Source organism: Medicago truncatula, chromosome 4 (genome assembly GCF_003473485.1).
Source record: "Medicago truncatula cultivar Jemalong A17 chromosome 4, MtrunA17r5.0-ANR, whole genome shotgun sequence".
NCBI classification, from domain to species: Eukaryota; Viridiplantae; Streptophyta; class Magnoliopsida; order Fabales; family Fabaceae; genus Medicago; species Medicago truncatula.
The window spans coordinates 12,045,240-12,189,418 of record NC_053045.1 but is presented as its reverse complement, the minus strand read 5'-3'; the positions used below and the strand labels follow the sequence as shown (position 1 = coordinate 12,189,418).

The 144,179-nt window shown below is 33.7% G+C and overlaps 11 protein-coding genes and 1 non-coding gene across 14 annotated transcripts; 6 read left to right on the top strand and 6 right to left on the bottom strand.

Moving 5' to 3' along the window:
• Positions 1–24,368: 24,368 nt before the first annotated feature.
• On the bottom strand, positions 24,369–32,716 carry LOC25491800 (protein NRT1/ PTR FAMILY 5.10). Its single transcript, XM_013599827.3, has 4 exons — positions 32,437–32,716; positions 32,037–32,254; positions 25,913–26,424; positions 24,369–25,396 (listed from the first exon to the last, which is right to left on the bottom strand). Exons 1-4 carry the CDS (start codon positions 32,561–32,563, stop codon positions 24,574–24,576), a joined length of 1,680 nt encoding a protein of 559 aa, XP_013455281.3. The 5' UTR covers positions 32,564–32,716; the 3' UTR covers positions 24,369–24,573.
• Positions 32,717–34,069: 1,353 nt separating this feature from the next.
• Positions 34,070–38,527, bottom strand: LOC25491799 (protein NRT1/ PTR FAMILY 5.10). Its single transcript, XM_013599824.3, has 4 exons — positions 38,226–38,527; positions 37,834–38,051; positions 35,768–36,282; positions 34,070–34,990 (listed from the first exon to the last, which is right to left on the bottom strand). Exons 1-4 carry the CDS (start codon positions 38,350–38,352, stop codon positions 34,177–34,179), a joined length of 1,674 nt encoding a protein of 557 aa, XP_013455278.1. The 5' UTR covers positions 38,353–38,527; the 3' UTR covers positions 34,070–34,176.
• Positions 38,528–46,955: 8,428 nt separating this feature from the next.
• On the bottom strand, positions 46,956–50,813 carry LOC25491797 (protein NRT1/ PTR FAMILY 5.10). Its single transcript, XM_013599822.3, has 4 exons — positions 50,491–50,813; positions 49,650–49,867; positions 49,006–49,517; positions 46,956–47,905 (listed from the first exon to the last, which is right to left on the bottom strand). Exons 1-4 carry the CDS (start codon positions 50,615–50,617, stop codon positions 47,083–47,085), a joined length of 1,680 nt encoding a protein of 559 aa, XP_013455276.1. The 5' UTR covers positions 50,618–50,813; the 3' UTR covers positions 46,956–47,082.
• Positions 50,814–56,993: 6,180 nt separating this feature from the next.
• Positions 56,994–61,305, top strand: LOC25491795 (transcription factor bHLH80). The gene is made up of 5 exons (XM_013599819.3): positions 56,994–57,456; positions 57,916–58,038; positions 58,152–58,217; positions 60,700–60,768; positions 60,881–61,305. The coding sequence occupies exons 1-5, from the start codon at positions 57,178–57,180 to the stop codon at positions 60,926–60,928; spliced, it is 585 nt and encodes a 194-aa protein (XP_013455273.1). The 5' UTR covers positions 56,994–57,177; the 3' UTR covers positions 60,929–61,305.
• A 5,280-nt stretch (positions 61,306–66,585) lies between these two features.
• LOC120579994 (malate dehydrogenase 2, peroxisomal-like) lies at positions 66,586–70,587 on the top strand. 3 transcript variants are annotated; one of them, XR_005645609.1, is made up of 6 exons: positions 66,586–67,151; positions 67,667–67,723; positions 68,390–68,479; positions 68,571–68,654; positions 68,934–70,064; positions 70,194–70,587. XR_005645609.1 is itself a non-coding variant. In XM_039832828.1 (6 exons), exons 1-5 carry the CDS (start codon positions 67,112–67,114, stop codon positions 68,643–68,645), a joined length of 291 nt encoding a protein of 96 aa, XP_039688762.1. In that variant the 5' UTR covers positions 66,586–67,111; the 3' UTR covers positions 68,646–68,654; positions 68,934–69,417. The 3 variants fall into 3 exon arrangements, 1 of the variants encoding a protein (XP_039688762.1); XR_005645610.1 differs by lacking the exon at positions 70,194–70,587 and adding an exon at positions 67,871–67,993 and having other exon boundaries at positions 68,934–69,417; XM_039832828.1 differs by lacking the exon at positions 70,194–70,587 and adding an exon at positions 67,965–67,993 and having other exon boundaries at positions 68,934–69,417.
• A 3,033-nt stretch (positions 70,588–73,620) lies between these two features.
• Positions 73,621–73,815, top strand: LOC112421430 (U2 spliceosomal RNA). Its single transcript, XR_003011762.1, has one exon. It is a non-coding gene; the product is annotated as a U2 spliceosomal RNA (small nuclear RNA).
• Positions 73,816–79,081: 5,266 nt separating this feature from the next.
• Positions 79,082–81,861, bottom strand: LOC25491790 (uncharacterized). The gene is made up of 2 exons (XM_039833820.1): positions 80,725–81,861; positions 79,082–79,611 (listed from the first exon to the last, which is right to left on the bottom strand). Exons 1-2 carry the CDS (start codon positions 81,721–81,723, stop codon positions 79,285–79,287), a joined length of 1,326 nt encoding a protein of 441 aa, XP_039689754.1. The 5' UTR covers positions 81,724–81,861; the 3' UTR covers positions 79,082–79,284.
• A 24,468-nt stretch (positions 81,862–106,329) lies between these two features.
• LOC25491789 (26S proteasome regulatory subunit 6A homolog) lies at positions 106,330–109,445 on the top strand. Its single transcript, XM_013599811.3, has 10 exons — positions 106,330–106,621; positions 106,702–106,818; positions 107,047–107,154; positions 107,240–107,431; positions 107,506–107,697; positions 108,045–108,163; positions 108,329–108,416; positions 108,682–108,801; positions 108,887–109,027; positions 109,202–109,445. The coding sequence occupies exons 1-10, from the start codon at positions 106,502–106,504 to the stop codon at positions 109,277–109,279; spliced, it is 1,275 nt and encodes a 424-aa protein (XP_013455265.1). The 5' UTR covers positions 106,330–106,501; the 3' UTR covers positions 109,280–109,445.
• A 284-nt stretch (positions 109,446–109,729) lies between these two features.
• Positions 109,730–112,229, top strand: LOC25491788 (uncharacterized). The gene is made up of 2 exons (XM_039833176.1): positions 109,730–111,004; positions 111,666–112,229. Exons 1-2 carry the CDS (start codon positions 110,006–110,008, stop codon positions 111,990–111,992), a joined length of 1,326 nt encoding a protein of 441 aa, XP_039689110.1. The 5' UTR covers positions 109,730–110,005; the 3' UTR covers positions 111,993–112,229.
• A 10,480-nt stretch (positions 112,230–122,709) lies between these two features.
• Positions 122,710–126,663, top strand: LOC25491786 (FT-interacting protein 7). Its single transcript, XM_013599808.3, has one exon. The coding sequence runs from the start codon at positions 123,298–123,300 to the stop codon at positions 126,430–126,432; it is 3,135 nt and encodes a 1,044-aa protein (XP_013455262.1). The 5' UTR covers positions 122,710–123,297; the 3' UTR covers positions 126,433–126,663.
• Positions 126,664–126,721: 58 nt separating this feature from the next.
• LOC25491785 (threonylcarbamoyladenosine tRNA methylthiotransferase) lies at positions 126,722–133,042 on the bottom strand. Its single transcript, XM_013599807.3, has 11 exons — positions 132,813–133,042; positions 132,694–132,732; positions 132,461–132,552; positions 130,646–130,895; positions 130,404–130,523; positions 130,117–130,192; positions 129,722–129,930; positions 129,537–129,645; positions 129,074–129,166; positions 127,923–128,083; positions 126,722–127,471 (listed from the first exon to the last, which is right to left on the bottom strand). The coding sequence occupies exons 1-11, from the start codon at positions 132,966–132,968 to the stop codon at positions 126,920–126,922; spliced, it is 1,857 nt and encodes a 618-aa protein (XP_013455261.1). The 5' UTR covers positions 132,969–133,042; the 3' UTR covers positions 126,722–126,919.
• Positions 133,043–137,568: 4,526 nt separating this feature from the next.
• On the bottom strand, positions 137,569–140,913 carry LOC25491784 (chloroplast envelope quinone oxidoreductase homolog). Its single transcript, XM_013599806.3, has 4 exons — positions 140,778–140,913; positions 138,780–138,921; positions 138,575–138,666; positions 137,569–138,364 (listed from the first exon to the last, which is right to left on the bottom strand). Exons 1-4 carry the CDS (start codon positions 140,841–140,843, stop codon positions 137,660–137,662), a joined length of 1,005 nt encoding a protein of 334 aa, XP_013455260.1. The 5' UTR covers positions 140,844–140,913; the 3' UTR covers positions 137,569–137,659.
• Between the last annotated feature and the right edge of the window lie 3,266 nt (positions 140,914–144,179).

Genomic DNA, 144,179 nt, shown 5'->3' with positions numbered 1-144,179 from the left:
ATTTGAAGTGAATTTATTTGCATATTTTTTGGAAAAAAAATTGGATTTTCTCTAAGTGTTCGAAACTAAGCGTTCATCTAATCATGCAATCCTAGCCATACATCTATGCATACAATCCTAAGCATACATCTAGGGTGAGTGTGTGCGTGTCGGTGCGTCATAGTGTCCATAGTCCATATTACAAAAATTGCCTAAATACATTCTATGGCCCCTTTGCCAAGCTACAAACCAATGATAACAAATTACACCTCTAAATGAATTAAAACTTGCAAAAATAAATGCTAAGCTAAAGAAAGTGGAGGAGGTAGTGAAATGCTATGAAATGTATGGCACATGAGATGAAATAGTTAGTAAAATAAAGCATAGAGTAAAAGAAATGCACAAGACAAAATAATATTGAAAAGGGAGGAAATGAAAAGAAATTAATAAAGTGTCAAAAATACGCATGAAAGTGGTTATAGAATTCTAGTACATGCATGACCCCTAATTCCTTCATTATGACAAATTTTAGAGGTCTTGTTTGGTGTCGAAATGAGGGAAAATAGGACACATTTTATGCTAGAATTTATAGCACACTTTCACAATATTTTGGCACTTCATTAACTAGTAAAAGTGCATGTTAATTGCAAAGCAAAGAGGGAAGTAAAAACACTATACACAAGCAGCAACTTGCACCCATAACCAGTGGTAAATTCATCACAAAAATTGCATCTTAAAAACTCATATCACATGCCAACGTTTTCATGAGGAATATACTACTAAAATGCACAAAATTATGCCTAAGCACTCTAATTAACCAAGAAATATCACATACTCTCTTTTATCATTTTAAAACCATTGAGAAGTATCAAAAAGGCATGAAAATTCATCAAGAAATATGTGATAATTTTTGGAGATTTTATTAAGAAAATTTAAGCATGCAGAGGTTCCAGTAGCAAAGAGACAGGGTGCAGATAGCAAGAAAAAGCAGCAAAAACGAAAATGAAAGGCCCAAACCATAACAAGAAAATCTGGAGCATCAGGGAGCGTTAGATTGATCTGAAGGCTGAGAACGAGGGAGTAAAACCGAAAATAAACCGGACCGGTTTAAATCTCTATATATATATGTGAAATCCGGTTTTTTCTCATTTGTTACTCCTCTTTCTCTTTCTTCTCTCTTTTAGAGAGAGAAGCTCCACCTTCTCTCTAACTTTCCGGTCATCTTCTCCGGTTGGCATGGCTTTTCCGGCGCGGCGGACGGCGGTGGCGCCTCCGCGCCGGAGTACGAAACTGCTCCGATTCAAATTTTTTTTACGTTTTTAAACCTCCTTTTTTACGTATTACTCGAATCCGAGCTTAGATTTTTCAAAAGAGCTTTGAATCGGAGTAGATCTAAACTTGAATCTTGATGAAAAAAACTAAAAAAACGGAAAGGAAAAGAGGAAGAACGGCGGCGGTTACCTCACGATTGCGGTGACTCTTGGCTTGGCGTTGTTGCTTCGTGTTCTTCGCGTTCTTCACGTTCTTGTGGCTTCGCGTTCTTCGCGGTTGTCACGTTCTTGTTGCTTCGCGTTCTTCACGTTCTTGTTGCTTCCGTACAGATTCGGTTTTCCCTTTCTTCTTCTCGGATTCGCACACCTTTCGTGATCGTGCTTGAGTCCGGTGACGGATTCGCACTCGTATTGCGAAAGGAAACAAATCGATGATGATGATTCTCTGACGAATCTTCTGAGATTTGCGGAAACTTCAATGGATTTTGATGATTTTGTTATGAATTTGTGTGTTAGGGTTTGATGAATTTTTCTGTGTTCTTGGTGATTCTGTTTTCTTTGATCTAACAGAATGGAGAGAGAAAGTTTTGGATCTGTTTGTGATGTGGCACTGTGTGAATGGAATCCCCTGAAAAAATCTGACACTGTTTCCCTTTTATATGCTGCCATGTGTACCTGAACCAATAAAAAAGTGACATCTGGACTGGACTAAAATTTGTGCGAAAATTTGGACCAAAATGCCCCTTTGGGGCGTTTCTGCAAAAAAAATGATAATAAAAGGACTGAAATGCAATTTTTAGAAACTTTTGGACTTAAATGTAATTTTAAAAATAAAATTGGACTAAAAAACAAATTTGATAAAACGTAAAGCGAAACAAAAATAAAATTAACAAAACGGACTAAAACGAACCAATGGCCTAAATGAGGTACTTCAAAGTAACCTCTCTATGCCAAAATTTTGTGTGAAATGACCAAAATGCCCCTAGGGCTAAAATTGACCTAAACAGACTTTAATTGACTTGACGCTGACTCGGATGCAAGTTTGAAATGAATTTGATAAGGCTTACTGATGAAATGTTTAAAAACAAACTGAAAAGACTCGGAGACAGTCATAAGGATGAAAATGGGTCCCACTGCAAGAAATGACCAAAATACCCTTCTGTATGACTTTTTGCAAATTTTGAAATAAACTGTAGAAAAAGCAATGTAACGATCCAGAGACACTTTTGAATGACTTACAAGACAAGTAAAGACATTTTGAAAAGTTTTATGCAAGGAAAACATAAGTAAAATTGTGATTGAAAATACTGCGAGGCAGAGACAATTTGAACTGTGCAGTTGAAATTTGATAATTGACAAAGTTTGAAATGAAATTGGGCCCAGTATTTTTAGGTCCAAAAACAGGGTATAACAGCTGCCCCTATTTAAGTTTCTTTGTCTGGAGAGTCAAGAGACGGAGTCTTTGGCTTGACAGGACGGAGATACTTAAATATTAGCATTTGCACTGTGTTTGGACGTAAAAATACGCCTACTCAATTTCAAATAATATGCATGCCATGCATCATTTGGATTATGAATGCAAGACCTCATGGGGATTGGAATTAACAAAATATGTCATATCCATTGCGGGATTGGTAGACATTGACAAAGATAGTGAATAGCAGAGTAACGGGAAACTAAAAACAAGTTGGACAGGTACAAGCTGTTCTTGGATTCGAACTAGCCACTTGACCGGGAATGAAACAAACAGACAACTGCGAGTTGTTCTTATGGATTCGAACTGGTCACTTCACAGGGGATAGAGGTTACTGGACAAACATGAGTTGTTCTTATGGATTCGAACTGGTAACTCTCTTGGGGATATTGGAAAGTGCAAGTTGTTCTATGGATTCGAACTGGTGACCCGACTGGGAAAAAGAGAAAATTGGCAAGTACGAGTTGTTCTTACGGATTCGAACTGGTGACTCGACTGGAAAAAGAGAAAATTGACAAGTACGAGTTGTTCTTACGGATTCGAACTGGTAACTCGACCGGGGTCATGGAAAAGTAGATAGGTACGAGTTGTTCTTGGATTCGAACTGGTCACTCGACCGAAAGCAAAGGCAAATAAACAGGTGTGAGCTTGTTCTTGGATGCGAACTGGTTACTCCACCGGACAGAAACAGATAGACAGGTACAAGCTGCTCTTGGATTGAGCTAGCCACTTGACCAAACGGAAACATATTGACAGGTACAAGCTGCTCTTGGATTGAGCTGGGCACTCGACCGATAACATAAGCAAATTGATAGGTACAAGCTGTTCTTGGACTTGAACTAGCCACTTGACCAAACAGAAACATATTCACTGGGGATTGGTTTTTTTTTTTGACAAAATATAGATTGAGATTGACTTGACGTCGATTTGAATTGAAAGGCAGAAATTGACCGATATTATTGGCTCACAAGGTTTTGACAGAGAACCTGACATGAGTATCGAATTGAGACTGATGTTGACATTGGAAATGCAATATGCACGGATGATATAACAGTTTCATTAAATGCATGGGCACGTAATATGCATGATTATGCATGTATGAATGCTTGTAATGCATGACTGTTGGCATTTTGTAGGCACGACTTCACGGGGAAGACAAGACATCAGAGTATTGGGCACGTAGTGGCTCGTGCTATATTACACATTCTTGGAAATCCTCTTTGGAGATGACGTCGTTGGGAGACGTTTCGGGACCTAGGCTGAGGGCCGGTAGCTATGCAACTTGCTGGGGATAGAGTCTTGGGAGACTCTACTGGGAATAATGCCGGATGTATCGTGGACGTCGCATCTGTGGTCAATGCTTTTTGCATGTTATTTTCTCAATTTTCATTCATTCATTTTTTGCATCCCATTTTTGCCTGGATCGCCCTTTCGGGTTTTCGATCCACCGGGGAAATAAATTCTTTTCAATGCCCCATTTTTGCCTGAACTGCCCTTTCGGGTTGTCAATCCAGCGGGGTGCTCATTTTTGCCTAAGTCGCCCCTTCGGGTTTTCCACTTAGCGAGCCTATTCATTTTCATGCATTTTCATTCTGTTTTTTCATTCTTGCCATTGACCACAGACTATCCTGGAGGAGAACCTGCTTGTAACATATATTGAAATAGACATCAACATACTCTCGCTCATGCATGTTTCATTTGAATGTACCCTGTTGCTCAGGTTTGCTTTTCAAAATAGACAAAAAGTTTTCAATTTTCAAAAAAAATGTTTGTTTCAAGCATTGTCATTATCAAAATAGAAAGAAAATGTTTTGTATATAGCTTTGAAAGTAGAAGAAAATAGAGTTTTAAACAAAAGCACAGGCTCAATTTGATGTATAAGAGGGGTGGTCAGCCGAAGGCGTGACTCCACGGATTTACAAAGCTTGGAAAATGGTAATTTTATTGGTTGGTGGTACATTGAACACAGTGATCATGACATTTCCTAGAAACTTTGAATTCGCAAGCATTCGCTTTTGATGAAGATGGTCATTAACAGCTGCAGATGCCCCAAGGGGGACGGTGGTTGGCCAGATATAGTTACTTGCCTTTTGTTTCAATCTCATTTTTGCATGAACCGCCCTTCCGGGTTTTCGGCTCATCGAGACGCTCATTCTTGCCTGAGTTGCGTACAATCTCAGCGAGCTTTTCATATATATTTTTTGTCCCTTATTTTTGCCTGGACCGCCCTTTCGGGTTTTCGATCCACCGGGAAGCGCATTTTTGCCTAGGCCGCCCTTTCGGGTTTTCGACCTACCACGCTGTTCTTTTCATATTTCTAGGCAAAGTATTTCTTGACTATATCGGCATTCACTGGATTTGGAAGTTCTACACCATCCATGTGTGTAAGGATTAAAGCACCACCGGAGAAGGCCTTCTTGACAACATAAGGACCTTCATAGTTAGGCGTCCACTTGCCCCTTGGGTCGGGTTGCTGGCTTACCCTCCTTTTCAATACAAGTTCCCCTACCTTGAATTCTCGAGGATGGACTTTCTTGTCAAAAGCAGTCTTCATTCTTGCTTGATATGACTGTCCACGAGCCATGGCATCCATACGTTTTTCCTCAATCAAATTCAACTGATCATACCGGCTTTGGCACCATTCAGCCTCAGATAACTTTGCTTCCATGATCACACGGAGAGATGGAATCTCCACTTCCAAAGGAAGAACTGCTTCCATACCATATACAAGAGAGAAAGGGGTTGCCCCGGTTGAACTGCGCACGGTAGTACGGTAGCCATGCAGAGCATAGGGTAACATCTCATGCCAGTCCTTGTAAGTGGTTACCATCTTCTGGACAATTCTCTTGATATTCTTGTTGGCGGCCTCAACTGCACCATTCATCTGAGGTCTATAGGGAGAAGAGTTATGATGCTCAATTTTGAATTCTTCACAAAGAGCTTGCACCACATTATTATTCAGGTTGGTACCATTGTCAGTAATAATCTTGCTGGGAACACCATATCGACAGATGATGTTATTCTTGATGAACTTAGCTACCACTTGCTTGGTCACATTGGTATAAGATGCTGCTTCAACCCACTTGGTGAAGTAGTCAATTGCCACTAAGATGAAACGATGACCATTTGAAGCCTTCGGTTCAATCCTTCCAATCATATCGATGCCCCACATTGAGAACGGCCATGGGGATGACATAACATTGAGAGCGTGCGGAGGCACATGAATCTTATCAGCATAGATTTGACATTTGTGGCACTTTCTGGCGTATTGGTAGCAATCATGCTCCATGGCCATCCAGTAGTAACCTGCTCGTAACAACTTCCTTGACATAGTATGTCCTGTAGCATGGGTCCCGAAGGTGCCGTCATGTACATCATGCATTAACTGCTCCGCTTCATGTTCATCAACACATCTTAGCAAAACCATGTCATAGTTTCTCTTGTACAGAATATCTCCATCTAACAGGAATCTACTGGCCAATCTTCTCAAGGTCTTCTTGTCTTGTTTGGAAGTACCCGACGGATACTCACGGCTTAGTAAGAACTGTTTGATGTCATAATACCAGGGTTTATAGTCAACCACATTTTCACCAGCCTGATCGATCACATTCCCAATAGCAAACACATGTGAAGGTCTTTCAAGGCGTTGCACTTTGATTACTGGCACATCATTCCAATGGTTTACTCGAAACATGGAGGATAGAGTAGCAAGAGCATCAGCCATTTGGTTCTCATCACGAGGAATATGGTGCAGCTCAACCTTTGTAAAATATGTCAGAAGACGTCTCGCATAATCCCGATAAGGAATCAACTTAGCATGATGGGTCTCCCATTCACCCTTTATCTGATTGATGACGAGCGCAGAATCTCCATAGATGTCGAGGTGTTTAATTCTCATGTCAATTGCTTCCTCGATCCCAAAGATACATGCTTCATACTCAGCCATATTGTTGGTACATTCGAACAAAATTCGGGCGGTAAAAGGAATGTGATGCCCCTGCGGGGATACAATGACTGCCCCAATTCCTTTACCATAAGCATTGACAGCACCATCAAAGACTAAACCCCACTTGCTATTGGGATCTGGACCTTCACCAATCAACGGTTCTTCGTAGTCTTTTGATTTCAAATACATGATCTCTTCATCGGGGAAATCGAACTCAATTGGTTGGTAATCATCAAGAGGTTGGTAAGCAAGGTGATCAGCAAGAATGCTACCTTTGATTGCCTTTTGAGTTTTGAACACAATATCATATTCAGACAAAAGCATCTGCCAGCGTGCAATCTTCCCAGTAACAGCAGCTTTCTCAAAGATATACTTTATCGGATCCATTCTGGATATCAACCAAGTTGTATGATTCACCAAATAATGACGCAGGCGTTTGGCAGCCCAAGCTAGAGCACAACAAGTCTTCTCAAGCATTGTATACCGAGTTTCGCAATCGGTAAACTTCTTGCTTAGGTAGTAGATAGCATGTTCTTTCTTTCCAGTCTCATCTTGTTGACCAAGCACGCATCCCACAGATTCATCAAACACTGACAAATACAAAATCAAAGGCCTTCCTTCCATGGGAGGGACAAGGATAGGTGGTTCTAGCAGGTAATTCTTGATGCTATCAAAAGCTTCCTGGCATTCATCGTTCCATACAATAGGCTGATTCTTGCTCAAGCAGTCGAGTGATCTCATATGGTATATCATCATCCTCTTCATCTTCGGCTTCATACACAGGGAATTCAAAATTTGGAGGAACCGTAGGATTACTGTGTTCAACGGGTTTATTATGGTTCAAACTGCATAGAATGGTTGAATGATTTTAGAAAATGGTTTTTTTTTTCTTTTTATGCAGTTCTTTGAAATTGATAAGAAAAATAAAGATGTTTTGGTTTTTTCTGGTATTACCATTATTTCCAAGAAAAAAAAAAATCACTAAAAAATAAAAGTCGTGAAAGAAACGACGATTTTTGTTAATAACGGCGATGCCGAAACAAACACGCCCTTCCATAAATATCACTTTCGCTTCGGGCAGAGCGAGAGGATGGTTATTTTGAAAAACAAAACACTTAAGCAACAAGACACATTATTCGGAAACATGTATGATTGAATGAATGTTGATGGCATCACAATTTCTCGCAATGCCTCCTGGTATAACAAACATAGGCCTAGGACTACATCCAGTCGCCTCTTCAGTAATTGCATTGATAAACTCAGCACTGTAGAAGATTCATGTGGCATTGTACTTGTAAGGAATAGCCTTTGTAGAAGTGTAAGGTACTGGTCCGGGCAGCCTTATCACTAGAGGCTCAACATTCTCTTTTGAAGGCACGCTCTTGACGGGCGGATCATGAAAGACTGGCACAATCACACAGACGTCGCTGACAGTCAAATGATTGTTGTTCATCAAGCTCTGGATGTCATTTTAAACAACGCAGCAACCCAAAGGATTACAGAATCATTCTTGGCAATTGGCATGATCATGGTCAAACAGAGAGGCTTGGCATAACTTGATGTGTAGTGGCACCAGAGGAGTTGTAACATTACGGACGTCAAGTCCGGGAGCTTCCTCATATACCTCAATCATGTTCACAGCAGCGTGATTTGGAAGAGGGTTGTCGAGGACATGAGGGACGTTGTTCTCAAAAGTCAACTTTCCTTGGTTAATGAGCTTCTTCACAATGTGTTTCAAAGCATAGCATCCTTCGACATCATGACCCAGAGCACCTTGATGGAAATCACATTTGAGGTCGGATCGGTGTATTCTGTCTGATTCGTAAACTTTCCGAGCACGAGCCACCTTTCAATCTGCGGCAGAAGAACCAGGAGGCAGTGAGCACTTGGAAACCTCTTGTGGCTTGATGAATGATGCACATGATGCATGATATGTACAAATGCAAATGCAAAAGTTGCTTTTGGACATCGAAGGATTTTTAGACAAATTAGGAGTTTTGTAAACAATATCTAAACAAGCAAATTCATACCTGTAATGTTTACAAAGTTTTTAATTTGTCCAATCCTTCGATGAATGTATGAAAAAAAATTATGCATGAATGCATGTATGCATGATTGTGTTTTTAATTACAGAGAAAACATGGAGGGTTGAGATTAAAGTTGAGGAGCCAAGGGCGGACACGGTGCCCGGTAAACTAAGGCTTAGGATAATAGTAACCAAGGTTCTAATCAAGTTCCCAAACTGCAACCTCTCTCACATATATCATGGTAGTACAGGACGACACCCGTTCCATGATTATTTGTGAGAAGGTCTAGTTTGAGTGTAGTATCGCGTGACGACTAAAGTTTGAGACAACACTCAATTTAGCCACCGCACTACGTCCTAAAAAGGCTAGGATGGGTTTGGTAACTACGGTTCATAGCTTCGTCGAACAATTGAAAGTGAAGTGCCTAAGCATGACAACACACGCCGACAATATCACCTTCAAAATGCCTCAGCTATGTGAGATTGATCGCATAATCCAATACACGAGGCAACCCCCGGATCGAATTGTCGATTATATCTCTACCTAAACATAAGTTCACTCAGCCCGGGTATAGGACTTTTGATATCCTCACCCCACACGTCAAATGAAAGTAAACAAGTATTCACATATGTAAGCAATAAAACAAAGCGTAAATATAAACTAAGGAAAACTAGGCGCGACCCGCTAAAACCAATCCCCAGTGAAGTCGCCATTTCTGTTATCATGGTTTTGGGGTGCCAAGCCATTAATTGGACTTGAACCTTTCGACCGTTGATATCTCTCTTTTTTCTTGGGAAGGGTAAAAGGAGAAAAACCCTTAAAAAGTTCTAGATTCGGGGGTCGTTTTCGCTACGGGAAGGTGTTAGGCACCCGGAGCGATTATGGTATTCCATAAGAACCATTCTCCTAAGTTTATTTCTACGCTTTAGTTTTATTGCTTATTTGTAAAAAAGGAATGTATGATTAGTGAAGAATGGGGGTGAGAAGGAGTAGAATTGGATTTTTATTTCGGCTTGGATGAGTTTTGACTCATTGCCTACGTACCCTTTTGAGGGATCAAAACCGTTCGTAGTTCATTCTCAAAAATGGTTTTTGTTTTTTGTTGGTTGATTTTAAGTTTGAAAAGAGATTTTGAAGAAAGGAGATGAGAGGCCTCAAGGGCATAAGATTTGGAAAGTGTGAGGTGGAATTAGTCATTTTGCAAAAGTAAAGTCCAAGGAGGATTAAGATTTATTGAAAATTTTACTTAAGAAAATAAAAGGGAAAAGTTATTGGAGTTTTGACTCCATTTTTTATAAAAATATTTGAAGTGAATTTATTTGCATATTTTTTGGAAAAAAAATTGGATTTTCTCTAAGTGTTCGAAACTAAGCGTTCATCTAATCATGCAATCCTAGCCATACATCTATGCATACAATCCTAAGCATACATCTAGGGTGAGTGTGTGCGTGTCGGTGCGTCATAGTGTCCATAGTCCATATTACAAAAATTGCCTAAATACATTCTATGGCCCCTTTGCCAAGCTACAAACCAATGATAACAAATTACACCTCTAAATGAATTAAAACTTGCAAAAATAAATGCTAAGCTAAAGAAAGTGGAGGAGGTAGTGAAATGCTATGAAATGTATGGCACATGAGATGAAATAGTTAGTAAAATAAAGCATAGAGTAAAAGAAATGCACAAGACAAAATAATATTGAAAAGGGAGGAAATGAAAAGAAATTAATAAAGTGTCAAAAATACGCATGAAAGTGGTTATAGAATTCTAGTACATGCATGACCCCTAATTCCTTCATTATGACAAATTTTAGAGGTCTTGTTTGGTGTCGAAATGAGGGAAAATAGGACACATTTTATGCTAGAATTTATAGCACACTTTCACAATATTTTGGCACTTCATTAACTAGTAAAAGTGCATGTTAATTGCAAAGCAAAGAGGGAAGTAAAAACACTATACACAAGCAGCAACTTGCACCCATAACCAGTGGTAAATTCATCACAAAAATTGCATCTTAAAAACTCATATCACATGCCAACGTTTTCATGAGGAATATACTACTAAAATGCACAAAATTATGCCTAAGCACTCTAATTAACCAAGAAATATCACATACTCTCTTTTATCATTTTAAAACCATTGAGAAGTATCAAAAAGGCATGAAAATTCATCAAGAAATATGTGATAATTTTTGGAGATTTTATTAAGAAAATTTAAGCATGCAGAGGTTCCAGTAGCAAAGAGACAGGGTGCAGATAGCAAGAAAAAGCAGCAAAAACGAAAATGAAAGGCCCAAACCATAACAAGAAAATCTGGAGCATCAGGGAGCGTTAGATTGATCTGAAGGCTGAGAACGAGGGAGTAAAACCGAAAATAAACCGGACCGGTTTAAATCTCTATATATATATGTGAAATCCGGTTTTTTCTCATTTGTTACTCCTCTTTCTCTTTCTTCTCTCTTTTAGAGAGAGAAGCTCCACCTTCTCTCTAACTTTCCGGTCATCTTCTCCGGTTGGCATGGCTTTTCCGGCGCGGCGGACGGCGGTGGCGCCTCCGCGCCGGAGTACGAAACTGCTCCGATTCAAATTTTTTTTACGTTTTTAAACCTCCTTTTTTACGTATTACTCGAATCCGAGCTTAGATTTTTCAAAAGAGCTTTGAATCGGAGTAGATCTAAACTTGAATCTTGATGAAAAAAACTAAAAAAACGGAAAGGAAAAGAGGAAGAACGGCGGCGGTTACCTCACGATTGCGGTGACTCTTGGCTTGGCGTTGTTGCTTCGTGTTCTTCGCGTTCTTCACGTTCTTGTGGCTTCGCGTTCTTCGCGGTTGTCACGTTCTTGTTGCTTCGCGTTCTTCACGTTCTTGTTGCTTCCGTACAGATTCGGTTTTCCCTTTCTTCTTCTCGGATTCGCACACCTTTCGTGATCGTGCTTGAGTCCGGTGACGGATTCGCACTCGTATTGCGAAAGGAAACAAATCGATGATGATGATTCTCTGACGAATCTTCTGAGATTTGCGGAAACTTCAATGGATTTTGATGATTTTGTTATGAATTTGTGTGTTAGGGTTTGATGAATTTTTCTGTGTTCTTGGTGATTCTGTTTTCTTTGATCTAACAGAATGGAGAGAGAAAGTTTTGGATCTGTTTGTGATGTGGCACTGTGTGAATGGAATCCCCTGAAAAAATCTGACACTGTTTCCCTTTTATATGCTGCCATGTGTACCTGAACCAATAAAAAAGTGACATCTGGACTGGACTAAAATTTGTGCGAAAATTTGGACCAAAATGCCCCTTTGGGGCGTTTCTGCAAAAAAAATGATAATAAAAGGACTGAAATGCAATTTTTAGAAACTTTTGGACTTAAATGTAATTTTAAAAATAAAATTGGACTAAAAAACAAATTTGATAAAACGTAAAGCGAAACAAAAATAAAATTAACAAAACGGACTAAAACGAACCAATGGCCTAAATGAGGTACTTCAAAGTAACCTCTCTATGCCAAAATTTTGTATGAAATGACCAAAATGCCCCTAGGGCTAAAATTGACCTAAACAGACTCTAATTGACTTGACGCTGACTCGGATGCAAGTTTGAAATGAATTTGATAAGGCTTACTGATGAAATGTTTAAAAACAAACTGAAAAGACTCGGAGACAGTCATAAGGATGAAAATGGGTCCCACTGCAAGAAATGACCAAAATACCCTTCTGTATGACTTTTTGCAAATTTTGAAATAAACTGTAGAAAAAGCAATGTAACGATCCAGAGACACTTTTGAATGACTTACAAGACAAGTAAAGACATTTTGAAAAGTTTTATGCAAGGAAAACATAAGTAAAATTGTGATTGAAAATACTGCGAGGTAGAGACAATTTGAACTGTGCAGTTGAAATTTGATAATTGACAAAGTTTGAAATGAAATTGGGCCCAGTATTTTTAGGTCCAAAAACAGGGTATAACAACTTTGAATTTCTAAGATGTATCAAATCAGTGCAGAAATTCAGTGTGCTTTGTAGAATCAAATTGACAGAGTTTTGGCGCTTTTGAACTTATGTATCTCTATCTGCAATCTTCAAGTCTTCACTCCTTTATATAGAGGCGTGAAAGAGACGTTGAGATAATCAGCACGTCTAAAGAGTCGTTTGAAATCCTTTGATTATCCACCAGTGATCCTTTGCCTGATTTGGGTGTAGTCCTTTGAAGAATAAGCTTCAAATTCATTCCCATCTTGAATGTACAAATTCTGCAGGCATGGCTGTTGTTTTGTCTTGTAGCGTAGACAGAAAACAGAGCAGTGGAGGTAGTGGTTGTACACTTGTACTTTGTCAACTCTATTAACGAGAGACAAGTGCTCAGTGCTATCCATATATCCGTTGATACCTCCCTTTCAATTCTTCGTTCTTCTTGGATAAGACTGAATTGAGAATCAGCTACTTTGAATCTTCAGTTTGATTAAAGGATCAAACGTAGCTTCTGGTGAAGATATTGCTTCTGATGAAAACTTTTGCTTCTGATGACCTTCTGCTTCTGATGACGTCATCACTTCAGAAGCACTTCAGCTTCAGGAGCAGTTTTCTTCAGATGCTCAGAATTTCTTTTTCTTTCCATTGTTCTTCCAAGACCTATTGAAATAACTTGAGTAGCCTTTGGTCCTGTACACTTGAACAATTATTAGTAATAACCAATTGACAATTTTTAATACCTTGTTATCATCAAAACTTAATAAGGTTCATTGTGAAACACATTTTGTTCCAACAATCTCCCCCTTTTTGATGATGACAAACAATAGTATTTAAAATGTTCAATTGTTGTTGATCTAATTAATAAGTTGACCACTGGGATAGAGGTTTGTAAGCTCCCCCTGAGTCTAATAGATCTTTAAGGTGAGGTTTGTAAGCTCTCCCTGAGTTCTATTCTTATTAATTAAATTTCAATAAAATACTCATAAAAATAAAATCAGAAGTATTAAAAATTTAGAAGTGGTTATAGTGGGGCTCAGTGCCTTAAAATACTATACATTTACTCCCCCTTTTGTCATCAACAAAAAGAATAAAAACAAAAGAAAGAGTATCAGAGCAAAACAAAACAAAAGAATAAACATATAACCTTTAAAAATAGTATTTCAGAGTAAGTAGCATTAAAAACAGTAAATATCATCAAAGTTAAAGCTTGTAAAACATATTGAAGGTGAAAAAGCACAAGATCCAGAAACAATGATAATATATATATATATATATATATAGAAAGGTTGAGATACAAATGCAGTGCAACTAAAGTACTTAGAACAAAGATTAAAACAAGCAAAAAAAATAGGTGTGCAACTAAGGTTGGGCTTGCTTGTACATCTGTTCCAAAAGATACTTGATTTGCTCATCCTTCTTCTTGAGTAGCTCATCCTTTTCCCTCATTCTTCTTTTATACCCAGCATGAATTCTTGCAGCCCTTGTGATGTACTCTTCTTCTGGGTAGAAAGGAGTGATGTCCAGCAGAGGCACGTAATTCAGCTCTTTCACTCTAGCTGCTTCATGCATATCATCCAACATCTTTTGCAGCATGGCAGAGTGAGATGAGACGCACTTAGAGCTTAGCTTATCCAGCAGGTCATCAAAACTCTTTTTCAGATCCATCCATTGATCAAGATAGTGAATAGGAGGTACAGGAACTGTTCTGCGAAGAATCAGTGTCTGAATCTCATCACTAAGCCTGATTAGCTGTTCATCTATATACTCAGATTCAAGAATAGAGTCAGGGATGGTTGAAGGTTCAGATTGAGTTGTATGAGATGTGGAGGGTTGGTCAGAGGCTGTTTGTTGGTCAGAAGAAGTTAGGTCAATTATTGGTGGTTCTGGTTGTTGTTGTGGTTCTGTTGTTTGATGGTCAGAAGCAACTTGTTCAGAAGCAACTTGTTCAGAAGCAGCTTGTTCAGGAACAGTTTGTTCAGGAACAGTTTGCTCAGGGATGGTTTCTGTTTGTTGGTTTTCCAACACAGTCTTTCCAGGGACTGTCTTAGAGGCCTTTGTAGGTGTAGGTTGCATTTCACCACCTAAGTGTTTTTCTAAATTGTGAAGGGTTGAGGATTCTTGTTGTTGGGGGATTTCTGAAGTAGTTGCTTCTGAAACTACTTCAGAGGCTCTTTGTGGAGTTTGGTTAGGTTCTTGGTTGGGTTCAGGTTGTTGTACACTAACAGGTTCTGGAATATTTGGATATAGTGGATGAGTAGTAGGCAAATTGAATTTCTCACATAGTTTAATCCTATTTTTGGAAAATTTTATTTGAGTTTGCTCATAGTCAAGTGTTCCAAATTCTGTTAGTTTGGTAGGTTTAGTTTTTAGAAGTTTGTCTATGTGTTGGCTAAGGGGTTGGTCATCTGATTCTGTTGATGATGAAGAGGGTGAAGAGGGTAGAGAAGGAATCTGAGTATAGATGTCAGGTTTGGATGAATTACCTGAAGATTGAGCTTCTGGATGAACTGCTTCTGGAGCTTTTGAAACTGGTTCTGATGAAGTAGCTCCTGAAGCTTGCTTATTCTTCAAGGCTTGAGAAAGCAGAGTTGCTCCATACTGAACTGTTTCTTGCTCTAACTCAGATGCTAAAGCAGCAATGACAGGAGTAGGCACATACCCTGCAGCCTTGAGACGCTCATCCCTTTGCTTCTCATACAATTCCTTCATCCTTTTCCTTTCTGCTATCTTGGATGCAGAATACTCCCTAGCATATTGCTTTAATTCCTCAGAAGCTTCAAAACTGGGCATGACTATAGTCTCAGAAGTTATAGTCCTTTTTGCCTTCTTGGGGCTTGAGTCTTCATCCCAGTTTTCTTCCAGTTCTTCCAACAATATTTTCCTTCCTTCGTCCTTCAGCTGTCTTCAGATTCCTTGAAGATCTCTTCCTTTTGATGGTTTTAAGAGCAGCTTCTCTTTTCTTTTTAGGACTCTGAGGCTCTTCAGAAGCAGCTTGTTCAGAAGCAGGTTGTTCAGAAGCAAGCTGTTCTGCTGTTTCTTGAGCATTCCTTGTCCTTTTTCTGATGATTGGGACTTCATCTAGGTTCTCCACTTCCTCTTGAATAGTGGACAAGGTTGATTTTTCCTTCTTAGCTTTCTGATGCTTCTGAGCACCCTTCTCAGTAGCATCTTCAGCAAGATATTCATCCTTGGTGATCTGCTTCTTCTTAGACTTTCTGCCTTTGGCCACAGGCAGATCACCACCATACATCTCTTCAGGGACATCTTTCAAGCTGATCTTCTTCTTGTAAGTTTTGTAGAAGTCCAAGATATAGGCCCTTTGCACATCCAGGGGATCCTTCTTGCAGATAGGGATGTGATGAGTGACTAGATCAGATATTGCATCAGATTCATGCATATCAGAATCTAGTTTCTTGTGAGCATTTGCTGGAATCAATTTCATCTTCACAAGTGTTGATGCATTGATTATCTTCCCAGTTACTGCTCCCAGCTTCTGGTTATCATAGATGCCCACATCCTTCAAGGCACTTAGAATTCCTCCTTCTTGAAAGATTACAGAGAGCAACCTTCCATAAGGAACAAACTTCCTGTTCTCCATCTGACTCTTCTTTAGTTCCTTGATCATGTGTTTGAACATGTACTTGGGAACATTCATCGTGGTTTCTTGAGTGATGGTGTGATGCAGAAAAACCTTGTGTCCAAGTGAAGGTTGATCACTTCCTCCACCTTTGGGAAAGATGTTCTCATTCTGAATCTTCAGCAGCAACTTCTTCTCAATGCTCAAAGTGCTGTAAGGTTAAGCAACCTTAGACCCATAGATGGTCTCATTGACAATTTCCTTCCAAGAGCTGGTTCTTGGATTAGGAATCTCTTCTCCAAAGTATTTGCCAGAGGTATCCCTTCCCATGGCTTGAGCAATAACCTGCTCATTTATGGTTACAGGAATACCCATGACATTTGATCTAATCTCTGTACCGGTGAAGGAGAGTAGACTCATTTCTTCTCTGGTTTTTCCCTTCAGAGTAGGATCAACCAGAATCAGTTGAGCTTCTTCCTGTCTAGCAGCATTAATGTCAAAGATTGAAGCCCTTACCCAGAATTGTCTGACCAGAACTTCATAAGTTGGACCATTGAGAAGACTGAAGTAACTCATCAGCTTTTGCTTCTTGTAGAACTTTACTAAGTCACATCCATGGTGAGTTAAGGAGGCGAAATTCACTGGATTTTCTGCTTGAATGATTAACTCCCATTCTTCAATAGACATGGTTCTTCCTTTAATCTCATAAGCCGGAATATCTATTTCCATATTTGATGATGAACCACCAGCAGAACTTGAGCTTTCCATTGATTTGAAGGAGTTTTAGGGTTCTACGGTGTTTTGAGAGGAAGAGTGAATGCGCTTACTTTCGCAGAGGGTTGAGAAGAAAATAGAAAGTGTTTTTTGTGAAGTGAGTAGTGTGTGAATTGACTTAGTGTTTTTAAGTAAAAAGTTTACAATTCAGAAGAGACAAACAAACATAGCATTAATGACAAATTGGGGGCGCGTGTTAGTATGTTAAAAAGCAAATAAAACATCATTGCCCTTTTTGTTATACTCCAATACAAATAGACCACGTCAGAGACTCTTCAGAAAACTACCTTTTGGGTAATGGGACAGCTGTTACATAAAGTAACTACCAACGTTCCCACTAACCATGCTATTCAGAAGCAAAGAATACCACTTCTGAAGTTTTAGTGCTGACGTCATCTTCAGAAGCACATTTTCCTCAGAACCTCAGTTAAGAGCTTCTGATGAACCAGATGCTTCTGAATAAACTTCAGAACCAAACTTCTTATTCAGAGGCAAGCAATTTTTCAATCAGACACAAAATGCATGTTCAAATTTTTCTTAATAAAATCAAATCTTTCAACAGATAAAGGTTTTGTAAATATATCAGCCCATTGATGTTCAGTATCAATGAATTGTATATCTAAAATTCCTTTTTGAACATAGTCTCTGATAAAATGGTGTTTGATTTCAATATGCTTGGCTCTTGAATGTAGAATTGGATTCTTTGACAAACAAATAGCAGCAGTATTATCACAATAAATGGGAATACTGTTAGCATTAATCTGATAGTCTTCCAACTGATGTTTCATCCAAAGTAGTTGTGTGCAACAACTTGCAGCTGAAATGTATTCTGCTTCTGCTGTAGACATAGCAATAATTGCTTGTCTTTTGCCTGCCCAGGATATCAGATTCTCTCCCAGGAATTGACAATTTCCACTGGTTGATTTTCTTTCAATCCTGTCACCAGCATAATCAGCATCACAGAATCCAATCAACTTATAATCTAGGGATTTCCTATACAGGAGTCCAAGATTAGTTGTTCCTTTCAGATACCTGAAGATTCTCTTAACTGCAGTTAAATGAGATTCTCTAGGATCTGATTGAAATCTTGCACACAAGCATACACTGAATAAAATATCAGGTCTAGATGCAGTGAGGTATAACAGAGAACCAATCATACCTCTGTATAGCTTCTAGTCTACTACTGTTCCAGTATCTTCTTTGCTTAAGGTGCAGGTTGGATGCATTGGAGTGTTCATCACTTTACAATCTTCTAGCTTGAACTTCTTCAGAAGCTCCTTTGTATATTTTGTTTGATGAACATATACTCCTTCTTTACTTTGGTTGATTTGAATTCCAAGAAAGAACTTCAATTCTCCCATCATACTCATTTCAAATTCATCCTGCATTAACTTAGAAAATTCTTTGCAAAGAGATGCATTAGTAGAACCAAATATTATATCATCAACATATATTTGCACAATCAAAATATCTTTCTTAAGAGTCCTTCTGAAGAGTGTTGTGTCAACTTGTCCTCTTTCAAAATCATTTTTAATTAAGAAATTACTTAGTCTATCATACCAAGCTCTGGGAGCTTGTTTCAAGCCATATAGTGATTTCTTAAGTTTATAAACATGGTCAGGATGCTTAAGATCCTCAAACCCAGGAGGTTGTTTAACATACACTTCTTCTTCAATGACACCATTAAGAAAGGCACTTTTGACATCCATTTGATATAATATTATGCCATGATTAATTGCGTAGGATAGAAGTAACCTGATTGCTTCCAATCTTGCAACTGGAGCAAATGTTTCAGTGTAATCAATGTCTTCTTGTTGACTGTAGCCTTGAGCAACAAGTCTGGCTTTGTTTCTGGTTACTTCTCCTTGTTCATTCAGCTTGTTTCTGAATACCCGTTTTGTTCCAATAATGTTCTTCTGAAAAGGTTTGGGTACCAGATCCCACACATCATTCCTTTGGAATTGATTTAGCTCTTCTTGCATAGCTAGTATCCATCCATCATCTGAGAGAGCTTCTTCAACAGTTTTAGGTTCAATTATTGAAAGCAATCCTATTAATGACTCTTCTTGTCTAAAATGTGATCTTGTTCTTCTAGGACTATCTTTACTTCCAATGATTAGCTCCTCAGGATGTGAAGATTTGTGCTTGAATTTAGGTTGAATAACCTGCTGAGTGTTATCTTGAAAATCCTCAGAAGCACTTTCATTCTGTACTATTGGACTAAGTTCTGCTTCTGAATTAGACTCAGCTTCTGGAGTGATTTCAGCTTCTGGACTAGATTCAACTTCTGTATACTTTTCAGAATCAGAAGGTTGATCAGATTCTGATGCATCTTCAGAATCAGTTGTACCTGCATTACTTTTACTTTGCTCTGGAGTTTTACTTCCAAGCTCTCTATCATCAAATTTTACGTGCATAGATTCTTCAACACAATGTGTTTCTGAATTATACACTCTGTATGCCTTTGACCTTTCAGAGTAACCTAAAAAGATTCCTCTTTGAGCCTTGGCATCAAATTTCTTCAGATAGTCTTTAGTGTTTAAGATGTAACAAGTACATCCAAACTGATGAAAGTAAGAGATATTGGGTCTTCTTCCTTTAAAGAGTTCATATGCTGTTTTCTCCAACATAGGTCTGATATAGATCCTATTTTGAATATAACATGAAGTATTAACTGCTTCTGCCCAGAAATGTTTAGCTAAGTTGTTTTCATGGATCATAGTTCTGGCCATTTCTTGTAAGGTTCTGTTCTTTCTCTCTACAACCCCATTTTGTTGTGGAGTTCTAGGAGAAGAAAACTCATGGAGAATCCCATGTTTTTCACAAAAAAGTTCAAATGGCTCATTTTCAAATTCTCCACCATGATCACTTCTGACTTTCAAAATTTTCAATTCTTTTTCAGATTGTATTTGAGTGCAGAAGCTGCTAAACACTTCACATGCATAGTCTTTACTTTTAATGAATTTTACCCAAGTCCATCTGCTGTAATCATCAACAATGACTAATCCATATTTACTTCCATATAAAGATGCAGTGTTAACTGGACCAAAAAGATCAATATGGAGTAATTCTAAGGGTCTGGAGGTTGATACAATGTCTTTAGATTTGAAAGAACTTTTCACAATTTTCCCTTTCTGACATGCACCACAAAGTGCATCTGAATGATAATCAATGTTAGGCAATCCTTTGACCAGTTGTAACTTGCTAATTTTAGAAATTAATCTCCAATTAGCATGTCCCAACCTTTTATGTCATACCCATTTTTTATCATTCATTGACAGAAGGCAAACTACCTTCTGATCAGCCAGATCAAAATTTATTTTATAGACATTCTCAACTCTCTTTCCCTTGAATGTAATGGATTTGTCATCCTTGTTGACTAGTGTGCAGTTGGTCTTACTGAACATTACATCATACCCATTGTCACAAAATTGACTAATGCTCAATAGGTTATGCTTCAGACCATCTACTAGCCACACATTATTAATTGAGATGGAGGAATTACCAATAGTACCTGTACCAATGATCTTTCCAGTTTGGTTGCCACCAAACTTCACTTCTCCTCCATCTTTCATTGTAAGGGTAAGGAACAAATCTTTCTCTCCAGTCATGTGCCTTGAACATCCGCTGTCTAGGTACCATGACCTTTGTTTCTCTCTTGCCCTTAGGCACACCTGCATTTTTGGCCAATTCAGATTTAGGTACCCATATCTTCATGGGTCCTTTTGGGTTAGTTTTGGAGGTTTTACTTTTCCTCCCTTGTACCTTAGGGTGAATGCTGAGTGGCTTCTGATCATTCAATACTTTAGGTTTGACACCTTTTGGTATTGTTTTCTCAGAAGCAGTAGCTGCTTTGTTCATCTGATCCTTTTGTTTTGAGATTTTAGATTCTGGTTTAATCAGATTCTGATGAACAGGTTCTGATCTTTTCAGAATTTTAATCTTTTGACTCTTAGGATCAGATTTTGTCATAACCTTGAACTTAAGGTTTTCTGACTTTGATGTGATCTTAGCCTGTGAACCAGAAGCTTCAGGTTTTGACTGAACAGCAGTTACAGCATTTGTACCTTCAGGCACAAAGGTGGATTTCAATCCATCCTTGATACAATCACAGTAGCTCTTGAGACTGTATTCTTTGGATTTCTCCTCAGAATATCCAATCCCTTTGCCTTTGTTCTTGTATGTGCTGTAGATCATAGAAGCAACTTTGCTTCTGTCTATTCCAGCCATAATAAAATCATCCAAGGCAATCTCATGTTTATTGCCTGAACCTTTATCACATTTTTCTTGTAGCTTCTGACAAAGACTCTTGAGTCTATCTTCATATGTTGTTGATATGAGGTTAAACCCTTTGAGTTCTTCTTCAGAAGCTTTCAGTTCCAATAGAGTTGTCTTTTGTTGTTTCATCAAATCAACATATTTTTCTTTTAAATTTGTCAACTCATTGGTTCTGTGTTCAAACAGTGATAAAAGTTCTTTTAGAGAATCAACAAGTTCTTGTCTAGGGATTTTGGAATATACCTCATTTTCATCTTCTGAATCTGATTCAGCTTCTGATACTGCTTCTGATGATACTGTTGCCACTAACCCCATGGCTGCCTTAGCATCATCATCAGCTTCTTCTTTATCAGAACCAGATTCACTATCCAAATCTTCCCAGGTCGCCATCAAGCTCTTTTTGATTTGCTTTCTGAATTTACTGGAGTTGAAGCTTGATTTCTTGGATTTGCCCTTAAACTTCTCCTTCTGAAGATCAGGGCAATCAGCAATAAAATAACCAGGCTTCTTACAATTGAAGCATCCCTTCTGATCTTCTTTCTTGGAGTTCTTGTAGCTACCTCTCTTGCTCAAAAATTTCTTCTGCTTCCTTGCCAGATACTCAAGCTTGTTGGACAGCATAGCCATCTTTACAGATCGATCTTCATCAGAATCTCCATCAGGTGATTCTTCTTCAGATTCACTGGCTTTGTAGGCTTTGGAAGATTTTGAGGTCTTTCCTTTAGATGGTAAAGCAATGGATTTACTCTTCTTAGAGGTTTCATGCTCATTTAAACTCATTTCATGCACTTTGAGTGAGCTAACAAGATCTTCAACACTTAAAGTATTTAGATCCTTAGCTTCCTCAATAGCAGTTACTTTGGGTCTCCATCTTGAAGGTAAGCTTCTCAAAATCTTACTAACATATTCAGAAGCAACATAGCTTTTCTTCAGTATTTGCAATCTAGAAACTAAAGTTTGAAATCTTGAGTACATTTCTTCTATACTCTCATCATCCTTCATTCTGAAAAGTTCATACTGATGAACTAGCATCAAAGCTTTAGCCTCTTTCACCTTTTTGCTGCCTTCAAAGTTTGCACATAGAGAAGCAAACATAGCCTTCGCAGTAGATTTGTCACTCATCTTCATGTATTCGGTGCGAGGTATAGAAGCCACAATGATTCCTCTTATCTTGTGGTGTTTCTTATAAAGCTTCTTCTGAGCAGGAGTATGTATTCTTCTGTCTATAGCAGCTCCTTCTTCATCCAAATCCAGATCATCAACTCCATCTTCCAGTATGTCCCATAACTCTTCATCCAATCCCATGATAAAGCTGTACATATTTGTTTTCCACCATGAAAACTCTTCTGGATCTCCATTAAACTTTGGAGCTTTTCCAGAGTCTGTTTTCTTGTCAGCAGTATCATAGTCATGCTTGACACTTGTGTATTTTGTAGTAACTGATTCCTCATCTCCAGACATGTTTTTCTAATAGATCTTGAACTGTAACACGGTTAAGTGCTGTGATAACAGAGCAAGCTCTGATACCAATTGAAGGTGAAAAACACAAGAAGGGAGGGTTGAATTGTGTTTTCTTTTTCTCTTAAAAAATACTTCTTCTGATAAAACTTCAGAAGCAGTTAGATTGCTTCTGATGAAATGATCAGAGACAGATTGCAGCGGAAAAGAACAGAGCAGAGAAAAGAAAGACAAAGACACAAGCAGTTATCCTGGTTCCTTCCACAACACGGAAGTAGTCCAGTCCCCCTTGCACTTCCAAGGAGATTTCACTATAATCACAAAGATTACAACTGCTCAATACTTTCTAAGTATGAGACTTCACAAAAATGCTCAAGCACACACGCAAGAGTCTTCCAATGCTCAAGCACTAAGCAAGAGACTTCTAATGCTCAAGCACGCAGGCAAGAGACTTCTAATCAAACAAAAATACAGAGAATTGAGTTTGAGTTGAACACTTGATATACAATCAGTGGTGTTCACAATACAATACAGTAAAGACTCTAGACTTTGAATTTCTAAGATGTATCAAATCAGTGCAGAAATTCAGTGTGCTTTGTAGAATCAAATTGACAGAGTTTTGGCACTTTTGAACTTATGTATCTCTATCTGCAATCTTCAAGTCTTCACTCCTTTATATAGAGACGTGAAAGAGACGTTGAGATAATCAGCACGTCTAAAGAGTCGTTTGAAATCCTTTGATTATCCACCAGTGATCATTTGCCTGATTTGGGTGTAGTCCTTTGAAGAATAAGCTTCAAATTCATTCCCATCTTGAATGTACAAATTCTGCAGGCATGGCTGTTGTTTTGTCTTGTAGCGTAGACAGAAAACAGAGTAGTGGAGGTAGTGGTTGTACACTTGTACTTTGTCAACTCTATTAACGAGAGACAAGTGCTCAGTGCTATCCATATATCCGTTGATACCTCCCTTTCAATTCTTCGTTCTTCTTGGATAAGACTGAATTGAGAATCAGCTACTTTGAATCTTCAGTTTGATTAAAGGATCAAACGTAGCTTCTGGTGAAGATATTGCTTCTGATGAAAACTTTTGCTTCTGATGACCTTCTGCTTCTGATGACGTCATCACTTCAGAAGCACTTCAGCTTCAGGAGCAGTTTTCTTCAGATGCTCAGAATTTGTTTTTCTTTCCATTGTTCTTCCAAGACCTATTGAAATAACTTGAGTAGCCTTTGGTCATGTACACTTGAACAATTATTAGTAATAACCAATTGACAATTTTTAATACCTTGTTATCATCAAAACTTAATAAGGTTCATTGTGAAACACATTTTGTTCCAACAGATACATGTAGGGTGATCCTCGCTGGGGGGCGCACTGTGTGTCACAGTGCATGCAAGCTGACGTGCTCCTTCAGACGCGGAGCCTTAAGGCAGTGTAAGTTCGACCACGTGTCAACGTGCGGATGGTCTTCTGACCAGTCCAGAACAAATAATATATGGAGTGGTAGCATCTAGCTGCTACAGAAAAGCATCGTCATAAACTTATTATACCATACAATCCAACAATTTATCTGGTATTACAAAAATTATATTATATTGTCAAAAGCTTGTCAATCATAACACCATTAAACTTACTCTATTATCATTCATTGGCTCTGTTTGATAAAAATAACGGATAACTGGTAGTTTATAGCTGATGACTAAACTGCTCTTCTATATACATATGTATAATACAAAACCAAACTGCTCCACAATACAAATATGCATAATACAAAAAATAATCAATAACAATCCTTTGATAAAAACAAAAACAAATCAATGGCTATCCTTGTGTGATAGTGCCTTTGTGATTATAAATGTAAGATTTTGCAAAGTAAATGTACAAAGTAAACCCCATCACACTTAATCCAGCAAGCAACCAATAAAAGTAATCAAAATGTGCCTTATTGATATTGTCACAAAACCAAGTTTCATGTCCATCTTTGCCACTAAAATGTTCTATCAATGAAATGAGAAAGCCACTTAGAAAGCTTCCAACACCAACAATACTCAAATAGAGTGCCAGTCCCATGCTTCTTAGTTCATTTGGGACTTGATCATAGAAAAATTCCTGAAGACCAACCATTGTAAAAACCTCAGAAACTCCAAACAAAAAGTATTGAGGAACCAACCACCATATACTCATTGGTACAGTTGCATTAGGATCATCAACAAGACCATATTTTTGTGCTATTTTTAATCTTTTAGTCTCAACAAAGGCTGCAAATACTACCATGAATATTGATATAAAAATTCCAGTGCCAATTCTTTGAAGCATTGTGATACCTGAGGGCTTTCCAGTTATAACTCTTGCTAGTGGCACGAATATGTGCTCATAGATAGGGCAGAAGAGAACAATTGCAAGCCATTTTATTGTTTGAAGCGAAGAGGGAGGTATGTCAAATCCAGGAAATATTGTTCTCTCCATTGAAGTCCCTTGCTTGGTGAAGAATGTAAAAACTTGAGCAAAGACAATACCATAAACCAAAGTTGAAGTCCAAATTGGAACCAACCTTAGAACAGCCTTTGCTTCTTCAACCTCACTACGGCTACAAGTTTCATCTTCTTTGGATCCCTTTGGTGTTAACAATGCCTTGTTGAGGAAGCTACCAATGAAGAAATTACAAGCTAAGTCAAAATAGTCATAATCTTTCAGTGTTTTAATTTATTGGAATTAGTTTGAGTTGTTTAAGATTTGTTAGTTTTGTTATGATCACTATATAAAAGGTATCCAACACTCAATGTAATCAAATTTTCTCATTCTATCAATTCCAAATAATCAATCTTTCTCTCAATTTATTTATTTCCTTTGTTGAGCTCTACCTAGGATGAAACATTAATAATGTACAATAATTGTAGATGAACCAATACATTGAAATAAGCAGATGAATCAATACAAGAAAATACATATTAACAGAAGATTCAATTCCAAACACTAACTGAGCTCTAAAGCAATTAACACTTAGAAGGGAGTTGCTTATAATGTAATTCAAAAGACAAACTCAAGATGGGTCTTAGAATGTAATTCATCATATTTGCTTCTTTCAGAATGCTACTAATAAGATTGAACTTAATAGACATAACATTGAAAAACAAGAATAAGTTAGCATTGTTATTCTTACTTGAATTGTTCAGAACTTTGACGGCGAAGTAGCCCATCACATTCTTCTTCAAAATCCGTTGTTGATAAGCTATTTCGCCAATTTCTTATAGCCGCGACAAATACACGACCAATTCTAATAAAGGGACTCTTGTCATTAACCTTAATGTTAAACCTATATGTCCTTGTTCCAAGCAAAAAAACAATCAAAGCGATGATCATTACAACACAAGGGATTCCAAATCCAAGAACCCAACTAATGTTATCTTGTATATAGTTCAAGATCGTAAGTGTTGCTGTGCAACCTGCAATCATAGTAAAATACCACCAATTAAAGAATGAGCTTCTAGCTTCGTGCTCTTTTGGATGTTTTTCATCGAATTGATCAGCCCCAAAAGCTTGAACACAAGGTTTATGTCCACCTTGTCCAATGGCAACTAGATAGAGTGAGATGAAGAATAAGATTACTTGTGATTGAGGAGAACAAAATGTGAGTGAAGGGAGCAAAGCTGATAATGTTAACAAGCCTAGTCCCTGTAAATTGTTTTCAGCCAATGACCAACATCAAAACATGAGCACACATAACTATCTGTCTATCCATTTTTTTAATATATGTGAAACCGTACAAATACCCCTATAACATAGATAATTAAGTGTAGCTAGTTAAATGATATATCATACATCAAAATAATGAAAGATAGACAGATTAGCAAAAACTATGGAAGACAGTGTTAGGATATGTAGAATAAAGGGAAACTAGTATGAGATCTTGGTCTGGGAGAATACTGTAAATACTTGAACAAGACGATGAAGAATATGATGATGGTTGCACAAATAAATTCCAAATGGTGTGTGAAGTCACAAAGCTTTAAGTTCGATTTGTCTCCACCAGTTTAGATGCAAACTAGATGCAAATGGGTAACTAGCGAATCCCCTTCAAGATACTTTCAGATTCTTGATATGAATCTCACACTCACATCAATAGTATCGACCAATTAAACTTGACAGAAAAAATTCTCTCCATTACTCTTGTGCACGAAAGTATAGAAGAAATGATTCAAAAATAATTTTGGCATATGATAATTGAGTCATGAAACCATGATTCTTGTCTTCTGTTTCAGCCTCCAAAAGTGTATTTATATATAGATAAACTTGTGTCATTTAGTAAAGAAAGACAACATTCTAAGTAATTCCGGTAAACTGAAATGTTATATATGTTAAACATCTGGAATTTGCATCGGGCGACATGTTAGTCTGGTGGCTACTACTCATGTCACCATTACCTTGGAGTACTAGGTTCAAACCCGTGGGATGCACCCGCTGTCATTTAATTGTTGTTGTGTGCAAGGGTGAGTTGTATGTCCCACATCGGATAAAAAAGTAAGAGGACTATAAACTCATTGCTTTAAGGTTTTGGGTAAGAGTGTGGCGTCTCTGATAACAGTCAGTCATTCACTATTTTTAGAGTTTTTTTTTTATAAGTTTTTAGTCTAGTTTTATTAGTTTAGTATTTAATTTAGAGTCAATTTGAATAAAGTATGGTATTTTTGGTCTATTGAGTCAAGCAAGCAAATGATTGGAATTAATAGGTTATTATCATTATTATTGGTTATATTTATATAATCAAAGAAGAGAAAAACAAGAGATGACAAAAAGCAACATATTAATTGATGGGCTTATAGGAGAAAACGTACAGGAACAAGGAAAGGTGATCACACTTTTGGAAGAAATAAATATAGGATTTACGTTTTGGAAAAGGGACGCTACAGGGGAGAGAGAAAACAACACAGATTGAAAGAAGATTTAGGAGCAACACCGACATCGACGAAACTCTATCGGTTTATTTTCTTTACTATGTTGTTTATTTATTTAATCATGTCTAGCTAATTCTCTTTGATTGAGCCATGATGAACCTATTGTAATATATGAATGTAGTTGAAACTCTCTTTATTATCAATATTATTCAGTCTTTATTCAGAATTATTTGTGTTCATTGCTTTTCATATGATTGCTTGCATGACTATTAACCCTAGCTTCTTGCAATCACATAAATTGATCTTAGGAATTGAATGACTACTAACCCTAGATTTTAATCCTGAAATAGTAATTCTGTTTAATTCAACATAGGAACCTAGAGATAGGAAATTGAGGGTTATGACATATGAATTAACATTCTGACATCGCTTCCGCGGTTATTCAATCGGTTTAAGAGATTAAAAGGTTTTAACTTAGGAAAGGGTTTTGAGGGTTTTGAGTCAAGAGATTGATCAAAACTAATTAGTTAATTTGTCGTAAAGATTGAATAAGTGTTGAGAGTAAAGAGAGATAAGCTATTTCACATAAAGCAATAGAGGATTCACTGGCTTGATCATCTGTTTTAATCCAATCATCAAACCATTTTATTTCCTATTATTTACTTTTTATTGCACCCTAATCTACTGCCTCAGACACTTATAAAATTTACACATCCTAGATATTAACTTTATTGCTAAGTTGAGATTAACACAGTCCTCGTGGATACGAATTTATTTTATTACTTCGATAGTTTTAGTACACTTGCTAAAATTTTATCAAGTTTTCTGGCGCTGCTGCCGGGGACTGTTGAGTCATTTCAATTTGGTAATTTTGTTTTTATTTAGGATTTCTGTCATTTATATTTTTGTTTATAAAAAAAAAAAATGATTTATGCTCTTCTTTTTCTTCTCATTGTACTGTGCTACTAAAAAGTTTATTCAAGTGTTGCAGCTATGATAGACAGGTTATACCTCCATGACACAAAAGAGATTGGTATGTTGAAGTATGAAAAATATATGCTATCTTTGAAGATAGGATATTTGGACAATAAAATCTCAAGATTAAATGAGAGATGTGGTCGTTATGAGGGGGATCAACCAGGTAGTAATTGTGAAGAGAAGAAAGAGATGATCAACATCGATTACAATACTTAACTTCAAAATATTTTAGATGATTTCTTGGTGTCAAATCAAGTTTTATTTGAGAAGTTTGATGTTCAGTGTGGTAATCTTGTTGAGAAAGCACATGAGTCTCAGAGGAAGTTGGTTCAGATGGAGACTGAGTGTCACAAGGTTGTGGTAGAAGAAAATTCCAAAGTGAGGAGTGTTGATATTTTCTCGAAGTCTGGATCAACGGGGGTTAAGGAAATCACTCTTGTGCAAATAGATGCATGTCCTTCTTTAAGGTGGGAGAGCTCAAATGACAAAGATTTAGTGGCTGGAGCATGGGAGCATCTACTGCTTTGTGCCAAATTCATGGAATTCCTACCAAACAAGAGGAAGAAGAAGGATGATATATTCTTTCTATCATATTTGCCACCCTAACAGTGGTTGGAGCGTCAAGCTCAATGACGTAAAATAAAGAGCTTGGTGGGAGGCAACCCATCATTTTTATTATGTTTTTATTTTCAGTATTTTATTCCTATTGTTGAGTCAGGCAATTGTCAATGTGTTTGAATAACTCAGTTGTATCCCCCTGTTATGTAATTGTTCTTGCACTTGTTTATTATTGATGAATTTTCTTGTTTTATTGACTTTTTCCAGTTTAGTAACAAATATGTGTTCAAGTGGTATTCCAAAAGTTCAAAAGGAGGAGTGACTTGTGATTTCAAAGGCGAAGTGTACTGCAGTTAAAGATAGGTAGTCACAACTCCCAGAAATCTAAACTGTAAGGTTCATGGCCAAATTTTATTTTCTAATTTACTTCTAAAGAGTGTTCCATGCATTTACATTTCTAAAACTTGCAATTTTTCTCTACTGTCGATTGATCTTTGTCATTAGCACACTGAGGCAAAAGTGTTTGGTCCTGTGAGCCTTTTTGAAGCCTACCCTGTTTATATTTGAATAATTATCCTTTCTTTAGCCAAATTGAGCCGGTAGGTTTAGAACTTTTTGTTCGGTGACAAACTACATTACAAGCTTAGAGACTTTTAGGATTTATCCCTTATTGTTTTTCTGAGTTAGGCATTGAAGAATGTTGCTAAATATTAAGTTTGGGGTTGCTAATGGAATTTGCAACCAATTAAGTTTGGGGTGGGGTACTAGAGAACAAAGAAAAAAAAAACATTCTCATGAAAACAATATGCCAAAATGGTGTATTCAAAAAAAAAAAAAAAAAAAGAGAATATAATAGAATGAAAAAGGGACATGACATTGAAAAACCGAGTAACTTCAAACTCGATTGTCCCAATTGTTATAAATAATTTCTAGTACCCTTGCAAGAATTGTTGTTCCAAAAGGTGAATGAATGATGGATTGAATTTTGTGCTTAACTTCCGTAGGAATGCCTAACTCAAATTTTGTGTAGCCTACTTATCCAAATATTATCTCACCTTCACCTAAGCCCCGTTATAACCCTTAAAGACCTCAAAGTGTGCATTGACATTGATTTTGATTGACGTTTAGAAACTTTTCAAGCGTATGGTAATATGTAGATTGCATGTCGACTGTGTGTGAACCCTTTCATATTGTTGCGTGGAGTTGTGAATTGGTGGTTGCTAACAAGTCAAACTAGCTCATCTTTAGCTAGTAAGGTGTTGAACTTTTGGGTACTATCGCTTGATCAGGTAATTGTTATTTTACTGTCAATTGTCAATGTTACAAGTAAATCCTTGAGGACAAGGAATGGTTCAAGTTTGGGGTTGTGATGACAGTCAGTCATTCACTATTTTTAAAGTTTTTTTTTAATAATTTTTTAGTCTAGTTTTATTAGTTTAGTATTTAATTTAGAGTCAATTTGAATAAAGTATGGTATTTTTGGTCTATTGAGTCAAGCAAGCAAATGATTGGAATTAATAGGTTATTATCATTATTATTGGTTATATTTATATAATCAAAGAAGAGAAAAACAAGAGGTGACAAAAAGCAACATATTAATTGATGGGCTTATAGGAGAAAACGTACAGGAACAAGGAAATGTGATCACACTTTTGGAAGAAATAAATATAGGATTTACGTTTTGGAAAAGGGACGCTACATGGGAGAGAAAAAACAAAATGGCTTGCACATGGAAACCGTAAAGAGAGAAGAACAACACAGATTGAAAGAAGATTGAGGAGCAACGCCGACATCGACGAAATTCTATCGGTTTATTTTCTTTACTATGTTGTTTATTTATTTAATCATGTCTAGCTAATTCTCTTTGATTGAGCCATGATAAACCTATTGTAATATATGAATGTAGTTGAAACTCTCTTTATTATCAATATTATTCAGTCTTTATTCAGAATTATTTGTGTTCATTGCTTTTCATATGATTGTTTGCATGACTATTAACCCTAGCTTCTTGCAATCACATAAATTGATCTTAGGAATTGAATGACTACTAACCCTAGCTTTTAATCCTGAAATAGTAATTCTGTTTAATTCAACATAGGAACCTAGAGATAGGAAATTGAGGGTTATGACATATGAATTAACATTCTGACATCGCTTCCGCGGTTATTCAATCAGTTTAAGAGATTAAAAGGTTTTAACTTAGGAAAGGGTTTTGAGTCAAGAGATTGATCAAAACTAATTAGTTAATTTGTCGTAAAGATTGAATAAGTGTTGAGAGTAAAGAGAGATAAGTTATTTCACATAAAGCAATAGAGGATTCACTGACTTGATCATCTGTTTTAATCCAATCATCAAACCATTTTATTTCCTATTATTTACTTTTTATTGCACCCTAATCTACTGCCTCAGGCACTTATAAAATTTACACATCCTAGATATTAACTTTATTGCTAAGTTGAGATTAACACAGTCTTCGTGGATACGAACTTATTTTATTACTTCGATAGTTTTAGTACACTTGCTAAAATTTTATCAGTTTCTCTTGCTTGTGCGGTTGTTCTAGCCTCGATGTGAACAGTCCCCCTCGCTCCCCTCATGACCCGGGCCCAACATTAATGTCATGTCACTTTTTTATAGTAATTAGTTTAAAATAAATTAATAACGGCTGAAAAAAAAAGAATTTTTGTCTAATGGTAGCAGAACAATAAAATGAGTGGAATCACTGAAAAGAAATTCTATAACGGTACCGATACTCAAATGAACTATTAACTATGGCGTAAAAATTCAAGACGTTTGAGAGAAGTAGTTCATTTTAGACAAAAAATAAAATAGGTAGAAGTGACGAACAGAACTGACCAAGATATAGATAAGAGAAGCAAGTATGATTGTGCGATAGCGTCCAAGAAAAGAATCAGCAACAAAAGCACCTAAGAGAGGAAGTAGAGAAGCTGTTCCAGCCCAAACATTTACATTCTTAGCAGCTGTTGCAGTGCTCTGTTTGAGTGGCCCTGTTAGATATGATATCAAATTCCCTTGAATTCCATAATATGATACCCTCTCTGCCACTTCCACACCTAAACATAACATTCATAATCCATTTAAATTCTCATCACCATTTAAAAAAGAAAATATAAAGAAGGTTTAATATTATAATCGTCCCTGTAATTTGGACCAGTTTTGATTTTCGTCCATGTAGAAAAAAAACTTTAAAATACATCACTGTAAACCAGATTAATTGAGATATGAAATTGTTTACCTATGATAAACCAAGCGGATCTCCAATAACCAGATTTAAACCTAACTGCAGGCTGTCCATTGTAGTCAACAGCGCCATCAACAAGAGATAATTGAGCTTCTAACAACACTTCATTGGATTCTTCCATCAATGAAACCTATTCAATAATTCACTTTTTTTTCATGAAAGATGGGTTGTTTGCGTTGTTAATGTAACTGACTTTGTTGTTCCATCTCCCTCTTTCTTTATTAAGGTTTTCTTTATAGAACAATGTCAATGAGTGGGAAACAAGTATTTTTATGTTATGTTATATAATATACACGCAATGCAATAAACGAGGGGATAAACAATTCCAGGTTCATGTCCAGCTAAATACTATCTCTTCTCTATAATTAAATATTCATAATAAAGTAGACTTTTTTGTTGAATGATATATGATATGATATTGCTATGTGTGTGAAATCGTATTGTGTCAAGTTGTCACATTTTCCTTATTTAATATACACGCAAGTGACCTTCTTGTATCAACTTCTTGATTTGTATTTGTGCAGTGCAACAACTGTTGAATCAAAATGGGTTTTGAAAAATGTTTATGATGTTTTGATAATAACAAAGTATGAAAGAATAATTAGATATGTTAATATTTGTTCAAGTATGCATAATTATAGAATTAAATTACGACGGTCAAAGTTTTAATTCTGAAATATCAAGACTGAACGCATATGAAAGCATATGAAACAAAAGAGAAGCTTGTATTACTTAGAACAAGATCACAAGAAAGGTCAACTAAAAAGTCAAAGCTCTGATCAAAAGAGGATTTTCACTCATAAGCTTAGGAATGAATGATGACTATGAAGGAATGAAGCATCTGAAAATGACTCCATGACCTGAAGACTTCGACTCGGTTTGTCGTCTTATGAAGGAATGACGCTTTCAGACTCTGAGTAGTCCATTTTGTCATTGATGGTTGGATTAGACAAGTGTACCAAATTGTTTACCAAGTAATAAAATGATAAATAGAGTATCGTATCCACAAGATTGTCTTTTCGTTTAAACAATTTGTGTTACCTATTTGGAAACAAAATAATAAATAAAGATAACAGTTTAGAGTTTGCAATTTAATATGTTTGCAACAGAGCAAGTTTGCCTATTTTGATTGCAGAATGTTAGCGGCGGTTAGGATTCTTTGAATCTCCTCTATACATTTCTTGGAATTAATTAACAGTCAAGTCGCGATCAATTATTCTAAGTAGACTATCTAAGTGATGAGTTCGCCAGGACGTGATAACCTAATCAGTTTGTCAAGTTGCACCTGTTAGTCGCACTGTGACCCTTATGTATAGGGTCTTACTCTCTCGGTCGATTTCGGTGTATCCCTCAGCCTATTGAGTTACACTTGCTGGTCACAAGGTGATTCTTGCATGTGGGGTCTTACTCCCTCGGGGGTAGTTGAAACATAAACTTAAATTGAATTTCCTAAATTTCCAAAGGTATGGTGGCCAATGTTCCTAAAGGTTCTCCTATCTACGAATCTTAGAAGTGCATAGCACACTCTCCCTCATAATATATTTTTAATAAATAATAATTTTGTATCAAAAATATTAACATTTTCAATTTATTATCCTATTTATGTTATACAGAAAAACACCAAATATAGAGTATTTACATGCCATTCAATCCAATATACTATTAGATATTACCAAAATACACGATATTATTAAAGTTTTATCAAACACTATACAATTAAACCTTAATCGGTGACTATCCTTGTGTGATGACACTTTTATGATTATAAATGTAAGATTTTGCAAAGTAAACAAACAAAGTAAACCCTAACACACTTAATCCAGCAAGTAACCAATAAAAGTAATCAAGATGTGCCTTATTGATATTGTCACAAAACCAACTTTCATGACCATCTTTGCCAGTAAAATGTTCTATCAATGAAATGAGAAAGCCACTTAGAAAGCTTCCAACACCAATAATACTCAAATAGAGTGCAAGTCCCATGCTTCTTAGTTCATTTGGGACTTGATCATAGAAAAATTCCTGAAGACCAACCATGGTAAAAACCTCAGAAACACCAAACAAAACATACTGAGGAATCAACCACCCTATACTCATTGGAACAGTTGCATTAGGATCATCAACAAGACCATGCTCTTGTGCTACTTTTAGTCTTTTATTCTCAACAAAGGCTGCAAGTACTACTGTGAATATAGATAGAAAAATTCCAGTGCCAATTCTTTGAAGCATTGTGATACCTGAGGTTTTACCGGTTATAGCTCTTGCTAGTGGCACAAATATGCGGTCGTAGATTGCGCTGAAGACAACAATTGCAACACCGTTTATCGTTTGAAGAGAAGCAGGAGGTATGTCGAAGCCAGGAAATATTGTTCTCTCCATTGAACTCCCTTGCTTGGTGAAGAAAGTAAAAACTTGAGCAAAGACAATGCCATAAACTAAAGTTGTCGCCCAAATTGGAATTAACCTTAGTACTGCCTTTGCTTCTTCGACCTCACTAATGCTACATTCTTTGGATCCCTTTGGTGTTACCAATGCCTTGTTGAGGAAGCTGAAAATGTAGAAAATACAAGCCAAGTCAAAATAGTTTATGACAGATCCATAAGCTGTTTTCACTTTATTTCTATAAGCTTGTCAAGGTAGCTTATGAAAACAACTTCTAACATATATGAAAATAGTTTGACTTTTCTCTTTTTTTATAGAAATCACTTATACAAAATCACTTATATGATAAACTCGTATGCTATACGTGGTTAATTAAGTTGTCTGTCCAAACATGATATAATCTTTCACAGCTTTGTCTAGGATGAACCTTTAATTAAGTATTATAATTGAAGGTGAGCCAATACATCGAAAGAAGCAAATGAACCAATAAACCAAAATACATATAAACAGAAGATCCAAATCCAAAGAGTAATTGAACACTAAAGCAATTAACAAGGAAGAAATGTAACTAATCACATGGAAACATAAGAAGGAAGTTGAATTCTGTTTCTATCCATACAAGTAAATATTTTTCTAAAGACGGTGTTTGAAAGCAAACCATATTCATTGTTCACCTAGTATAAACATTACACAAGTATTCATTGTTCTCAATTTTCAACCCAAGAAACTCACTGAGTAGTATCTACGCAGTACCCTCTCCAAGCTTAGTACTCTTTGTATTCTAAGACGAATATATTTCATGTAATGCATTTCATCAAACTTAAAAGACAAATTCAACAATCAACATGACTTCAATAATGTATTTCATTATATTTTCTGCTTTAAGAATAACTTGCTAGACATATATTGAAAAACAAGCAGAAATTAACATTGTTATTCTTACTTGAATTGTTTAGAACTTTGACGACTGCGAAGTAGTCCATCACATTCCTCTTCAATATCCGTCGTTGACAAGGAATTTTGCCAATTTCTCGCAGCCGCAACAAATACACGACCAATTCTAAGAAAAGGACTCTTGTCTTTATCCTTAATGTTAAACCTATAGGTCATTGTTCCAAGCAAGAAAACAATCAAGGCTATGATCATTATAACACAAGGGATTCCAAATCCAAGAACCCAACTATAGTTATCTTGTATATAAGTCAAGATCGAAAGTGTTGCCGCGGCACCTGCAACCATAGTAAAATACCACCAATTAAAGAATGAGCTTCTAGCTTTGTGCTCCTTAGGATATTTTTCGTCGAATTGGTCAGCCCCGAAAGCTTGAACACAAGGTTTATGTCCACCTTGTCCAATGGCTACTAGATAGAGTGAGATGAAGAATAAGATTACTTGTGATTGAGTAGAACAAGATGTGAGTGAAGGAAGCATAGCTGATAATGTTAACAAGCCTAGTCCCTGTAATTCATATTAAGCCAATGACCAACATCAAACCAATAAGCCAATAGAACTATGATAAATAGACACATCTAACTTTCATACACTCATTCAACACTTCATTTTCTCTCTAACTCTCTCTTTCTATCACATCGTTGAACTATCACATGTTGAACTATCGCATCACTCTCTTTTTCTCTTTTTCTCTTTTTTCCTCTTTATTTCAAGGTGTATACATTCACATGGGGTTTACAAAAACATTTTCAAAATGTTTTTCTCTAATGACAAGTGGTAGAATTTCTCACGTCTATTTTATATATATTGGAATTTGGTTGGGTACCAGTAACATGTATGTAAAATTTGTTTAACATTTGAATTTATTTTAAAATAAATTAATATAAAAATATAGCATGATATTAGATGATTTAGTGAGGAGTACGTACCTAACTAAATTACATGTGTACCATTGAATGCATGAGATCTACTAGTTATTTCTAACGCATATTTAAAACTAGATAGGACCCGCTCTTAGTACGTGTTGTGTAAGAAGTGTAAGTTAAAAATCACACATTGAATGAAAGTGAGTGTCGAACAATGTATAAGTGAGACGATCCACAAATCCAATACCATAAGGTTTTAGAATTATATGTTGTGTTAGTCTTAAACTCACTTGTGTGGTTGCTCTGGTCCCAAGTGGATGATCTACCAGGCTCGCTCTCATGATCCAACAATGGTATATATGAGGGAGAGCATAATATAATGAATGAATGAACTCACACTTGAAGAGGAGATTGTTGAGACATGGTAGTAGAAGCTGTATCTGCGGTTACCTACCCAAACCCACCCCAATTTGATAGGTTTTCTTCGTGTTGACTGGGTTTGGGTATGGGTTTAGGTTTTCTCCGATTTCAAAACACCGGTATGAGATAGGTAACAATGATATAGATACCCACCCCAAACTCATCCTAAAAGTAAAAAATTACTTTATTACCCATTAAGATTTGCCATGTCACTAAAACTTCCATTGAAATATAAACGAGAAACCAAATTATTCATTCAAAGAAATGTTAAACGTGAGCATATTATTGTATAACATTGCCCTCGGCATTGGGAAAATCAAATTATTTTCTTTCTACTTTTCTTTTCATGTCATATCATTAACATATTACTTCTATCGCATCACACTCTTTATTTCGTGTTTTTGTGTCCATCAAATATTTTTCTATTTAAAAACTGATAATTCTATTGAGAAAATCTTGTATAGACACAATCACAAATAAATATCATTTAGGCACTCTCACATTAAACGAACAAAATTTAAGTAAAAGTATTTAGTTACATCAATCAGCACTATTCAATTTTATTCTCTTTTATATTTTTTTGGTTTTGTGTGTGTGCAAAACATATCTATTTGGGTTTGTATCCAAGTAAGAATAACTATAATGCTACAATACTTTTTTTTAGAAGTATAATGTTACAGTACCAACACGTGGTAAAAACTTATATAACAAAAACATGTGGTAAAAATTGAAGGAAGAAAAAAATGTAAAAGAAGTAAGGAACATAACCAACCAATATATAGATGAGAGAAGCAAGCATGATTGTGCGGTAGCGTCCAAGAAAAGAATCAGCAATGAAAGCACCAAAGAGAGGAAGTAGAGAAGCAGTTCCAGCCCAAATATTCACATTTTCAGCAGCTTTTGCAGTGCTTTGTTTGAGTGGTCCTGTTAGATATGATATCAAATTCCCTTGAATTCCATAATATGATGCCCTCTCTGCCATTTCCACACCTAAATATAACATTCACAATTCATTCTCAATCTCATTTCATAAAAATAAATAAAACTAAACATGTATTTTCAAGTCTGTTAGAAGTTATAATCTCTGCTGTTCTAAATTAGTCCATTTTAAGAATGGACTAACCCAGAACCGCAGAGATAACAAATTTGTGTGTTTGTAAGTACCTATGATAAACCAAGCGGATCTCCAATAGCCAGTTTTGGATCTAACGGCAGGTTGTCCTCTGTAGTCAACGACTCCATCAACAACAGCTAACTGAGCTTCTAACAACACTTCGTTGGATTCTGCCATCAAACAAACCTATTCAATAATTCACTTTTTTTTTTCATGAAAATGAGTTTGTATGTGTTTATGTATTTGATATGATTGATGTTGAGCCAAAAACTCCGTCACTTTCTTTCTTTCTTAAAGTGGTTTTTTAAGAGTTTTGAACTCTTTTAAGTTTCCTTGTTTTAGGTAGAGAAATATATTTTATTGAACAATGATGTCAATGAGTGCGAAACAATTACTTCTTTATGTTATATAATATGTGTGAGTGTGTCAAGTTGCCACTATACCTACTTACCATCCCTTGTTTAGTCACTGCCTACTGCCTAGGTTCTTGGTTGTGTCTGCCCATTTCTTGACAGGTGAATAAGGAATAAGATGAACAATTGTCCTTTTCTTGGTGGTGTCGGTCCTTGTGAGTGGCAGCCAGACTGAGGAGTTTAATTTTGAAAGAGGGTTGCATCAAGTAGATTCCCTTTCGTCTTTCCTATTTTTTTGATAGCAACAAAAAGGCATAAATGTTATGATGATTGTCACTGTAGAAGCGGGACTTTTTGCTGGCTATAATGTGGGGCATACAAATATTGTTTCGATCTCTCATTTGTAATTTGTGGATGACACTTTGCTCGTGGGTGTCAAAAGTTGGGCTATTCTTAGAGCATTGAAAGCGGCACTTATTCTCTTTGAGGTGATTTCGGGGTTAAAGGTTAGTTTTAATTAATAAGAGTCTTTTGGTCAGAGTTAATGTTAACGGTTCTTGGTAGATAGAGGCTGTTACGATTTTGAATTGTAAAACGGGTTGGCTTTCTTTCCTTTATTTAGGACTTCCTATTGGGGATGACTCTCGTAAATTGCACTTTTGATATCCCTTGCTTGACCGAATAAAATTAAGATTATCAGGTTGGAAGAGTATAAATATATCTTTGGGTGGTCATTTGGTTCTTTTGAAGTATGATATCTCCTCTCTTCTAGTCTACTTTCTTTCCTTCTACAAGGCTCCCACATGTATCATTTCCTTTATTGAATATATTTGTAGATGTTTTCTTTTTGGGACGTGGGGATCTTAGGAAAATAACTTGGATTAAATGGGATATCGTTTGTTTGAAAAGGGGGGATGACAGATTAGGGGTTACGAGATTAAGGGAGTTTAATTTGGCTTTACTTTGTAAATGACGATGGAGGTTGAGGAGGAATGTGGGCGGGTGTGGTATGTATTTTAAATGTTTGGTATGGAGTAGAGGGGGGGGAGGATTGGTGATGTTGGGAGGGTAAGTTTTGTTTGGTGGAATAACTTGAAAGCGGTTTGTGATGGTGTGAGGAAGGGGGTTGGGAATTGGGTTGACAACAATATAAGCCGTGGGGGTCGTGGATGGGTCTTCGATGCTATTTTGGTGGGATATGTGGGTTGAAGGAGGGACCCTAAAGGCTAGGTTCAGTTGCCTTATTTATGTAGCTGATAATAAAATGACGACGGTGGCAGAGATGAACTTTTTGGTTTGGTGGGAAAATGTTATGCCTTGTTAAATTCAATTGCTTTGCATGGTGATGTGGAAGATAGGTGGATTTGGTATTTACATGCATCTATAAAGTACAATGTTATTAGTTCTTATGACTACTTGATTTCGGTGGCTCACAATGATACTTCACTACACCAACATCATCTGGCATAAATGTGCGCCCCCGAAAGTAGGTATTTATGTTTTGCGTATGCTTCATGATTGTATACGTACAACTGATAATTTGTTGCGGCAGGGGGTTCACATAATAGTATGCAGCTTTGTGTGGGAGGATGTTGTAAACATAAGGATGTGGATCATAACTTTTACGATCATAACTTTTAAATGCTTCTTTGGAAGGAAAAAAAAAACAAGATTGGTGGATTGCAATGCTTTGTGGAATTCACAACCATGACTTGGCGCCAAATTATCCGGCCACCTTCTTGCGAGTCGACTAAAAGGGGAGGAGAAGCAAAGAGTTATCGACATGACAAAGAGCTTGGAAAAGCCTAGGAATAGTCTCACGGATTTGAAGTGAAAAAACAAAGAAAAATTGACACTCATCAAGCAAGTGTATAATGCGCGAACTAGATGGCTCAAGGGGAAAAGAGAGGACAAGACGGAGTTGCAATACTTGATTTCAAAGTTGGAGAAGAATCAATATGTCTATTTTACAAGAGCAAATAGCGAGGAAACCACTCTTGAAGACTTATTCTTTGCTCATCCGGATTCAATTGATATGCTTCACACTTTTCCCACTGTTTTGGTCATGGACTCCACCTACAAAACCAACACCTACCGAATGTCATTATTTGAGATTTTTGGTGTCACCTCTACCAAAATGACGTATTCGGTTGCGTTTGCCTTTCTTTCCTTTGAAAGAGAGAATGTATATAGATTACCAATAGTAGTATTTATGAAATGTTGACTATAATTATTTTGAATTTAACCCACTTAGATTGACTTTGGGGTGTTGGCTTGGGACTTGGAGTATGATTCTCTCAAGGTCTTAGATTTGATTCTCATCGATATCAATTTAGGTGAACTTCTTTGACTTCTTAAAAAAAAAATTTGATTTTGTTTTTTCATATTGTAACGAACTATATAGAAAATAGGCTAAAATATGGTTTTGGTCCCTGCAAATATGTCTCGTTTTGATTTTAGTCCCTGTAAAAAAATTTGATGTTTTTGGTCCCTGCAAAAATTTTGTTTTTGAAAATAGTCCCTATGACTATTTTCAAAAACAAAATATTTTGCAGAGAACTTTTTAAAAATCAAAAGATTTTGCAGAGGCTATTTTTCTAATAAATGGGTTCAGTCATCATGTGCCACGTATGAAAATCATCACAAAAGTGGGGTCAGGGACCAAAATCAAAACGAGGCATATTTGCAGGGACCAAAAACAACAAAAAAAATTATAGGGACTAAAATCAAAACGGGGCATATTTGCAGGGACCAAAACCACATTTTAGCCTAGAAAATATGATATAAATTATTATCTTTTTTTTTTTTGTGGTGACCGGAGTTTGAACCCCCAGACCTTGCATATATTATGCATTGTCCTACCAATTGACTTAAGCTAACGAGGACATAAATTATTATCTTTATAAGAGTTAAATAAGTTTTTGATCTCTATAATATAACAAATTTTGTTTTTAGTCCTCGTAAAAAAACTGACAAGCTTTTATCCCTATAAAGATATTCAGCACGCAGTTTAGTCCTTATTAAATTAAAAAAAATTTAATTATGCTTGAACTTCTAAATTTTGAATGATTACAAACATGTTAAGAACATTATAAGAAACACTTTTATAAAAAAAATTATTTTTTTAAACATGTAATGAAATAATATAAATATATAAAGGTTGAACATAATATAAATATATAAAGGTTGAACATAATAAACAAACATAATATAGATACAATTTGAACATAAAAGTGTTACAATCTTGACACTCACATGAACATAATGTGGTCATTAAGGACCAAAAACAAAATATTGTGAGGATGAAAACATTAAGTTTAATTTTTTAGAGACTAAAATCAAAATTCGCTATATTTATAGGGATGAAAAACTTATTTAAACCCTTTTTTTAAGTAAAAATTTTAAGCATAATTAAATAAATTTTAATTTTACAAGGACCAAAAGCATGTGCTGGAAAAATTTAAAGGGCCAAAACATGTCACTTTTTTTCATGAGGACTAAAAACAAAACTGACTATATTTATAGGGACCAAAAACTAATTTAACCATTTTTAATAACATCAACAATATAGCAATCTTATAGACAAATTTATTTAATGGTATAATTGAAAGTAAAAATGCATCCCAAAATCATGTATTCCCGATGTAATAGAAAACATTGTTTTTTATGTTTGATGTTATTTACAATTTAAACAAGAAAATTGCTCTTTAGGCATGAGTTTTTCTATTCACATCCTATATATTTCTGGTTACACCCAATTTTTTTTAAAATTTTTTGATAATACCAAAATTGTCTTTTTATATAAATTTTCTTAAAATTTTGATTTCATTCATTTTCACTCTAAAATTCCACTCTCTTTCACCCATCAACGATCAAACAATCCTGATGTTCAATTAATCTCTATAGAAGATTAAAGAGTGAATCAAAACATTTTTCATTCATACTCGATTGCATATAAATAAGTGAATTTTTTCTTCTTTTTCAATAACGCTGGTTTCAATTGTCTTCTTCTTGTTCAGATGCACTGTACGACAGTTTCAATTTTACATTGTTGAGGTTAACTTAAATTCAGTTTAAGTAGGTTCATGTAAACTTAGTTTACATAATCTACTTAAACTTAGTTTACATAACCTACTTAAAATGAGTTTAAGTATGTACACTTAAACTCAGTTTACATGACCTACTTAAATTAAGTTTACATGTACATACTTAAACTGATATTACGTATAATCATTGAACAAGGTTGAACTTTTAGATGTACGCTTAAACTTAGTTTACATGAGCTACTTAAACTAAGTTTACATGACCTACTTAAACTGAGTTTACGTATGTATACTTAAACTTAGTTTACATGAGCTACTTAAACTAAGTTTACATGGTCTACTTAAAGTGAATTTAAGTATGTACATTTAAACTTAGTTTACATGACCTACTTAAACTGATATTACATAGAATCATTGAATAATGTTGAACTTTTAAATGTACACTTAAACTCAGTTTACATGACCTACTTAAACTGAGTTTAAGTATGTCCACTTAAACTGAGTTTACATGACCTACTTAAACTAAGTTTACATGTACATACTTAAATTGATATTACGTATAATCATTGAACAAGGTTGAACTTTTAGATGTACACTTAAACTCGGTTTACATTACCTACTTAAACTGAGTTTTCATGACCTACTTAAACTGAGTTTAAGTATGTATACTTAAACTCAGTTTACATGAGCTACTTAAACTAAGTTTACATGATCTACTTAGACTGATATAACGTAGAATCATTGAACAAAGTTGAAATTTTAAATGTACACTTAAACTCGGTTTACATAACCAACTTAAACTGAGTTTAAGTATGTACACTTAAACTCAGTTTACATGACCTAGTAAAACTAAGTTTACATGAGCTACTTAAACTGAAGAGGGATTTTAGGGTGTAACCAAGAAAAAAGGAAGATGCTTTTTGAAAATTAAATTTTATGAAAGGATAATTTTATCATTTTAGGGTGCAACCAGGATTGAACAGAATGTAATTAGAAAAACTCTTTAGGCATCTATCATTTGCTCTCAGGCACCATAAATTGATGAAAATACTCCAGCCGTTAAATATCTTTTGTTGGTTTACGTTAGCAACTATATAGTTAACTATCAGTTCCAGAGATACATGCAATCCATGTCTAGACATATGTTAGTCTTAAACATCATTCAACGAGGAATACATCAATTCAACAACCAGATCCGGTTTTGAGGGTGTGCAAGGTGCTCAACCAGGCCGGGCCTTCAAATGCTACGAGCCTCTAACGAAAAATTAAATCTAATACCCACCCCCCACTTAAATAAAAAATATATATATTATATTCTTTTCTTTCTTTAGTACACGTTTGAGTTTTTTTCTAGACTCTAGTTCTCCTTTTTTTTACATAAATCGGATCCTATCAAACCACCCCTAATTTTTATAATCACTTAATCAGTCAATTTGGAAAGTTATTTCATTGAAAGAATCACAACAATCATTTTTTTCTTCGAATAAACCATCCGTTTTACCCTTTTCCACAACAGATGAGTGACAAATCCAAACAACACCGTTAGATAAATTTCACCTCTTTCACTTAATTTTTTTTTAATTCCTTTCATGTTTAGAACTTTTTCTGATTCTGATTTTTTTTAATGAAATTTAGCTACACAAAAAAGTTATGTTTTATTTTACTAGGGGCCTATTTTAAAAAGAGAGTCGAGCCTCCTATTTCACGGGGACGGCCCTATCAACAACAATAATTATCATTTATACTCCAACAACAAAATATCATCATTCATAATAAATAACATTACACCAATTTAGCATTACATTAACAATACACAAACAATTGAAATTCAACAATCAAACATTACGAAAATTGACAACATTACACAACATCACCTCAAATAACTTAGGTGGCATTTAATTTGGAAAAGACTAGTTTTTTCCCACCATGGGAAAGCAAATTTCAACCATTAGATTAAATGAAGAGTACAGTCATATCATACTCCCTCAATACTATATTGTTCTCCCTTTCTCTTCAACCTCACAATAACCGATTTCTCACTTTCTCTCTCTAACTCCTCCTCCTCTCCTCTCTCTCTTCCAACAGTACCATTATAACCACCACCACCATCATGTTTAACACATAGATCTCCCTCACTCTTTCTACATTTTGTGATAATTTGATTATTTGATCTAAGATTGATATGGTTTTGGATTTTTTTAAATTCTTATCTCTCTCTTATTTTATGGTTTTGGATTTGATTTTTCACCATGTTCGATTATACTACTTGATTATACTATTTGATTTGTTCATTTGTATTCCATGTTCCATGTTCCTTCATGGGTCTACTTGTTCCCCACTCTTTCTTCCCAATTGCCGCAGCTGATGCTTCCAAAGATCTCATATACTGTTGAAAAATGAGTTATTTTGGTTAATTAGTAGCTAGATATTTTGTATTAAGATGAAAAAGATTAACAGTCATATGTTCTGATTTTTTTGGAATTAACTTTCAGATCTGCTGGTTTTTTCATTTGTTTATGTTAAAAAAAGGTGTTTTTAATCCTAGTTATTGATAGAGAAACTAGGAAACCAAAAGGTTATGGATTTTGTGAGTATAAGGATGAAGACTAAGATAAAAGATTATTCTTTTAACATTGATATAGAAACCACATATAAGTTTAATGGTATTGTATAAGTGTGGAATTAAAGAAAAATGGAGGTGTGAGATCGTGTAACTGTTACTCTAGAAGCCACAATTATTATGGTTAGAGGTTGCTTTGCTTCAAGAGGAAAAGACACAAAGGTAGGGGGAGAAAGGTGGTGGTGGAAGATGATGTGGGAAAGATCTAGTGCTGAGAGACCATAATAACATTGTGTTCCCTATTTAATCTAATGGTCAAAAACTAACTTTCCCATGGTGGGAAAAAACTAACCTTTCCCAAATTAAACCTCACCAATAACTTAACACTCACATTACACAAAATCTCTATTGTCAATTTGGAAACTTGTAGTTCAAACAAACTCAAAGATATATCTTATTATTTTCAACCATCTAGAAAAACATGGATACTACATTGCCATCATCTTTAAACATCTCAAGATGATAAACAATAGTCTTTTTGCCGTTATCATTTTCTAGATCTATTCACGGTAACTGTACAAAGACATGAGACGTGGTTTAATTTTCACCAAGATGAACAAAGTATTGGTTTAATTGTCTTCAACTCATCCACCTCATCGGTGGGGGTTAAAAAATAAACTTTAAACGTCCTTTTGAAAGCTTCATATTAGACATGACATTCAAGTTTCTCATCCCGAGACATGATTCACTTGACAGAAGTAGATACAAGAGAAAATATCATACTGAAATGAAATTAAAGAAACGATAAAATGAATTGTAGATTAACCGAATACATTAATTTATATAAAATGTGGTGCAATATTATCAACATAAATTGTCGATGTTTTGTCCTCCATATAAAATATAAAAGACATATATTTATGAAAGACAAATTATCCAATACATGTTTATTGAAGTCAAATCAGTGTAGATACCTTCTATCAATAATTCTTCAATTATTTGAGACACATTTTATGCAATAAAAACAAAAAACAACTTCTTGATGGAATGAGGTATGGGAGGTGGTGAGTGAATGGTGTGCAGTAGAAGTGAGATGCCTGATATGGAGGTATGTCTGGAACGACAATTAATAAATGTCATACTTGGAGTGGTAGTTAACTACCGTACACCAGCAAACAGTTGTTAACTGTCGTTGGGATATTTTGGTCACTTTAGAGTGTCTCAGATCAAATGCCGGATACCTAAATAACAATTTTTATTAAACAAGATATTGCTCTTTTTGTGTTTTGACGATTCTTTTAATTAGGGTCCCATTTTTAAAATTAGCAATGCCTCCGATTTATTTAAGACAGCCATGTGACTACATTAGTGATTTCGCTTTTATAGCGTGGACTATCACACCGTTTGGATAAAGGCTTATTTTAAGCTTATGTAAAACAATTTATACAAATAAATGAATTTTTTGGTATTATTTATAAGCTTTGTTGATGTAGTTTATGGAAAACAAATTATGAAGATACAATTTTCGTTAGTTAAAATTTATAAATTAACATAAAATGTTTTTTATTTGTATAAGCTATTTTTGATAAGCTCAAACGAAACAAGTTATATGTATCTTTCTTGGCTAAACATTCCTCTCCAATTTCGATTTTAATATGTTAAATAAAAATAATTCCATGATTTATCCTCTTTGATGTTATTTTGAATTTGATATGTTAAATAAAAAAATTCAATAATGTATCCTTTTTGATGTTGTTTAGAGCATCATCATAAATTTATTCTACCATACAAATCAATAATTTATCTGGTATTGCAAGAAATATATGATATTATCACAAGCTTATCAATCATAATACCATTAAACTTGCTCTCTATTGTCATCCATTATCGTTTCATACATACCAAACTGCTCTTCTATACAAAAATATACAATAGAAAAACTAATCAATGACTATCCTTGTGTGACACTGCCTTTGTGATTATAAATGTAAGATTTTGCAAAGTAAACGAACAAAGTAAACCCCATCAAACTTAATCCAGCAAGCAACCAATAAAAGTAATCAAAATGTGCCTTATTGATATTGTCACAAAACCAAGTTTCATGTCCATCTTTGCCACTAAAATGTTCTATCAATGAAATGAGAAAGCCACTAAGAAAGCTTCCAACACCAACAATACTCAAATAGAGTGCAAGTCCCATGCTTCTTAGTTCATTTGGGACTTGATCATAGAAAAATTCCTGAAGACCAACCATAGTAAAAACCTCTGAAACTCCAAACAAAAAGTATTGAGGAACCAACCACCATATACTCATTGGTACAGTTGCATTAGGATCATCAACAATACCATATTCTTGTGCTATTTTTAGTCTTTTCATCTCAACAAAGGCTGCAAATGTTACCGTGATTATCGATATAAAAATTCCAGTGCCAATTCTTTGAAGCATTGTGATGCCAGAGGGTTTTCCGGTGATAGCTCTTGCTAGCGGCACGAATATGCGGTCATAGATAGGGCTGAAGAGAAGAATTGCAAGCCCGTTAATCGATTGAAGCGAAGCGGGAGGTATGTCAAATCCAGGAAATATTGTTCTCTGCATAGAACTCCCTTGCTTGGTAAAGAATGTAAAAACTTGAGCAAAGATAATACCATAAACCAAAGTTGTAGCCCAAATTGGAACCAACCTTAGTACAGCCTTTGCTTCTTCCACCTCACTAAGGCTACAAGTTTCATCTTCTTTGGATCCCTTTGGTGTTAGCAATGCCTTGTTAAGGAAGCTGCGAATGTAGAAATTACAAGCTAAGTCAAAATAGCCATAATCTTTCAAGGTTTTACTTTGTTAGAATTAGTTGGAGTTGGTTATATGTAGTTATAAGCTGGTCAATATTAATTGTAAGTTAGTTAAGATTTATTAGTTTGTCATGATAACTATATAAAAGGTATCCAATACTCATTGTAACCAAATTTTCTAATTCTATCAAATTTCAAATAATCAATCTTTCTGCCAATTTACTTTTTTCTTTGTTGAGCTTTACCTAGGATGAACCATTAATAATGTACTATAATTGTAGATGAACCAATACATTGAAATAAGCAGATGAATCAATACAAGAAAATACACATAGACAAAAGATTCAATTCCAAACACTAATTGAACTCTAAAGCAATCAACATAGAAGAGGTTTAACTAACCACATGGATATATACAAAGGGAGTTGATAGTGTATTTTAGCAAAAAACCTTTCCTCAAATTTACAACCTCACCTCACCAAGTATTATTCTTTTTTTGGTGGTGACCCAAGTATTATTCTATTCCAAGCCTCTCAAGCCACAATAATGACAGTGTGTTAAAAGAAAATATATTTTTTTAAAAGTTGATTCTAACAATCTATGATTTAAAAGAAATAACTACGTAAGAACATGCAATTATCAGAGAAGAATAAAGAAGCTAGGTAGATTGAGTGAATAAGTAAACACTTAAAGATTTGAAACTAGTTGAATGAGATGATTAGAATTGCTTGAAAGAAGTACTCCAAAAAAAAAAAAAAGAATTGCTTGAAAGAAATTACTCTCAACCGTGTTATTTATAACCAAGAGATGACAAACAAATCCATTGATTATATGGATAAGAACCAATGATTTTATCCGGGTGGAATCTAGTCTCTCACGCTCAAGATTCTATCATAGTGGATTAAATACAATTTATTAATGCAATGCAACACATGACTATAATATTTCATCATAGAATGCTACTAATAAGATTGAACTTAATATGCATAACATTGAAAAACAAGTGTGTTTGGTTCGGTGGTGACACAAATTGATTTGAAATGAATGGATATTGTAAAATTGAATAAATTAGCATTGTTATTCTTACTTGAATTGTTCAGAACTTTGACGGAGAAGTAGTCCATCACATTCTTCTTCAAAATCCGTTGTTGATAAGGTCTTTCGCCAATTTCTTATAGCTGTGACAAATACACGACCAATTCTAAGAAAGGGACTCTTGTCATTATCCTTAATGCTAAACCTATATGTCCTTGTTCCAAGCCAAAAAACAATCAAAGCAATGATCATTACAACACAAGGGATTCCAAATCCAAGAACCCAACTAATGTTATCTTGTATATAGTTCAAGATTGTAAGTATTGATGTGCAACCTGCAATCATAGTAAAATACCACCAATTAAAGAAAGAGCTTCTAGCTCTATGCTCCTTAGGATGTTTTTCGTCGAATTGATCCGCCCCGAAAGCTTGAACACAAGGTTTATGTCCACCTTGTCCTATGGCTACTAGATAAAGTGAGATGAAAAATAAGATTACTTGTGACTCAGGAGAACAGGATGTGAGAGAAGGAAGCATAGCTGATAATGTTAACAAGCCTAGTCCCTGTAAATTATATTAAGCCACCAACATCAAAACAATAAACCAATAGAGCTATCTGTCTATCTAATACTAGTATGTACAGAAGAAGAAAAATTCAAGTCTTTGGACGTCATATTAAGTAACAACAATACTGACCAAGATATAAATGAGAGAAGCGAGTATGATTGTGCGATAGCGTCCAAGAAAAGAATCAGCAACAAAAGCACCAAAGAGAGGAAGGAGAGAAGCAACTCCAGCCCAAATATTCACATTCTCAGCAGCAGTTGCAGTGCTTTGTTTGAGTGGTCCTGTTAGATATGATATCAAGTTCCCTTGAATCCCATAATATGATACCCTCTCTGCCACTTCCACACCTATACAAAACATTCATAACTCATTTCAATTCTAATATCACATTTAAAAAAAAATAAAAAAATTAACATGGCCTCGCTCCTGTCTTAAATTAAAGAAATAGTTTGGTCAACAAAAATTGACATATTCAGTTCAAAATTTATACTTAATCCAAATTCATCAACTTTTGTCAACCCAAATACCTGCTACATCTACGAGAGAGTTAATGAGTAAAACAATTAATTTAAGCCTATATAAAATTTATTTAAAATGAAAGATTTAATAAGTAAAATGATATTGAAAATAAGTAAACTACCAAATTGGTCCTTATCTCTCTGTAAGCCTACTCACTCTCAAATTAGTCCTCAACTCTACTAATATTTCAAAACAGTATCTATATTTGTCAAACGTTTCTCAGTTAAGTCTCTCAGTTACCATGCATCCGTCATGTCATGTGACAGAGATTAGATTGAAATACTATAGAGTCGGAGACTAATTTAAAAGTAATTTATAGAGACATGATCAATTTGGTGGTTTACTCAGTAAGAAAATCAAAAACACATTCTCACTTACATTGTAATTGTAATGTTAACATTTACGAACAATATTAAAAATCAGTTTTGCATAGAGATATGAAATTGTGTACCAATGATAAACCAAGCGGATCTCCAATAACCAGTTTTGGACCTAACTGCCTGCTGTCCTTTGCAGTCAACGACGCCATCAACAAGAGCTAACTGAGGTTCTAACAACACTTCGTTGGATTCTGCCATCAATGAAACCTATTCAATAATTCACTTCTTTTTCATGAAAGAAGAGTTTGTTTATGTGTGCATTTATCTAATTTGAAGAATTTTGAGCCACAAACACGACTTTGATCCGTCTCATTCTTTCTTTATTAAGGTGAATCAGTAAGAATGTTGAACTCTCTTTTATTGAGAAGTTTTTGATTTTTTTCTTGTTAGGTATTGAAAGATAGTTTTTAAATGATTAAATAAGTTTTTTATGTTTATAAATATAAAGGATTTTGTTTTTTTATCGTTGTAAAAGAATAATATGTTTTGATTCTTATAGATCCATGAGATCCATATCCATCCAATACAAAATCCATCCAATTCATCCATCAAACAAAAAAATTTGTTAATGGATTGGATTTGATCCATCCATTAAAAACTATGGATGGATTTGATCCATCCACCTTATTTTAAAAATTCAATGGATCACCACTTTAAATTAAAAAAGTCCAATGGATAACTTCAAAAAATATTAATCTTTTTTATTCAAATAATTATATTTTTGATAATCACCTTATTTTTTTTAACTAAATTATTTTTTTTAATAATTAAATCATCTCTCTCCCACTTTTTTTAATTTCATAAAATAAAATACCAAAACGAATAATTTTTTATGCAAAATAACTTATTACGATCTTTTCTTTTATAAAAAAAATAGCTTATTTATGCAAAAGAGCTTATTAGGATCTATTTTTAAAAAAAAACTTATTCAAAACATCTTATTAATGCAAAACAGCTTATTACAATATTTTTTTAAAAAAATAGCTTATTTATGCAACTTATTTGAAACAACTTATTTATGCAAAATAACTTATTCCAAACAGCTTATTTATGCCAAACAGCTTATTATGATCTCATTTTCAAAAACAGCTTATTCATGCAAAACAGCTTATTTATGCAAAACAACTTATTATGATCTCATTTTCAAAAATAGTTTATTCATGCAAAACAGCTTATTTATGCAAAACAACTTATTATGATCTCATTTTCAAAAACAACTTATCCGAAACAGCTTATTTATGCAAAACAGCTTATTAATATTGTGGATGGACTTTATTCTAATTGGATGGACTGGATGGTTTTTTTTAAGAAAAAAAAATAGTGGATTGTATTGGACTAATGGACCTTTTTAGATCCATCCATTAGGATCCAAATCTATATCCATCCAATCCATCCATTTTGCCACCCCTGGTTGGTATGAACAATGTATAGTATATGAATGTAAGGTTCGGGTTTCAAACCCCTACCACTAGAGTTGTCAAAACGGGCTACCCGATCCGTGACGGGCCAGCCCATGACGGACTCAGATTTTTGCGGGTCGGGTCAAAAAGGCCCGTAAGATAAACAAGCTCAAAAATATTTGTCCAAGTCCGACCCCGGCTTTCGGGCCACAAAATTTTTTTAAGGAAGTTTTACTTTTTTTTTTGGAAAAATTGTATGGCTAGATTAAGAAGTATGCGTTTTGTGGTGTCCCATATTTACAGGGAAGGCAATAGTTGTGCGGATGGCCTTGCTAATATTGGTCTTCAAATGTCTTCTTTTGATTTATTTTGGTCTGATTTCATTCCTGAATCCATTAGAGGAGAGTACACTAGAAATAGGTTGGGAATGCCCAACTTTAGATTCTGCACCTTTTGAAAAGGTTTTGGTTCGGTCCCCCTTTTCTTTCTTGTACTCTTTTTTCTTCTTCTAATGAATTGATGCTATAGCATCTTGTTTAAAAAAATAATAATAATAACAAAGTCATTATAAACTTACACACATAAGTGGAGGTACGGGGTTCGAACCCCGATCATGGCATCCTGCCTAACAATTTCGGTATTTTGCCAGTTGAGCTAGGACTTGTAGGTAAGAAAGTTTTACTTCTATTCAATTAAAATTTGTTTAATTATATTTTAAATTTAAATTTTTTTACAGACATGTTAAAAAACTTATTAAAAACTATTTTAACAAAAATCATATTTTTTAATATGTAACGAATTAAATATTGTTTGCATAAAGTCTAATGTGAATGGTCCAATAAAGCCAAGGCCCATGTTCACTGCGATGGTTCACTCGAAGCCCCGTGCGTATCACCGCACGTTAGTGCGTTAGAATCAATCCTAACCGCCAGAATCATCTCTAACTGCTTCCAGGATTCACGCAGCAAAATCCGAAGGCAGTTACCAACATCAATCACTGTATAAGCGTGACCCAATATCATGCTCAAAGTACACTTTCATTTATCCAATTTTTGCACACATTCCACCTCTTTCAAACACTGAATTGAGCGTTGAATTCTGATGTAGGAGTAGGACATATCACTTTTTAAAGACAATTAAAAATGTTTATTGAGACATTTCTCTTCTTTTTTCAATCAAGCAACTCAATTCAATGAAAGATATATAAGGGGAAAATGTAGTTTCACATGTCTTTTATGTAGCAATTGTTTTTGTTTACAAAATTTCATATATCGATGATATTTAAGGTTAAATATGTTTTTAATCACTACAAAATTGTAAGTTTTCAATTTTAGTCCTATAAAATTTTTATCGTAATTTTATTTCTTCAAAATTTTGTAGTTTGTAAGAATAGTCTCTATTTTAAAAAAAAATTACAAAAATGTATACTTTTAGTCCTGCAAAATAGTCCCTATAAAATATAAATAAAGACTAAAAAACAATAAAATTTTTGTAAGGACTAAACTTAAAAACTTTTAATTTTATAAGGTTTTGAAACATGTTTAAGCCAAATATTTACGACTTCTAGAGAATTACCAAGCAGGACAAATAATGCATTGTATCAGTATTGATTATCATGTCATATATGAGTGGGTTGAAGGCCAAAGCTATCTTTAGATTTATCAATGGGTTTTGATTTTGGTATTGGTTTTAGATTTATCAATCATTTTTTTACACAAGTCTACTTCAAACTTATCTTAACTTGAGCGATGTAACATGCTCTGTTCTCTATTTACAAATAGATAAATAATATTTGAACAATTATTTTTTGAGAATTTTCTTTTCATATTCACATTGAATTTTTACTTTCTCTCTATTGCTTTGATTTTTGTGTCAATAATTTATTTTCTTTATAAAATTTTAAGTGTCACAAAAGTTGTAATATAAATAGATTTTCAAATAACACATCTCTTACAAATATAAGAAGGAGTACACTTCCAATGGTTATGTATGATGTTTATCATTTATGGTGTGTTTGGTTAAGAAGAGAAGTTGTGAAGAGAGAAATAGGTAAGAGAGTTTGAGAAGAGAGAAAAAGGGAGAAATAGAGTAGATTTGATGAATTGTTTGGTATAAAAGAGAAATGAGAGAAATAGAGAAGAGAGAAGTGTTGTTTATATTTAAAAGTACTATAATGTTCCTATGTTAAAATAACATTTCTATTCAAACTAATTTGATTCTTTTGTTTAAATTCAGTTAAATAATTTAACTATTTATTTTAAATAGAACATATATATTATATAAATTTAAGTATTTTTATCAATAAAAAGTGTAGTATTTCCCCCAAAAAAAGTGTAATAACCCGTAAATGTTTTGTAAAATATTAAACAGTTGCGAAATAACGACAAACTCTATATTTTACTAACAAAATCCGTTGGAAAAAAAATTACAGTATAATAAAAGCATATAAAATTAATTGAATGAAAAAGGAATGCATGGTAAAATAGGAATACAGAAAAAGCATCCCATCTCTTTTCTATTTCTCGTCAGTTATAAGAAGAATTTTGTGTAGAGCACACAACTTTTTAGCCTCTCTCCCTTATTTCTCTTAACTATCCGACAGGAGAAGTTCAAATGAGAAATAGATGTAATAATTGCTTTGTTCAATCTGATTGCATTATCTTATACTATATTTTTAAAACGGTTGTTCTTTTTTTTTTTTTTTTTTGAGTAATAAAAATGTTGTTGTTATTCTTATTAGGGTTAATTATGATTTAGGTCCCTATAATAGGCGCGTTTTCAAAATTAGTCTCTACTTAAATTTTTGGTCCCCAACATTTTTTTCCGTTAGCGAAATAGGTCCTCGCTGTTAATTGTTGATGATTGAGCAAACGGTGAAGCACACGTAGATGTCACATCTCACTTTTTTTGTTGGGTTAAATTTGTTTTTAGTCCCTATAAAATTAAGGCATTTTAAGTTTAGTCCTTACTTAATTTTAATAGTTGTTTTAGTCCTTACAAAAATACTATGCACTCAGTATTAGTCTTTGCTCAATTCAAATTTGTTTAATTTATGCTTAAACTCTTAAGTTTTTTAACAATTTTTTGTAGATGTGTTAAGCATTACTCTTTGGTTGATCTGTAGGCATCTTGTATACTGCAATTAGTTTTGCATGAAATGGGAGCATATGGGTTGGTTCGAAGTAATATGGAATTATTTTCCTACGCTCATTCAATATTTTGCTCCTGGTTAATGATATTAGGTTCTACTCAAATAGTCTATGCCGCTTCAACATCTTTTGGTCAACATCTTTTGTTATGATAGACTACGTCTTCTTTATCTTGACGAAATGAGCGGAATGGCTATCCCAATGCCAAAAATATCACGATTTTCACTATCTTATCGATGACTTCTTTTGCATTGTCAGACATGAGTGGTTTTGTTGCCGAATTGATAGTTTTTTTTGGAATAATTACTAGTCAAAAATATATTTTCATGATGAAATATAACTAATTTTAGTAGTTTTTTTAGTCCCTACAAAGACAAAATTACTTCTAATTTTAGTCCCTACTAAAACAAAGTTTGTTTAATTATCCTTAAACTCTTAAAATTTTGAACGAATTTTTTGAGACAAGTTTAGAACACTACGAAAGGTTCAATTAATAAAATTTAGAATTTTTTAACATGAAACGAATTAAATATGAATTTTTGAAAACAATAAAAGTTAAAGATAAAAGTAATAAAATATGGACATATAAATCAAATTTTGCGGCGGAACTTTTAATAATGTTCCTAACACATCTACAAAAAATTGTTAAAAAACTTAAGCGTTTAAGAATAAATTAAACAAATTTGAATTGAGCAGATACTAATATTGAATGCATAGTATTTTTGTAAGGACTAAAACAACTATTAAAATTAAGTAAGGACTAAACTTAAAATGCCTCAATTTTATAGGGATTAAAAACATATTTAACCCAACAAAAAAAATCAGATGTGGCATCCACACGTGCTTCCGTTTGCTCAATCAACAACAATTAACAGCGAGGACCTATTTTGCTAACGGAAAAAAACGTCGAGGACCAAATATTTAATAAAATTTAAATAGGGACTAATGTTGGAAACGCGCCTTTTTATAGGGACCTAAAACACAATTAACCCTTCTTATTATTGTTAGCAAATTTTATGTTATGATTGTTGAAATTTATTTTAGATGTATCATGAAGCTTGCAAGTCCTCTGATTTTAGATAAAGTTTTAGAACAACCCTAAATCAAAATGATTTGGGCATACTCACAAAATATAAAAAAATTTAAATGAGAATAAATTAAATGATATTAATTGATTTGACTGATTTATTTTTATTTTAATTCTTTCATTTTATATAAGTGTGTCTAATTTTTTATTTTATTTGAGGTTGTGATTATATTAGACTTTCTCGTTATTTTTTTGTGTATTATTTTCTTGTTTGTAGTATACTTCCTAATTTTTATGGCAAATTTTTTTGTTAAACCGTTTCGTTATCATGTGAAGATGGGTAAATCATGAATTATTCCATTAAGAAATAAAACTCAAATTCTATTAAACAAGTCGTTGTTTATCGAGTTCATTAATTAATAATTTAAAATATAAAGTATTAAATATTTCTTAAATTTAATTAATAAGCTTTGTTGTATAATTAAGGACGGAGAGAATACATTTTTATAAAAATAAAAGAATTGTGTTATTTGAGCAACTATTTGTGTAATAACTTACGTGACAATCATAAATTTATAAAGAAAATTAGATATTATACAAAAATCAAAACAATAGAAAATGAAGTAAAAATATAATGAAAATATAAAAGAGAAAATTATACAAAAAAAAAAATTTAAAAATAAAAAGGTGATGGATCTGAGAACACTTATATGAGATGGAACAAATTTCTTTTAGCTTAACCAATGTTTTCGAATCCAGCGTTAAGCATGCAGCAATGTTAAAAATTTTAAGAAGAGCTTGTTGCCTATTTCCTACAATGCACGGCCATTCGAATGATACAATGTTAAGGGATAAATGTTCGCAGTTGCGTGCAGAAGATACCGATTAAAAAAAAAATGGTGGTAAAATTCCGTGTGAGGAAGGAATGGTTGGCGTGTGGAGACTCCCGTTGGTGTCAATCCCAAAAATAAAAGTGAGTGACATGTGCGGCTGAGATTAGAAATTGAGAGACAAAGAAAGATGCAAATTGGGAAAGAAAACGGCGGTGAACGTGGTTATCATCTTATCCTAAACATAGCACATCGAATACAAATAGAATAATAAACAAAGTGCTATTTCTGGAAAACAAACAAACACAAAAAAGACACAATCTAAGTAATATACCTGTTACTATTTTTAGGGATGCAACCTGTTTCTGGTGGTGGTGGTGGTGGTTTGACACGGTTTAACTCAACTCCGGCGAGTTGGTTAGAATCGTTTATTCTTAAAGAAGAAGATGAAGTTGATGAAAGACAACAAGATCACAGCTTAAGTTTTACTCAACTGCTTTCTAATAACAACGTTGCTGCTGGACCTGGACCTGGACCTTCAACTCCTGAGTCTCATCCATATTTATCTGACTATTACTCTTCACCACTTACTCCTACTTCTGCCAATGTTGCTAATAATCCTTTCACTCAGGTAATTTTTTTACTTTATTATTCTTATTAATTACCTCGTAAATTGATGTATCTGATACAAATTTTGAACCCGATACATCAGTTTTTTATAAATAGGGTTCCAGAGATTACATTCCTTTTCGTGTGTAGTGTCTGTCTGTCTAAAAGGTTTTTACACATGCATTCAATCATATATTAACATGTAGATATTTTTGGATTATTGCAAAATTATATTGACATGTGATTTGATAGATTGGATGAAGGTGTTGTTGGTGCGTCAAATGTGAATTAGTATAGTAATCCAATATTAGTTGGAAATGTGAATGTTTAACAAAATATACATGATATTTAATGTTTTGGATAAAAATATGATGTTGAACTCGAACTCATTTGTAAAGTTGTTCTTAGCCTAATTTGACGACTCTTGCAACGTATCGACTATTATTGAGTTAACATGTTCTGAATTTTTGCGTGTTTAAAGGGAGTTGAGGATAGTGGTATAGCAATTGACCTTAAAATGGACAAGATTTTAGAGGATTCAGTTCCTTGTAAGATTCGGGCAAAGCGTGGATTTGCTACTCATCCAAGGAGTATTGCTGAAAGGGTAACTCTTTGTACTTGTCTTAATGCTAATACTAATTTGGGATTTGCTTAGTTATTTGTTTAATCCAAATTGGGTGAACTTTTTCAGTTTTTGAGTTTCTTGTTGTTATGTAGGTTCGGAGGACTCGTATTAGTGATCGCATAAGAAAACTTCAAGAACTTGTGCCAAATATGGATAAGGTTTTGCTTTTCATCTTAAAGCACTATAACTTGTTTGTTTTTATGTTTTTTGATTACCAGACAAATGATTTAGTTCAAGATATTATTTAACATACAGTATGATTTGTTAAAACAGAAGCTTCCTTTTCTTTTATTACATATGAGGTTTTGATCGAAATTTACTTGGAAAGATATTGCAATGATAATTTAATTCCTCTATGAATCAATGTGTGTTGTATTTTATGATCGGTAAATCTTTGACTTTGAAGTTAATTATTTTCTAATTATTGACATAATGACACTGGTTAAGGAAACAAGTTTAGAAAGTTTCAATTGCGGAGATATTAAATTTTCCTTAACAGTTCCTTTAATCAATAGTAAAGTTGGGACCAGGTTTCGGTGCAATTGAAACCAGTGTAGTAGTGCAGTTGGCATGCTCGAGGCCGTCTGATCAAGACCTCACTGTCCAGATTTGAACCTCAGAATTTTATATTAAACTAAAATTAAAAACAGTCTTGAGATCTGAACCATCTGATTTTGATTTGACGGTTCTTATGTGCTGACTGCATACGGTTATACGGCTGCACCTAATCCGATTCCGTCAATTTGATATTGTGTTTGGAGTAGAAAACTGACGTTCTTTACTATTTGAATAAATCGGCAATCCGAAAAATGCCATAATGTATGCACTAATTTAAGTCCAACTTAACTACAAATCCTTAGGTTTTAATCCCCTTGTATACTTCTTATTCAGGTTCCTTTTGCAATGTATAAGTTCATTAGAAAACTTAACATTAATGATTGAGTTAGAAACAGTTGTGTAATATCTTTAGGTCAGCTCAGTTTGTCATTTCATTTTATCCGGCAAGTTAGTAGCTGTTCAATGTGGCAGTTTCTGTTAGGATCTCAAATGAGAATGTCGGACCAAGTAGTAAACTGGCTAACCAGAGTTGATTAGGAAGAGAGTGATGTTATTTAATTTTTTGCTGAATCAAGAGTGTAATGACATCAAAGATGCTGTAAGACATCCCAACCAGGTTGACACTCCTTAGAACCTATAATCCTATGTCAAGCACTCATATATATTATTAAACAAAAATGGGGAAAATAAAATACAAAAAGGGGGGGACTAGGCCGTCACCCCAAACATAAAAAGGAAAGGAAAAAAAAAGAAAATGAACAAAAACAGAAATTCAGGAGATTACAATGATCCCTGTAAAAGTTTCCATAAAGAACCTGTGGGAGGGTATCCCACCAAGAAAAATCATGACAGTCATGACCCAAGGTTTTCCTTCCCTGAAATTTGGATTATGAGTAAAACAAAGATTCCAGAAAAGGAACTTCATTGGGAACTTGATGGAATATGACCCCTAGAACGGGTGTTATGTGTCCCAGATGCACGATCTAATTTTACCTGCGTTTTCTTACCGTTCTTTGTTATAAAAGGAGTAAACCCGTCCTCCTTATCATTAGAAGTTGAGCCGTCACCTGCTGCCCAAGCCTTTTGAATTTTCTCAGTATCATCCGTCGCAACCTTCTTCAAAATAGGGCCCGTTGAATGCACAGAATGGACTTGGATTGATGATACCGCTTCCGAATTTATGCTATCCGAAGAAGTATGATTAGCTTCAGGGACATCAGTATCATTATTGTTATGAGTATCATCTTCCATAACCTTCCTGTTTTCCTTCGCATCATCATCATCAATAGCAGGAGCAGAATTTTGTAACTGCACAGGCACTTCTTGTGACTGTTTGTTTGTATCTTGCTCATCATCATCATTAGCAACAGGCACTTCCTCTGATCGTTTGTTTGTATTATGCTTTGTAGTAACATCCTTAAGTGTATTTGATGTTGGCATCTCTGTATCCCTGGGAGGATCATGAGGGGGCTGATCATCATGAATGGTGATGGGCTGCTTGGAAAAATTCCCCTTCTTTTTCCGATTTGGGCTTGTCGTCCTTAGGATTTGGATGTAATTTATTACAAAGGGCAACAAAATGCCCAATAGTATAGCAGTTGGAGCAAAATTCTGGTAATCGTTCATAAACTACAGGTACATAGAATGCATATCCCTCACGCTCCACCATCACCTCCTCAAAAATATGCTTGGAAAGATCAATATCAACCAAAATTCGTGCATAATGACCGAATGCTCGTTTCTTGGTAGCCTCATCTGTCAACAACGGTGTACCAACTCCATTGGTGATTTCCATCAATGTTTCGGGCAGTCAATACTCCTGCGGTAAATCGAAAAGACGGATCCATACCTGGACATGTGACTGTTTTTGCGTGTATGGCCAGGGAAATAATATGACGTGGTAGGGAGTTAGAGTGAGAAAATAGTGTGACCAATTCTGTTTTAATGTTGTATGATATAAGCGCTTATTTGAGTTACATCGAAACAATAATGTTATGCCTCTAGAGCTTAGTTTGTCATTTCATTTTTGCGTGCAAGTTAGTTCGCAGTTGTTTAATTTGTTAGTTTCTTTTGTTCTTGTAGCAAACAAATACTGCAGAGATGTTAGATGAAGCGGTAGCTTATGTCAAGTTTCTACAAAATCAAATTGAGGTATTCTTTTCTGTGTGACTAAATTTATGCTTGTGATTTAGTATTCAGTACTCTCTGCATTTTGTCACACACTAAGTTGTTGACTGATCTTGCATGAATCGATACATCACAGGAACTATCAGAACAACAAAGGAGATGTAAATGCACAATTCCCGAGTAAATGGATGATTCCGTTTGCATATTCTCTTTTGAATTATCATAATTTTGGTGTTTTGATGAAGATTAACCTTAACTCAGAGAGTGAAGTTTGTGTCACATTATTCTGCAACAAATACATGCTGGGGGTGCCATTATCAATTTCATGAGGAATCCACTTCAAATAGAGTTCTTAGCTAGTGTGTTATAGTTTTTTTATAGACATAGTTACAGTGTTGTACAACTCAAAACACAAATCTGCTAATATAATTCAGTAGCTTCTTGAGATTTGTTTTTGCTGAGATATAATTAGTCATTAGTCATATGTAAAATTCTTCAAATGATCAGAAGTTTATGCAAATTGCCGCCATATAGATGATCAAATTTTGCATTTGGGTTTTAGTCATTTTTGCTAGAAGTTCGGAATTTTCTACTATCGGAAATGCTAGATGAAGCGAAATGAAAGTTCGTGGAATTATGCGAATGTATTGGAAGTTTTTTGTCCATTAGATTTTATAAAATTGTTTGACTAACTGCCATATCAAAATAGTATAGGAAAGGCAACGCCGTTTTTTGCGGCCAAGTACTATTTTAATTGTTTATTAGTTATACTGTATTTCATTTCGCGAGTCGTTCGTTATACAATCTCTCGCTTGACATAGCACCTCTCTTCTACTATTGACATATTGGCGTATGGAAACAAATTTAGACCGAAATAAATGAAAAACAAAGTAGTTATTATATGAGGAATACATACTTAAATAATTTGATACTTGCTTCTCATATAACGGCTAACACCGTGTTCCGATTTGTACTTGCAAGGACTGAGTAGAAGCGTTGCCTTTCGACGTCCGTGATCCATCTTTCATTTAGTTTCCTCAACATTTCAAGAGGTAACTATCGATCATTGATTCATGATCATTCGTAACGATTCAGTTAAAGAGATTTTTTTTTTTTGTTGGGATATATCTGTTTGTATGACCACTATTTCCCTTCCATGTGAGTGTCTTTGACTTGAAGTCATTATAATCCCAACTTGGAGAGTTGTAAACTTTAAGGCCATCAAACATTGTCTTTGGCAGGAGAATCATAATGGTAGGTACTATATCAAAATAAACCGTTTAGAGGGTTATGAATGATGTAGATATGATTCATTCCTCACACATGATATGAGTTATGTCTTGGGCGTTTCGATAAAGTGATACGTGAAATATGTGTGCCCACGTCGAAATGGACCGATATAAGTTATTGGCTTCATTAGTGATCGCATGTATGCTTGAGAATAGCGAAATAAACAACTAGCTCAACAAAAAAAAAATAGCAAAATAAATAATTGGACCTAAGATATTTAGATGAAGAGACAATTAACACATATATTGGTGAGAATCGAACCTGATCCCCTAAAGAGAAGCACAATCCAATGTTTCAAGTCAATACCATCAGATCAACTCAAGTGATTATGGAAAGTAGATATTTAATTAGGAAATTGTATTATTAACTAATGATTTAATTAAATAAAAGGTGATTGAATTTGCATTTTAAAATCCCATTATGGTAAAAGGTAGAGAGTATATATGTATGTAAACCTAAAATTATTTATGCTAGCTATAAGCTAGCACCAAAATATTCCTAAACAACCGTTGGCGTGGACCGAGTAGAGACACTATGTTAGCATTGGTGATTTCTATCCTCCTCTGCGCATTAAGAGGTAAACACATAAATCCATACCGTGAAAATTTGTGCTTACAAAATTCATGACAATGAGTTTATTGCGCTTAGAGATTTAGATTTTTTATGCCTATCTCACGAAAACCCAACACCAGATGTAAACAATTTTTTTTTTTTAACTTTTTTTTTTTGGTCTAAGAGGCAATTTTTTTTTTTATACTTTTAATAATGTTTAAGAAGTACTATAAACATGTAGTGAACAAAAATCTTATATATGTCTAACCCAAACAACATTAGGGAATTTACTAGCATTTATTATATTTATTCTTTAAGTACCCCTGTCATAACTTACAGGAAAATTATACACTTAGAAATATCATATAATTAATTTTCAACTTATTTTGTCTCATATTTACAAATACATCGAAAGACCCAACATTCCTCAGTTAAACCAGAGCGACATATATTAGTAGCACAATCATCAGTAGTAACACACCAATATGTATGATCTGTGATTTCAAATAAGAATTAAAGATTAATAATAAAAAAAATAAAAAAAGATGAATGATTATGGGTATAATAAAGAAAATAATTTAAAATAGATGAAAAAAATAACTTACTGCCACTGATTACAAGACCAATTAAAGAAAGAAAGATGACTAAAGCATGAATAAATTTGAGAATTTCAGCCATATTTTTTCTCCTTTGCGAATAATAATTAAAAAATTTGTCGATCACTTTATAAGCAAAAATCCATGCATTGTTAAGTGCAATTTAATAGCCTTCTGTATTTATAGAGTTGGAAAAAGTCATTATAAATTTAAGAATTATTGTAAATGCCTCTTACATACATCAATACGTTTTGCATATCTTTTTAATTCACTTAACCTTAGTGAAAATCTCACATGAAACTTTTGATGATAATTAGAGGTCAATATTTTTCTTTCTAAAGTTTAATTATATATATTACCTTTCAATAGAGACAATGGAAATATTCGAAAAGAGAAAAGTATTGCTGAATAATAGAAAGAAAAAAAAAGTTGTAGTTGAGACTCCTGTCCTTTCATTGGTGAAATTTATGTGACAAACCTAAATTATTGTTTATAAAATTGTGAATAAATAAAAAGTCCTTCAAAAAAAAAATTGTGAATAAATTAAAATATAAAGACACGTAAAGTATATCGAAGAGAATGTACGTAAACATAGAAAATATATACAAAATACAAAGATATTTTTTTGTGGATTTTATAAGGTGTTGTGATGCTGGTGTATTATCTTAATATATAGCCATCAATCAAGCTAAAAATGCAATCCAATGAACAACAATCCAAAGATCATGCCAAAAGATACAACGAAATTCCCAAACAAACTAACGAACACTATATACATATCGGATCATCACTTGTCACTTTCATCATAATTAAAAACTAAGGAGCCAATTAAGTATATTATGAGAACTTTGATACTTATGAGGACATATAATCATGGTCATGCTCACTACCCGACCCGTTTAGGACCGGTTCTAACGGACTTTGAGCTTTATCAGATCGGGTCAAAAAGCCCGATTGAAATACGGACTTGAAAATGCTATCGGAGCCCAGCCCTACAAGGATCGTGGGCTAAACGGGCCGACCTGTAATAAAAAAGATTTAAATAAAAAAGTACTATAAAATATTCATATAAAATTTCTTACGATCAATATTTTTAATATGTTTAAATAATTTCTAGCACAAACAAAATTTTGTAAATATTTTTGTAGAAACGTCGCAAACTAAAATGGTGTGGAAAACAATTTTAAATAAATTACGTATGTTCTGGTTATAGATATTTATATATCCGATCTTTAAAATTATAATTAGCGAAATGAGTAAATACAAATTTTTATTATTTTTATATATATTATAAAATATATATAATATCTAGGTTTTTTTATGCGGGCTATCCACGGTCCATACAGGCTAGCCCAAAAGGATATCAAGATTTTTATGGCCGGGCAAAAAAACGCTATTAAAATTTTGGTTCAATATTTAAGGTCGAAGTCCTATAATTAGAATACTGCTCTTCACCCAGCACTTTTCACTTGTGCCCTGCAGCCCTCCCAAAAATGCCCTTGCGTTAGTTAACTAACGCAAGTGTAAAATTATGCGTTACTTAACTAACGCAGCGTGACTTAAGTCATGCACGTGTAAAAACCGATTTTTTACACTTGCGTGACTTAAGTCACGCTGTGTGAGTTAACTCACGCTGAAATTAACACGCAAGTTTTGTTTTTGCATTTTCAAAATGTTTCAATGGACAGTTCTATTATCAAGTTTTGTGTGTGACTTAAGTCATGTTGCGTTAGTTAAGTAACACATAATTTTACACTTGCGTTAGTTAACTAACGCAAGGATATTTTTGGGATGGCTGCAGAGCGCGAGTGAAAAGTGCCGAATGAAAAGCAGTATTCCTATAATTATTCGAGCTTAACGGACCAGCCATACGGACTAGCCTGTTTTAACAACTCTAGTACTCACCCTAGTAGCCCACCCACCACGTCCTGCACCCTCATAAATCAATATGCAAAAGATAAAAATGCCCCACAAGTTGATTTAATTTTTTTCTGTTCAATATAATTCTCTTCTCTAAAAATATAAAAAGTTTGAAACCTCATAAACTACTAATCCAAACTGAGATAATTTTTCAATCTTGTTTTTAGATTACAAGGAACAATATAAACGTAGGAGAAGGAAGCAACCCCAAGTTTATAATCACACTTCAACCAAAGATTCTTCCAACTCTTTTTATGATATATCTCAATAAATAACATAGCCGTTGAGAAATTGGTGTGATTAGAAGAAGTGTTACCCAAGAAAGAAGAAAAGAAACCCATAATTGTCGCATTATTGTCCTGAAAAATGCCACTAGCATTGACAAAACTAGGCTTACCCAAATAGCACCATCAATGTTTTCTTTGATCCACCTACAACAAGTCTTATTCCAAATTTCCTGCTTAACAAGGGGAGTAACTCTATGATGAGATGTTACAACAAAATCTTTTAGAATTGAGAAGCAATCAATGTAATACACATAGTTTCTTTTTAAAGACTTCCAAATCAAGATAATAAAGAGAAAACTAAACATACAATACTTTTTTAAAAAACACTTATCTGTTTCCTACAATGACAAATCACCCAAAAAAATGTCATCGATAATAGATAAAATTAGATATTTTCTAGAGTACTCTAGTGCCGGTGTATCAAAGATAAAACATCAATTAAAAATACTTACTTGATCACAAAATCAAATATGAAGTATTTACGAACCCACAATAAAGCACTTGTTCTCAAAATATTTATTTTATTTTATTTTTTATTATTAAAATAATGTATCTTTATATGTGTGCCTAAACACTATACATATGGTCTTGTGACCATAAAAGACTAGCTTAACACCAATACTCACTATCAAACCTTTTCATAAAAGAACACTAGAAAAAGAGTATGACAATGCAATGCACAATCACCCACCTATGTTTAGACGGGTACTCCATGCTTGTATATTCTGTTTTCTTATTGCACTAATGCGTAAAAATTATGAATAATAGCTTTATGAAATTTAGGTTAAAATTATTTCGATTTTCTTTAAAATTTATAGGTAATGATTATAACGCCCTACTTCTATTAAAGCGATAAAACATGCAAATAAAATATTTATTGAAGAAATCGTCTTCAAAATGATCTCAAAGCATGCGTAATCAAAAATTAATCCTCAAAACTCTGCAGCGGATAATTAACATACAACTTCAAAATATTCATGTCGTAAACTCATAAATACATCATCACATATAATCGTCTTATTTATTAAAGTTAACCCGGACGTTAACTGTTGCCCTAATTTTAACCTAAATTCTATGCTTACTTTTACTGTATTACCCCTCTTTAATTAAATCTATTGAATTTAGTTAATTTAATTAATTTAATCAAAATTTTATTTTCAAACGGAGAGATATCTTCTTCTTCTTATATATTAAAGTTAACATGTAAGCTTATTTTAGCCCTAATTTTAACCTAACCCTAATGCATTAATTTTACTGTTTTAACCCTAATGCTTAATTGTGTCATGTTTAACCTATTAATCCTATTTTTTTGTTGAAACAAATCGGACCTAATCTCCTATTTCCCAATTAACCTAACAAAACACCCTACTTTTCATGCAAAGCCATCTGAACCAAACAAACTTATTTTCTTTCCTTTTGTTCTCTCTCTCCCCTCACACGGCCATTTTTTATTTAATTAGAGAAAGTCACCCCATTTTCAGACCCTCCTCTCTCTATCTACGATTCTTCTGCAACTCTCCCCCTTTTCTCTCACACACTTTCTCCCAAAACCATGGTTGCTTCTTCTCTCTTTCTCCACCAAGCCTCCCTTATGGGTCACGATCTCCGATCTCTTTCTTCCATCTACCAAACTCTGATAGCTCTCTCTCCATTATGAACACAGATAGCCGCCGAAAAATTTATTTGTCGCACTGATCCACGCACATCTCGCCGACTCCGCAAATGCCGCCGCAACAACAAATGACCTTCGTAATTGTCACCGGTAACTCACTTTCTCCTACCGATTCATGTTTCATGTTCATATTGATTGTGTGAATTTTGCTAATTTTGAATTTGACATTAGGGTTTGAATTATAGTTTTTCATTGATTTTGTGTAAATTATCATTGATTATCAATTACAGTATAGCCAAAATGGTTTGATTATCAATTACAGTATAGCCAAAATGGTTTGATTATCAATTTTGTGTAAATTTTGCTAATTTTGAATTTGACATTAGGGTGTGAATTTTGTGTAAATTATAGTTGATTTTGATATGTGATTGTGTGAATTACAGCTTTTTCTTCATTGTTAGAATAGTTTTTTTTCTTTTTTTCATTGTTAGTTTTTGTAATCGTTCCTTTCTCTGTGTTTCAGTCTCAATTCAATACCTTGCAATCATGCTACTTCTTTGTTTATGTTCTTCTACTTGAATTATGGATGAATTTCTGAACGTTTCTTTATTTTAATTCTTACCTTTTAATGTTCTGAACTTTTTGTTTTTTTTTTTAATTTGTAGGTTCTAATGAAGGTCCACACAGTTATAGTTACTTGAATCAAGAGAAAAAGAGCACAGGTATTGAACTTTAGTGTCCAAAATTGATAATGAATGTTCTAATGAATCTGAACGTTTCAAGGTTCTAATGAATGTTCTGAGTTTTAATATCACACCATTAATTGACTCTTTATGATTGTGTTGTCTTTCTTTCTTTCTTTTGTGTAGGTTTGATTTGTGATGTCTTGAATTCCTCAATGCAAATGTGATAACACTTAACTATTGAAGATTTTTAATTTTAAGACTGCCTGTTTCATTTCAGATATGATTCAGTATTTATACAAATTGGATGTACGTTTCCTTTCTAAATTTGTATGTTTCTGATTTTTTGTCAAGACATATTCTTTCCTAAATTTTATCAAGACGTATTCTTTCCTAAATTGACGAGAAATCTGAAATGTAATTTGCATTTGGTTCTGAACATCATTTGCTTAACACCATTTTTATAATGATTCATTTTGCTTTGAACTTTTAAGCATGTTAACTGCTTTGCTTCATATGTATTGAGTTGAATTATGGATGAGTTCTTTTTTCTCCATCATAAGTTGACATAATTATTGAAAATGACACAATCATAAGTATATAATACTTTTGTGGTAAGCATAGCTTTCCTCTTCTATCTCATAACTGAATTTCCTTCTTACTATAATATGAGTAAATGCGGTGTACTTTCCTTTTCTCTTGCAGGCAGAGGTACTTGGTGTTGATCCAAGAGAAGTTGATGTTCCTGTGGTAGGAGGTCATGCAGGAGTCACAATATTGCCTCTTTTATCACAGGTTTTGTAAAGGATACTTGATACTTCCTTACTTAAAAATGATGACATCCTTAAACAAGTCACTTAACCTTCTTCAAACTTGGTTTTTAAAGGTTAAGTCTCCCAGTAGCTTCACTGCAGAAGAAACCGAATACCTGACAAATCGCATTCAAAATGGTGGAACATAAGTTTTTAAGGTAATGTTATATAAGTAATAAGTTTATCACCTAATATGTGATTGGAGTATTAGATGGACAAACTTCTTAGATATCATGTCCTTGAACCTATGATTCTTTTTTTTATGGAAATCTGAACAACCCCTTCAATGCCTTGACCATGAAAAGTGATGTATAGAAAAGTTTTGAGCTTTAGTTATGAGATGAGGCCTGTTTTTGTGCTTGCTCATAATGTTTTGCTTTGCATTTTACGACGTTTTTGTTTGTTACTTATGGTTGTTGTTTTGGTTTTTGTTTCAGCTTTGGCAAATATTCATGAGAACAAGAAACAACCACAAGATGTAGAGTCAATTGATGGAGGAATGTGAGGAAGGTGATGAAGGACAGAAATGTTGATAAGTTAGTTGCCTGGTTATAGTTGGCTTGAAAAGCCATGTGAGATCCTTGAAGGGAAGGAAGAGAAAGAGGTAGTTGCTGGGTTGGATATATGACGCTATATAACGTGAGTGTAATTTATTAAGATCTGATACTGCACATGCCCGTCATAGTTTGAGAGGTATATATGTTTCATCTTTTTGTTGTTTGCTTCTTTCTCTAATATATCTATAAGATCTTGATATATGAGTCTCAAACGGAAAACTCGAAGGCATTTTGTGTTATTGTGACATTGAGTTTTTTATATTTGGTGTTCAGAAGAAGATTATATTTCTGAAAGTTTATCGTAGTGATTATGTACAGTTTTTTTTTTTTTTTTTTTTTTCAAATCTAAAATCAGCCACAACGATAGACAATTATGTTGTGTACTGTTTCCTTTCAGAATTTTTTATTGGTTGGAGTAAAATGGACGTTATTGATAAGTATATTCCTACTTTTTATTAGGTTGTTGCTAAGTATTTTAGTCGAAACTGGCTTTGATTGGATTTGGAATGATGTTAATAATGGTATAAAGCAGTTGAATTTTTTAGGCCGCTTTATAGGAAATTCTGTTATCGTTTTATGCATCATTTTTTGTAAAAAAAAAATTCATTTTACAATGTAATCTGCTAAGATGTGTCATATATTGCTTTTTATAGCCTATTGTAGACTTAGGACCTATGCTAATTAAGGAAATTGGTTATTAGTTATATCGGTATATAATGTTGATTGATGCTGCACTCAATCAATTTGAGATCATGGTTCATAAGAAGAATGACAAATTATGTTTAACTCATGGCGTGAATGAACTTAACAACACTTATAATTTGAAATTTGGTGAGGATTACATTGGTATGTGTTCACCCAAGAATTTTTGTGATTATTGTTTATGGACATGATGTTGAACCTAGATTTTCTGGTATTACTGCATCAATTGCTTACCACTATGACCCCACAAATTTTAATTATTCCGTCGTCAAATGGTTGGATTCATCTACTGTTAGCTCTTGATTTTTGGTAAGTAATGAAATTTAAGTTATAATATAATTGATTTTTTTTTCCTGTACAGTGTGTTTCTTATAAGTTAGTTTTAGTTTATACTTATCCATGCTATTATACCAGAACTTTTTTTTCTTTTTAAATTAGACTTTCACTTATGATGGATTAACTGTATCATCCACAAGGGTTGCAAAGATTTAGATTTGATTGATGATCCGGTCATTTTTTGAGAATGCTTTTGGAGTTTGATCCTGAGAACAAGACTACCAAATTTGGAGGATATTGGAAATGCTTATATGCAAGAAAGCTATAGTGCACGGGAAAGTGGTAAAGATTGGATCAATTGCTTTGGGGCTACATTGGACTTCTTTACATTACATTACTAGAGTGATTGCTTTCATAGCAATCAAATTAATATTTAGTACCGTTGTTATTTTCATCAGTTTTATGAACTATCATGCAAGCATTGCATTCTTTTTGTTTGTTTTTGCGTTTGACAATGTTAACTTATCTTTAAACAGATGACTTTGTCTACAATGAATATCTATCGTTAAAGTTATCATGTTTGATTATTTTGAGTTTATAAATGCTAATGAAAAGTATATTTTCGTTAACTTAAGTCAGATTAGTTCTATTCATACACTACAGCTACAATATCGATGACTATGGGCCTGTTTGTTTGGGTATAACCAAACAAAAATAAAGTTAATTTTTAGCTCTTCTTTTTCACGCCATTTGGACATATTAGCATTGTTTAGACTACATAGTGGCAGCCAGACACTTAGCTTATTGTTAACTGCAAAATTAAATACAATAAGGCTAACATGAGTATTTCTGCACAATAATTTAACAGTCACATTTATTTAAATGTGACTAAAGTTATATGTCTTGATTGTAGTATGGAGTGTGGCTCAAAAAGATTAAGTTATAATATATAAAGGGTTGGCTTGATAAATGTGCAATGTGCATTCCGCAATGATGCTTTAGTGTATGGCAACTTCCAATCTTCATTTGATGCTATCTATTACCATGCGCATGTGTATCTGTATATGCAATAGTAACATGATTGTCGATATTTGTCTGCGTGTGAAACATTTTGGAGAATATTTTTGTTTGATATACACTCTAGAGAACCTTTAGTTGAGAAAAACTTCTTTTAAAGAAACTTCTTTGAGAATATTTTTGTGTGAAAATTCTTGAGTCATTTTATAACAATCTTATAATATGGTATATCACTTTGCAAAGTTGTTTAAACCGTAAACATGGAGCTATTCATATAAACGTATTATATGATGTGTAACTTATTTGCGTATGTTTTAACTGGTCGGACCCGTGCGACGCACGGGTCGATGGTCTAGTCTTATTTATTAAAGTTAATCCGGACGCTAACTGTTGTGTTGCCCTAATTTTAACCTAAATTTTATGCTTACTTTTACTGTAATACCCTTGTTTAATTAAACATATTTAATTTAATTAATTTAATCAAAATCTTATTTTCAAACGGAGAGATCTTTTATCTATTATTTATTAAAGTTAACCCGGATGTTAACTGTTGCCCTAATTCTTATTTATTAAAGTTAACCCGGACCCTAACTGTTTCCCTAATTTTAACCTAAATTATATGCTTACTTTTACTGTATTACCTCTATTTAATTAAACCTATTGAATTGAGTTAATTTAATTAATTTAATCACAATTTTATTTTCAAACGGAGAGATCTCTTATCTCTTATTTATTAAAGTTAACCCGGATGCTAACTGTTTCATCCTATAATCGTTGCTCCTATTTTTAACTCATCGTTGCTACTTTGTTTTTACTAAACGGAGTCCATCCTATAACAATTTCCTCCTATTTTGTTTCCCTGCTCCTACTTTGTTTGCAAGATAAACAATAACAAATATATACTACTAAATCTTGAGGTATGGCGGTACTTGAAATTTTTAGAAATTGGAACTTTAGAATATAATTGTTCTTGAATGTATGATTTAGGGTATCTCTATCACCCCTAATTTCCCAAACGTTGTTGGCTTCTACTTGAAAATAGGAATAAAATTTAATAGACTGATCAATTCAATATGCTATATTTATTATTATAAAAAAATATGAGTGGATGGTAAGAAAAAAGATAACATGAGTGGACCTTTAATTAAAAAAAATAAAATTTAGTATAAATGAACCAAGTGGATATGAAAGCATGGGTGGCGAACGATTAATATGCACATGAGTCCTATAGGGGTCCTATATATTTTATGGGTGGCGGCTGCCTCTTTTCATTAGTACCTAGCTCCGTCCCTGTACTTAACCTATAATGTTACGTTACAGTATCAAGGACAATGTCATGGAAATTATGTTATGGTATAGTACCAACGTCTATGCATCTTAATATTATGAAATATTATATGACAATCATGACATTCATCTAAACTATTTTATTACCTATTACCGTCAAATATTACCTTCCATATGACCCGTGCATTAGCACGGGTCGATGATCTAGTTATTAGTTAAAGGAAATGCTAACTTAAATTATTAGGGAACATGTTAAGAACCTAAATTGGCCTCCTAGATTTTAAACATCTATAATTTTTCATCCCTAAATTTTATCACTCATTTTAATCCCTAATTCAAGTTTTTTCTTTGTTTAGCTAGTTAAATAACTCTCTAGGTAAGTTATAGGCAAAATCGTCTGTGTTCCTTTAACTTAATTTTAAATAATGGTTTATTTTTTATCTTTCTTTTTTTCTTGATTTAATCTTTTATTTTTCTAAAATGCTAATTCCTACCAATTTTTACATAAAAATCCGTTATGTGAAGAAATTGATTCCTTCCATAAAATAATCACACTCTTGATTTGAGCATATTAGACCTTGATGTGATCACGCCAAAGAATGCTAATTTCCTCATAAAGGAAGGTGAGAAAGTAAAGAAACTTGCGGAGATTGATTTCCTTTAACTTTACGTTGAAACAGCCTAACAGAATAGAAAAAAGTTGATTTCAATAGCACCGTTTCATCCTCAACAAGATTTCTTGAGTTATTGTTAGTTGTTCACCTTTTTGTTAGGTGTGACATTGTTCACTGTTTTAGAAACTTTATGTTCGAGAACCATTAAACAATATTTGTGGCTGGCTTAGGAAAATTATGATTCCATTTAAGCTGTACTTCAGTTTGATAGCTGATATTGATTTCCAACAGTGATATTAAGTACACTTCATGAGGCACTTGTTTAGCCTCAACAAATCTTTCATTCATAATAAAAATTCATGATTTCTGGGAAATGAAACTGAGTAGAAGACTTGCAGCACTTGTTGAGTACAAGGAGTTTGGAATTAGAAGAAAAGGAGGGAGAAGAAAGACTCAAATTCAATTCACAGTAGCCAACATTATATTTCAATTCCCTTTCCATTCGATTCACGTATCCTTTGCTTGGAAATTGGTCTCTGTTGGCTATGCCATGCGTACAAGAACCATTGAGTCACAAGTTGTTGTCTAAGTTTAGTCCCACATCGCTCGTTTAAGAAAGCAAGTGAGTGGATGTGAGATATAAAACCAGAAGCCAACCCATCTTTTAACTCATACCTTTCTCGGCCTTTTGGCTAAGATCAAGTGTAGTATCTGTTCTTATCAGTTTAATATCTGATATGTGGCCCAATGGGTCACACGATATTAAATTATTTTTTTGAGGGGGAGAAGCCACTCCAATAGCTTGCTATTGGGCTTCTTGAGTGTCGCCTATGTGTTGCACTATTGCATGGGCTGGCGCACCCCACCAATTTGAGTTTCAAATTTTTTTGGCTAAAATCTATTGTAGTATTTTGGTTTTTTTTTTTTGACAAATTGATTTTATTTGGTTTATGAGTATTTATATCAATGAATTATAATAAAATCTATGAATTTATATATATTTTTTTAAACTATAACCTCATGAAATAAGCTACAAACTTATGGATTCCATTATATATACAAAGTCTGGGTTCGAACTATGGTAATCACAATAAAAGCTATAAGCTCATGATAGTGAAATAAGTTATAAGTTCATGATAAAATAATGTTGATCCAATAAGTCAATGATGATTTCTTTGGCTTGTGTGTTTTGTTGTATAAAATCATAGGCAGGACAAAATCCAGAGGAATGAAACCAACAGCACCAACCACGCCATTGATGTCTCCAGAAAACGGCAACATGGCTGCCAGAAATCCACAGAAAATCATGTAAGTTGTTCGAAGAATCAGGCGAGGAAGAAGATTTCTTTTGGAAAACATCCCTTGCTTCACATCTGCTGATTTCTTCTCCTTGAAAATAAACCTATAAATATGATAAGACTAAAATTATTATTGCTTATTATTTAGTATAGTCCTAAATTGCAACCTGCAAAGACCGTGACATTGTAAAGGCTTTGGAAATTGGAAACCTCTACAACTTATAGCAATCACAACTGTAGTTGCATTTATCTGCAGTTGTCCTCAATATCAAGAATTACAGTATAATTACAAGTCTGTAACCGCGACCATAGTTTATAGAATACATTTTTATACTTTTAATTTTTACTAACATACTCCTAATTATTTTACATATTTGTCTATAATCAACAATAAATATTAAATACAAATTGTTATTAAATTTAATAAATAACATTACCGGTTTTCTTAATTATCTTGATCTAGCATGGACAAGCTAACAAGTGGTACATTGAAGCAAAAGCCCAAGACCACAATGGGAGAGGAAAGCGCCCTTCTGGGCACGTGATTATGTGGGAATCACACCAACTTTAGAGTAATGAAATATCTGTTGTAATCCTTGGCCTCTAGCCTAAGAAGCACGGATACGGACATAAGACACGATACGGACACTGACACGTCGACACAGCTAATAATTTAAAAAAATCACATAATTCAGTGCAACTACAAGTGTTGTGTCGGTGTCGGACCAGTGGCGGAGCCCTTCATGGGCTGGGGTGGGCCACGGCCCGCCCGGAAAAATTAAAAAATCAACGATTATAGGTCTATTTTGCGAGATTTTATGCAATTTTGTGTCGGTTTTATGTTTTGGTTGATCCAAATTCATGCAAAGTGGTGTAGTGGTCCACCCGAAAATTTAAATAATTCAATTATAGGTTTATTTTGGGAGATTTTATACAATTTTATGTCGATTTTAGGTTTTGGTTGATCCAAATTCCCGCAAATTGGTGTAGTGGCACACCCGAAAAATTTAAATAATTCAATTATAGGTCTAATTTACGAGACTTTAAACAATTTTTCAATAGTTAATTTTAGTGGTCCACCCTGACATTTTTTTCTGGCTCCGCCACTGTATCGGACACGACATGTATCCGACAACAGAACACGTCTAATCCGAAGAGTGTCCGTTCTTCATAGCCACTAGCTAGTTTGTTGCCATCTTTTATGGATCTGGGCACATGTGTCATTAGATCCCATAGGCTAGGACAACAGTGGACTCTATATAGTCCCTTGCTTGTAATAATGACAACAGAAGAAAATTAATAAAATTATCCTTTCTCTCTTATTTTCTGGAGTTGATACTGCTCGAAAGTATCAATTCTCTCTACCCTAACCTATCATACATTGTACAATATTTTAGAACCATTATATTGTGGAGAGAATACACGAACTTAGCTGAACCTAAGAGTTGTGGACCAAATGTGAAAAGTTCCATATACACCAAAGTGATAGGGGTCAACTATTTCATCCTAGTATTGAATGTGGATGGAATTTAACTATTTAATAGTGCATAACATCATGTGTCCGTCTATGTTGAATGAATACCATACGTGTCTACAATAACAACTAGTATATATAAGAAGCTAACCGCAAAAAAGGAATCATCAGGCTTTGGCACATCACGGTTTGGGAGATCCAAAAGTTGAGGAGAAAGAAGCTTGTTAATCTGTCGTAATCATTGTTTGATGGCTTAAATGTTCTTTTGGTCCCTTAACTATTTAATTGGTATCGTTTGGTTCCTTAACTAAAAAAAAAGATTGTTTGAGGATTTTAAGTTTTTTTTTAGTCTCGTTTTGGTCCCTTCTGTTAGGTTTCCATTAGGGTTTTAAAAAAAAGTTAACTCCTGGACTCCTGTCACCTTGTTATTGGTTCTGAGTTTTTTTTTTTACAAAAAAAAATATTTTTTTTTACAATTATTTTTTTAAAATATATATTTTTTTTTTAAAAAAAAATCCCAAAGCCAATGACAAAGCGACACATGTCCTAGAGTTAACACGTGTCACCTTGTCATTGGTTCTGGGAATTTTTTACAAAAAAATAAATAAATAAATTTTAAAAAAAAATTAATTAATTTTTTTAATAAAAAAAAATATTTTTTTTGTAAAAAAATAAATAAATAAATCTCGGAGCCAATGAGAAGGTGACACGTGTCCACACTTAACGTTTTTTATTAAAACTAACGGAAACCTAACAGAAGAGACCAAAATGAGACTAAAAAAAAACTTAAAATCCTCAAACAATTTTTTTTTAGTTAAGGGTCCAAAGCGATACCAATTAAATTAGTTAAGGGACTAAAAGAGCATTTAAGCCTTGCTAAAATTATGAGTGCAAATTACCATAGGAGAACTTCGGAGGATTCGAAGGTCTTAACCATGCTTCTCTCAAATTATCTTTTTTTTGAAGGATTGTCTCAAATTTTCTAAAACCAACTTTTATTGTTTTTATTTCGTTTATATTACAAAAGTCAACTCAACTGCCTAGGGCACACCATTGAATTTTATACATCCTTATTGCTAAATTGAGATTAACACAGTCCTCATGGATACGAACTTATTTTTATTATTTCGATACATTTTTAGTATTCTTGCTAAAAGTCTATCAGCAATGTTGTCACCCTCTTCGGGCTGAAGGATGAGCTGGATCAAATCAACTGTCAACTCAACCACAGAGACATGAGGAGGGTGGTCGGTGTTGAATATCGAATTCCATTGTCCGAATCAGCCAGATCTCTACGCTTCAGCCGGATGAAACTCACAAACGATGACGACGTGAGAACCATGTTCTCTGTCTTTGGTCAGCACAGTACTACAGGACCGATCGAGTTGGACGCTTCGTTGGTTAGAAATGCTGAACAAATTCTGAAAAGTTTGCACTGGCCCAGGAAATACGAAGAGCTCAAGGCTCTGCTGGAGGGACCAGAGGAAGAAGGTAGTTTAGATGATCCGTGATAATGTGCTATGTTTTAATTAATCGCGTATTTTATATTGTATTAATTGTCTGTTAGTTATTTGTTGTTGAATTAAGTTGCTGCATTATGTTTTGAATAATATATATATTATTTAAACTTTCATTATGTTTTAATTTATGTCAAAGATGTTCATTTATTATATAAAATAATCGAAGATATATATGCAGTCCGAATTCACATAAAGCGTAACTGTATTCTGAATTACTAAATCTGGAGCGCTTCAACATTGAATTCTTTTGTATGGACCACATTGCACCAAAAGTTTATGTGGTCCACAACATCCAAGGACCTCTATAAATACACCCTCTCCGATTTTCAGCTTCAATACCAGCAAAACACACAAACACACCAAAGAAAACCATGCAATTTTTTGTCATTAAGCTGAGGATTTTTCTCATGTTGTCGCAAATATATAGCTCTCTATTTGACGGCGTGATGAAGATCTACATCATGCTATCAAAAATACAAACAAACACACCAAAGAGACCATGCAAATTTTTGTAATTAGACTGAGGGTCTTTGTCATACGGCCGCAAAATAGATTGATCTCTATGTGACAAATAGATTGCTTATGTGCCAGCATGGTGAAGATCCTCAATATGCTTTCAAAAATATACCTTCCCAAAAATATCAAGAGGTTGCTATGAGTTAGATCTTGCTACCTTCCAGATGAATATGTCGTTTTGTAAGACAACATGATCTAACTCAAAGAAATCCTCTTGAAAATACATTCCCAAAAGATTCATCATTTATGTTATTATGATTTTTTTTAATTGTTTATTTATTTTATGTTGCTTCTTTTTATGTTATGTACTTTTGTTCTATTTTTTTCCAAGGCATTCTCAACAAAAACGATCCAAATAAAAGGTCTGATGCAGTTCGGACTTTAAAATCCGGACTAACTTCATGCTTTTCGGATTATAAAATCCGGAAACCCTCGGTAACATTTTAGTCTGTGACATTTCACCAAAGGATAGGGCGGTTAGTGGAGTTTGAATCCATTTTTTGACGGTTTTGAATGTGAAACACGTTTTATTTGATTGTAATTAAGACTTATGACTTATTTTCCTTCATTCTTCTTCACATCCTTTCTTACATTTTGTTCATTTTTTTTTTAAGTAGCTTTTAGGAGTGTTTGTGGTGTCATGGTCATTGTTGAAATTTTATTTTCCGAAAACACTAACAATCTGGTTCAAAAAACGAAATCCGAGCCAGGGGTATTATTGAAATTTTTGCAGAGCGCGCTAGAAGGCAGCAGGGTAGAAAAATTAAAACTCTAAAAAAAATAAGAAATAGTTATCAGTTCTTAACTATTACCACAACCCACTATTAACTTAGTAAAAATAACTATTCCCAAACAAAACACTACTAAAATAATCTATACGGTGGAATTACTAATTTACCCATGCTCACGCAACAACAAATATAATATAAATCTTATTTTTTGAAGGGTTAATGATGTTTTTTACCTTATAATATAAGTCATTTTTTATTTTCGTCCCTATAAAATTTTAAGTGTGATTTACATTCTTGTAAATTTTTTTTCTTCGAAAAACACCTCTCCTCCGTCCAACTCATCAATTGTGCATATATGACGCTGACTTGATTTTTTTTTTTTAATTTTTATTGATTTTTAATTGTCCACATCAGATTTTAATTTTTTAAAATAATCTGAAAATTAATTTTCAAAATGCAGTCATATGGAGAGGGGTGTTTTCCGGATAAAAAGAAATTACGAGGACGGATTCTTAACCAAATTTTTTATAACCAAATTTTTTATAGAAATAAAAACTAGATATAACCTATATTAGAGGGATGAAAAACATTAATAATCCAAGACAAAATGATCATACAAACTAAAATATACAGTACATATGTCTAATCATAAACCTTTGGAGTCCCAACTTAAAACAAACCAGAAAGATACAAATCTAAATACTACAGTCACTGCATGTATCAACACATATCATTACAAGCACAACACTTAAAAAAGTACAAATTAATGAACATTAAACACAATTAATCTGATTAATTAGCAACTCTGATGAACATTTTGAGCCAAATAAACCAGATGCCAAGTAAGAGACATCAGATTGAGGATATTCAGAAAAGAAGAATACGAATTCAGTTTTTTCAGTTTATTATTAAGCTTCATTATCTTTGCTCTAACAGCATCATCATGCTCTTTCCTTTGTGTTTGAGATTCGGTTCCTTCTGCAGCAACAGTGGTAGTTGTAGATGTTTTTTTAGGATCAGGTGAATTTTGATGCTCTTCTGTTCTGCTACGTTCTGTAGTTGTTGTTACATCTTCTCTTCCTCTTCCTTCTTCTTTCTCTATTTTCATCCTTTCAAACATTAACTGATCATTGAAAACAACAGAACAATGTATGAGTATAATCAAAACATAAGCTTATAGATAAATAAATGATCAGAAGTTGCAAGTAATTCAACTTAACCAGTTATTGAGAAACTCAAAAGTATTATTAATTTTTTTTTAAGAAGCTAAAGCAGTCCACCTAAATTGACACAAAGAAGAATCAAACCCGAGACCATAAAGAGAGTATACTCTCAGGTCCCAATCAAATACCATCAGGTCAACCCAAGTGGGTTTCAATGATCATTTGATGAAAAGTTCATTCAAAATGACTCATATATAGACTTGAGAGTTCTATGAGATTCAAAGAGCTATATACAAAATTTTCATTCTTAATTGTGCTAATAATCAAGCAAAAGGCACTTTGAAGATAGTAAAATCAAAATTATGTCATATGTTGCATTGATGGTGACTTAGATAGAATCACAATGATACCATGATTTTGTGGAAGCTCGAAAGTACATTTTTGCAAAAATCGGGTGCGGTATATCATGGCAAATCTAAACATGTACATGATGGATTCAAGACCTACCTAATATGATGGATTCAATAATCAAACAAAAAGGACAAATGCCTATAGATAGTAGAATCAAAATAATGTCATATGTTTATGGTGACTTCGATAAAATGATTTTGTTGAAGCTGCCCGGCTTTTTGGGGGTGCCCGCCTCCCCTCGAACCAGCGATTCCATTCGCAACTTAACATGGCCATAATGGGTGGTAGACCTACCTAATATACTAACTAACTAATAACATTTGTCTATTTGAAAAACTACAAATAAATCAAATCCTAGACAAAATTCTTAATAGACTATCTATCAAATGTCCACAATCTTGTTATCAAGGCTCAAAGTTGAAAAGATTTCACATTAATGCTTACCAAAGTTATCCACAGTAAAGCACACTATTTTTTTCTTCTAAGAAGTTAAATTAACCAACTCAAATTGGTTCCAGAGATAATCGAACCTAAGACCTGGAGGAGGAGCACACTCTCAGGTCCCAAGGCAATACCACAAGACATAACAATATGAAATGCGAGCAGTAATTGAAAATTAGGAATAACAATAAAAAATTGAAAAAACAAAAGCTAGAACATACCTTAGTGGCCCTAGGCTCCAAGTAAACAGAGTTAACAAAAACAGTCAAAAGAGAAGCCAAAAGGTTCCAAGATTGCATAACACCACCACCATTATTGTTTCTCATTCCATGTCCAAAAACATGACCCAACAAAGCAACCAATAAACAATAACCCATAGCCCTAAAATAAACAGGATAAATCTTACTCTGGACCACAGCAAATTGTTGTCTTGGCATAACCCTAGACAAAACATAACTAGAAACAAATGTGATCCAAACATTCATTCCATAACCACTTGAAAATCCCAACAAATTCAACAAACTCATCAATGATTCAACTCTCTCCATTGATAATGACATAAACTTCTTCACACCGTCTTTCGCCTCGGTCACGTTGTGAACAACATGTTCTTTAAACGTTTGTCCCATTTCTTTGCCTTTTTCTAATGACCCTTTTGTGTATTCTTGAACATTATCATAAACATCATTTGCTTTATCATAAACTCTCTCTTTAGCATTATCAACTGCATCAACAACATTGTTACCAACTTCTTTCACTGCTTCTTTGTTTGAATTAACAATATCTCTCTTCTTATCAATTGTTTCTGAGGCTTTATCCTTTGCTTTCTCCATCACATGTTTGCATTTACCATATGCATCACAAATAAGCTCTTTAGCATTTTTGGCATTAGGAGTATGAAGATTATAATGTGATGAAGATGCATCTTGTGAAATTCCTTGACCCATGTTTGGAAGAACAGAAGCAGCTTCTTTGATTCTGTCTTTGGTGTTTTCTATGAAACCAGAATCCATGTTGGTGTAATCTTGTTGATGGGTTTGTTGTTGTTCAGGTAAGATTGAGATTTTGGTGTTTTGGTAACCATCTTGATCATATTCAACAACAACAACTTTGTGACCTTCTTTGACAATTGTGTTTGGTTGTTGTTTTGGATTTGGAGAGAAAATGCTTGCTGTTGTTAGTGAAGTTATGAACAAACTCAAAGCTAAAAGGTTCATCATTGTGTCTTGTTTTTGTTCTTGACGTTGTTTTGGTTTGAGATTGAACTATGTTTTTGGTTTTTTGGTGTTTTTTCTTTGAGGATTTTTAGGATTGTGTTGTGGTAAGAATGAAGAGTGTAACAAAGTTGTTTGTGTTGTGCCGAGTTGTTCGGTTTTATTTGTTGAGTTCTATGTTTCGGTTTTGGCGGTGGTTCGTTGCCACGTGGCGTTGTGAAATGGAATGGAAGAGTGACACGTGTGGTGATAGTTTGACAGTTGGACACGTGTTACTCTTAGTGTCAAAATGTAAGGGCTCTGTTTGGTTTTCAAGGACGAGTCTAGATGCTTTAAAAATGATTGTTATTTTCTTTATTGTTGAGGAGATTTTAATTCATGAGTCTTGCTAATAAGTGTCTTTAGTATTTATTAAAGATATAAAAATTATAAATAAGATTAAAATATATTTTTGATCTTCAAGTTTAAAAATAATATTCTTGATCCCTTAAGTTTTACACCTTTGTAAATTTATAATCCTCTTGATTTTGACTTGGTTAAAGCTGACATAACGATTTTGAAAGGTACTTATGTTTTCAAATATATTTGCTTGCTGATATATGTGACCAATTTTATATTGCTTGCTGATATGTGTTTTCAATATGCGTGATTGGATAAATGTTTGGTCTGAGTTGCTACTAGTACTTGGTCCAGTATGTTCAACTAGTGGTTGAAACATATCACATTGAAATACCATTAGCTAGTCATCATAATTTGCAATTAGAGTATAACATAATTAGCACATACTCAATCAGGAAATTTGGAACCTCACACAAATCTTACTTAGAACTTAGAAAGAGATATACTTTTATCTTTTTTTTTTTATTTGACAAAGATATATTTCATCTTCTAAAACCAGTTATTCTTTATACTTCGATGCTAGTTTAAGAATACAATAGAATGTCCTTCTGTTATACACATCGTCAACTTATGTGTCAACTTGTTTCTAAAAAAAAGCGTCATATCAGTTTAAAATTAAGGGGATCATGAATTTGTAAAGAGCTTAAAATTTAAGCGATCAAAAATGCTATTTTTAAATTTAGGGGATTAAAATCGTAAGTTTGTGAAACTTGGGATCAAAAATGCATTTTAGCCTAAAAATAATTGATACTCTCTTTGTTTTTAATTATAAGTAAATTTGACTTTTTAGGTTCATTCAAGTAATGATGTATGCGGTTCATAATCATATTATGAACCACATACATTATTAACTGAATGAATCTAAAAAATGAAATTTACTTATAATTAGAAACGGATGGTGTATTCATTTTATTTTTGATGGTGAGGAACTTTTACTATTGCTTTGCTTCATGGTTAATCAGTGTGTAATTCTTCTATATGACTCTCCTCCTGTCCATCATAGCACAAACTTTATTTTCATAATCACAAGAATCCTCTTTGACCATTCGATTCATACTAACCCTATATGATGACACAAGGTCTATGTTGAGATCATATGAAATTATCTGACATTTCAAAGATTATTGACCAAGTGACAATTTTCGATTATGTAATTCGAACTTATTCTAATATTGGTTCGAATAAGTGGTGGAGAAAAAAAATAAAAAATTTATATACTAGAATGGGAATGGGAACCTGTTTTTTTCACTATCATGACCACTTACCTTCTCTGAACGGTGAACACTCACACCCAGACTAATATCAACCGAAAAACAAATTAAACAAATTCTCAAAAATTAAGATGTAAAGGTCGCAATTTTTTACACAACAGTACCACATTCAATTAAAAAATTAGTAAAATATCATAAAATAGTAACTGTCATACCTCAATTTTCGACCTAAGACCCCACGTTCATACGTCGTTTGACTCTATTAGTCTTTGACTTTTCAGCAAAAATTCGGCAGAAAGGCAAATACCTCATGTTGGTTCTGAGTCGGGCAATCTTCTCTCATTATTTTTTTTTATTATTAGTCTTTTTAATTTTTATTTTTTATTTTAATTCTTTTCCATCTTTTATTTATTTCACTTTTTTTAATTTTAGTATTTATCTGTTTATTTATTTATTTTTATTTACATTATTAGATGATAAGTCCGGTCCTCATGAACTTAGCTCACTTGATATGGACAAATGCATAATATATGTGGGTTCGAGAACCCCGACCATCAAACAAAAAAGATAATAAGTCCAAAAAAGTCCAAAATCCAAAATATGCATAGTTATCCCTTTTATTATTTATTTTTATTATTAGATGATTCCAAAATTCAATTACTATTCATAATTCCATTGCCACATCTATTTAACTCCATAGCTACTGTTACGTTATTAGGAGATTCCAATTTTATTTCATGCTGCCATTTAAATATTTAATCCATATTGCTGCTATGCCTATTTTGAATTCTAGTTTGATAGCGATATTACAGTGACATATTTGGATTCCATCGCTACATATATATTTGGATTCCCATCGTGACGTATATGCTTTTTGATTCCAATTCATTTACTTGTGGCTGTGTCATTCAATTTCAATTCCGGTACCAACTCTCTATCGTATTTCAATTAGCATTTCCTATTATTAATATCATTATTATCATTCATCCAAAATCCATTTGTTTCTATATTGCTGCTACGTACCCTTATTTCTCATAATTCAGTGGAGATTATTCATATAGATTTCGATTGGAGTAATACCTCAACTTCGTCTTTGAATTTAAAAAAATCAGTCAATTTCATTTCCCAATTCTGAGAAATATGTAGTCCCTGAATTCAATCAATTCAGTCCATCTGTTAAGTTGGCTTGTTAACGGAGGTGACGTGTACCATTAACCGCTTATAAGGCACATGTACCATTAACCGCTTAGAAGGCTTACCACGGAAAATTATCAAGGATCAAATTGATTGATTTACAGAAAATTGTCAAGGACCAAATTGATTGATTTACAGGAAATTGCAAAATTTCCAACGTCTCTTTCTCAACTCTTTCTTCCCCAAATATATGATATCGAAACCCTAATGTTATAATTTGTCAACTAGAGTTCAAAATCCCCAAAATTTCTTCCATGGATTGATGACAAAGTTCTTCCCCAATTCATGTTATAATTTGTCAACTAGAGTTCAGAATCTACAAAATTTCTTCGATGAATTGATGACAAAGTTTTTCCCCAATTCAAAAAACTTAAAACCCTAACTTTTTTGATTCAATTCGAAATCCAAAAATCAGTGGTTATTGTTGGGCAAGAACAACTACGACAGTCAGTCTTCTTCTTCAAGCTCTATGTACAATGGTGATCATGTGAGAGTACTTCAATGTTGGTGTCATAGAATTTGTGTTGTAAGAAAAGCCAACACTATCAATAATCCAAGAAGACCTTTCTATGTCTTCCCTCTGTCAAAGGTTTATTTAACAATGGTTATGTGATGTGTGAATGGTTTTTTTAAATTGTACTGATTTTGAATTTTCTTTGTATAGGATGATGGTGAAAATTGTCAATTTTTTGTCTGGGTTGATGAAGCTGAATAACTAGGTTATTTTAAAAACAATGGTGATGGTCATGGAAGAAATGCAAGGTTGATGGAGAAGTCAAAGGATACTAGCAAAGAAGAGGATTGGAGGGCAAGGTTGATGGATAAAGTTGATTGTGTAGGAAGTGAACTTAGGTTGATTAAGATGTTGATAGGAGTAATTTGTTTGATTGAGTTGTTTAAAATGTTATTGTATTGTGAAAAGTCTGTGTAATGTTTTTTTTTTTTTTGACAAGAAGTTTGTGTAATGTTGTAAAGAAAAGATGTTGTCAATGAATGAATTCAACCATTCTGTCAAAATATTTCCATCAAATTGGTCCTTCTATTGTATGTCTATCCATCATATCATATCGATCTCCAAATTAGTGAAAATACAATCAAATAAGTCGTTCAATTTTCACAACATATATCACTGTGATCCTTGGTGCATACATCTGCTGAACAAAGTAAAAAGTAAAAAACATACACTTTGATCTCCAAGTTTAAAAATAACATTTTTGATCCCTTAAGTTTTACACTTTTGTAAATTTATAATCCTCTTGATTTTGACTCAGTTAAAGCTGACATAACGATTTTGAAAGGTACTTATGTTTTCAAATATATTTGCTTGCTGATATGTGTTTTCAATATGCGTGATTGGATAAATGTTTGGTCTGAGTTGCTACTAGTACTTGGTCCAGTATGTTCAACTAGTGGTTGAAACATATCACATTGAAATACCATTAGCTAGTCATCATAATTTGCAATTAGAGTATAACATAATTAGCACATACTCAATCAGGAACTGTGGAACCTCACACAAATCTTACTTAGAACTTAGAAAGAGATATATTTTATCTTTTTTTTTATTTGACAAAGATATATTTCATCTTCTAAAACTATTTATTCTTTATACTTCGATGCTAGTTTAAGAATACAATAGAATGTCCTTCTGTTATACACGTCATCAACTTGTGTGTCAACTTGTTTTTAAAAAAGTGTCATGTCAGTTTTGAGTGAGTCAAAATTAAGGAGGATCATGAATTTGTAAAGAGCTTAAAACTTAAGCGGCCAAAAGTCTATTTTTAAATTTGGGGGATCAAAATCGCAAGTTTGTGAAAATTGAGACTAAAAGTGCATTTTATCCTAAAAATAATTGATACATCCTTCGTTTCTAATTATAAGTAAATTTGACTTTTTAAGTTTGAATGAATTAAAAAATGAAATTTGTTGTATTCATTTTATTTTTGATGGTGAGGAACTCTTACTATTGCTTTGCTTCATGGTTAATTAGTGTGTAATTCTTCTATATGACTCTCCTCTCTTGTACATCATTAAAGCACAAATTTTAATTTCATAATCACAAGACTCCTCTTTGACCCGATTAGTCTGTAATTCTTCTATATGACTCTCCTCTTGTCCATCATAGCACAAACTTTATTTTCATAATCACAAGAATCCTCTTTGACCATTCGATTCATACTAACCTTATATGATGACACAAGGTCTATGTTGAGATCATATGAAATTATCTGACATCTCAAAGATTATTGACCAAAGCCCCGTTTGGATTGGTTTATTTTGAACTTATGTGGGCTTATCTACTCTCATAAGCCTTTTTAAATGTGTTTGGGTAAATAAATAAAAATAGCTTATCATAGTTTCATAAGCTGCTTATGCCATATTTTAATAAGCCTAAATTTTCAGCTTACCCTCCAGCTTAACAAGGAGCTTATGAATTTATGTAACCTCTTTTGATTCTCTCTGGATCCACTTTTTCAAAACATATATTTTTATTTTACTTTTTTGTTTTTAGAAAAAAAAAACATATTTTAATTATAATGTTAGTTATCTTTGGTTGTGCATGAGTAACAAAATTATTATATACTTATCTTACTAAAGTAACACACGTAACGTAACTAAGATTTTTTTTTAAGGATGATTTTTATTTATTTTTTTGATACGTAACAAAATGAAACTGAATAAAAAAAACAAACTTAACTTGTCTTTTTTTGGTAACAAACTGTACATTAATAATCTATATATATGGTAAGTTTACAATCATAATTTCTCAAGTTTTATTTATATTATTATACTTTTTTTTTTAAAAAAAGCTTATCATATATTATTATACTTGCGTATAATGATGTTTAGACTATTTATTTACACCTCGAATGTTAATTTTGTCTTATATGAATATTGATATTTTTTTAAGGACGAATATTGATTATACTATATATAATTATAATTAATATATTATAATATTATTTTTTACATCTTGATTAATTTTATCAAAAAAAATCTTGATAATTGTGGTTCGATTCTTTGATTTTTTTGTTAAATTAAAAATATTTAAAATTTTGATAATTGCTTATGTAATGTCACATCCAAACACTTCAATTTATGTAAGTACTTTTTAGTGTACATATCCAAACATAAATAGCTTATCAAGTATAAGAGCTTATGATGTAAGCTCTAATGTTATAAGCCCTAATACTATAAGCATCTATATAAGCTGTTTATCCAAACGGGGCCCAAGTGACAATTTCCGATTATGTAATTCGAACTTATTCTAATATTGGTTCGAATTAGTGGCGGAGAAAAAAAAATAAAGAATTTATATACTAGAATAGGAATGGAAACCTGTCTTTTTCACTGCCATGATCACTCACCTTCTGTGAACGGTGAACACTCACTCCCAGACTAATATCAACTAAAAAACAAATTAACACAACTTCTCTAAAATTAAGATGTAAAGGTCACGATTTTTTACACAACAGTACCACATTCAATTAAAAAATTAATAAAATATATTAAAATAGTAACTGTCATACCTAAAAAAAATTATCTAAGACCCCACGTTCATACGTCGTTTGACCCTAATAAATCTTTGACTTTTCAGCAAAAATTCGACAAAAAGGTATTTTAAAATACCTTATTTTGGTTCCGAGTCGGGCCCTCTTCTCTCATTAATTTTTTTATTATTAGTTATTTTAATTTTAATTTTTTATTTTAATTCATTTCCATCTTTTATTTATTTCACTTTTTTTAATTTTAGTATTTATCTGTTTATTTATTTATTTTTATTTACATTATTAGATGATAAGTCCAAAAAAGTCCAAAATCCAAAATATGCATAGTTTTCCTTTTTATTATTTATTTTCACTGTTAGATGATAAGTTCAAATGGCCAAGTCCCAAATTAGGTAACAAATGTATGCTTTCCTCCTCCCCAAAGCCAAGGAACACAGTTTTTTTAACAAACCCTGATCCTAAACACTATAAAACCAAACTTGCACAAACACACACACACAAATATTCCAAAAAACCTGCAAACCAAATTGATTTACAGAAAATTGCAAAATTCCCCACGTCTCCTTCTTCTCCAAATATATAATTTTGATACCCTAATGTTATAATTTGTCAACTAGAGTTCAAAATCCACAAAATTTCTTCCATGAATTGATGACAAAGTTCTTCCCCAATTCATGTTATAATTTGTCAACTAGAGTTTAAAATTCACAAAATTTCTTCCATGAATTGATGACAAAGTTCTTCCCCAACACTATCAATAAGAAAAACCTTTCTTATTGTAAGAAAAGCCAACATCAATAATCCAGGAAGGCCTTTCTATTTGAATTGTCAATTTTAGGTTGATTAAGCCTTTCTTATTGTAAGAAAAGCCAACACTATGAATTGTCAATTTTTTGTCTTGGTTGATGAAGCTGAAGAACTAGGTTATTTTAAAAACAATGGTGATGAGCATGGAAGAAATGCAAGGTTGATGCAGAAGTCAAAGGATACTTGCAAAGAAGAGGTTTGGAGGGCAAGGTATGGATAAAGTTGATTGTGTAGGAAGTGAATTTAGGCTGATTAAGATGTTGATAGGAGTAATTTGTTTGATTGAGTTGTTTAAAATGTTATTGTATTATGCCAAGTCTATGTAATGTTGTAATGAAAAAGATGTTGTCAATGAATTCAACCATTCTATCAAAATATTTCCATCAAATTGGTCCTTCTATTGTATGTCTATCCATCATATCGATCTCCAAATTAGTGAAAATACTGTTGAGAGCAAAATCTTTTATTGATGTTTTAAAGATAACAAACATATTTACTTTAATTTATATTGTTATCTACTAATGAATTTTGTGAGAAATGTTTCATGAGAATGTTTAGTAAAAGCAAGAGAACGTTCTGGCACTCACAAGGGATAACAAAATCTTTATTGAAAATGGATATGAACAAATATGAGCTTTTTGGGGAATTATCAAGATATGCATAATTAAGATCAAGACCAAAGCAAATATTCTCTTTTGTCTCACTTAAAGAGGAAAGAAATCAAGGTTCTTGGAAATGCATTAAAGGACAAAGAAACAAAGGAAATAAATTATATTCTTGCACATGTGTTGGAAGCAAAAAGAATAAAAATTATCCTTGGGCCCTCATGTGGCTTTTTCGATCCATTAAGGAATTTTGAGGAAAAGGAATATTCAAAGGATCAATATTTATCTCCAAGCTACATGACATCATCAAGATGATCTAAGCAAACATCATCAAGTGGGCAGCAAGTTACAAAGGCTTGATCACAGCTCATCACCAACTAAGCAAGCACGTGCTCTACAATTTCGTTCAAGTTTTGGTTGGAACTGAGAGAATGATCTGGGCGAAACTGAAGAAACATTCTCTACATGCTTTCTCCCCAAGTCTCTTTGGAGCCAAAATTCAAATTCAAATTGGAAGCACAACAGCTCTTTATTGGCTTGCTCTCCAAGGGATTCAGCTCTATAAATAGAAGAGGACATTGAAGGAGAAATGCAAGAGTTTGAAATACAAAGCATTTATCTCTCTCAAAGAAAAAGCTATCAATCTCTTCAATCATCTTTTCTCATTGAGAACATATTTCTAAGTTTGTACAAGGATAGTTTGTTTGACATATAAAGTTCCAAACAACATCCTACACATCTTTTGTTTGAGACACCAGATCCAAACAATATTTTTATTACCTTTGTTTGAGACATTCGATCCAAACAAATCACCTTACAAAGAGATAACTAGATCTCAAGTCTATTGGGCTTAATAGTTTGAGATAGGAAGAGTTCCAACCTTTCTTGTGCGAAAGCAAAGAATTGTAGAAGCCTGCTGAGGTTGATAATACAGTGGTTACGGACTGATCTGGTGTGATCAAGACCTTATAGTGTTGGTTAGAAGTTTCTACCAACTGCATACTATAGTGGACAATCTCACACGAAGTGTGGGGACTGGAAGTAGCCGGGTTTGGTGAACCAGGATAACTCTCCTGTGTTATTCTCTCTCTCTCTCTCTCTCTCTCTCTCTCTCTCTCTCTCTCTCTCTCTCTTTTACTTATACACACTAAACACACACATTATCACAAAGCTTTAATATTCACCTCCAGAACATTCTGGTCCTAATCTCAACCATATTAATCCAGAGTTCTCTGGTCCTAACTTAACTCATATTATTCTGATAAATTAAACTGCCTCCAGAACATTCTGGTCCAAGATAAAACAACTGCTTAATACTTGACTAAAGGTTTAAAATTCAGTTTATTATTGTTTTAACATTCTACACTTATATTATATCTTTCCAGAACGTTCTGGTCCTTTATACATCAAATTAATATTTATTTGTTCAACTAATATTCACCAAGATCTTTCTTGAGTACATAAAATCTAATTTAAAGTTTCAGGAATAATTTTAAAAGGGCCACAATTCAAACCCCCCCTTTCTTGTGACGTTTATTGCTACTTCAATTGGTATCAGAGCACGGTCTCTAAAGAAGTAAAAGCATTTAAAACGTGCTAGAGGAAAAGATTCAGGAAGAAGCAATGTCTTACATACCAGAAGGCCCTTCATGCACAAAACCACCATTGTTCAATGGAAAGAATTATTACTTCTGGAAAGGAAAGATGGAATTATTCCTAAAGTCTCAAGATGTAGATATGTGGAAGGTTATCACTGAAGGTAACTTTGTACCACAAATCACTAATGCAACCACAGCAATAGTGACTATCAAACCTGAGGCATCATGGACTGATGCTGATAAAAAGATGGTACTCTTGAACTCTAAAGCTCAACTCTTTTTACAATGTTCACTAACCATGGAAGAAAGTGAAAGAATTTATGAATGCACTACGGCAAAAGAAATTTGGGATACATTAAAAATTCATCATGAAGGAACCAGCCATGTTAAAGAAACAAGGATAGACATTGGCGTACGAAAATTTGAAATTTTCGAAATGAGTGATGAAGAAAACATTGATGAAATGTATTCACGATTCACTTCTATAGTAAATGAGTTGAGGTCATTGGGAAAAATATACTCCCCTCATGACAGAATTAGAAAAATATTAAGATGTCTCCCAAACACATGGAGACCTATGGTTACAGCAATCACTCAAGCCAAAGATCTAAATTCCTTGGCCTTAGAGGATCTTATTGGAACGCTTAGAGCTCATGAAATTCTACTCCAAGAAGATAAACCGGTGAAAAAGGGAAAAATGATTGCTCTCAAAGCATCCCAAACCACTCAAGATAATACAGGAGAAATGCCTACACAAACCGAAGAAACAGAAGAAGAACAAATTGTTCAAGAAGAGGCAGAAACTGAACTAGCACTCATCACAAAGAAAATTCAAAGAATGATCAAAAGAAGAGAACAAATAAAAAGATACTTCCCAAACAAAAGAGACAACTCTAAAAAGGAAGTTGATAAAAGCCAAGTAACCTGCTATGGATGCAACAAGCAAGGTCACTACAAAAATGAATGTCCACAAAACAAAAAGAAGACTCCTTACAAAAGAACTGCATTAATAACGTGGGACGATCTTGATGAACCACAAGCTGAAGAAGATGAGGAAGCAAATATATGTCTAATGGCAAACTCAGACAATGAAGAGGTAATTCTTTTTGACAAACCTTCTTTAAATAAAGAACTAGAAAACACAATAGATAATCTTTTATTTGACTCAAACTTTTTAACAAATAAATGCTATTCTCTACAAAAAGAAGTTAAAGACTTTAAAGAAGAAAAAGAGAAACTTCAAACTCTGAACAATGATCAAAAGAAAATTATTCAAAGTTTGCAAGACTCATATTTTCAAGCAGCTGAAAAGTTAAAAGATTTTAGCAAAAATCAATCTCCTTTGAAACCTAAAGATGAAAATATTTTACTTAAAAACGAGATCAAAAATTTAAGAAATGACCTAGCCACTTTCATAAGATCAACCGAAACTTTTCAAAAAATTATAGGATCTCAAATAGAAATGGGCAATGATGCCGGATTAGGTTTTGATAACTCTAAACATAAAATCTACGAAAACACTCTTATACCTAAGAAAGAAAAATTAAGATGCTCATTTTGCAAAAGAGATGGACACAATGAATTTTCTTGTTTTCATAGAAAAAGGATAACAGAAAACTCTCCTCTAAAAACAGAACATTCTCTTCAAAACAGAGAACGTTCTCTCATAAAATGTGTATACTGTAGAAGAAATGGTCATTTAGAAATAAACTGTTTTCTCAAGAAGAAAGATCTTGAGCTTTTGAAAACTAACAATGAAGGACCCACAGAATCTGGGGTACCTAAGACACCACTAACTCAAAATGCAGGACTCATCACAAAATGCAAAGAAAAAGCCATGGTTTTTAGACAGTGGCTGCTCTAGACACATGACAGGTGACAAACACTGCTTTATCTCTTTTGTAAAAAAGGAAGGAGGAGCAGTAACCTTTGGTAACAACGACAAAGGTAAAATCAAAGGTAAAGGTATTATTGGTAAAAATGATTCTGCTAAAATAGAAGATGTTCAATATGTTGAAGGATTAAAACATAACCTACTAAGCATAAGTCAATTATGCGACAGTGGTTTTGAAGTAATCTTTAAACCCAACATATGTGAAGTCAAACAAGTCTCTACTGGAAAAATTTTCTTCACTGGTTCCAGACAGAAAAATCTTTATGTTTTATTCTTAGATGACATTCCAGCTGAAACTTGTTTTATGTCCATTGACAAAGATAAATGGATTTGGCATAAACGAGCTGGACATGTTAGCATGAAAACTATTTCAAAAATTTCACAACTAGACTTAGTAAGAGGTCTTCCAAAAATAAATTTTGATAAAAATAAAATATGTGAAGCTTGTGTTCAAGGAAAACAAGTTAAAAGTAGTTTTAAATCAAATGACTTTGTTTCTACTAAAAAACCTCTTGAGCTTCTTCACATAGATTTATTTGGACCTGTTAGAACTGCAAGTCTTGCTGGAAAACAATATGGTTTTGTAATAGTCGATGACTTTTCCAGATACATATGGGTTTTGTTTTTAAAACACAAAGATGAAGCCTTTGAAGCTTTTAAAAATTTTTGCAAACTCATTCAAAATGAAAAAGAATCAAACATTATCTCCGTAAGAAGTGATCATGGAGGTGAATTTGAAAATTTATCATTCAAAACATTTTTTGATGAAAAAGGAATTTCACACAACTTTTCATGTGCTAGAACTCCTCAACAAAATGGAGTTGTTGAAAGAAAAAATCGCACCTTACAAGAAATGGCAAGAACAATGATTAATGAATCAAATGTTGAAAAATATTTTTGGGCTGAAGCTATTAACACTTCTTGCTATATTATAAATCGAGTTTCAATTAGAAAAATTCTCAACAAAACCCCTTATGAACTTTGGAAAAACAGAAAACCAGACATTTCTTATTTTCACATTTTTGGTTGTTTTTGTTATATTTTAAATGATAAAGAAAACCTAGGAAAATTTGATTCAAAATCAGATAAAGGAATCTTTTTAGGATATGCAACAAATTCCAAAGGTTATAGAATCTATAATTTAAAAAATCAAACCATGGAAATAAGCATGCATGTTGTTTTTGATGAGTTTGATGATTTAGTTACTAACAAAGAAGATGATGAGGAACCTATACAAAATCAAGAAATTATAAGTAATATAGATCAAGCATCTTCATCTCAAACTCCTCCAAAAAGTTGGAAGACTGTTGATGATCATCCTCCAGAACAAATCATTGGAAGTACATTTGATGGAATCAGGACAAGATTATCATTCAAAGACAATGATAACAACATGGCTATGATCTCACATATTGAACCAAAAAATATAAATGAAGCTATGTGCGAAGAATCATGGGTAAAAGCCATGGAAGAAGAACTCTCTCAATTTGAGAGAAATCAGGTATGGAATCTTGTCTTAAAACCTCAAAACCATTCTATAATAGGTACAAGGTGGGTCTTCAGAAACAAATTAAATGAAGAAGGAAAAGTTGTCAGAAATAAAGCTAGATTAGTAGCACAAGGCTACAATCAACAAGAAGGTATTGACTATGATGAAACATTTGCTCCAGTTGCCAGGTTAGAAGCAATACGTATTCTTCTTGCATATGCATCTCATAAAAATATTAAACTCTTTCAAATGGATGTTAAAAGTGCCTTTTTAAACGGTTTCTTAAATGAAGAAGTCTATGTGCACCAACCTCCAGGTTTTGAAAACTCTACCAAACCTAACCATGTATTTAAACTCACAAAAGCTTTATATGGTTTAAAACAAGCTCCAAGAGCTTGGTATGAAAGGTTAAGTACATTCTTACTCAAAAATAATTTTTTAAGAGGAAAAATTGATACAACACTTTTTAGAAAAGATAATAAATCAGACTTCTTAATTGTTCAAATTTATGTAGATGATATTATTTTTGGATCTACAAATGAACAAATGTGTGAAGAATTTTCTGGACTCATGCAAAGTGAATTTGAAATGAGTATGATGGGAGAATTAAGATTTTTTCTTGGTTTACAAATTAAACAAGAAACAAATGGAATATTTATTTGTCAAGAAAAATATACTAAAGATCTTCTCAAAAAATATAAAATGAATGAAGCCAAAATTATGGCTACTCCCATGCATCCATCCTCTAGTCTAGATAAAGACGAGACAGGAAAAAATATTTCTGAAAAAGAATACAGGGGAATGATTGGTTCCCTTTTGTATTTAACTGCTAGTAGACCAGATATTGTCTTTGCAGTAGGTTTATGTGCACGCTTTCAAGCCTCTCCAAGAGAATCACATTTAACTGCAGTCAAAAGAATTTTCAGATATCTAGTAGGTACTACTGATCTTGGCCTTTGGTATAGCAAAGGGTCTTGTTTTGATTTAACAGCTTATTGCGATGCTGACTATGCTGGAGACAAGATAGAAAGAAAGAGCACAAGTGGCACATGTCAGTTTCTCGGGAAAGCACTAATCAGCTGGTCATGTAGAAAGCAAAACACTATTGCTTTATCAACTACTGAAGCTGAATACGTGTCAGCAGCAAATTGCTGCTCTCAGGTATTATGGATAAGAAATCAGTTAGAAGATTTCTCAATCAGGTATGAAAACATTCCCATATTTTGTGACAATACGAGCGCAATAAATTTATCTAAAAATCCTATTCAGCATTCAAGATCAAAACACATTGAAATAAAACATCATTTTATTAGAGATCATGTTAACAAAAAGGAAATAGAATTAATTTTTGTTGACACTGAAAATCAATTGGCCGATATTTTCACAAAACCTTTGGTTGAAGATCGGTTTAATTTTATCAAAGAAAAATTACATATTATTAAAAAACCTAAATGATTTGGCCCAGAACGTTCTAGAGAACGTTCTCTCTCTCTCCCTTGGCCTTCACGTTTTCTTCTTTAGAAGAAAAGTGAAATCAATTTATCATATTTGTTTTTCAAATATATGTTTGTGTCTGAACAAAAATGGTAAAGATTTTCAAATATCAAAAGATGCCATTTTCATCACATTTAATGCACATCATTTTACTTTATGGAAACTAGTTTTTTTTTTTTTAAAACCACCATCAATCAAGTAAAAGCTGTTTTGCCCTTCTCTTTCTTCTCCTACGTATCTCACTCCCTACTTCTTCAAGAAAAGAAGAAAAACCTTCTCTTCCATCTTCTCTCTATAAAAGAAACTCTTCATCTTCTCCAAAAATCTCAGATCCACACCATGGCCAGAACCAAAGGAAAAGCCAAAAGAGCCAGAACACCATCACCACCGCCTTCACCACGGTCACCGTCTCCTCCTCCACCACCTTCTCCACCTGACCTAAACAAAACACCACCATCTCCAAACTCTCCACCACTCTCACCGCCGCCATCAGATTCATCTCTGTCTCCTCTTCTAACTCAACACCAACCAAACACTCCAGAAGATGAACCACCACTAAACATCATGCCTCTAGACATGATTAGTAAACCCTTGTTTCAAGCTTCTCCACCAATCATCACTCAAACCGCTCCTCATCTCAAAAATTTCTCTCAATCGAAACCAAAGAAGACAAAATCTTCTCAATCAATTGGTGTTCGTAGATCAAACAGAATTAGGGCTGGAATAGGATTGAGAAAAACTCAAAGTGTAGATACTACAGTACATGAAATTCATGATTCTGAAGATGAAACCAACCACAGAGAAGCTGTTCCAACAGAACCTTCTGTTGATGTCTCCCACGAGGATCCTTCTCCTCCAAAGTCTCCTGAAAAGTCGCAAACTGTGGCTTCAAAAGTTAGGGAAGAATCCAAGACAATCCCTATTCCAAAAGCTACTCCCAAACCGCCTCCTCCAAAGAAGGATAAAGGCAAAGGAAAGGCTATTTCTGCTCCTACAAAGGCGCCTCACGAAGCTCCTAAACCCAAGAGAAAGAAAACCAACAATCTCTCTATTAACACATCAAAATTCTTTCCTCTGATTGAGCCAGAATTTGAAGAAGATTTTCATGACAAGTGGATCACGAGACCTATTGCAAATGGAAGGTTTGTGGATTTTGAAGCTTTTGACAAAGAAGAAATCTTTTTGAAAGCTATCACTGATCTTCTTGGTTGGACCTCCTTCCTTCAAATGCGAGAAAGGTATTATCCCGAGATTGTTCAAGCTTTTTATTTTATGTCTGAAACTTTTCCTGAAAAGAGTTTAATCCGGTCCACTATAAAAGGGGTTGAGATCTCTCTTACCCCTGAAGACATAGGAACTTTGTTTAATATCCCTGTTTCTGGAAACTGTGTCTATGGTGATTCTTGGGATGAAAAACTAGGGGTCAATCTAGAAAAGGTTTACCAAGATGTGTTTTTACCTGGTACCACTGGTCTTATTTCATCTAACCTTCAAAAAGTTCCTAAAATGTTCAATCTGCTTAGTCAACATAGCTTAATTCCTAGAAGTGGTAATCATGGTCATGTCACAAAAAACGACCTTATGATCATTTATCATATGTTTTTTGAAAAACAACTTTGTCTTCCTTATGTGATCATTCATCACATGATGGCTGCTGCTGCAAAAGACAACAAAAAATATTGTCTTCCATATGGTATGATGTTAACTAGGATTTTTAAAGAAAAAGGAGTTGTTTTAGAAAATGAAGATTCTGTTTTTGAAAATTCAAAATTCACTCCTAAGAACATCAGTCACATGAAAGCAGATTCCTCTGATTTTTCATCCATGAAAATGAATGAGGAAACTGTTTGTGAGGACACTCCTCCTTTTGTTCCAACTCAAGAAGCCACACCAGAACGTTCTCCTTTAATTCCAGAACGTTCTCAGCAAGCTTCTCCTGTGGCTGATGAGCATTTAGATCTTTTAGCAAATTTCAAAAATCAATCCTCATCATTTTCTACTGCCCAGGCAACTGAGGTTCTTCATGGTTTTCAAAACACAGCTTCTCAGCTTTTCACAAATGTGTCTCAGTCCAATTATCTTCATGTGTCCTCTCCACATGATAGTTATTCTGCTTTGTTCAATGACAGTTATGTGAGCAAATTCTTTAACTCCGCTCCAAACACCTCTGTTCCATTACACTCTTTCAGCACTTTGCAATCCACTACTCCTACTCTGCCCTCTATGCCTACTAATGCGTGTGGAAACACTTCTCAACCAGGACCAACCGATGATCCAAGAGATCAAAGGCGTCCTAAAAGGACTAAGCTTGAGAAAGATGTTAGCAAACTTAGGAAGGACTTGCCTAGATTGTTTGAAGGACAGCAAGCTATTCTCAGTTATCTAGTCTACAACAATATTGAAAATCAAATCCTAAGGGATTGGCTCACACAAGTTTTAAGCATGAGGTATAATGTCCCTCCACCTGTTGCGCATCCTTTTCCTCCACCACTCTTTACTATGCCTATGCCTGCTGCTTCTTCCTCCTCTGATGACTCTTCACCTACGCCTTAGCAAGCTTGGTGGCTCATTCTCCTTTTTGATGAAACAAAGGGGGAGAAAGAAAAAGGGGGAAGATTGAAGAATTAAAAGCAAAATAAGCCTTTTTGGAAATATTTCTTTTTGGACTGCTGCTGATGTTGTTGCCTATGCAACTTTATGTTTAGTCTATATGACTTTTATGCATTTAAAACTCTGTTTTGGTCTGTAAAATGCTAGATCACTACTGCTATGCTGCTATTATGTTACTCTTATGCTGCTGCTTGTTTTATATATATATATATATATATATGCATTCTATGCTTTGTGAAAAAATCATGATTGTTGAATTATGACTTTATCTTGCCATGATTTTAAAAGGAAATAAGTAATTCCTAAAAATAAAATCTGTCATATACACTGTTTCAATTCATGAAAGTTTATCATTCTCAATTTCAAATAAAAGATATTGAATGCTTAAATTGAGGGGGAGTTTTTATGATAAACTTATTTCTCAAAAAATTACCAAAAAATCTTATTTGACTAAAGGAATCAAATGAAATTCTCCACATGTTTGTTATCATCAAAAAGGGGGAGATTGTTGAGAGCAAAATCTTTTATTGATGTTTTAAAGATAACAAACATATTTACTTTAATTTATATTGTTATCTACTAATGAATTTTGTGAGAAATGTTTCATGAGAATGTTTAGTAAAAGCAAGAGAACGTTCTGGCACTCACAAGGGATAACAAAATCTTTATTGAAAATGGATATGAACAAATATGAGCTTTTTGGGGAATTATCAAGATATGCATAATTAAGATCAAGACCAAAGCAAATATTCTCTTTTGTCTCACTTAAAGAGGAAAGAAATCAAGGTTCTTGGAAATGCATTAAAGGACAAAGAAACAAAGGAAATAAATTATATTCTTGCACATGTGTTGGAAGCAAAAAGAATAAAAATTATCCTTGGGCCCTCATGTGGCTTTTTCGATCCATTAAGGAATTTTGAGGAAAAGGAATATTCAAAGGATCAATATTTATCTCCAAGCTACATGACATCATCAAGATGATCTAAGCAAACATCATCAAGTGGGCAGCAAGTTACAAAGGCTTGATCACAGCTCATCACCAACTAAGCAAGCACGTGCTCTACAATTTCGTTCAAGTTTTGGTTGGAACTGAGAGAATGATCTGGGCGAAACTGAAGAAACATTCTCTACATGCTTTCTCCCCAAGTCTCTTTGGAGCCAAAATTCAAATTCAAATTGGAAGCACAACAGCTCTTTATTGGCTTGCTCTCCAAGGGATTCAGCTCTATAAATAGAAGAGGACATTGAAGGAGAAATGCAAGAGTTTGAAATACAAAGCATTTATCTCTCTCAAAGAAAAAGCTATCAATCTCTTCAATCATCTTTTCTCATTGAGAACATATTTCTAAGTTTGTACAAGGATAGTTTGTTTGACATATAAAGTTCCAAACAACATCCTACACATCTTTTGTTTGAGACACCAGATCCAAACAATATTTTTATTACCTTTGTTTGAGACATTCGATCCAAACAAATCACCTTACAAAGAGATAACTAGATCTCAAGTCTATTGGGCTTAATAGTTTGAGATAGGAAGAGTTCCAACCTTTCTTGTGCGAAAGCAAAGAATTGTAGAAGCCTGCTGAGGTTGATAATACAGTGGTTACGGACTGATCTGGTGTGATCAAGACCTTATAGTGTTGGTTAGAAGTTTCTACCAACTGCATACTATAGTGGACAATCTCACACGAAGTGTGGGGACTGGAAGTAGCCGGGTTTGGTGAACCAGGATAACTCTCCTGTGTTATTCTCTCTCTCTCTCTCTCTCTCTCTCTCTCTCTCTCTCTCTTTTACTTATACACACTAAACACACACATTATCACAAAGCTTTAATATTCACCTCCAGAACATTCTGGTCCTAATCTCAACCATATTAATCCAGAGTTCTCTGGTCCTAACTTAACTCATATTATTCTGATAAATTAAACTGCCTCCAGAACATTCTGGTCCAAGATAAAACAACTGCTTAATACTTGACTAAAGGTTTAAAATTCAGTTTATTATTGTTTTAACATTCTACACTTATATTATATCTTTCCAGAACGTTCTGGTCCTTTATACATCAAATTAATATTTATTTGTTCAACTAATATTCACCAAGATCTTTCTTGAGTACATAAAATCTAATTTAAAGTTTCAGGAATAATTTTAAAAGGGTCACAATTCAAACCCCCCCTTTCTTGTGACGTTTATTGCTACTTCAAATACAATCAAATAAGTCGTTCAATTTTCACAACATATATCACTGTGATCCTTGGTGCATACATCTGCTAAACAAAGTAAAAAGTAAAAGACATACACTTTGATTGTAAAAAGACAGACATTTGCATACCATCATAAGTCACACATTTGATGTTCATAAGTCATTTCTTAGCCAAAAAAAGAACATTACATATCCATCAAGTTATCAAGTCATTTGATGTTCTTAAGTCATTACATATCCAAAAAGCATAAAGTAAACAAGTGCAAAAATCATTAATTAAACTAGTCCAAAAACATAATTTAAACAAGCATCACTGCTTTGGAAATCCTGGGATTGGGATAAACTCCATGTATTGGGGTTGATTAGAAGGAGATGACCCGTAATTTGGATTTGGAACTCTAATAACTCCAGGAGCAGTTGGATTTTGTGGAGTCGGACCCTTCACTGGTGTTTGTTTATGCCTGTTGTTTAAAAGAACTGATCCTCTCATGCCATATCTCCTTGTACTCATTCCCTGAAATAAAATCAATCAAATCAGACCTTAAATTATGACACTATCCATCAAATCAGTCCTTAAATTATCACAATAAGTATCAAATTGATCCTTATATATAGGGGTATAATTGGAAACACAGAAAAAATGACACTGAAAAGTTAAAACTGCAATTTTTACCATTTCCATCAAATTAGTCCTTATACACGTGATTGCCTTCTTGACACGTGTACATGACAACACAACACGCAAGAGGACACATCAGCATCACTAACGAAGCTTGTGGACAGAGGGACTATTTTGATGGACGTCTGTAAAATTCAGGGACTAATATATATTTTGCAAAATTTGGGGATAAATTTGACTGATTTTTGAAAATTCAAGAACGAATTTTAGGTATTACTCATTTCGATTGTTGCTACCATTATACTAATATTTGATTTCAATTGAGTTTGCTCTACTGTCACTGTGTTGCTGCGGTTTCGAAATTAGTCACCATTGTTGCAGGTCTTGAATCGGTGTTCCGTTCAATTGGATTGTTGATGTTCACTGTTGACGTGGCTGCTCTCCAAAGTTAAAGACACTCCATCATGGCTCTGTTTGGTAAAAATAGCGGATAGCTGATAAGCTAGCTGATAACTTTTAGCTTATAAGCTAGCTGGTAGCTTTTAACTGATAAGCTAACTGAAGTGTTTGGTAAAAATAGCGGTTCAACTAGCTGATAAATGTAAAATGACATAAAGGGTATTCTTAATTCATAATAAAAATTATATCATTAATTTAAGTATTTGTAATTTTGTAAACTAATTTTTCTTTAAAAAAATACTCTAAATTTATTAATTTAATATATCCTATGTATTATAAATTAAATTAAATTTTATTCACTAAAATTTTATCTTATATTTATTATCATTTAAGTGTTTCCACTTTATAAAAAAAATAACATTTACCTCAAAAACAAAAAAAAAAGGTAGCACTAATAGAGTAATACTAATAACAGAGAATAAAGAAAATAACATTTACCTCAAAAAAAAAAAAGTAACACTAATAGAATAATAGTATTTTGTTTCGTAAAAAAAAAACGAAGGTATATATTTATTCAAAAAAAAGGCTAGCTGATATATATACAAAAATTGGAATAAAGAAATAGTAGTCTTTATTACGTAGCTTATTATAAAAATTATAATGGATAAAAATACAATTTAAATGAAATAATAAGGGTAAAATTGGAAGAAAAAGTGAGAAGCTATAAGCTATAAGCTCAAACGCTACTTGGAATAGCTTCTGAAAAATAGCTTATAAGCTTGTGAAATAAGCTATAAGCTCATGGTGAAAAAGTGTTACCAAACATAGCTTTTTTTGTCAAACGAGCTTATAAGCTATAAGCTAAAAGCTAAAAGCTCTTTTTTGGGGTTAACCAAACAGACCCCATAAAGAGAACTGGTGGTCTCTTTGTATTATTTTTTATTTTTTTTTTATCTTAATTTCTTCTTGATGCATTTTAATTTCTCTTGCCTTTTTATTTTTGTATTTTATTATTTTTATTTTTATTAGATTAGGTTGCATAATTATCATTCATTTATTTATTACATATTTATTTTTATGTCATTTATTTTTACAGCAAGGATTTAGAATGTATATTAGGCTAATGATTCTCATTCATGCATTTAGTTTAGGTTTATTATCATGCATATTATTTTTCTGTCGTTTATTTTATTATGCAGATTTTAGAATGTATTCTAGGTCAATGTAAATCATAAATAAAAAGTGTGTGTGTGTGCGCGCGTGTTTTATTTTGGTTCATAGTTTAGGTTAAAGATTTTTGTGGTGATCCAACGTCACCATAAAATACATACGTTTTATTTTCTTGCTCGTTAGTTTTCTTGCTTTTAACTTAATGCAAACAACCACAAAATCACAAAAAAAAAAACATTTTCACAATAAACCTTGATTCAAAAATCAAGAGATCCCATTCTTTTATTTTTTATTTCCTTAATGAAATGCTTAATTAATTTAATTTTATCTTGAGTAATTTCCTTTAATATTAAAAAACACAAACCAATTTCTTATTTGTCACTTGGCCTTTTTACTTTAAAACTTTTTACAAAACTAATAAAAAACATAAAACAAATCAAACGTCAATTTCTACCCTGAATTACGAGGTTTCGATCCCTCATCGGTACGTAGGCAAAGGACAATCGTCCTTCCAAATCATAAAAAATGTAAATAAAAAAATGGTTCTTTTCTTTTGACCACTATTCTTAAATTCCTTCTTTTAAATAAAAGGCAAGTAAGTTATAGCCCAAAAGTTAAATAAAATCAAGAGGTTCTCGTAGAGTACTACGAATATTTAGGGTGTCAATACCTTCCCTAGATATAACCAACCCCCGAACCCTTAATCTTTTCAAAATAAATGGGTAATTTGAACATTCTCTTGTAGAAAGAACTTACTTTATTTCAGATCTTAATCAACGACCTTTCTATTGTTGCTATACATGTTAATATTAGCAACTCAATTGTTAGTTATATGGAGATTGATATGTGGAGGCAAAGGAGATAAAGGATCCCCTGGACATCGTTGATGATAAAAGTTCTGACAAGGAATTCCATTCAGAAAAATAGAGAAAGACACCGTGGAAATATAATTAAAAACCAAATTCTTCAATTTCTGATAAAAACTCATAGATTGAAGCACCTCAAGCATACAATTTCACTCGATACGATCATATGTCTTTGACATATCTAACTTTATTGTCACAAATCCCTTCTTGTCTAAATTTTCTCCTCGTATATGAAAAGATTCAAATAGTAAGTCATTATCAGTAATTAAACGTCTCGACACAAAAGCACTTTGTAATTTTTTGAATGAGACCAGGAAGAATCAATTTCAACCTATTTGCAATTGTTTTTGTAATTATTTTAAAAAGAACATTGCAAAGAGAAATATGTGGAAAATCACATGGCACCTTTGGTTTCTTCTTTTTCGGAATGAGACAGATATATGTATAATTAATGTTGCTCGGATTTCTACCACCATTGAGAATCTTCAAAGCAAAAGAAGTCGCACCCTTACCAACTATACTCCAAAATTGTTGATAAAATAAAGTTGACATTCCGTTTGGTCCCGGGACATCATTAGACTTTAGATTTTTAGCGGCTAAAACAACCTCATTTTTTGTGAACTCAGCTTCCAATATGTTACACATGACATCTCACAATCTATCTATGACCAATTGCATAACTTCATAAATTCTTTCAGGGTTATTGGTAAAGAAAATATCTTAAAAGAAATTATTTAAAACTTTGGCAATGTCTTCCTCATCGTCAAATTTTTCTCATGATCATCACATATAAAATTCACCCAATTTTTAGATTTACTTTGAGAAGCTTTTTGATGTTTTTTTTATTATCTCCATGCTTTAGCCACAAAGCACGAGACCTCCAAGCCCACCAAATTTCTTTACTCTCCACCAAATCATCTAGTCTAGCCTCAACTCATCTAATTTATGGCATCACTCCCTCATGTTGAGATTGTTTATTAAGATCATCCAATTTCTTTTGAATAATTTTTATCTGATTGGGAACATCACCAAAACGATCCTTACTCCAGTTAAAAAGATCATTCACACATCAATCGATTTTATCATACATAGAATCCCCCTGCCATATCTCTAGAACCTTTCACTACTTCTGAAACTCCACTATCACACAACCAACATTCTTCTGGACGTTGTAATTTAAGAACATTTTGTTTTTTCTTTGGCTTCCTAGAAGCAAGCCACAACCACAAAGCTAAATGATATGAGGCACACCTCGCTAAATACACCACCGAAGCTGAAGGATAAAATGAGACCAAGCTAATGTAGCTACCATCATATCAAGACGAGCCTTAATATTAGAAACATCATCTTGTCTATTTTGCCACGTAAATTTATCACCCTCAAAACCTAAGTAAGAGAGATTATGATTTTGAAGAGTGTCCCGAAACATCAAAATCATATGAGAGCTGCCGAAATTTCCACTTTCCTTCTCATCCTATGAAAGAATCAGATTGAAATCTCCTATGAGAAGCTACTTATCATTACTTTCCACCAATGCTAATTGATTAATTAACTTACAGGTTTTATGTTTCATTTAAGACTCGTAAAACCATATACCCTAGTAAACCTCCATTACTCATCTCCATTCTCAATAGCAATTAAGACATCAATATGGTTAAAGGAAAAATATAATAACTCCACTTTAACTCCTTTCTTCTAAAACATTGCAAGACCGCCGACACGTCTATTACCTTCTCTTGAACAACTAGCAAAAACAACAACACTAGATAAACCTTGAACATTTCGAATTTTTTTTTCTTAGTTTCTAAGAGTAATATACATGTGAAATTTTTATCTCGTAAGAGCTTTTTGAACACACTTATTCTTTGTAGATTACCAAGCCCATGACAATTCCAAGCTATGCAACTCATTATCTTTGATAAACACAAAAACTCCATATTGAAAGGGAAACACAAAAGGAAAATCAATACTCCTTATTAAAAGGGAAAACCAAAAATCCTTCTCCATAAGCAATTTATCAATCAGGTTAAGGGCATCCTTACTTGATATGAACGAGGGATATATAGTTGAAATAATAGCAATGCGATAAACAAATAGAGGTGGATTTCCACAATGAAAGTTTAGATTCCGTCCCTAAAATATGAAGATTCTTTCGAAAATGCCCATGACCCCATCTGACATGCATACTCCACTTGCTAACGTGACATGCCACTGTGTATTTAATTTAGTTTTTATTTTTTTTAACCTAACATGTGTGTAATTCTTGAACACATCATCAATTCTTTTTTATTTTTAAAAACATTGAATTTGGGAAAAACATATTCTTTTCTAAATTCTAACTTAATATTTTTTCCCAATTTCGATTTTTTTAAAAAAGGAAATTAATGATGTGTTAAAAAATTACAAACATGTCAAATTTAAAAAAATAAAAACTAAATTAAATACACAGTGACATGCCACGTTGATGGCTGAGCGTTTTCGAAAAAATCTTCATATTCATATTTTTTTGACTGAACCATAGAAGTTCCTGACATATTAACCCAATTTATGATCTAATATGCACTTTTGTTTATAGCGTTGCACAGTGTTCAGTTTATGAATCCCTAATCTGCTATTGCTGAATTCAACGTAATTCTGAAATCTGCGAGTGTGGTAAGTTGAACCTATTTCGATTGACGTTACGAAAGTTTGCAGAAAATTGAATTGAAATCAATATTATGGCGAGTGCTGCAATGGTAGAAGATGGTAACTTCGAAGATGACCAATTAGCTAATATGAGCACCGACGATATCGTCAGAGCTTCTCGTCTTCTCGACAACGAGATTCGCATCCTCAAGGTTCCTCCTTTTCTCTTCTCTTCTCTCTTTATTCATTCATTTTTCTACTTATGTAACTTTATTCCTGATTTTCGTTACAGGAAGAGTTGCAGAGGACCAATCTGGAACTTGAATCGTATAAAGACAAGATTAAAGAAAATCAAGAGAAAATTAAGCTTAATAAACAATTACCCTATCTCGTTGGTAACATTGTTGAGGTAGCTTTCTGTTTCTGTTGAGTATTGTTTATATAAGCACAGACACGGACACCAGACACTGATACGCCAACAAAGCTAATAATTTGAAAAAATCACATAATTCAGTGTAATTACAAGTGTAGGTGTCGTGTCATTGTCCGACATCGGGACACGCCTAATCTGAGGAGTGTCCGTGCTTCATAGGTCACTGAATCTGTCTACTATTGTATGATAATGTTTTGCATTTAGATATTGGAAATGAATCCAGAAGATGAGGCTGAGGAAGATGGTGCTAATATTGACCTTGACTCACAAAGGAAGGGAAAATGTGTTGTGCTAAAAACATCTACACGACAGGCGAGTGAGATATACCATTTCATCATGCTCTTCATATACCTTGTTTGTCGCAACGATAAATTCAATAGTTTTCTTTTGATTGCAGACGATATTTCTTCCAGTTGTTGGACTTGTTGACCCTGACAAGCTAAAACCTGGTGATCTTGTTGGTGTAAACAAAGATAGTTACTTAATCTTGGATACTTTGCCTTCTGAGTATGATTCTAGAGTTAAGGCCATGGAAGTTGATGAAAAGCCAACAGAGGACTACAATGACATTGGTGGATTAGAGAAGCAGGTAGGTAATCTTTAATTTTGTATTCAACCACTTATGTTTTTAATATGAATAACTTTGTTTGTTTTTGTCAACAGATCCAAGAATTAGTTGAAGCCATCGTTTTGCCAATGACCCACAAAGAGCGCTTCCAGAAGTTAGGAATCCGTCCTCCCAAGGGAGTGCTCTTATATGGTCCACCAGGGACAGGGAAAACTTTAATGGCCCGGGCCTGTGCAGCACAGACAAATGCCACTTTTCTCAAGTTAGCAGGTCCTCAGCTTGTCCAGGTATATATTTCTGATCTCGGCTAATGCTTCCATTTTTCCTTGTATGTGTCAATATTTCTCCATCATTTTCTAATACAATTGAATAGTTGTACAATTGGGCCTCAATTTTCTGTTATTTTCAGTTCAATCTTTTCTTCAGCAGGGGACATTGACATGCACAATGTCCCCTGCTGATTGATTTTACAAGGATTTTTTTGTTATTCATTTCTTTTAGTCTTTATTTTCAACACTTCTGCTGTTTTGCTATCCCATCCCTCTATTATATTTGCCTTCATTTCTTTATAAATTGAATTTATATTTTTGTATTGGGATTAATAGTTGATCATGTAACCTGAAATTCTGCACAGATGTTCATAGGAGATGGAGCAAAACTTGTTCGTGACGCCTTCCAACTTGCCAAAGAGAAGTCACCATGCATTATATTTATAGATGAAATCGATGCAATTGGTACAAAGCGTTTTGATAGGTATTAAATATTAGCATGCAGGCTTTTAGATCAACATCTCGATTTTTTCTTTCTTTCTTTGTGGTGAAGGGGATGTTTTATGATTCAAGTATTGAATTTTAGATTGTAAAAATACTGCGGACTTTCTTCAACCTTGTAATTTATTTATATCGTGGCTGATTGCAGTGAAGTGAGTGGGGACAGGGAGGTTCAAAGAACCATGTTAGAGTTGCTCAATCAGCTTGATGGTTTTAGCAGCGACGACCGGATTAAGGTTTGTCTTAATTTTCTTATCTGTATGGTATATTTTTATTGAGGTGATGAAGTTATGTATGATAGATGAATACTGGCTTTGGGTTAAGCATAATAGGTCATATGTTCCCGAATGCTGTGTTTTGGGCCTCCCATAATTTTGTTGACCTTCATTTAACAACTTTTTCAAGACTACCTTGAATCTAACAACTTGAATGGCGATTAATTAGATCGATTTAGAAGTTGGAACCAAATTTATAGTTTTCATTTACGCTTGTAAATTGCAGGTGATAGCAGCAACAAATCGTGCAGATATTCTTGATCCTGCCCTCATGCGTTCTGGTCGATTGGACCGCAAGATTGAGTTTCCTCACCCAACGGAGGAAGCAAGAGCTAGAATTCTGCAGGTTTGGTATCCTCATACTTCATCTGCTTTGTTCTATTTATTTTTTTTGAGAATATTTGATGATTGTTTCCATGTTGGTATTTCAGATCCATTCAAGGAAGATGAATGTTCACCCAGATGTAAACTTTGAAGAACTAGCTCGGTCCACAGATGATTTCAATGGTGCACAACTGAAAGCCGTCTGTGTTGAGGCTGGCATGTTGGCTCTGCGCCGTGATGCAACTGAGGTTTGTTTTCTGCCAGATTTGGAACAACTAATTTATACACCCCGAATCATCTTACAAGATATATTCTATGAATTATATAAGCACTACAAATCCCAAGACCAACATATAATTTGCTTCTTATATTACCTGTTGATGTGGGAATTTCCTTTCTATTTCTTTTTGTTTCAAATGTAGGTGAACCACGAGGACTTTAATGAAGGTATAATTCAAGTCCAAGCAAAGAAGAAAGCAAGCCTGAACTATTATGCTTAAGCTAGATTCTGTAACAAACAATTTTTCAGTTCAAAAAAAGCTGAGACATCTCAGGCCAAGAGAAAGCCTAATTTGGTGTTTGACATTTACTTACTTATTTTGGGGTGCTATTTTACTCTAATCACATGGAATGATTTGGTAGTTGTTAGTTTAGAATTGGTTTCAACAAAATGCTATAGTAAAATATCACAAATAATCATGATTCCATGTCGTAACATTGTACCATGAACCGGTATCGTTGTTGCCTATTGGAACTCGTTGTAACCAATTACTCAAGTTCAAATGCTATTGCTTGAGATCAAGAAACTATAGTTTGCAGTCAAAAACATAATCTAGGAACATATTCGAACGTGACCTGATTATTAGATTAGGTTGGATTGGACTGTAAAATATTGTTTCTCTATTTCCAAGTCCAATCACCATGTTTCTCTATTTACATTTTGACACGAAGAGTAATACGTGTGCACCAGTCAATCCCTCACCACACGTGTCACTCTTTCATTCCATTTCTCAACGCCACGTGGCAGCTAACCACCGCCAAAACCGAAACATAGAACTCAACAATAAAACCAAACAATTCGGCACAACACAAACATTGTTACACTCATCATTCTTCTTTTCTTACCACAACACAATCCTAAAAATCCTCAAAGAAAAAACACCAAAAAACCAAAAACATAGTTCAATCTCAAACCAAAACAACGTCAAGAACAAAAACAAGACACAATGATGAACCTTTTAGCTTTGAGTTTGTTCATAACTTCACTAACAACAGCAAGCATTTTCTCTCCAAATCCAAAACAACAACCAAACACAATTGTCAAAGAAGGTCACAAAGTTGTTGTTGTTGAATATGATCAAGATGGTTACCAAAACACCAAAATCTCAATCTTACCTGAACAACAACAAACCCATCAACAAGATTACACCAACATGGATTCTGGTTTCATAGAAAACACCAAAGACAGAATCAAAGAAGCTGCTTCTGTTCTTCCAAACATGGGTCAAGGAATTTCACAAGATGCATCTTCATCACATTATAATCTTCATACTCCTAATGCCAAAAATGCTAAAGAGCTTATTTGTGATGCATATGGTAAATGCAAACATGTGATGGAGAAAGCAAAGGATAAAGCCTCAGAAACAATTGATAAGAAGAGAGATATTTTGCATTCAAACAAAGAAGCAGTGAAAGAAGTTGGTAACAATGTTGTTGATGCAGTTGATAATGCTAAAGAGAGAGTTTATGATAAAGCAAATGATGTTTATGATAATGTTCAAGAATACACAAAAGGGTCATTAGAAAAAGGGAAAGAAATGGGACAAACGTTTAAGGAACATGTTGTTCACAACGTGACCGAGGCAAAAGACGGTGTGAAGAAGTTTATGTCATTATCAATGGAGAGAGTTGAATCAATGATGAGTTTGTTGAATTTGTTGGGATTTTCAAGTGGTTATGGAATGAATGTTTGGATCACATTTGTTTCTAGTTATGTTTTGTCTAGGGTTATGCCAAGACAACAATTTGCTGTGGTCCAGAGTAAGATTTATCCTGTTTATTTTAGGGCTATGGGTTATTGTTTATTGGTTGCTTTGTTGGGTCATGTTTTTGGACATGGAATGAGAAACAATAATGGTGGTGGTGTTATGCAATCTTGGAACCTTTTGGCTTCTCTTTTGACTGTTTTTGTTAACTCTGTTTACTTGGAGCCTAGGGCCACTAAGGTATGTTCTAGCTTTTGTTTTTTCAATTTTTTTATTGTTATGCCTAATTTTCAATTGCTGCTCACATTTCATATTGTTTTAGTTTGACTATTTAGCTTAATTGATTGATAAAAATTTATGTTGATAAAAATTCAAGTTCGATTATCTCCGGAACCAATTTGAGTTGGTTAATTTAGCTTCTTAGAAAAAAAATAGTGTGCTTTAATGTGGATAACTTTGGTAAGCATTAATATGAAATCTTTTCAACTTTGAGCCTTGATAACAAGATTGTGGACATTTGATAGATAGTCTTAAGAATTTTGTCTAGGATTTGATTTATTTGTAGTTTTTCAAATAGAAAAATGTTACTAGTTAGTTAGTATATTAGGTAGGTCTACCACCCATTATGGCCATGTTAAGTTGCGAATGGAATCGCTGGTTACCATAAACATATGACATTATTTTGATTCTACTATCTATAGGCATTTGTCCCTTTTGTTTGATTATTGGCAAAATGAGGAATGAAAGTTTTATTTATAGCTCTTTGCAATCTCAGTTCTCTCAAGTCTCTGTAGTATGCACTGAATTTGAATAAACATAGTCTCTTTTTTGAGTTCCTTAAATAACAAGTTAAGTTGAATAACTTGCACTCATACATTGTTCTGTTGTTTTCAATGATCAGTTAATGTTTGAAAGGATGAAAATAGAGAAAGAAGAAGGAAGAGGAAGAGAAGATGTAACAACAACTACAGAACGTAGCAGAACAGAAGAGCATCAAAATTCACCTGATCCTAAAAAAACATCTACAACTACCACTGTTGCTGCAGAAGGAACCGAATCTCAAACACAAAGGAAAGAGCATGATGATGCTGTTAGAGCAAAGATAATGAAGCTTAATAATAAACTGAAAAAACTGAATTCATATTCTTCTTTTCTGAATATCCTCAATCTCATGTCTCTTACTTGGCATCTGGTTTATTTGGCTCAAAATGTTCATCAGAGTTGCTAATTAATCAGATTAATTGTGTTTAATGTTCATTAATTTGTACTTGTTTAAGTGTTGTGCTTGTAATGATATGTGTTGATACATGCAGTGACTGTAGTATTTAGATTTGTATCTTTCTGGTTTGTTTTAAGTTGGGACTCCAAAGGTTTATGATTAGACATGTGTAGTGTATATTTTAGTTTGTATTCATTTTGTTTTTGATGGTGAGGAACTTTTACTATTGCTTTGCTTCATGGTTAATTAGTGTGTAATTCTTCTATATGGCTCTCCTCTTGTACATCATTAAAGCACACATTTTATTTTCATAATCATAAGACTTCTCTTTGACCATTGGTAGTAATCCTATATGATGACACAAGGTCTATGTTGATCTTTGTATGAATGATCAATGGTGAAACATTAACTTTATAACCTCCTCAAAAGTGAAGTAAGAAGGAAAAGGGTAGAAGGAAGGTGAAGGAAGATAGAGATGAGTTTTAGAATGAGGAAATTTCAAAGTGTAATAGACCATCTGAAATTATCTGACATTTCAAAGTGTAATAGACCATCTGAAATTATCTGAACTTAGAGTAATTCCAGGGCACTCTCATCAACACTTGTTCATTTATTGGATGAAACTAATGTATGACCTACTACTTTAAGTGAAATTTATTTTTAAAGTGTGAGATCCACTTTGATTTAAGTTAATATAAAAATGAGTGTTTAAGAGAGTCTTGAAAAGAGAGTGTTACTAGCATTATTCTTCGAACTTATTTTCAATATTGGTTCGAATGTTATCTGTTTTAATGTAATCTAAAATGGGTTTAAACTGCATTAAAGGTAAAGGTCTGATGTATGATTTTTTATCTTTCACATTGCAATGATAGTATTTATAATCTATGATGCATAAAACTTTTTTTTATAAATTGGCGTGTTTGAATAACTTAAAACTATATCATAGAACCATAAACATTTACCTAGTAGATATGAATAATAAGTTAGATGCGGTTAACAACAATGTATAAATACTTAATTTATTTAGGGTCTATGTTGATGACACTCTATGGCTTGAAAGACGAGTTGGACCAAATTAATTGTCGTCTCAACAGCTAAGACATTAGGAGGAGGGATACTTTGAGTATCACCGTCTATCGATCGACTATGTGCATTTGGTTCACCTTGATGAAGCTATGGAATGACGACACATGAGAATCTTGTTTTTTATTTTTTTATTTTTTATATTTGGTTAGTACAATTTAAAAGATTGGTCAAATTGGACTGCTTTCTTGGTTATTTTTTTTCGATATTTGTGAAAGTTTAATTCATCTAATAATCTACGAAGATGACATGGCTTGCATGATTTTGTTTGTGTTTAATTATGTTGTTTTAGATTGTTTTATTTTGTTGATGAATTATCTTGTTGAAATTATTATGCTTAATTTAATTTCTCTTGTTGTAGAACTTGATTTAATGGCAGATTTTTTTTATTTTCCGCGTTTGAACACGGTTTCATTATATGATTTAAAAACTATCAACTCTATAAAGTACAAGTTTTTCGCATTAAATAATTTGAAGTAGTCTAAAATTTGGACAGTGATTCGGCCAACACGTCTTTAGAATGTTAGATGATTTTGGATGATAAAATGAAATAATTTACATCTTTTATTGGCATATATTGATCAATGATACATTTGATGTTCAACATTTGGCTCTAAATACCCTTCCTTTCTTTCATATTCTTCATTTTGAAACTTATTTATCTCCTTCTTCGCTTTTCTTTCTAACTTATTCTTTTGGGATCGATTATGATGTTAGGTCGTTGTTGACAACTCATACTATCTCAAAATTTTGTGCGATTTTTGTGCAGACAATATGATGATCAACAAAAACTTTTGATTAATCTATTTAAGTTTGTTTTAGAGAATTAGAATTATATAACTTGAAATATCGCAAATATACTTTGAATTATTTAATCTGGGTGTTAAGATTTAAAAGAATTTGATGGCGTGTGAAAAGTTAGTAGAGTGGAAAAAAAAGACTTTCAAAATAATTCTTTATAAATGTAGGATAAGCCCAATCATCGAGACCTTGGTGGTAAAAAAATTGCTCTTATCACTTCTATTTTTGCACTCACACGCCACAAAAATACCAAAACACTCCACGGAGTTAGCTCTGCTCAGCATATGTTGTTGTAGAGTGAGCATCAGTTAACCACCGCTGGGAATATTTTGGTATATTTGTAGAGTGTGAAGAGTAAAAATAAAAGTGAAAATAGTTGCTTTCTTACTGGTAAGCCCTAAAATGCAACCCAAAAATAAAGTTTGGTCCATTAAAAAAAACATAACAAGCGGTGGCAACCAAGCCGTTCATAAATGAACTTCCCATCACCCAGAAAATAAGATAATGTTATCACAAATTCATGATTGTCTTTTATTTCAGAATGTGTACTTGTTTAAAATTTCATTGTGATGCACCGTTAAAAAATTTCACACTTTTAATAACAATATGAGTTTATTTAAAAATATGCATCAAAAGTGAAGATAAAAAACATTTAAAGGATTAAAAGTTGAAGAAATTTTTTAATGAGATTAAAATAAAAAGTTGGTATATTTATACCATAGGGACGAAAACATATCTACCTTATAAATTATTAAAATTAACATGGTTTTTTCATTGTTTATTTAAAATTACGATGTAAAGAAAATGTGTTGAAATTTGTCATAGATTAGAGTATAGTTACCAAACAAAATGACTTAGAAGTCAAGGCACTTATGAGTTCGTAGAGAAAGTGGTCCCTTTCTGCATGTTAGTCAAAAATTGGAATATGTCGGTCATTGATATACATTGACGAAGAATGACAACCAATACTTTTTTTTTTTTGGGCATAAACAATACCCATTTTAATTAAGGATGAATTAGATAGGACCTAACTTTAAAAAAAAAATGTTTTCTTGTTTTGATTTTAATTATAAATATCTCATTATTTTTACATTTTTCTTTGATTTTTTTTTTCTTAAACAAGTCAAAATGAAATATATTACTACCAAAAATGCAATTGTTGTAGCATAAGGAGTGTTAAACAATCACACAAAGAACATGGTTCTGTCAAAGTTACAAAGTTTTCAGTCGATACTCATACAAAGCAAAGGGCTCGACTATCAACTATGAGTACCAAAGCTAAAAACAACATTACTAGCTTTTAACCACCACAAAGAAGATGATTTTACTTTGTCTAACATTTGTGGTAAAGAACTCTCCTTATTTCTAAAAATTTTGTCATTTTGTTCATTCCATAAGACCGCAATTCCCTGAAGCCAAATCAAATGAAATAAAGATCTACGGGATGTCGAGCTACCTGCATAATGAATGAATTGCAAAAAATGGTCCGAAATATGCTGACGGTCAACACCTTCAACCTCTAGCCACTCCCTCACCAATGGCCACAAAGCACCAAAATTTGGGCAAGACAAAAACAAGTGATTCACATTTTCAACGTGCTCGCAACCAGTAGTACACAACCGCCCCTCCATAGGAATGTTACTGCGGTTTGCCAAATTTTCTTTCGTAGGTAAACGATTCCTCAGAAGCCGCCAAGCAAGAATAGATACTTTGATAGGTATCTATTTATGCCAAATTAACTCCATAGATGGATGCAACTGAGGCTGTTCCTGTGATGTCAGCATGTCATACACACCACAGACTGAATATCCGCCTCCCTGACCCGGTAACCACAACCATCTATCAGGCAAATCATCCTGCAAAGAAACTGTCAGTAATAAAGCCCTACATTCCTCTAATAGGTTCTCCTCTCACACCCATAAACGACGGCGCCACTGCCACGCCTCCCTACCAACATCCACCCCCAACAATAACATAGTCATAACCGCGATTGCTTTATTGACAACTATGTCATATAACCGTCTAAAGCGCTCACAAAATGGGACATCACCACACCAACAGTCACGCCAGAAATCAGTTTCGGATCCATCCTTCACCCTCCTCCTAACACAATCCGAGAACCAGCCCACCCCACCCTCACCTATCCCATCTCTAATCCTAACTATCTCCCTCCACCAAGAAGAACAACTTCGGCCCCCATTCTCCAAACCTCCATCCGCCACACCATACCTAGCCACTAACACCTTACACCACAACCCTTCCTTATCAACTAACAACCGCCAACACCATTTTCCTAACAGGGCAGTAATAAACTCTCTTAACCTCCTAACATCCATCCCTCTATATTCCTTTTTTAAACACATAGAATTTCAACCTATCCAAGTTATTTTTCTTTTATCCTCACTTTTCTCCCCCCCCCCCACCAAAAAAAAAAAAATAATTAACAAAGATTCAATGGAAGAAATTATACCTTACAGAGCTTTGTAAAAGGAAAGAGCGTACACAGGAAGTGTAGTCAGGACAAATTTTAGAAGGATTAGGCGACCACCAAAAGAAAGGAACCGACTCTTCCATCTAGACAGTCTAGATTTAATTCGATTAACAACAGGTTCCCAAAATAATAAACGGCAAGGATCAGACGCAATCTGAAGGCCCAAATAGAGGAACAGTACTTACCCAATTTGCAACCCAAAACAGGAGCCGCTTTAGTCAACCAAGAGGCATTAATGTTGACCCCTACCAGAGAGCTTTTGTGATAATTAATTTTCAGGCCAGACATAGCCTCAAACAACACAAGACCAGCCCTCAATGCACGAACATTAGCCCAGATTTTCTTCCCAATGAGGAGCGTATCATCAGCAAACTGGAGATGAGACACAGACACTGAATTAGCGCCCCCACAGAGTACCCCGTAAAGATATCAGCTTTAACCATTTGTTTCATCAAAACATTCAACCCTTCTGCTGCTAATAAAAATAAAAGGGGGTTAAAGGGTCACCCTGCCTAAGACCCCACTCCAGATAAAACTCTTCAGTCGGACTACCATTCACTAAAACTGATGCAGAAGCGGTCCAAACACACTCTTTCATCCACTTTCTCCACAAAATCGGAAAAGACATACTCCCCATTACCTCATCAAGATACCCCCAATCGACCGAGTCGTACGACTTTTCGAAATCCACTTTGAACATCAAGAGGTCTTTCTTAGTTTTACGGGCTTCATCGACAACCTCATTAGCTATCAGAATTCCATCAAGAATTTGTCTATTTTTGACGAACGTAGATTGGACTTCTGACACTACACTCCCGATGACCTGTCTGAGTCTGTTTGCTAGAACTTTTGCCAAAATTTTATAGAGACTTCCCACCAGTGAGATAGGTCGAAAATCATTCAATGATTGAGGACTCTCAACTTTAGGTATTAAAGCGATGAACGTAGAATTTATACCTTTTGACAGCTTTCCATTCCTATCAAATTCTGTAACAAATCGCACTATATCCTTCTTCATCTCGTTCCAAAAATTCTTAATGAATCCAAAGCTGATCCCTTCAGGGCCAGGACTCTTAATGCTATCACAGTCCCACACCGCAGACTTAATTTCATCCACAGAAAAAGGTTTGGTCAAGCTGCCCCTTTCCAAGAAAGACAATTTTTGGAACCGCAAATCCCGGCCCTAGGCCGCGCTACTGTAGGAGCTAGAAAATGATTTTTAAAGTGCGAAAACACAACTTGTCGAATAGGTTGAACACCCTCCACTACCACCCCATTCACCAAAATCGACGACAAAGAGTTAACACGTCTTCTTCCGGCCAAAACTGAATGGAAAAATTTGGAATTAGCATCCCCATCACGAATCCAATTTAGCCTCGACTGTTGCCAACAAATACTAGTGTTAAGACGAGATAAGGAGTGAATATCTGTTGAAATACCATGAATCTCAGCAATCTCTTCCTCAGAAAACTTCACTTCCTCCCCTTTAGAATCTAGGACCGCCTGCCTATTCTTTAAAGAAACAATTTTTGCCGGCAAATTAGAAGTATGGGAAGCAGATATAGAATTCCACAAAATCTGTTTTGCATTCCGATCACACGGTGCATACACATTAAACAAGTAAAATTCTTCATTAATTTTAACAAATCTGCCATGAATATAATCATCAGAAAGTGTTGACCTCGAACAGAAAACCACACATCTACCTCCGAAGTTTTCCAAATCGTAACCAACCCTCCTTCTTTGATTTTTTCAACAACTATAATTAAAGTATTTTTTTTTTTTTGACAATTACTATAATTAAAGTATTTAACTCTATACATTAATCATGAGAATTAATAATAATAATCTGTTGAGTTTTTTGACCTCCCAAATAAAATGTCCCCTGTCTAAGAATCAAATTTAGGTATACTTCCTAAAGGTTGGAAAGCATATGTACTCTAACCAACGGTTGTTGGTACCTTGTTCTTAAATTATTAAAATCAGACACAAAGAAAATAAAATAGTAATATTTTTAAAATTAAAATCCAACACAAAAAACAAAACTAAAAACTACATGTAAAAGAAAGACGTTACATTTTTTTCTTGAATATAGTATGTATTACAAGTATTGAATAGGTAAAATTAGTTAATAGTTAGTATTAAATATATTATATAAAAAAATGAGATTCATTATCAAAAGATATACACAACAGAGACGTTTATTCGAGTATATTCTATTGGTTTATAACATTCTTCTGAAAAGGGCATAATAGATAGATAAATATGAGAAGAAAGTGATGACCACAAAAGCTGGCATGTGCATGCACTTCCATGTGGAGTACAGCGACACGATGCCAACTTCACTACCAAAAAACTTAGAACCAAAAAAACAAGAATCAATATTCACCTAAATCTTTCATAGACGAATTAACTCAGAAAATAAATACTCCCTCTCTCTCCATAATAATTGAGCCTATTGTCCTAGAAAAATTGATCCATTTCATTTTTCTAATATTACTTTTTTAATTATAACATTAATTAATATTACTTTCATCACTCTCAATTTAATATATTTTACTTTACATTTATAATAAAGAATAATACACCAATAGTATAAAGGTACTCAAAACCATTTTTTTTTTCTCTTTCACTTATATTGCATCCGTTCCAAAATATAAGCAAATTTGACTTTTTAGATTCATTCAATTAATGATGTATGTAGTTCATATTATGGACCACATACATCATTAATTGAATGAAGCTAAAAAGTAATATTTACTTATATTTAGAAACGAAAGGAGTACATTTTTTCTTAATAAATGTGAAATGAGCCAAAGGCTCAGCTAAAATGGGACGGAGAGAGTAGGAAAAATGCACCCGTAAAAAACATTGCTAATAAATTTTATATGAAAGCCGACATGTACCTCAATCATTGATCTAAATAAAAGCTTGCAATTAGAAGTTGTCGTGAAACACTCGAGTGTATAAACCCATCTATTCAGCATTGTCCCATGGATAGATATTGATCCAACTTCAAGTTTGATGACCTTGTTTTTGATTGTAGAAGTCTCTTAATTTCTAAAAACGATTTTATTGTGTCGTATGTTAGAAGACAAACTAATAAAGTTATTCATAGTATCTCGAGCATCTTTATCCAATCTTAGCCTCCATATTAATGTACCGACTACTTTGTACTCTTTAATTTTGAATGAAATAAATTAACTTTGCTTTTACTCAAAACAAAAAGATATTGACCCAGTGTGGATCAAAGAAGTAGGCCAAGTTCATTAAACATGTGTAGAGGTTAGATGAGACGAGCCATAAACTTAATTCTTTAATATTTTAGGTAAAGAATGCTATTTATCTCATTTGTATGGTTGATCTACATCTAATGTAGATCATTTCTGAGCTCTTCCCTTATGATCCAACAATGATATCAAAGTTATTATTAGACAAGCGTTCGAACAAATTCTTGTGTCAAAAATCTTTCTAACGAGGTGTTTTGGTTGCGAGTTTTGTTAAGCTGCGCACCAAAGGCAATATAATTGACAAAAAAAAAAAATTACATTGTAAATAGATCAACGTTAAACCTTTAAATTCATCTTATACTAAAGTGAAAAAGACTCAAATTTAATATATTTCGGATTAGAAACATCCGTGGCTAATGCAAATAATTACAAACGTAAAGACCAAGATAATTTGCTGATCAAGATTCAAGAAATCAAAGCTCCTGCTGCTTCACATGCATGGTATCATCTCTAGCAGTTGATAGTACAATTTTTGGTCCAGCATTTGGGGCAATCCTCCTTGAATGCATGAAGAGTCATCCCCAATGTTAGTATTTGGACATATCTTGTAGAGATATATTCTAATGCGGCGTCAATCTAATGTAGCTTGACTACTTTTCATAGTTTATTAGGTGAAGATCTTTTTTGTTTGTTTGTTTAAAACCGACAATTACCCTTGAAAATCTACATACAAAACTGCGAGGATCTCATATTTGAATTAGGATGAATATTTTTAAATTAACAATATCAATATTATAAGTTGAGTTAGGTCTTATAGACGAAATTCTTCTTAATTTTTGAATGAAATTGCAAATCCATTTAATAACTACAAAAAAAAAAAATAGATCATGAGAAAATTAAACCAAAACAATTTAATAACAACTTTTTTTTTATACCAAAATTCGATCGCTACTTATGACAAGGAAGCTCGAGTTTGCTTTGAGGCCATTTGTGGTGGAGGACGATGTGTAATATTCGTGGAGGGATTGGTATGAGAGTGGGGTGTTGGTTTGTGGATAATACTAGTCGGGAAGTCGGTGATGGCCGAAATACTTACTTTTGGACATATAATTGAGTGGGCGGAGTCCCTTTAGGGATACAATTCCGCCGCTTCTTTGATTAGGCCGTGCATCGAGAGAGTTCGGTGGCGGAGATGGCTGCGTTGGGGTGGAAGGAAGGGGGATGCATGGGTGTGGAGGAGACTCCTTTTAGCATGGGTGTGGAGGAGACTCCTTTTAGCATGGGAGGAGGATAGCGTGCAGGAGTGTACTCTTTTATTACTTAGCATTGTTTTGCAGGAACATATTCGTGACAGATGGAAGTGGTTGCTTGACCCTGTTCAAGGATATTCCGGTGTGGGACTCACCGTTTCCTTACGGCATCTGAGGACTTGGTGGACAGGGGCTGCATTCCTAAAGTGTGGCATCATCACGTTCCTTCAAAGGTATCTGTTTTTTTTGTGGCGTCTACTTCGAGATCGTCTTCCTACCAAAAATAATTTGGTGCGACGTCGAGTGCTACAACTTACTAATATCATGTGTGTTGCCGGATGTGGCTGCTCCGAGACAGCGGAGCATCTCTTTCTTGGATGTAACATCTTTGGTAGCATTTGAAATATGAGGTGGCAATGGCTAGGCATCACTTCTGTTTCCCCTGGTGCGATTGGTGCATATTTCACATATTTTATTCATTTGGCAGGTATGCCGAGATCTTCTCATTCATTCCTCAAGTATTGAAGTGGTTAGGTATTTATTTTGTGCATTCTGGTGAGCTCCGACATCACTTTAATCAGTTCACAAAGATGGGAGGCATGCCTAGATATTCTCATTTGTTATTCAAAATTATCTCGTTTGCAACCATTTGGATGATTTGGAAGGAAAGGAATAACTGTGTATTCCAAAACACAATTTCCACTCCTTATTCTCTCCTTGAAAGAGTTAAGGTAAATTCATTGTTATGGTTGAAATTTAAACATGTAGCGTTCAATTATAGCTACCATGATTGGTGGAAACATCTCATTCTTTGTATGGGTGTCATGATGTAATTTTTTTGCTCTTTGATTGCTGCCTTTTTTGACGGCTCCATGATTTTGTTAATCTATTGTTCTTGTTGTCGGTGTTTCTCCTTTATACACTATTTATGGTTAATATACTTCATTTTGATTTGTTAAAAAAAAAAAAAGGAATTTTTTTTTTTTTAGGGAAAGGTAATTAAGGTAGTACAGATAATACTACCAATAACAGGACTATTATGTTCGCCGACCATTTGGACGAAAAAACATATGCGGTTAAATTGAACAATAATGGATCCACCTTAATTACTTTGAAAGGGAAATATCAAAAGTGTTTTCTGCTTTTTCTTTTTAAATCTTAATTTTATTATTATTTATCATATAGATCATATTCATAGTGCTTGTTTGAATGTTCAATTGTATTCCATCTGGCCCACACCTATTCATCTCTTTATGTATTTTTTTTCATTTCATCCACCTAAATTTTATCCTCATCTTCAATCACACGTCATCATAATTGAAAACAACCAAAATAACACAACCTTAGAAATAATACCATATAATTTTTAATAAAAGTAAAAATAATATTTCACTAGGTATACTATATATGTATCATTATGCATAAATATTTATTATAACACAATTTGTACAAAATCTATACAATTATAGAAATCAAATTGTGAACCAATATATTGTGATATATTTGATGGATAATTAAGCCTCATAAATATGTATGTGGTCATAGATTTTTTTTTACTTATAGATTAGTTCCTTATTACTATATATATAATTAAATCCTTTTTAAAGAAACCAATTGTGTATACATATATTTTGAAGAAACCAATTGTGTATATACATACATTTTGGTTTGTTTTGAAGTTAAATAAACAATGTGAGTGTACTTACTTTTCATTCCAAAAACCACTCACCCTAAGCAAAGAGACATGGAAAGGAAGGTACCACACTAGAATCTCCTCCTATCAAAACCATATGAATCAATCAAAGGGGCCACCAAATATTATGTACATTTCCCCTCTCTCTCTCCTCAACAAATGTTTCTGTCTTCATACTCCAAATGAGCATCTCATCACCACCACTACCTCCTACTCTTGGCCCCTCTCTCCTATTCCCATTTATATCTATTTCTTTTCCATTCCAACTAACTTTTCCCTTCACTCTCCACTTTTAAAATATCTTCTTTTTATTTTTCTTTGTCTCTTGAAACATCAAGCCAACCTGATGTGCTAAAGTTTTCGCATACGTAGAATTCAGAAAGGGGTTTAGTCATTTTTGGTGTATTGTATGCAGTTTTATATTGTTTTTTATACAATAGATTGTTTCCAAGACTTAAACCTATGCCATTTCAATCACATGACAACAACTTTACCAACTGTGCAAAGGTTACCTCTCCTTTTTCTCAAACATTATTATTAAATAATGAACTTTGCAACTCTTCTTTATCCTTCTTATTTCAAATGATACTAAAATCATAAAATTTTAATAAAAACTCTTCCCTTCACTAACCACTTTTAAAAGAAAATTCTCCTTTTCTTTCTCTCAAACATTATTATTGAATAATGAACACTCCAACTCCAACTTAGCCTTCTCATTCAAACATCAAAACTTTACTAAAACTACAATTATTATCATACAATCAAGATGAACAGATTGGTGGTGGAAGTTCATGATGCTAGTAACCTTATGCCAAAAGATGGAAAAGGTTCAGCCAACCCATATGTTCAAATAAACTTTGATGAACAACAAGTGAAGACACAAACCAAATACCAAGACCAAAATCCTTATTTTAATGAAAAGTTTATGTTCAACATAAACACTTCAAGAGATCTTGCTCACAAAACAGTTGAAGTTGGTGTGTACAATCACAATGACAAAAAACCAAATAGTAAGAAGAATTTTCTTGGAAAGGTGAGAATTTCAGGTGATTCTATTCCTATATCTGAATCTGAATCCAGTATCAAACGTTACCCTCTTGAACATTCAAAAGGTGATATTGCTTTAAAAATGTTTGCTTTTCATGACCCTTTTGCTAATACACCTCCTACACCTAATTCTCACCCTCCTCCACAACATTCACAAACAAAAACATCTTTTGAATCATTTGAGCCTGACCCTGATGAGGAAATTCCTTTACAAGAAATCAACACTAACATAAACATGGAAGATGAAGAAAACATGTTTAGTGATAGTGAGAAAAAGAAGAAAAATAAGAAGAAAAAAGAAAAAGAAGTTAGAACTTTTCATTCCATTGGAACTGAAAAAGAAAAACCTTCTCATTCTCATGGTCATGGTCATGGTCATGCTCCTGCTCCTGCTCCTGCTCCTGCTTCTGCTTTTCCTTCTGTTAATCATGGTGCAAATTTTGCATCTTTTGCAACACCAAGAGTTGAAACTCAAACAAGGGTTGATTATGCAAAATCAGGACCTCCAAATGTTATGTTAATGCAGATCCCAAAGCAGAATCCAGAATATGCATTGGTGGAAACAGCTCCACCACTTGCAGCTAGGTTGAGGTATAAAGGAGGGAATAAGGTATCAACTACTTATGATTTAGTTGAACAAATGCATTTTTTGTATGTGAATGTTGTGAAAGCAAAAGAACTTCCTGTGATGGATATCACAGGAAGTCTTGACCCTTATGTGGAAGTGAAACTTGGTAACTACAAAGGTGTTACAAAGCATTTAGATAAGAATCAGCATCCTGTTTGGAAGCAAATCTTTGCGTTTTCGAAGGAGAGGTTGCAGTCAAATTTACTTGAAGTTACTGTGAAAGATAAAGATCTTATCAGTAAAGATGATTTTGTTGGTAGGATTATGTTTGATCTTACTGAAGTGCCGGTTAGGGTTCCGCCGGATAGTCCTTTGGCTCCTCAGTGGTATAGATTGGAGGATAAAAAAGGGATGAAGATAAATCATGGTGAAATTATGCTTGCTGTTTGGATGGGAACACAAGCTGATGAGTCTTTTCCTGAGGCATGGCATTCTGATGCTCATAATGTTAGTCACTCGAACCTCTCGAATACACGATCGAAGGTGTATTTTACTCCTAAGCTTTATTATCTTAGAGTTGAAGTGATTGAAGCTCAAGATTTGGTTCCTCATGATAAAGGAAGAGTTCCACAAGCTTCTGTTAGGGTTCAGCTAGGAAGTCAGATGAGATTCACAAGGGTTTCTCAAATGAGAGGTGTTAACCCTATTTGGAATGAGGAGCTTATGTTTGTAGCAGCTGAACCTTTTGAGGATATTATAATTGTGACAGTTGAGGACAAATTTGGTCCTAACAATGTTGAAATCTTGGGAAGGGAGATTATGTCGGTGAGAAATGTTCCGCAAAGATTGGAGACCGGAAAGCTTCCGGATTCTCGTTGGTTCAATCTTCATAGACCTAGTGCAGTCGGGGAGGAAGAAACAGAGAAAAAGAAGGAGAAATTCTCGAGTAAGATTCATCTCCGAATTTGTCTTGAGGCGGGGTATCATGTTCTTGATGAGTCGACACACTTCAGCAGTGATCTTCAACCGTCTTCGAAACACTTAAGGAGGAAAAACATTGGATATCTCGAACTTGGGATACTTAGTGCCCGGAATTTGCTACCTATGAAGGGCAAAGATGGTAGAACTACTGATGCATACTGTGTTGCCAAGTATGGAAACAAATGGGTTAGAACAAGAACTCTGCTTGACACACTGTCCCCTAGATGGAATGAGCAGTATACATGGGAGGTTCATGATCCATGCACTGTGATCACAGTTAGTGTTTTTGACAATCACCACCTCAATGGTAGCAGCGACCACAAAGATCAGAGGATTGGAAAGGTGAGAATAAGGTTATCAACTCTTGAAACTGATAGAGTTTATACTCATTACTATCCTCTTTTGGTTCTTCAACCTAACGGTTTAAAAAAGAATGGAGAGCTGCACTTGGCAGTGAGGTTTACTTGCACAGCTTGGGTTAATATGGTAGCTCAATATGGAAGACCTTTGCTTCCCAAAATGCATTATGTTCAACCGATACCTGTTAGACACATTGATTGGCTCCGCTATCAGGCCATGCAGATTGTGGCGGCAAGGCTAGCAAGAGCTGAGCCGCCGCTTCGACGTGAATCAGTCGAGTATATGCTTGATGTGGATTACCATATGTGGAGTCTAAGGAGAAGCAAAGCCAATTTTCATCGCATAATGTCACTACTCTCGGGTTTTACTGCTGTGTGTAAATGGCTTAACGACATTTGCACTTGGAGAAACCCAATTACAACTTGCCTTGTTCATGTCTTGTTCTTGATACTTGTTTGCTACCCTGAATTGATACTGCCAACTATTTTTCTTTACTTGTTTGTGATTGGGATTTGGAATTACCGGTTCCGGCCAAGGAATCCACCCCACATGGATGCTAGGCTTTCACAGGCAGAAGCTTGTCATCCAGATGAATTGGATGAGGAATTTGACACTTTTCCAACTACAAGACCTGCTGATATTGTTCGAATGAGGTACGACAGATTGAGAAGTGTGGGAGGTAGAGTACAAACTGTGGTTGGAGATTTAGCCACTCAAGGCGAAAGAGCTCAAGCTTTACTGAGTTGGAGAGACTCAAGGGCAACAGCTATCTTCATCATCTTCTCACTGATCTGGGCCGTATTCATTTACATTACTCCATTCCAAGTAATAGCAATTATAGTTGGCCTCTTCATGCTGCGTCATCCTCGGTTTCGAAGCAAAATGCCATCAGTACCAGTTAATTTCTTCAAGAGGTTGCCTTCCAAATCAGATACAATGATTTGATGCTCAACTTGTATTCGATCTTTCTTCACCTATTGTGGAATTATTATTGTTCACAAATAAATACTTACGAATAAACAGACATGCATCATTACACCCAAATAAAGAGGGTATAGGTAAAATGTGCATAGTTCACTTCCATTTTCACTACTTAAAGCACACTTTCATTATATGTATATCCCAGATTCTGAATTTTATTTAGCCATCAAAATAAACATTCCTTTATGCTTGTAATTGCTTTTATTAAATTATGAAATGATGTAACTTCCAATTATTGTATACCACACCAGTATTGTTGTAAAAGGATTCTGAATGAATCATATCATTTATGAATACAACAGCCACAAAACATGAAGCAAGATGTGTGGTGAGGTTTTGCAAGAGAATACATGTGCGAATACTTGATAAAATCTGACCACTTTGTATGTCAAAACTTTGGAATAACAATGACTCCAGATAAATTTTAAAAAAAGTAAATAATAACAGCCTTTTACTGGGACCAAAGAACACTAAACCTAAGACAAACTAATAAAGCAATAATTGTCAAGATGCTGATAGAGATTCCACCCAAAAGAGCTTTATCAACAAAGTCCCACTTTCTCATGCTCCTTTCTTGCTTTAGATCAGATCCTGAGGCAAGTTCACTTTCTACCCTTTTGTGCAGATTCTTCCTTTTCCTTAGTATCCATCCAAACAAATTTTTGTTGTTTTGATTCTGTGGCAGCACTACAGTGTCTCTTGAATTGTCGGTCTTCACGAGAGTACTCTGACTGCAGCAGCTGTCAACATTTCCACAAGCACAAGATTCTGGCTCTTCTGAGATTTCACAAGTCTTGGTTTGGTTACAACAGAGAGAAGACATATCCTGAGTAGGAACCTGCTTGTTCAAAGCTTTATTGTCACTTGCAGGATTGATTGTCTCAATTACTTCCCCAAAAACCGACCACCTTCCCACAGATGTTATCTTGGCCAGAGCTGAACTTCCAAGCATGTCGTCTGGAGCAATTACGAGAACTTGTATATATCCCTTTGTATGACCAACCTTCAGCATTGAAGAAAAAATTAATTAGAGAAAAATACCATAAATGAATGCATTATATTACCCAGAAGTCACATGTTCAGAGTAGGTATATCTTGTGAGAGATATAATCTCCCACACCCTAGACAGCACCCTCCGGGCCATGGCTATGCTATTGGAGAACATCTCCAACCAACTAAAGTCTCAAATACTGTATTTCGAAAAACATTGTGTGACCATCGGGACTGTAAAAGTTTAGAAACAAATAACTGCTTTTTAATATTACACGTTAAAAATGTTGCACTAAAATTTGTCTCTGCTTATAATAAAAAATTTCCTGGCACTTTGGCAGGTTCATGACAATTAAAGGGTTTCAACAAAATAATCACGGTTGCCACAAATCCTAATGTTAATGGAATAAATTTAAAAGCAATAAAAACCAAATCATGATTCAATATCTACTACACTGCCTTACCAAGTGAACTCCATCAGTTGCAATATCAGTAATCCAAATTCTTTCCACTTTGCCTTCCATCCCAGAGTATGGCGTGAATGATTCAAATACATTTGTCAATTCACGGCTTCTTCTCTTCACCACATTACTTGGAACCTTTTTCATTCTTGCTGCAGGTGTCCCTGTTCATTTTTTTCATTAATAATGTCAGTTTGAAGATAATGAAAATATTTCAAAATGAACGTAAGATATCCTCTGGCATAAGCATCTTACACAAAGGGGGAATCTAGAATTGCTTAATTAAAGCTTGTTCGAACTTATCTCATGACGTACGCAGTTAAACTAACCAGTGTTTGAGTACACTAACAAAAACAGTTTATGATATAATAAGTTGTTTTTAACATATTTCAATAAGCTTCCTAAAATAGGTAATGAATAAGAACATATTTAATCCCTCTATCATAGTTTATTGAATAACTGTAAACTGTTAACTATTTATCCAGAACCATCCAAATTCTATTGGGCCTTTGGCCCAGTGGCAACTATTTAAATAAACAGAATATTATTTACCTTAGCATATGAACAGCACACTAAATTCAGATGATTATGAGAAACGAAATCAATCAAAATCACCTAAGATAGAGAGATTAGGGGAGGAAAAAAGGCAGATCGTGTATGTTGTATCATTAACAAAAAAATGGATCTCCACATTATATATTTTTTTCGTTGCAACAAATTAGAAAAATGTTTATGATAGTATTTTCTAGTCAGGCAAGAAACAATAACTCGCATAACACATAAGCACCTCTTAGTAACTATTCAAAAGGAAGGACGGAGACATCATGTAACCCTTTATAACAAGTGAGAAGGCATACAATAGCACCTAGAAAAAGTGGAATTGAAAATAGAGTAGAAGAACTTATCATCACTGCCTAATATTAAGTCCTGTCGGTGGCCTTAAAATTTATTTGGAGCACCCTTTTATTGCAAGAAAAAAATGGTGACAACCTAAATCTCCCCCCCTCCAAAACAAAAAAAAAAACAAGAACTGTTCATGCACAGAACCTAGTGGAGCCAAGATACCCTGCCTCTAAGCTATCATATTAGGCATCAGTTTCATCCTAAAAAATGAAATTATGGTTTTCAATATGATGATGTGCCAGATCACACACCTGGTCGAGGATAAAATTGTGAAATATGAACTTGAGAGAACTTGTATTCTTTTATGAGGTTAACAGTTTGCTCAAAATCTTCATCAGTTTCACCTGAAAAAGGCCAAGAAACAAGTGTTAGTATGATCAAGGCACTAGTATTATATACCATCCAGATTATCTATATCAATTCCAGATCATTTTAATCATGTGCTGTATAATCTCTAAGATTAAGAGAATCTTGTCTTACGATTTCTGTTGACAACAAGTGACACTGACACCCCAATTATTAGAACTCAGCAGTCATCTTGTCATTTACTATTATATTGGTGTATAAGAGTCTCAAGCTTAGAACATTTATTTGCATATTTTCATACATATCACTCCTCTTATTCACAAATTCAAGAGTTATTGTACTCTAGCCATTTGTTACACGTAGAATTAAGAAGGTTAGTAAAACATGTAATTAAGACCATCCACTAACCTGGAAATCCACATATTATATCAGTGGCAATCTGCATCCCCGGCACAAGCTCAGTTAAGGTATCTACAACAGTTCTGAACTCACCCACAGTATATTCTCGATTCATTGCCTGGGATATTCAGATTTGTCAATATACTATTTAGAATATCAGCATCACTAGTATTGTAAGGATTTTTATGACTTACACTCAAAATAGCATCACTTCCAGACTGAACTGGCACATGCAAAAAGGTGTAAACACATGGATGCCGTAAAACCTCTGCTATCTCTTTCAAGTGCTCAAGGATAAAAGGTGGATTGGTCATTCCAATACGCAGCATAGTGCTTCCATCAGCTGGTAATTCTGCTACTAAGGCATTCAATAAAGTTGGAAGGTTGACACCAATGTCACGACCTGTAAGACATCGTGATCTAAGAAACCATTGATATAAAACCTAAACTCAACATCAAAACATTTTGTATAACCTAATTGCTTGGATGTATATGCACTAGTCAAAAGGGAAATTTCTTCAGATCAGATCTACAAATGTCTTAAATAAGTGAAAGTAATTAAAAGAATCTGACCAATATTAGAAATTACCATATGCTCCGGTATCTTCACTGCTCAGCCATATTTCTTTAACTCCATCAGATACCACAGATTTTACACGCCCAGCCTGCATTAGTGATGAATTAACAGATGTGAGGAAAATAAAATAGTGCTCACATGTGTGTGAGATGTGAGGAAAATAAAATAGTGCCTGGATGTGTGTGTGTGTGTGTGTGTGTGTGTGAGATGTGAGGAAAATGAAATAGTGCGCGCGCAAATGTGTGCAGGAGGGAGACTGAGTGAGAGTATAAAACGTAGCTTACTACTAAAGTACTTACAAGGCTATCTATTGTGTAACTCCCTAGGTGACCCCGAGCATGTTTTGTCTTGCAATAAGTGCAAGCACCTAAACAACCAACATTAATTGGAAGAATCTCAACAAATTTGTTCTTTCTCACCTGTTACAGAGGTTGAAAAGCATAATACAACACCCAAATTAAATTAAATAACATAATACATATGGCAGAAAAGATATTTCCATACAAAATGAAGAGGAATTATAACAAGTTTGAAATCACACCTTTGGAAGGTCAAGCGCTGGCAATGTCTTACGGGTCAAAAGCCTCACTTCGTGACCTTTTAAAGTCTCCTCTACAACTTCAACGACGCGATCAATTTGCTGGACTCCTACAATGCTAATCCCTTCCAGCTCTTTCACATCTCGACTTCCTTGAGGGACACAGCCAGCAACAACTAGTGGTTTATTTGAAGATTTTCCTTTTGTTATGATGGTATCCATGGCAGATTGACTTGGGGACTTCACTGTGCAACTGCACCAGTAATTACTTAACATGATTTTCTTTTCCTACGTATATATGGTTTTCTAAAATATTATGCATTCATGATATATTGTTCACTTTAATAGCTTCAGATAATAAAAGACCGTACAGCCTATCTAAGACACTGATGCACCTGCCTCCATACACATGAATGACATAACACAATGAGACATTGAGACCGAAACAAAGGGTTTTAACATAGTTATTGGAATGTGGCTTGTAAACTCTAGAATCACAAACCTTTTGACTTGCAGGTTAATAAACAAAAGATATAAGGACAATCATAGAAAGCATTAGAACGGTTTGCAGTATGATTATTTATTCACACTATTACACACATATATGCACTTATAACCACATAAAGATATTAGAACAATAACTAGTTCTAGATTCTATGATATACTGACTGCAAGAAAGAAAACTAAAACTTCCAACGAGATCCACTGTCAAAACTGTTTTTCATCATCAAACCAATGGAGACAGCGCTGTCTGCTTCAATAAAATGGAATTTTTGATCACTCAATATCCATATCCTTTGAAATAGAACTGATTCTGAAAGGAAAATATTTGAAATTGAAATATGATAGATTGATTACGTTGAGGAAAAAGGGCCCTTGAGAACCATTTAGGTCTAAACAATTAATTTAGGGTTGACAATATAGTAATGTGTATGCAAGTAGCCATGCAGATACGAAACCCATGTTTATTATTATACATTAGTAACTACTTTCCAACAACCAAATCAATTACTTTTATACTTTTCTTGCCTAAGCTATAAAGAATATAGATAACAATCTACAAGAAAATACTATAACTAATTTTTCCCAAACTTATCCTTCAAAAATGGAGCCGGTAACAGAAATTTAAGTGCAGTACTGGTCATGGTTTCAGATTGCAGTCCGCAAAGGCAATTGCAGTCGTCAGGGAGATTTGAACTCACATCCTTGTGAGATATGAGTCACATCTATACCAAGTAGACTAACCTCTGTAGGTATGATGTAAGCTTATTTTTCTTCTCTTTATACGAATAAATATTATGTAAGTTTCTTTTTGGATAAGAGAAATGACTATTTTGCTACTTTCTCTTCCTCCACTTAGTTTTCCATCAATAAAAAATAATAATCGGCAAACGATACATAATATGGTCATTCATCCTTATCTACAGATAATGTTGTCAAATAGAGGCTACGATAGCTCTATAGCATAGCAGAATTTGAACAAATCATTATTGTTCCGCAATACACTATTCAGTATAAAAGCAATGTCAAATAGTGGCTATAGGAGCACAATAACACCGTACAATAACCAAATTTAAACAAACAGATATTTTCCGCGATTCGCAATTGACAACAATGTCGACGGTCCTTTCAAACTTACGAGAAGTGACATTATCATTTATCAACATGCCCCAAGTTTCCATATCCCCTAAATCCCATTCTATCTACAAATTCCATACCAAAAATTATATAACCTCAAAATTTTCTTGAATCAGCATAACCAACAAAAATCTCATAAAAATAATGAAAATAACAACAATTAAAAAGAGCGAAACATACGTGTTTATGAGCCATAGATCTGCTTCATCAGGATTATCACTCAATGAATACCCAAATGCTGAAAGCTGACCAGCCATATATTCACTATCACTCTGTTCAAATCAAAACAGTAATTAACCAATTAATTTTTTTTAAGAAGTAATTAACTAATGAATCAACACACCAACTCAATTAATCATCATAATCTTAATTAATTAAAATTATACATAATTCTTTGATCAAATTCAGCTTACCTGGTTATGAGAACATCCAAATGTCTTTATGAAAATCGTCTGCGAAAACAAAACAAAACAAAAATAATTAGAAATTAAAAAAAAAAAAAAAAAAGAGGAAGAAGATGAAGATGAAGAACCTGAGTGCCAGGGATTGAGGGTGAGGGTGAGGGTAAAAGTGAAGAGCGTTGAATCTTCTTCGTTGCAACGCCGACGGTAACGGAGGATAACGGAGAACGGAATCCCGGTGGAGCTCCGGTAGCGACTCCGATGAGTAAATCTTCAATGTCTTCCATTTCTTCTTCTTTTTCTTCTGTGCTGCTATGCTACTGCTCACACTCTCAAAAGCCCTAATGAAACAAATTCAAACGTATAGATTTATTCATTTGTATATAAGTTTTTATTTTATTTTTATTTTAATTAAATTTTATTCATTTTATATAACTTTAGTTTTTTTTTCCTCTAATTTTTTTTTAATGATTTTTGTTTTAAACCGTGTATTTTTCATATGCCATTGAACAAATTGATCTCTAGAGTCTTAGACGACATAATCCAAGAGTGTTTAGATAGGATGACACGAGTTTCTCTAACCTAATCAAAGTTCTGAGTTCGAATACATACTTGGGCCAGCAACATTAAACTTTTAGAAGAGTTTGTCACCTATTTATGCCATAATAAAAGTGATCAATAGATAATGAGCTTTTTGGTCACTTAATCTGATTTGTGTAGAAACAGAGTGTAGGTCCGAACACTAGGGCCTATGATGGGTGGTACCTAGGGTTGCACGGTTATAAATAGAGAGGTTGTGTCCTCTTTGCCATCACTCTGACGATTATGCTCATTAGTGGTTTGCCCCATCGAAAATCCCAAGTCCGGAGCATGTGAAAGGCAAAGGAAGACTCTTGTCTCAAATCTCGGCGAATCCGGTAATCAAGGTTTCAAAGTAAGTGTGTTCTAATTTCATATAATAACTCGATCTTTATGATTAAATTGCTTACAATGGTTTCTTGCCAGAAGAAAAGAGGGTTTTTGTATATTATGAACGGTTTTCAAGCCCTCTCATTTTTGTCTTTTGGTGGATCAAGTACTAATTGTACTAATTGTTTTCCTTTAAAGAGTGTGGTTATATATGAAGATGCCTTCCTAGTTCCTGATGGTGTTTTTAGGAATGTTGTATGCTAAAACAAATAGAGAAATAATATTTGTACATCCAATTTGTGACAACTATTGGACAACTTTCTATCTCATATGATGTTCTTTTCTTTTCTCTTCTTTTTTCTCTCTCCATTGTTTTTGACCAATAAAAAGAAAAAAAAAACAAGGTTATCATCAAAGTTGTGTTCAAATGGATTTAAATATATCACTACTCAAACAAATATGTTTCTATACTTACGTACAAAGTGTGGGAGAAATGCTATTTCCCTATATAAGTCTGGAATACTCTCTCTCTTTGTCAAAATTGTGTCGTTCTCGAGAGCTAGCTAGGTCACTTTTACTGAGTTTTTAGAAATGGAGCATCAAGAAATTAGTGTTGATATTTTTGATAAATTCACATGGAAGGTATTTGTCTAGCTAGCTTGAACATTGAGAAGTTTTACCCTACGCCTTTTGTCATGGGCAGATATACATGGACGATTATTATGTATTCACGCACACAAAAGGATTAAGTTGAATTTATTCAATTAACTCAACACCAACATGACAATTAGAAAAGAACTTAACCATGAGTTCAATGAAAGTTTCATAGGCTAGGGTTCGAGATCTTTCATGAAGATACCTACGCTTCAAGATCAAACAGAGTGAGAGAATGTCTATAAATAAGTGTGTAGAATGGACTACAGATAAATTTATATACTGGTCCTTTATTGAGAACCTTGCAATTAGTTTTGAACACTTCCATATATATTAATTTTTTTTGTTTTGTTTTTATAATAGTTTCTTTCTTTCATTTATTTTTTTGAGTAAAAAAATCTGATGGAAAACTCTCGTCACTTTTTGAGAATTTTGGTAAAGAACAGTCGGGTTTATATTATATGCTCACCCAAAACTTTCCACAAGTTATGCAAAGGAATATAATAGATCGAGAATTCACAGATAATTTGGAAATTTGAATCGTCTTCCTGAAACCACTTGGGACAAGTGAAAAAGCAACCATTACCTCTTCATCATCTTGTGCTAACTGACTCAATAAGTTAGGTGAAAGGAGATTCCGCAGATGTCTATGGTATAATTTGTTCCTAATCAATTTTTTTTTCCAGAGAAATTCTTGCATGCAAACACACCTAACACATAAGGTTTTACAAACAACTACTAATAACTTAACACCTCATTTATTTATGTTAAAATTTTTTTTTGGAAATATTGAAGTTGTCGTGCAGTATTTCTCTCTCGTGTAGTGGCACTTCCAAACCGTTTCTTCTTCTTTTGTTTTCTCTATGAACTTTTTCTACATGTCAACAAACAAGAGACTTACTTAGTTGTTTTTTTTTTTTTAAAAAAAAAAAAAGGAATTATTAGTTGTTTCTTGTATGATGCAAAGATTATGTCCTGACAATTGTCTCTATTCCTCAAAGGAAATATATGTACTAGTGGAACAACAACTTAGAAACATTATTAGCAAGTGGATTCAAAATGCAGAGAAGGCCTTACTTAGTTAATAATCACGACACTAATATTATGTCCTATACAGGTCAATGACAAAAGAACAACATTGATTATGAAGAGGAAGCATTCAAATCAAATGTATTGAATTAATGGAAGAAAATCCAAATTGTAATCAAAAGAGTCTTAGTCTTGTACTCCCATATTGTATTGATTAGATACTAAGTTGTAATCAAAAGAATGTTTTTTGTTGAAAGTATTTGTAAAATAAAACAAAGTCTTGTATCCACAAGAAAGAAACAGAGAAATGGATTCTTTTAAAGATGAGAGCAAAGACCCCAATTCATTTTTAGGTGCTATGAGGGAGGAAAAAATTATGGAAATAGTTAGACAGAAGAGAAAACAAAAGAAGAAAAAAATGGTTTGGAAGTGCCACTACACGAGAGGGAAATGCTGCACTGACAACTTCAATATTTCCAATTTTTTTTTTTTTTAACATAAATAAATGAGGTGTCAAGTTATTAGTGGTTGTTTGTTAAACCTTATGTGTTAGGTACGTTTGCATGCAAAAATTTCTCTTTTTTCCATAGGTGTCTCTTATGTCCAATGCTCCTCATTATCTTCTTTTGTTGAGAATTGTTGTTGACACATTGTCATTGGTTGAAAACACTAGTAATTTACCTAAATGTCCATCGGCAGTTAACTGCCGAATTATAGAATCGGCTGCAATTAGTAAACTACTGAGGAAAACTGAAAACTTCGGCAGTTAACTGCCGAGAAAACCTCAAACCTGTTTTTTTTTTTTTTGACAAAAATCATAAATTGTCATTAATAATATTTATTGATTTTGAATGTTTCAATCATTATTTTGGTACGTTTCAAACAATTGCAGTATTATACTTATGCGTATATATCTTAATAAGAATGGCATTTAAATCAGTGTAAAAATTAAGCATTTGAATATTGTTTTGCATATTACTTAAATAAAAATAATAATAATAAATCGTTAAAATAATTGTGCACAACGATTTTTTTTTAAGGTATAATATGTTGTTATATTTTCTACATTAAAATAATTGTGCACAAATATTTTTTTATTTATTGAAGTAATTTGCAAAATAATATTCAGATGCTTAATTTTTACACTTATTCAAATGTTTTTGGAGGACCTAAATGCTCTTTTTATTTATAATGTTTTTTGTTGTTGCATTTTTTTTATTGAATCACCATTTTAGGTCCATTAATTACCGATGACAAACATTTTTATTTTTTGTTGTTGCGTTTTTCATGTTAATTAAAGTAATAATATCTGAAATATTAGTATAAAGTAATAATAGGTTAGTCAAACCTATGAATAATGACAGACATCAATGAAATTAATTACTAATAATTACAAATATAATTATTCTATCATTTGTAACGTTTTTATTGTTGCATTTTTTTTTATTGAATAATCATTTTAGGCCCATTAACTACAGATTGCAGATATTATTCATCTCTCATATTTCTTCATTTATGGCAACAAAATCATAAAAATAATTTTGTTTAATTCCTTAAAAGGATTAAAGAATTAAATTTAATTAAGGAAAATTTAGGCGTATTTTCTTATTTAATTTCAGGTTTAAAATTCCTCGACAGTTAACTGTCGAAGTTTTCCTCGACAGTTAACTGCAGCCGGTTCTTTAGAATTTCGGCAATTAACCGCCAAAAGACATTTGAATAATTTACTCGTGTTTCTAAGCCAAACCAAATGTGTCAACAACAATACTCTCTTTTATTTCATCAATAGCAATATGTTCTTATTCTCTTAACACCAATATTTCATCATATATGCGTTTAGAGGGATCAAGGTCCACAAGAACTCACACATACTGACAAAAAACTCTATTCTTCCTGGCCACATCAACGGACAATGACGTACTAACCCCGCTTGAAATCTCAAAAATAATTTTCTGCCTCCAATATTCTTGAGGAAGATAAAAAATTTGGATCCATATTTGAGCTTGAGTCTAATTAAACTCAACTCGACTCAATATTCTAAGATTAGTGCAATTCAGGTTGTCAAACTTGAGAGTCTAATTAAACTCCTCAAACTTATTTAGCGACTTAATTCGACTTATAAAAAAAATGGACTCAACTCATATATTTATAAGAGTTTATCGAATATTAAAATAACTAAACTAGATATCGATTTTATCATATTATTTTTTTTGAATTTGTAACACTTTATTACTAGAAAGAGAGTTTACATAGGAGTTAACTTGTTTTTTAATCTAAAATTGTAAACCGGTAAGATTTAAGAGTTAACTCGTGAGTGTAACAACTTAACTACACATGAATACAACAAGCAACATCCAAAACATAAAGCATACAACCCAAACACAATTCAAAACAAAACCCTACTTGGCTCCACAATGATTTTTCCAGTAGCATGGCCATCAATGATCTTAGACCAAGCATATTCAGCTTTGCCCAAAGGAAACTTGGAGTCAATTATTGTCTTAAGTTTTCCATCTTTCACTAATTCAGCTAGATGTTCTAAGCCCTCACGTTTGATAGTTACAATAAAAGGTACCCACAACTTCTTTGAAAAGGTAAGTTTCTTCAACGCATATTTCATCAATGAACTTGGTCCAGGTGTTAAATCTACAACAATTCCATTTTCTGTCAAATTTGGTTCAAAAGTTGACCATGGTATTCCAGCAGTACAATGTATTACTGCATCATATTTCCTACCAGATGGACTCTTCAGTGATGCTCCCTCTGGAGTCTTGTAGTCGAGAACCTCATCGGCGCCTAAGCTCTTGATAAGCTCAATATTTCTAGCACCACAAGTGGCTGTGACATGGTTGTTTCCTAGTTTGGCAAGTTGAACTGCATATACACCTACGCCACCTGAAGCAGCGGTTACCAGAATGTTTTTGGGTTCACCAGTACGATCAAGTTTAATTCCTGCCATTTTTGTGATGGCATCATGAGCCGCGAGACCGGCTACAGGTAAACCGGCACCTTCAGCAGCTGAGACTTCAGATGGTCTCAAAGTTGTTAAGCTCTCGCTAGCCACCGCAAACTCAGCTAGTCCACCCCCATCCTGTTATTTAACAAAACATGAAATAAATATTAATAGATAATAACGAGTAATGTATCTAATGTGAGTGTGCGAGCGTATATAATTGAAAATTATATATAGAATTGAAAATCATTTCATATTCATGAAATTGTGTTGCAATTTACACTTGAAATTGAGACCATAGGAAGAAATGAGAAGTAACACAAAGAAGTAAAAGAAAGAGATACTTACTTGATTGTTGAGTTTAGCAATAACTTTGTCTCCAACTTTGAAATCTTTAACTTGTGATCCAAAATCTACTACCTCTCCTGCTACATCGGTGCCTGAATCAAAGTCACAAAACAAAGAAATGTAAATTATGTCTTTATTTGGCAAGAGAAAAAATAGTTTAATCCAAACGGAGCTTAATAAAAAAAAAAGGATAAGATAATCATACAAGGAGTGAAGGGAAATTTTCGAGGCAATAAATAGCGAAGAAGACCATCTTGAATCTTCCAATCAACTGGATTAATGCTACTTGCTTCCACTTTGATTAAAACTTCATTGGCCTTTGGAGTTGGAATATGAACTTCAACATGCTGCTTAAAACAAACCAACAATATTGAATTGAATTAGAGTGACTCATGCAAATGTAAATGGAATTATAGTACTTTCTATGTTTTGGAATCATGCTGTCCCTTTTTGTATGTTTTTTTAACGGAAAACAATTTTTATATATGTATCTCTATATATAGAGAAAGCGCTTTTACTTTCCATATTTGCAAGATAGTCAGGGCTATATTTGAGCAGGGCGAGGAGGGCGACGCCGACCGCCTAGGCCTAAAAACATAAGTATCAAATTTGGGCCCCAACAAAAAAAATAAAATCGGGTTCATTAGGCCTTAAAAAAGTTACTTAAATTCTAATGGGAGGTGTGATTGTTAGTAGGGTTAATAGGTCTTTACCCCCTGTAATATAGGTCATTTCTGGTTTTTTCCCCTGTAAAATTTTTATTTTGATTAAAATATTTTTGTTTTGATTTACCCTCCTATTAGGCCAAACAAAAACCAATTTTATTTTATTTTTTCAAGAAAATTTCATTTTTGTTTGGCCTATTAGGGGGGTAAATCAAAACAAAAATATTTCACGGGGGTGAATCAAAATAAAAATTTTACAGGGGAGAAAACAAAAAATAACCTATATTATAGGAGGTAAAGACCTATTAATCTTTGTTAGTAACAGACTTCGTTCTTTGCTGACCAATTTATAATTTATCGTGATGTTATAAAGGGAGTTCAAAATCAAAGCCTTTCACCATCCCAAACTCTTCCGTCAAAATAAATTTGAAAATTTAATTCAAATTGTTGCCATAGGCCACAAAATTCTCAAAAACGGCCCTGAAGATAGTAGTAGTAACTAGTAAGTACTATGCATTACCTTAAACAACTTAATATGAGGACCGAGGAGACAAAAGCTTAATGAAAGAACAACAAAAAACACACTGCTCTCTCCGATCCTATACAAATAAAAAGTTAGAGGTGTTCGGACAATCAACATGCTTTTATATCATTTACTTTAGACATTTTCGGTTTTCTAACACTCGAGGTTGTTGATCTTCTACATTGAGTTTACGAGGATTGATTTTGTCATTCAAAAAAGAATTAACGGCGCAGCTTGTTGCCTGCTTGCCGATTATTCATTTGTAAGTAATTATTTATATATATAAAATTAAAGTTTATAAAGAGTGACACCTTCATCTTACAAATCCGTTTTGTAAAGATAAATTAAAGTTAATATAAAAATCTAATGTGATATCAGAATATATTGATTCGATTCACCTATGATTTATATTCACAAATCAAAATCAATACTACCGAGTGTGAAGAAGTGTATTAGGAAAATCAAAACCCACGTAAAGTAAAGATTTTTTACTTCCTCAACTTGGCGATAAAGTTCAAATTATACTACGTGAGATGTTTGTATTTAGCGTTAGACATTGTCTAAAATAGATTGAAGTGACTGTTAAATGAGTGATGATTACCTTAAGTCCAGAAGGACCTCCATCATAGGAATTCCTTTAATAATGAAATTCCTTTTATCAGATTTTCTAATATAGTACAATAAAATAATAAATTTTAGTAAAATAAAATTCATTAACCGTGAGGTAAGTATACAAAAATCATACTATTTTCTCAGATCTTATGTATAAAAAAAATTTGAGTCAATAAAAATGAATGTATTTTAGATTAACAACATAATTTTTTGTTGATTCAATTTTTTTTATATATTAAATCGTAAGGATAACCTAAAATGGAATATAAACAAAAAAAAATATAGTGATGTATATGATTAAAAATTTAGTCAATATATATCAATTTTTCAACTACTTTTTTCCCTTCTATTTTAGTATGGATTATTTATACTTTGAAAGAAATGATAAATGAGTGATGATTACCTTAAGTCCAGAAGAACCTCCATCATAGGAATCGTACTGAACTGCATGCATGAGTTTGATAGCCATGTGATATATTATCTTTCTATATCGTACCACACTCTACACTTAAGAGTCTAGTTTGGTTTAAGTGACACCACAACTCACTTTTTTATAGACCTCTTCACTAGGGTTTTAAATTTATTTTTAGATTTTTTAAATTAGTTTAATATAGCATGTGTTTTGCAAGGGACGTAGTACTATTTTATTTTCTTCTGAGTCAAGTTTTGTTCACATTTTCTTAAAAAGAAAAAAAAGTTTGTTCACATTTACTGCTCTGTCCTATAGAGCTTCGTGAAGATTCTATATTTGTTATGATATTTATAAAACTAGTTTAATATGCACGTGTACATTAGCTGATTGGATTTTGTAAAGTATTGAATTAAATATTCTTAGATTTAATTAAATGATTTAAAAATGTAACTGTCTAATTTTTTTTTTACGATTAAATAATGTTATTGTTAAGCTTGAAAGCTGTGTCATTATTTTTTGTTTGAAAGAACAAAAGAAAATAATAATTTATTAATGATGAAGCACATGGTGTGCCTCAATGTACAACATAATTTGTTTTAATCGGCGCCGACTGAAGACTACCGATCGCATGTGCTGGATATACATTTGATTTGGTTCTAAATAAATATGAGATTTGGTGTAAGTTCATAACCTTTACACCTGTTATCAATGACTCAAAGGATCCTATTTCGTGTCAAAAATATTAACTACCAAGTCATAAAACCACCACTAAAAATCTGAATGTTATGAACTAAACTTGTTTGCAGATCGGTGTAAGAAATATATGTATCGGTTGATTGAGCAATGCCGAAATCCAAAATGAAGAAATGCATACATCGATTGCTAACTGATAGAATTCTGGCAAGTGTACAAAAAACTATCGAAGTAGTAATAAATATCATTTTACAAGGACTGTATTAATCTCAATTTTTAGCAATGACGTTATTGTTTAGAATATGTAAAGGTTATTTAGTTTGCCTTAGGCAGTAGATTTGAGTGCAACAAAAAGTAAATATAGAATTTGTTTGGAAAATATATCGGAGATGAATGATTAAACCGGTGAATCCGCTATTGTCCTATGTGAATAGTTTACCTCTCTTCACTCTCAATGATTATTCTTTCTTTAAGACAAATTAACTAATTAGTTTGATCAATCTTTTGACTCAAAACTCTTTCCTAAGTTATAACCTATTAATCTCTTAAACCGATTGAACAACCGCATAAGCTATGTCTGAACGTTAATTCCTAAGTCATAACTCGCAACTTCCTATCTCTAGTTTCATATGTAAAGTTAAACATAATTACTATTTTAGGATTAAAAGATAGGGTTACTAGTCAATTAATACCTAAGGTCAATTAACATGACTAAAAGAAGTTAGGGTTAATAGTCATGCAAACAATCATAATAAAAGCAATGAACACAAATAATTTTGAATAAAGATTGTATAACATTGATAATAAAGAGAGTTTCAACTACTTGGATCACATATTACAATAGATTCATCATGTCTCAATCAAACCAAGAGTTTAGCTACTCATAACTAAACAAAATTTACTTGAAAGGAACAACAAAAACAAAACAATTTTTTTATCAAAATGTTCAAAGTTTAGAGGGAACCTACAATGGATTATTAGATCATCGCATTTGACTAAGAGAAATTCTAGAATTGGTATTGAAACTACATCTTCACTTAAAACCTTAAGACATCAAGTATATTTGTCATCTCACGTATATATTGTCAATATATACTCTTGCATCCAATGTATAAGTTTAACTCACCCATGACACATTAACATCTCTCCCTTAAGTGTGGGACTCTTTATATTTGTGATTTGGTGAGATAGAAAAATAAAGTCAGAGGCACAACATGGTAAAAAAAATGTGGGTTTGCATTGGTTTCATAGTGGGATTTTTTGTTCCTTTCTTTCATGTAAAGAGTGAAAGTAAAGTATAAAAAGAAAAAGAAAAAAAAATTTGAACTTGAGAGAAATGATAAAGAAAAAAGTAAGGAGTGTGTGTTTATTCGTTAGAGCATAGGGAATAGAGTTAGATGCATGGTAATTTTATGGATTTATCGAAGGAGTTGAAGATTACTGAATAAATATGCTACCAAAATATTAAACTCATTTAAAAATACCCCATCAATTTAAAATGTCTAATTATTATGTATTTTGTCAACTCAACAAAACACATTTACATTTTTTGAATGAAATCTAATGGCATTTAAAAATTATAATTTAAGGTAAAAAAAAAAGAGTTAAACAAATGACACCAAAAAACTAACAAAACTAATTGTCACAATGTTGGGTTTTCCAAAGGAGCTTAAAATGGGTTGTATAATCAAATTAGGTTAAAAGCAATCAAACAAGTGAGATTGAACTCAAATCTTCATCCAAAGGCTTAAGACATTAAATATGGATCATCACACTTATATGTTGTTCAACATTTACTCTTGCATACAATATCAAATTTTAAGTCACACTTTACATATTAACATCTCTTCAATAAGTGTCAGACTCTCTATGTTTGTGATCCTCCAACAAAAACCACTCCCGCTCCCCTGCAATGTTGATGCGAGATATCATATCACAATTGGGCTTTCGGAGAGAGCCAACTATTGTGGATTAACACATTTGAGAAAGAGCAACCACACAAGTGAAAATGCTACAACATCTTCATCCAAAATTTTAAGGCTTAAGTATAAGTTTTTTTCTTTTCACTTATTTGTTGTTCAGCTTTCACTTTTTTATCAATGTTGTCATTTATTACATCATAATAATATCTCCATCAATTATGACGAAATTCTAACCCGTATTTGACACGGATGTCTATACTAGTGCAATAAAAAACAATATACAATTTAACCATTATAAAGTTTAAACATCGAATTTGTCGAGAAAAAAGTTTAAACATTGAAGAAGGAAATGACGCGCAATAATCCCATTAAAGAATATCAACTATCAAGTCATAAAACACCACTAAAAAAACTGAATGTTATGAACTAAATTTGTTAGCAAATGGCTGGAAGAAATGCATATCGATTGATTGAGCAATGCCGAATGTAACACCCCAATTTTCTATTTTTAATTAATTCTACGATTTTTAATAAGTTGAGTTTTGATTATTATTATTGTTGATGCTTCTTGTGCTTGAGTATTATTTTGTTGTTGAGAAAATAGAAATAATGATGTGGAGTGGGAGGTGGTTTGAAAAAATTAAAAAGAAACGAAGAGGAGAGTCCTAAAAAAATAAATGAAGAGTCGTGGGTGTAGAAAGTAAGATTTTAATAAGTGGGGGAGGGGAGAAGTAAAAGAGTAGTGCGTAAGAAATAAAGGCAATTATAACGATTAGTG

Excerpts from the sequence above, each read along its gene's own strand:
- LOC25491800 (XM_013599827.3), bottom strand. The coding sequence starts at position 32,563 with ATGGAAGAATCCAATGAAGTGTTGTTAGAAGCTCAATTATCTCTTGTT. Across the intron at positions 32,255-32,436 it reads ATCCGCTTGGTTTATCATAG|GTGTGGAAGTGGCAGAGAGG; the intron begins GTAAACAATTTC and ends TGTTATGTTTAG. Across the intron at positions 25,397-25,912 it reads CAAAGTTCTGAACAATTCAA|CTTCCTCAACAAGGCATTGT; the intron begins GTAAGAATAACA and ends CTTCATTGGTAG.
- LOC25491799 (XM_013599824.3), bottom strand. The coding sequence starts at position 38,352 with ATGGCAGAATCCAACGAAGTGTTGTTAGAAGCTCAGTTAGCTGTTGTT. Across the intron at positions 38,052-38,225 it reads ATCCGCTTGGTTTATCATAG|GTGTGGAAATGGCAGAGAGG; the intron begins GTACTTACAAAC and ends TGTTATATTTAG. Across the intron at positions 36,283-37,833 it reads CTTCTCTCATCTATATATTG|GGACTAGGCTTGTTAACATT; the intron begins GTTGGTTATGTT and ends TATGAATTACAG.
- LOC25491797 (XM_013599822.3), bottom strand. The coding sequence starts at position 50,617 with ATGGCAGAATCCAACGAAGTGTTGTTAGAACCTCAGTTAGCTCTTGTT. Across the intron at positions 49,518-49,649 it reads CTTCTCTCATTTATATCTTG|GGACTAGGCTTGTTAACATT; the intron begins GTCAGTATTGTT and ends TATAATTTACAG. Across the intron at positions 47,906-49,005 it reads CAAAGTTCTGAACAATTCAA|CTTCCTTAACAAGGCATTGC; the intron begins GTAAGAATAACA and ends CTACATTCGCAG.
- LOC25491795 (XM_013599819.3), top strand. The coding sequence starts at position 57,178 with ATGCAACCTGTTTCTGGTGGTGGTGGTGGTGGTTTGACACGGTTTAAC. Across the intron at positions 57,457-57,915 it reads CTAATAATCCTTTCACTCAG|GGAGTTGAGGATAGTGGTAT; the intron begins GTAATTTTTTTA and ends GCGTGTTTAAAG. Across the intron at positions 58,039-58,151 it reads CAAGGAGTATTGCTGAAAGG|GTTCGGAGGACTCGTATTAG; the intron begins GTAACTCTTTGT and ends GTTGTTATGTAG.
- LOC120579994 (XM_039832828.1), top strand. The coding sequence starts at position 67,112 with ATGCCGCCGCAACAACAAATGACCTTCGTAATTGTCACCG. Across the intron at positions 67,152-67,666 it reads GACCTTCGTAATTGTCACCG|GTTCTAATGAAGGTCCACAC; the intron begins GTAACTCACTTT and ends TTTAATTTGTAG. Across the intron at positions 67,724-67,964 it reads TCAAGAGAAAAAGAGCACAG|ATATGATTCAGTATTTATAC; the intron begins GTATTGAACTTT and ends GTTTCATTTCAG.
- LOC25491790 (XM_039833820.1), bottom strand. The coding sequence starts at position 81,723 with ATGATGAACCTTTTAGCTTTGAGTTTGTTCATAACTTCACTAACAACA. Across the intron at positions 79,612-80,724 it reads TGGAGCCTAGGGCCACTAAG|TTAATGTTTGAAAGGATGAA; the intron begins GTATGTTCTAGC and ends TTCAATGATCAG.
- LOC25491789 (XM_013599811.3), top strand. The coding sequence starts at position 106,502 with ATGGCGAGTGCTGCAATGGTAGAAGATGGTAACTTCGAAGATGACCAA. Across the intron at positions 106,819-107,046 it reads TCGTTGGTAACATTGTTGAG|ATATTGGAAATGAATCCAGA; the intron begins GTAGCTTTCTGT and ends TTTTGCATTTAG. Across the intron at positions 108,417-108,681 it reads GCAGCGACGACCGGATTAAG|GTGATAGCAGCAACAAATCG; the intron begins GTTTGTCTTAAT and ends TGTAAATTGCAG.
- LOC25491788 (XM_039833176.1), top strand. The coding sequence starts at position 110,006 with ATGATGAACCTTTTAGCTTTGAGTTTGTTCATAACTTCACTAACAACA. Across the intron at positions 111,005-111,665 it reads TGGAGCCTAGGGCCACTAAG|TTAATGTTTGAAAGGATGAA; the intron begins GTATGTTCTAGC and ends TTCAATGATCAG.
- LOC25491786 (XM_013599808.3), top strand. The coding sequence starts at position 123,298 with ATGAACAGATTGGTGGTGGAAGTTCATGATGCTAGTAACCTTATGCCA.
- LOC25491785 (XM_013599807.3), bottom strand. The coding sequence starts at position 132,968 with ATGGAAGACATTGAAGATTTACTCATCGGAGTCGCTACCGGAGCTCCA. Across the intron at positions 132,733-132,812 it reads CCTCAATCCCTGGCACTCAG|ACGATTTTCATAAAGACATT; the intron begins GTTCTTCATCTT and ends TTGTTTTCGCAG. Across the intron at positions 132,553-132,693 it reads TTGGATGTTCTCATAACCAG|AGTGATAGTGAATATATGGC; the intron begins GTAAGCTGAATT and ends TGATTTGAACAG.
- LOC25491784 (XM_013599806.3), bottom strand. The coding sequence starts at position 140,843 with ATGGCTATCAAACTCATGCATGCAGTTCAGTACGATTCCTATGATGGA. Across the intron at positions 138,922-140,777 it reads GAGGTTCTTCTGGACTTAAG|CATGTTGAAGTTCATATTCC; the intron begins GTAATCATCACT and ends TGTTTTAAGCAG. Across the intron at positions 138,667-138,779 it reads AAAATTTCCCTTCACTCCTT|GCACCGATGTAGCAGGAGAG; the intron begins GTATGATTATCT and ends ACTTTGATTCAG.